The 144,179-nt window shown below is 41.5% G+C and overlaps 5 protein-coding genes across 6 annotated transcripts; 1 reads left to right on the top strand and 4 right to left on the bottom strand.

Moving 5' to 3' along the window:
* Positions 1 to 59,858: 59,858 nt before the first annotated feature.
* On the top strand, positions 59,859 to 64,205 carry LOC306707102 (N-acetyllactosaminide alpha-1,3-galactosyltransferase-like). Of its 2 annotated transcripts, XM_079174412.1 has the most exons (5): positions 59,859 to 60,000; positions 60,539 to 60,613; positions 60,746 to 60,841; positions 62,256 to 62,393; positions 63,293 to 64,205. In XM_079174412.1, the coding sequence occupies exons 1-5, from the start codon at positions 59,972 to 59,974 to the stop codon at positions 63,975 to 63,977; spliced, it is 1,023 nt and encodes a 340-aa protein (XP_079030538.1). In that variant the 5' UTR covers positions 59,859 to 59,971; the 3' UTR covers positions 63,978 to 64,205. The 2 variants fall into 2 exon arrangements, with proteins under 2 accessions (XP_079030538.1, XP_079030539.1); XM_079174413.1 differs by lacking the exon at positions 60,746 to 60,841.
* A 5,041-nt stretch (positions 64,206 to 69,246) lies between these two features.
* Positions 69,247 to 110,119, bottom strand: mapk8ip1b (mitogen-activated protein kinase 8 interacting protein 1b; the record flags this gene model as incomplete). Its single annotated transcript, XM_079166049.1, has 12 exons — positions 69,247 to 69,584; positions 69,818 to 69,916; positions 70,228 to 70,298; positions 71,902 to 72,018; positions 72,835 to 72,938; positions 73,158 to 73,330; positions 73,974 to 74,049; positions 76,176 to 77,330; positions 78,432 to 78,513; positions 85,082 to 85,339; positions 96,189 to 96,300; positions 110,043 to 110,119. The coding sequence occupies 12 exons, from the start codon at positions 110,117 to 110,119 to the stop codon at positions 69,512 to 69,514; spliced, it is 2,397 nt and encodes a 798-aa protein (XP_079022175.1). The 3' UTR covers positions 69,247 to 69,511.
* Positions 110,120 to 110,937: 818 nt separating this feature from the next.
* Positions 110,938 to 116,873, bottom strand: LOC306700637 (malignant fibrous histiocytoma-amplified sequence 1 homolog). The gene is made up of 9 exons (XM_079165708.1): positions 116,120 to 116,873; positions 115,555 to 115,852; positions 115,212 to 115,398; positions 114,910 to 115,103; positions 114,086 to 114,585; positions 113,833 to 113,990; positions 113,573 to 113,747; positions 112,778 to 112,845; positions 110,938 to 111,786 (listed from the first exon to the last, which is right to left on the bottom strand). Exons 1-9 carry the CDS (start codon positions 116,842 to 116,844, stop codon positions 111,758 to 111,760), a joined length of 2,334 nt encoding a protein of 777 aa, XP_079021834.1. The 5' UTR covers positions 116,845 to 116,873; the 3' UTR covers positions 110,938 to 111,757.
* Positions 116,874 to 120,026: 3,153 nt separating this feature from the next.
* Positions 120,027 to 121,630, bottom strand: LOC306708856 (guanylyl cyclase-activating protein 2-like). Its single transcript, XM_079176812.1, has 4 exons — positions 121,341 to 121,630; positions 121,012 to 121,161; positions 120,545 to 120,656; positions 120,027 to 120,439 (listed from the first exon to the last, which is right to left on the bottom strand). Exons 1-4 carry the CDS (start codon positions 121,539 to 121,541, stop codon positions 120,297 to 120,299), a joined length of 606 nt encoding a protein of 201 aa, XP_079032938.1. The 5' UTR covers positions 121,542 to 121,630; the 3' UTR covers positions 120,027 to 120,296.
* A 1,534-nt stretch (positions 121,631 to 123,164) lies between these two features.
* Positions 123,165 to 125,360, bottom strand: LOC306708951 (guanylyl cyclase-activating protein 2-like; the record flags this gene model as incomplete). Its single annotated transcript, XM_079176930.1, has 4 exons — positions 123,165 to 123,292; positions 123,411 to 123,519; positions 124,915 to 125,064; positions 125,163 to 125,360. 4 exons carry the CDS (start codon positions 125,358 to 125,360, stop codon positions 123,165 to 123,167), a joined length of 585 nt encoding a protein of 194 aa, XP_079033056.1.
* Positions 125,361 to 144,179: the final 18,819 nt, after the last annotated feature.

Raw genomic sequence — 144,179 nt, 5'->3', positions numbered from 1 at the left:
CGGTGGGGGGAAAAAACAGACAGGAAGACAAGGAGAGAGAGAGAGAGAGAGAGAGCTGAGGAGATAAAATTTGAGAAAAGGCAGTGGCTGGGATTGACGCAGCCGTTCGCTGTGAAATTACAAAGCCATTATTTGATGGAGGCTTAAACGTCCCGCGCCTCCTCCGCCTGCCTGTCTTGCCTGCCTGTAAGCCCCGTCGTGAAGCCACGCGGCGAGGAAACTATTTGCAGGTGTGAAATGGATCCATCGTGGCGCTGCTTTAGGGATTTCAGAGGGACGGGAAATGGAAACTTCAATTTGATGAAGACTTCAGCTCAGGCAGACTTCCTCTACCTTTGCTGGGCCTCTGTGGCTTAGCCATGAAGCCATTATGACCTGCTCGGCAGAGTGGACGGGGGAACGAAATCCTGCACTATACCACAACCCCCATTATCCAATAACAGTAATATAGAAATACACCTCAGTGTCAACCACCTGCACCTGGTGATAAAGATATACCTGACACAGATGATGAAGCTGTAGGCCGAGGATAAGTAGGGTTCAATGGGTTAATGGTATATTTTTAAATTAAGTCTGACAATAACAGAGGGACACGGAGGATAACGATGCATTTTATTAAAACATTTAATGGTGTTTTCACATTATTAAAGGAAATGCACTTTATAACAAACATTCCTTAGTGAGACTACAATTATCTTCTGATTATGCGCGAACAGTTTTTTGTCATCTCAAAATTGGGAGTAATTAGAAAAGGATGACAAGATTGCAATCAGACATCAGAGGGTTTTCTCATGATCACGAACAAATGTATTTGCATTTAACATCAGAACTCTCATTTATCCTCTCATATGCTCACTTCCTACCGAACACATGCATCTTCGCTAAAACCGTACTATTTAAAACACTTAGGACTCACAGGGACGAGTCCTGCTCTTGTGCAAGTGTGAGCCTGTTAAAAAGTGAGGTTTTAGATGGATGCTGTTATTAAACGCAACCCTTGTTTACTTCAATGCATCAAGACTTTTCTCTGTTTTTTGATTCCTCGTTCACTGTGGAGCGAGAAAAAAAAATGTTTCAGGCACATTTTGTGGGTGAAGTATTTCTTGAAGCACATTTCATGTTGAGTCACATGAAAATCCAGGTGTCTGAACTCTTTTTTCCGGGATTTATCTACTATATCTGGAAGTGTAATATAGTAAGGCTTCAAAAAAATTAGGGCTAAGAGCTTAGTCCAACCTCCAATGAATAATGGCTTTGTAAAGGCGGAGCCGCCTGTGGCCAAGAGATTTATGAGGCTAATTTAGATTTTAGACTCAGTGAACAATACACTTTAGCTAATGACGGGCTACATCAAAGCAAACAGCTTTTAAGAAAATTTGACCTCGGCTGGTTTTTGCCCCGTATTCTCACTAGACTTGAAACAGTCTATCACATAAAGGGAGTGGGCGACAGCTCTAAGTTGTCTCTCAGTTTCAGTCAGTTATTAGTCTGTTTGGTTCAATGCAAAATATTTTACTTCACGGCGCTCCCATTTAGGATGACGTATGTTAATAACTTAATCCACCCTTTAACCATCAGTTTTACCCTTCGGCTTTAGTAACGGGATGTTTTGTAGCAGCAGGACAGCAGCTTCAGCACCCTCAGAGCATCCATATTCATCACTGCTCTGATGTGTCCACTCGCACGACAGTTTGCTCCTCGTCCTCCTCACCCAGGTGGACTCACCTTGGGGGGGGGGGGGGGGGCATCACGCCTCGATGCTCCGCCTCCCCAAACGGCTCATGCATTAGCTTTGAGATGTGGACACAGACTGTGGAACAGCAGGAGACAGCAAGGACACCGAACTGACTTCCAAAGGAAATACACTTGTAGGTTGTGTATGTATTCAAGGTTTCAGTATGGGAACTTGAAAGCTGATACTAACAGCATTATTTTCAGTTTGTTTTAAATTTGTCTTTAATTATGACTAATCTTCGGTCAATAATCACACACACACACACATAGGAATTACATTCAGACATCCTTTGGGCAGTGAAACTCTGACCAACACCCATACCTGGTGAGATTATTTAAGGGTCAGCAGCATGTTGACCCCCCTCCATGACATGCAAACCTTCAATTTACAGAACAAAATTACATTAAACTGTAGGTCAGGCAATAACATCCCTCAGTTAAAGCCCAATATCAGCCTGGTACATAAGCCGAACCTGCGACACAATTCACACCAGAAAATTCACAACGGCAGGATGTGTCTGTCCAAAGGAAACATTTTATGAATCCCTTAAAATGGCTAATGTTGACGCTTTAGTATAAAGAATAACATTTGCTGCGGATTTACTGCGGCTAAGTCCAGTAGCATTGACAAGCACACTTTATTGTGGCTTGGGAATGGAAAAATAAATGTTAAATTTCACGAACAGAGAAAACTTGACTAATCGGAGCAGAGATCCAACAGAAACAGAGCAAAGACTGAAACATTACTATGCTCGACACTGAAATAACAAAACTGCTTTGGCATTTGCATTTTTGGCCAGAGAACAAAATATGTAGGGCCAGTTGGGGAGTTTTTATCCAAATGGATTTCGTGCCAGAAAGTGCCGTTTGAAAGGCAGAAAAGTCAGCACCACCAAAAAAAAAATTGCAGTGGTTATTTTTTAACAAAATTTGTTTTTAAATCTCCTTTAATCTCCCACCAGCTTCTTGCAGATCCGGGTTCGATTCCTGCCGTATCTGTGACATTTCCAAGCATGCACACAACACTCTGTGACATTTCAAATTTCCACTTCGACAAGGACGCCGTAAAGTCATCTGAAAGGACAGGAGGAGGGATTCTGCTTCTTCTGCTGCTGCTCAGACAGGCATCAAAAGCCTGGGGCCGGCTGCCCTCCTGACGGATGAAGGCTGCAGGATGTTTAGTCATATCACCGTTAGCCTCATTAAAGCTCACCCTTGGGTGCTGTAAACAGTGAGAGGACGATTAGTCTGCGTTCAGGGCACAGTTTCGCTTCAATCTCTGCTCTCAGCGGGGTAAGAGCCGCTACAGACTGATATTGACATTCATTGTCCTCTGTAGTTTGGCCTCTCTGACCACGGGTCTGTCTTTACTTCCAAAGATATTAAATCTATACAACAAACAAACAAACACAAGTCTGTTACAGCTGCTTTGGTAACCACAACCTCTTGACAGCCCATTACGTGATGTTGGCATATAATGTGTAAGATAACGTACCACCACCTCGTTAGGTTTAGGCAACAAAACCACATAGACAGGTTTAGGAACAACATCGAGGTTGGGCTTGAAATATGTACGCAAACAAAGTAAATTATGTAAAAATGCCACAAACCTCCCCTGCCGCCAGCCATAAGTAGTCTTTCCTCACTGTTAATACTACGTCACTCCCTTTGAGTGTTGCATATTGACATGGATGCGTTTAATTTGTGTGCCCATCATGGAAAAGGGTCCATTGACCTTCCATTGGCATTGTTTCCACGGTGCCGACATCCACCACCACGTAATACGCCGTTAACAGGTCGTTGTCATTTCACGTGTTTCTGTAAGGACACGAATACAACTCCAAATGAATGCCAACACATTTGCCTTGAAATCACTATAAAGTGACAATATGGCCAAAAATCAATTAATGCAGATTGTAAATTGATTAAAACTGCATCTCCAAACTGCTGAACAGTATTTCTGTTCTACTGCCATCAAATTATATATTCATGGTATCCACTGGATGAATCATAGCCATGTTGGTGAGTCCCCCCCCCCCCGCCCCCCCCATTTCCTCCAGTCTCACCCTCAATATATAAATATCAACATCGAACGGGAAGAGAGAAAGGACATTTCCTGAGCACATTCATGCTCCTGAGAGGATGAATCCTATTGACTGTGAACAGTCCTCTAGCAGCACTCTCAGGACTAAATGTCAACAAGCTATCATACAAAAATGATAGCAAGTCGATCCGAAAACATCCACCGGGCTGGTGTCAGTGCTGCTGTGGTTCACTGACAAATGTGATGGAGCAGATTGTCAGACATTCTGAGATAACGGAAATCTATTTCTCTGTCTGTTTCCACCATCTGCTTGACAAGTGAGAATACTCCGTGGAGCTCCTTTGTTCTTTTCACGGGATGTGCTGGCTTCTTTCCCCTTACCCTTCCTTTCTTCCTTGCAAAGCTAAATATAAGACTTCTTTCCCTTACATCTCCCTTTCTTTTACCTTATGTTTTGATGGTTTTAATGGTTTTATGTGAAGCACTTTGAATTACCTTGTTGTTGAAATGTGCTGTACAAATAAACTGGCCTTGCCCTGAAAAACGTGGCCTCTGATTGCCATATTAACAGCATGCGTTTTTTGTATGAATACAAAACATTGTGTGATATAGTCACATGACACGTTAGCAAACAAAAATGTGTTAAAATGTTAAAATGTGTACTAAATCAAGGTCAGAAGTCCTCTTTACAGGGTTTTCAAACACATCTTGTGGTCTACTTCAGCAAATGGAAGTGGTTCAGGTGAAAATTCAGTCACATGATTTAAAGTAGTTAGGTTCGTTTGACCGGCGCAACTTTGAAGTGCACAGTATGATGGTCAGTTATTTTGGACGAAGATGCGATTTTGAGAGCTGGGTGTTGAGGTGAACTGCTTTTTTGGAAACAACTTGACAGTAGATCAAGTTGAGGGCTCATTGGGAGGTTTTATTCATCGATTGGCTTGGCGACATTTTCACATCCCCACTCACAATTAAATGACAACACTTTTGTGTCATCGTTCGTCATTATTCTACAACGTTCATGTGTGTTCTTATCCATCTTGGCCAGGTTCCCCTTGTACAAGAGATTCAAAATCCTAATCCTGGCTAAATAAAAGCTGAATGAAATAAAAAATAAATAGGATTACATAAAAAGTGAATATGATACCAGGTATATGGTTAACAACGGTATGCGTTTGAGTTCGACAGGCGTTGACTCCTGCATTATATCAGACCTCTGCAAGAGACTGTGACATCATCAGTGCGGCACGGAGAGGCGTCGGGGGACGCGAGCCGACGTCTCTGGTTGTTTTGAACGTCGAGTTGATCAAAGATCCGCCAGGCAGCGGGCGTTGGCAGGAGGAAACTTCTTTAAGAGTCCCGTCACTTCCCCAGTTGCTGCCCTCGTGCCAAAGTCAATGTTGTCTTAACATCCTGGGACCAATTTCAGGAGGTGAAAAAAGCCAATCCACGCTGAAAGGATCCGAGGTTGAAGCCCGCAGCGCAAATTAAAATATCACTTGGGTAAACAGACTGGGTTTCCTCCTGTGGTTACACACCCTCATCACCTTTTTGTGCCCGTCACTTCTCACCCCTTTGCTTCTGATCACCCTTAAAGCACTCGGCAGCCAGCTGTGGCTGTAAAAGTGCCATTCACACAGTGGAGGGCCGTAATTCATTGAATCCTGGTTCATTCATGAGTGCCATAAAGAGTATTATGATCATTAATCAGAACTAGTGCTATAAATACAATTTCACTGCTGTCGGGTGTAACCTTGGTCACAAGGTACATCAGGCAGGGGTGTAAAGGCACTTTTTAAAGCCTTACTTCTGTGGCCTTACGTTTACTATTTCAGCTTCATTTTCTTTTCAAAGTCTGTCTGAACTAGGCCTGATTTTTAGCCCCGAATTTGGCCTCTCGGGCAACATACAAGCTGCCCTACCGTCTTGGTGGATGTTGTTGTGGCCGTATGACGTATGCAGCTTGTGAGGAACACTACACTATAAGGGGCAGGAAAAAGTCCACCGACTCGGTAAAAAGCTGTTTTTATCAACACGTTTCCCAACTAGTCACACACTGACGGTTTGTCAGGACATTTGGTGTCACTTCAGGTGACACCGGGTAGCCCAGCGAGGAAAGCTATGACGCTCCACCACGTTTGCAGTAAACGCGTGGTTAACGTTGTGAATTCAAACAAAGACCCTTGCTTAGGTTTAGGCAACAAAACATCTTAGTTTGCTTTGGGAAAAAAAATCATGCTTGGGCTTATAATAAGTATGTATATAAGTGAAACGTAACATAAGTTCAGGAAAACATGTAACTTTAAAACAACACTTTAGGACACAAACACTTGTCTCCTGGTTGAAACCATCCACCTCCCCTCACTTCCACACTGTGTGGTTATTTTTGGTCGTAACACTATGTTATCACACTCCGTAAGCATTTTCTTTGAGCGTCTAATAATGACATGGATGGGTTTACATTGTAGTTACTTCAAAGCCCAATGCGTCTCAAGCCGAGGGGCGTGACAATGCGTTGCTATTTGACACCCTGGGAATGAGAAGGGGCTGTTTTGTTCACAGATAATCATCCTAAAAAGGATGCTAGAAGTGATAAATCAAAGATAATGCAGCAGAAGTCTGTGCTTAAAGATAGACATGATACATTATGAAGTAAATTTAAAGGTTCATTGTGGACATTGGAAGTAGATGAATCTTATTATGCTGTTTTACTCTTTTCAAATAAAGTGACACAACTACTCAGGATAGTCCACGGAGCTACAGTTTGTTGCCAGATCTACTTTGGTTGGAAGCACTTCATAGGGAAACTGAGAAATTCAGTTTTTTCTAATGTGATTTCTGGCTCAAAAATATTATTAGGATAAGCTAGCCTCTTTATCTTCACAAATGGAGTGAACTGTAGAACATACTATTGAGCAAGCTTATCGTGTAGGGCTGCAGTGTGTTAGCACTAAAGTCAACACGACTGGCTTACTTTTATTTACTGACACTCCATGAAACCAGTGGGTCATCGTCACAGACACCACGGCCATGTTATTCCACAGTTTAAATCCAGTGCTTTATGAATTTTATATGAGTGTATTCATTTCCATACTGTCACCTCTGCACTCTGGTTTTGCTGTCAGCGTCTTTGATGTCCAGCTGGATTTCAACCTCTTGCATTGGAAATTAGTCTTTTGGAATTTTTTTTTTACCTGAGCCATAACTACCACGGCTGGTCTTGACAGCGCTGGGTGTTTCATTTAAGCTGTTTCAACCGGGTGAGTATGTGTATCGTGTGCTGTGTGTGTGTGTGTGTTTGGTCCCAGGCTAAGTGTCTTGATTGACAGGGTGAGCAGCAGAGTCCAGTCCAGCGATCCCAAAGGTAGCCGCTTTCCACCGAGGTTTGACCCGCCTGCTTCCCCTCATCATCATCCTACTCCGTCTGCTCAGGTGCGGATTTCCCAGAGGCATCTTTCATGCTTCAGTCTAAAGAATACTGACTTTTTTTCCTGTTAGTTTCAGAGGCCTGTTTCCACTCTTCATGTCAGTCAGTGCACACAGATTAAGCATTTTTGTTACAACTTAAATGTAAAAGAAATATCTTAAAGCTGTATGAGTTACCTTTTGGCCACTATGTGTCAGAAAAACCTAAAATATAATAACTGACAGCTGGTGCTAGAGGGTTGGAGACATATGCCTCGTTTCTACTGCACGGCACAACTTGACTCACTTGGAATCTGTCTTTTTTAGTTTGGCTTTATTAATAAGAATGCTGGTAACGTAACATCACGTGGCTCTGTGGTGTAGCGTTATGTGACATAAAATTGTCAATAAAACGGCACACAAAGTAAAAGTTGTTTGATGCCATCTTCTCTCTCTTAAATACTAGGTTCGTGGCTTTGAGCGTCTAATAATGACGTGGATGTGTTTACATTAGGAGTTAGTTGTAAGGCCGGTGCGTTACATACACTAGGGGAGTGCGTCGGTGTCAATCCATGCAACGGTTTTTGACGCCTTGGCAGTGAGACCAGGCTGAGAAAACAATGGTCGCGTGGACATTTGGTTTAAATAGACACGTCTCAATCTGACTGCACCATATAAGATTATACTTAAGAAAAAAAAATACAGAGAGAAGCGATGACTGAAGGATTTGGGGATACATGCAATAAAACCAAAAGCTGTCATGGTGCAACAAGATGTTCATGGGACTTTTCAGTTGAAGGCAACAATCTCAAAGACTTTCCAGTCGGTACTCCGTGTTTAGCCCGTGATGTGCTCCCATTTTGTGTTTTCAACCAATTGAATTTATAGCATCTTTCATTTCATGCAACTCAACATGCTGCACAATAAATCAGTCACATACCAGGAAGCTTTAAAAAAATTAATAGAAGGCAGAAATTCTCAAAGGAAATAAAAATAAACATCATTTAAATGCAAAGAAATAGCATCAGTAATCTAAAGCAATGCAATAAAAGTCTGTTTCTAAACAGCAGCAATGTATGAATCAACTGTGTTGGTCTACTCATTTTAATTTACTGATGGCAAACAAAGAGGACTCTGGTTTGTTGATCTCAAACTGTGAACAGGTCTATGGTCCTTCAGGGAAATCTGGTCTGTTTGGTATGTAAGGCCTTTGAAAAAAACAAGTTCCAACATGTTAAAATAAACGCTGAAAGAGAAAGGAAGCCAGTGTGAAGTGGCCAAGACAGGTGCGTTGTGTTCATTGTCTTTTGTCCTGCAGTCAGCACTCTGGCAGAGGCATTCAGCACAAGCTGTACTCTGTCTATTGTCTGCTTTTAGGAAAACCGTTGAAAACTGCATTAGAAAGAAAAGAAAAGCACAAGCCAGTTTTTTTTGTTTGCGTTGGCTAATAGACATAATCAAAGACTCCACCTGCAGTATGAAGATGATAAAAGGAGGTTTTGTTTACATAATCCAAAGGAAAAAATAAAACAGAGACTATCTTGCAATGAGGTCCCATCAGCGGCGAAGCCAAATTGGGCCAGCGGCGTAAAGTGGGGATGCCAATGGCCCCTTCCTCACTTCTTCATTTTAAAGTCAGAAATGAGCAGCTCTAGCTGGCATGTTTTGGATTCATCCGTATGTGCCAAATAAGTTCTCTGCTAGACAGCCAAAAAAACATTTCTTCAGGCCATACATGTTCATTTAGAGTTAATTTTGGATCACCTGTTTCATCTCTTTGTGTCTCTAAAACCCTCCAGTGTCTAACTTCTGTTCCAGGTGGTGTCAAACTTAAAACAGATGTTCAGTTAAGAGAATTTCTCTGCTGCTTTGTGATGAATGGGAAATTGAATGTGGAAAATAAAACCCCAACTCTTCTTTTTCTTTCACCTAATTGTGCGCTGCGACTACACACGATTCCACTTCTCCTTTCAGCCCGGAGGAAAGAACGGTTAAGAACACAATGAGATTTATTGTCTTTCTATAATTTGCGGCTGGAGCTTGGCAAACACGCGACGTGAGCATCTGAAGCCTGACCAGAGTAAAAATAATGGATTATACTGTATGCTGGAGCCCCACAATGCACAAGTGGAGCAACTCTGACCCCAAAACCTTCGCTAGGCTCAAGCACAGCAACCATCAGTCACCATCAACCAATCAACATGTCACGGTTGTTGGAGATGTGAGCAGACACAGATGGAAATCCGGCAGCAGAAGCCTCAGTGAAGGGAAAGAGTTATAGGTGCTTAAATACAGGTACATTGAAGGTCTAGTTCACCAAAATTGCAAAAGAAAACCATATGCTCTGACTTAACCTCGAGTGGTATTTGTTAGTTTGGTTTTATATCCCCTGGTTTTTGAGTTATCTGTGTCTGAGGTTTCTGCCACCACCATAATACCATGATATATTCAAAGCATTGGGTGCTTCTTCCTTTGATTTACACTCTGTTGACGGTTTATTCAGCACAGCTACTGAAGCAGAAGCAGCACTGTTATAAACCCTATCTTCAGGAAGGTTATAATGTTGATTTCTGTTGAAATTGTTTTAGAGAGGTGTTGATTCAGCGTTGTGATGATGTCAGGGCTGATGTAGTTTGTGGTGCTCCTTCCCAGGGCTTCAAATAGTGTTGTTGTAGCACAGCCTTTGACGACTGATACCGGCGCATAAGGCCTCCTTTAGCGTCTGTACGAGATGCAGCCTTTCCAGTAATATTGATCCATCTGCGGCAATTAGGCCGCTCAGAGCGAGTGTTGCGGAAGTCTGGTGACTCAGTACAAAGGCTGACAAAGTCCGCTCACAGCAGTGGGTGGGAGGATGGACTGATGGGTCAAACAAACACAGGAGTTTGACCCGGGAGTCTGCTGATTGTGTCCCGTTTCCACACCAAAACTCGATTTGGAGCCATTTTAAGCTACGTTTTCCTAAACCAAACAGGTCGTTTTGTTGCATACCCATAACCAAGTGTTTTAGTTGGAATTTACAATGTTTACCATGTGTTCCACGTGCGACCGGAGTGGAGGGTCATTGTTTGAGGTTTAGGGCTACCCAGTGCGCCAAAACGATGACCAAAACGTCCGTATTTAATCATTTGAAACTGAGAAAGGGTTAGTTATACTGAGAGGTGTTTAAACATATTAAAACACCTTTCTCATATCAAATCAAATAAAAATAGTTTGAACATTTTAGAGACTCCAAACAAGTCTTTCTGAAGAGCAAGACAGAAATCGTAAACCTCCTATTTCTTCTTCTTAGATACACATATTCAGAATGAGCTCAGCCACTTCTATCCTTTTAGTCTTTTAACAAAACATCGATGCTGTATTCAGCTGAACAGTTAGTTTTTCTCTGTCCCCTCTTTCTGCTGATTCTCAGTGTGTCTTTGTTTGATTTCTGCTCTCTGTCTCTCGCACACACACATTTGAAGTCCAGGAAGTATCATCTTGCTCCAAAACAGCGGAGAGTAAATGAAAGTGGGGGGTTGAATCACTGGTTTACTTCGCTCCCTGTTTGGCTAATGGCAGGTTTTAAAAGGGGAACTAGGGATCAGCCTGAAAACCAACGCCGGGATGACATCATGAACTCCGAAAATGACATGCAGCTAAAAATGGACGATGGCCTTTGAAGAACAACAGGCTCCGGTAAAGATGATTACCTCCCTGTCAGCTGTGATTTAAAGCTGGCTTTCTCCAATCCGATGACTCATGGTCAAATAGTAGCGAGACGAGGCACCCCGTGTGAAACTCTGCCAAGATTCTTTCCATCGCTACAGAACAGAAAAGTGTTTTAGTGACCTCCAGTAACCATTAGCGTTGGGAGGGGGGTGCTGAAGCGGCTGCAGCTTGAAGTGCAGCCATATTTGTCCTCTGAAAGTATCCTGACGCGTCTGTCTGCCTTTACCCTAAGCTAGAAGTTTAGATGCACTGCTAAACATTATTGGCCATAGCAAATTAAGGGCACAGAAAATAAGCTAAAATAGCATATTTCTTCACTTTACCAGGGATGTCAAACTCACGGCCCACGGTCCATCAAAGGGCCCAGTTCGGCCCACTGGATGCCTTTGCGGTGTTGAAATTTTAAAGAAGTCATTAATTACATTTTTTCAATAAAATGCACTGCTTTTCCTGTTTGTCCACGGGGGTTGGAGTAGCATGCACTTTGCTGGATATTATAGATCCCACGTGCTTATACATTGTTCATGCAGGAGCCGCAAGTGGGTCAAAATGGAGAAAAGTGGACACAGAATGTTGGGTTTTCCCAGAAAGAAATGCAGCAGTTTCTGCTTCTTTAGGTTAAAGGGAAGCCAGTGTGCTTGGTGTGTTCACAGCACCTTTCAGTGCTCAAGGAATACAAAAGTCGGCGCCACTATCAAACACTATCAAATCATGGCGAAAAATACAAGAACTTGCAAGAACAAATGAGAACAGATGAGATAAATGAATAGTTGGCAGGTTTGAGGAGACATAGTCTGCTTTTGGCCGGAGCTGAGAGATGAGCGAGACATTTCAGTGTTGTAAATGTTTTGTAAATGTATTGTTTGTTAATTGGGAACGTTTTCACCATATACATGTACTTCTTTACAATTAATGAAAGGGAAACACCTCCACATGGAATGCGTATTATTTATAGGTTATTATGAAATTGTTCGGCCGAGATTAAATTGGGTTGAATGTGGCCCATAACCTAAAATCGAACCCCTGCTTTAAATAGTACGCAACCAACAAAAAATACGCTCGACGGAAAAAAGCAACACCGTGTCTAGTAGTGAGAGTAAGACTGCATGCATCTGTACACCTCAGTAACTCCACTTCAAGCAGCTCAGCCAGACCAGGAAGTGTGATATGGAAGCAAAGAAAGTTAACAACAAAGCCTTGGGCCAAACCAGTGCAGTTGTGGGAAGGAATTTATGACATACATGCGTTAACATGAGTCTCAGCAGCCTCTGTTTTGTCGACACAGTTCCTCTGTTGAATGACCTCATTGGTTACTGCCTTGTTTGTGCCTCGGGGAATGTTACTCTGATTTCTCACTGTCATTACGAGGTGTAACACCCAATGTGTTTATAGCTCTCTCTGTGTGACTTTGTTTTGTCACGTTTCTATGCGTCTAGAGCTCTTGCAGCTCTTCCTCGGGTCCTTCAGCGGCAGATCGGGTTGCTCTCGGGCGTGCCGGTTGGTTCTGGTCAGAGGGTTGTGGGGGGTAACCACTAAATCATCACCATCCGGGAGCTGAGAGGTGAGGCGAGGGCCAATGAGAGACAGCTGTCGTCACTCGGATCACAACAGGCTAACGTGATGACAGAAACTTCTGGAACAGATCAATGAAACACCAACAACCTTAAGCAGGCCCATGACACACAGAAGGAGTGAATCTGTATCATATGGCTGTGATCTCAAAAGATCCTTTTCACGATCACACCCTCTTTCTGCTATTATCAACTGGTTTGGACGTTGTGTGTTCAGTGGTCCTGGGCTCCAGTGTTTTCACCAACAAGTAGTGTTTTTGAAACCCCACTACAAGGGGGGACACATTTAGAAATGCAGGGTGTGTGTAGCAGCGTGGACGGGTGCACAATGAGCTTTCTGAAAATGTTATCATATGATTTTGTCATATATTCTCGTTCCATTTTTCAAAGACTTTTTAAAAGTTCATCCGTTCCTGCAGATGAGACGAAGGTGAATGGAGTTGTTTGCAGACACAAAATAACTTAACTCATGACCTCAGAGAACAGTATTCAGGCAGTGTTCCTTGGTGGGAAGCCATTGTCGCTGCACTGTTGACTTCTTCTGGTTGTTATGGATGCCTGGGTGGATTGGGCTTGGATCTGGGAGGGATACAGCGTGACTGTGGTGCGAAAGAAAATGACTAGTGTCAGTCACGTGTGACACCTTACTCAGGCAACTATTTAAAAACTGCAGTCATATACTTAAGTTTAAGTCATAAGTGCTTTTTCTATCGACACAACATCAGAAGTATCTGCAAAAATACACTGTGAGCATTTATATTTGTTTTGACTACAGCAACTGCTCCTGGAATGTAAAATATGACTCACGCTTGATAATTGTTACATAAAGATAGAGGTCATGGTAACATTTCTAAGAAAGTCAATGTTGACTTCAAATTTGATTTCCAAGTATAGAAACAAAACCACAACCTTCCCCTCATCCTAACCAAGTGTTTTTAGTCATCAAAATCCAACAATCTTTTAGATGCAAGAAGGCTGGTTGGGTTGTCAAAGCCATGCAGTTTTTATTACCATTGATCCACTTGTGACCTCTTCACTATGACTGTTGTGCTGTTAGAGAAACGTCACACTTCCTTGATAGGAAAAACACACAGCCAGAGACGGTGTTGTATTCCGGACAGCAATTAAGTTTCCTCCAAAACACATGTGGCACAGCAAATTAAAAGCATATAAACATTTAACAGCAACAACAACTGTAGTACACATACAGAATTGGCCAATCTACTGTATATATATATGTGTGGGAGGAGAGGGGAACAGAGGCAATTATAACTCATCAAAACTATAAAAATTGACCGAGGTTATAAAAACAATTAACCAAACAAACAAACTAAATCAAATTTCAAGTGCAATTTTCCTGCAACTTGGAAACTGCAGCTCCCATCTCTGAAAGTCGGACTGTAAACTGAGTTAAAGAGACAGGAAGTTGCAGGATAAGAACACAATTAGATCCGTTCAGTCAGACGGGGAAAGTGGCTTTGTTGCTCCCAGACTCATCATCTCAGAGATGGTTGGAAGATTAGATAACTCCAGCAACTGAACAAGTTCCTTCTGTATCTCTCAATGAATTCTATCATTCCAGTTTGACAGAGGGGGGAAGTGGGCATCCAATCGACTCAATACAACTCCGAAGAAGCTCTCGGTTTGGGCCAAAACCAAAGGCTCAACCCAAAAACACAGAGCTCTGGTGAAAACAAACAGTTGGAGCGGTTACAGGAGATAATCATCATTATGCAAAAATGTTTTTTTTCGTGCAATCTTGGCTTGAGATGCAAAGAATAATTACATTAGAACCTCCTTGAGTGTTCTGTTTCTAGACCTTACAAAATGATAAAAAGGGTTTTATAGGTACAAAAAGCCGTAAACACTTTGCAGCCATGACTCAATCATCCTCCTCTCTTCTCGGGCCAGCCTGTTTCAATGAATCACCACACACACACACACACACACACACACCTCGGGTTCTCTGGTATTTACTTAACACTATTACGGCACAACAAGGAACGGACAGTGAATATGGATGAGTTATTTACTGTATTTCTGCTCTGTTGGTCCAAGATCAAAAATCAATTGTTGACTTCTAGTTTTTGTCCATTTTGGGACAACACATTTTTTATGTAAATCCCGGGAAATGACCAAAACCAACAATGAATTAATAACAATCGAAGTTTGGTAATTATGAGGCAAAATGTTGAGCTACATCAATGGCTACAAGTGGGGTTTACTGGTGGCCTTAGTTGCATGTCGGTCCCCACCTCTCTCACCCCTCACCTCACTCTGCAGTCAGCTATCTCATGTAGACATACAATGCCACCAAATAAATTATTAAATATACACATGGCCAAGTATAAATGGCAAGGTTTAAAAAATAAAAAAACATGTCAAGTAGGGCTATCCAAACCAAAAATATATCACTTGCTCCTTAACTCGTGGTCCGACTTTCCACCAAATGATATTCTGCAAACAAATAAACAATCATCCCAATTTACATGTGTTGTAATCATGTTACTGTGATTTCATTCTTCTGGCGTGTCTCCAGGAAAAAAACCAGACCTTGAAACCCAAGAAAAGCCGGCAGCCAAGCTCGGGATCTGCTCAGTGTTTGAGCCACCCGCAGATCAATATTTTCACTGTAATTCCATCAACCGTCATTACAGCTACAGCTCCTCGAGTGGATGGAGTGGAGGGTGTTTGTGAGGACAGAAGGACGGAGACATAGAGAGAGCGACAAAGATGCAGAGCAGTTCAAGAGAAATTACAGAGAAAAAGAAGAAAGTTGGCCTTTCTTTGGTCCAAACTGGAAAAGTTTAGTTTATTAAATTTTGTCCTTGCTCCTTTTAATTTGCAATTACAAGCCAGCCACGAATTGTAAACAGCAGTCACATGGACTAACAGGTTGCTTGTTTATTGGATGGCAGTTTTGATGACCTTTTGTCCTTACTAACTGATTCTGGCAACAGGGAAGGGACTCTAGACTTCATTTTGTTCAGCTCAGTTTTCTGCATTTCTCGATCGATCCGATGAGGAAATAGTTCAATTTATCCAACTACTGAGATCTGTGGATGTTTGGACATCACTAGAAGCCCATTAATGATTTTATGATCTACAGGTCAAAAGACATTCTGATGTCTGGTTGTCAAACGAGGCAAAATGTGGTTAAAAAGTTGAAATTTGTGGAGGTCTAGGTTAGATATTAATATTTTTCAAAAGAAATCGGGTCTTGCAGTGAACTCATCTGCAAATTAATTACGTCATTGCTGTTGTGCTTTTATTTGCGAAAGATAAAAGTAGAAAGAGTAAAGCGGTATGCGCTGCCATTGTGAATGTGGGGGCAATAAGTGTATTTTCCCAAATCAATAAATACAATGTTGAGCGAGTAGTGACATATTTTGGCGACTCCGGTATGTTAAAACAGATGAGCAAGCAATATAAACATGACTCGAGATTGGCAATATGTACAGTGTTACGTCATGCCAATAAAGCCATTCGAGTTGACAGGTTCCAGATACATTTAATCAACAAGAGTGCAATAGAAAGGTACCATGAAAGTGGGAATTTGCCTTTGAAAAACCTGAGTAGGGTCAAGATCTCACGATGATAAAAGTTAAATGAATTCTTATTCCAGTGTGTGCATATCTGCTCTGAACTGTTATCATAACCTGGCCAGCCAAGCTGAAGTTTGAAGATGAAAAGATGAAACAAGCTGAACTTGCCGGGTGTGAGCTCTGTGTGGGCCTGCTGCCCCTCTGCCCCATAAACAGCCTCATGTGTTGTTTGGATTTTATTCGGAAACTCTGCATTCCACTCGGATAGAAATTTCACCTTTGCTGGTTTTGGCAAGAAGCAGCGTCATTGCTGAATCAGAACCCGCAGCCTGTAAAATAAAAAGGAGTAAAGAGGCTGGGCTGGCAATGAAAACACTTTTTTATGATCCACTCCTAACACACACACACACACACACACACACACACACACACACACACACACACACACACACACACACACACACACACACACACACACACACAGTGGGTCTGGTCAATGTTATGTGGGAAGCCGACTGAGAGACAGAAGACACACAGTGGGAAAGAGAAGAGCTCATCAGCAGATAAATATGTAGTGATTCATGATGACTTAAGTGATTTACCTGCTGAAGCATGCTGCTCCCAAAGATGCACATAATGTGCTCATAAAGCACTCCTTTGATTTTACCAATAAAGTCAAAACTTTCATAATTTCTGATTATGTGTTTGCATATTAACAACATTCTGCAGAACTACTTTATTGCCGAACCAACACGTTTTGGCTTGTGGCACAATAAAGTCGTTCTGCATAGAACAAGTGTTGCTGGAGTTTTACCTCTTTGGATTCTTCCCTTCTCCACACACCTTGGAAGTCAACACATTCTCACTCCCAACCAGTCAAACACCGTGTATTCTACGGTCAGTTTTGTTCATGTCAAACGGAGTGTCAATTTACGCTCCTGAAAGACATACAACTCACAACGTAGGTTTGTTTCGTTTTTTGGGGTTTACTTATGCAACAAGCGTTGTTAGGCTTCAGAAGATATCGTGGGTTGGGTTAAACTGAATATGTTTGTTACGTAAAATAAGTAGCTGTTTGTTACGTCACTGCCGTTCGGTACGTAGCCTTCGTGCGTTTTGGTAAAGTAAGTCACATAGGACACGAACAGCGGTCTCCTGGGTGTAAGTCCTGTGTTTGTTTGAACCATCACACCTCCACCCATTGTGGACTTTCTCGGTCTTTAAACCACGTCAGTTGGTCTGACCGTCAAAAAATGAGGATTACATTGGAGTTAGTTGAAAGACTGGTGCATTTCGTACAGACGCCAAAGGGTGCCTCGATCCGCTGGTCTCAGACACCGAGGGGCACAGACCAAAGTATTTGACAGGTTGTGAGTGAGAATGGGTTGTGAGAGCAGGTGAAGTTGTGCTGTGAATCCCTACTCTGTTAAGCTAAGCTTACCAGCTTCATATTAAATTAACTTCCTATCTAACTTTTGGCAGGAAAGCAAGTCAGTGTATCTCCCAAAATATTCCTTGTTTTTAAAAGCTTCAACAAAAATAGAAAGTCATTTTATTGATCGTACACTGGAGACAGTACAATGGATCGGTAAACAGCAGCATCACATGAAAAGACTCACTCACACACGTCTCCTGCAATCACACACATATCTTTTGAAGACGCTCTCAGCTCATCTGTAAGGCCAAGCATCTCTGTGTTTTTCTTAGCTTGTCATGATGGCGGTGATAGGAAGTGTATTTGATTATACGTCGAAGAGTTTGAATGAAACATGTGTGTCTGAGCTCTTCAGTTTGAGTGCAGAGGCACAAATAGCAGACTTAGAATGGCAACCATCACCGCTCTCAGGAGGAGAACGTGAAAGTATGTTCCCACAACAGCGAACGTGGAGCATCGAATTTGCGGTAGCACATCACATAACACTAGGAGAGAGGTACACGGGGCACATAAAGCCCCAGTTTGTGCCTGTCGCGTAATCACCGTCATTATGTGACACTTAAATGTCTACAATTACATTTGAGGCTCAGAAATCAGCCGTGGCTTTTGTCAAAACCAAATCAAAGTCAACAGAAGACACACAGCAGCTTGTTAATATCATGCTGTTTGTAGTTCTACTCCAGAGTGAAAAGTTATTTGAAACTAAACACGCAAGTCTACCCAATGCAACCAATGTCGGTAAACATGTAGTTTCTACAAAGTATATGGGCCGTTGTTTTTCTGCACTAATCAAAATGTCTATGTTAAGAGTGGAACAAATGACATGAGTAGTGTAAAAGATGTTGCATGTGGTGGTGAGCCCACAGATATTTATCAACCAACACTATGCAGCGTTTAGCCCCCTTTAGCCCCCTTTAGCTCATTGTTTTGGATTGAAGGCCATGAAAACAATGCTCTAATCAACTGCATTTCCAGCAGCAACAGGCAACTGTGTTTAGCAAAAGGCTCTGATAAACCCACTGTCACACCTCTTTTATACATCACAGCTACCAATGAAAGACTTCCTCAAAGGATACACCAGTGTATCCTTGCTTATAGCTCCTCCAGCGAGCTTCCTCGCTCCTCGAGATGCATTTTAGAAATTGGGATGCCCTTCAAGATGCAGCCTGAGATTGATTTAGGCGGCACAAAATCAGGAAATGAGAAAGTCCAAATATGTCAGATGTTGCAGCAGCTTTAAGGACGACTTGAGACTGTGTTACTATTTTCATTGTGAAAAAAACAATTTATATAGCGGTTTGAACAGTAAAAGAAAAGGTTACGTTCTTTTTATTATTAATAGACAGCTTATAGTGGGGCGATAGTAAACATGTTGCTGGTTGCCCACAAACCTGTTTGGGATGATTTATGCAGAGGAGGTACACAGCATCTAGCACTGAATATCAAAACAGCCCCATCCTAATCCACAACATGCTCCCCAAGTTCTTTTCATTTGAATCTTTTCATCGCAACGTTGGCCTGTTTACGTGGAGGCAACGTAACAGAGGCTGTCTTTATTTCTGCGTGCGTGACAGTCAGTTCGATTGACAGCAGCTGAGAGGCAAGTGGCCACACTCCATATCGTATTGATTTTAGCTTAGAGAGGCTGCTGTGTGCAGACGGCAGGATGGAGGGAAGAAACAGGGGAGAGATTTCTGATGTTGATGATGGTGATGGTAGTACAGGAACAGTGAGCGGCGTGATTGACGGGGGGAATTAGGGAAGGCAGCAGAGGAACAGTGCACGAGGGAGACGTTTAGTGAAATGTGTTGATGTGTCGGAATCTCGTAAATGCAGCAATTTGTCATTATAACTATACGCCGGGATTAATATGTCCACTGGTTACATACCAATGCTGCTTTTTTCCCCACTAAGGCCACCAACAACCTCAGGGTGTAGAATTCTGTATGTAACTGATCCAAAAAGGAATGGTGATTTTAACTCATTAAATACCCATCACATATGTAACACAGGGTCCAATCATTTTAGAAATAAATATTTATCAAATTAAAGTTTATTTAGATTATCTATTGGAAGTCGTTTCTCCAAGACTTCGGTTTCTGAGTAAATGCCGGCAAACGGAGACGCATCCCTGTTAGTCTCAGGTGCACTTTGTGTTTTCTGCTAATTCAGGGAACATAAGCATGCTAACAAGCGAAACTTTTATTGCCTATATTTGCAATTTATACTCACAAAAGAAAGATTTTTTCTGATATAGGTAGGGTAAGCCAAGTTGAAGCCATATTCTTTTCAGAGCTCAGAGTGAGTATGAAATGGATTTTTGTTTGAGTGGCAGAAGGTTATTGAACCATGAAACTTTTTTACTGAGCTTTATCTCAGTGTAATAACTGACCTGAAATGTACTCCTGAAAACACCTAAAAATATCCACTGAACCAACACACAGCCTCCAGTTTACCGCCGTCCACCCAGCTGCTGGGGAGCAAATGTTCTCATCTGTGGTGTAACCAGAGATTAGCCCGAACCATTAACTGAAAGCAGAATCCAGACTCTAACACAGTAGATACACAGAGTACTCAAACAATCAACCTAAGGGTGAAATAAAAGCAAAGAAGGTTTGCATTCAGCCTGCTCCTCAATGTTTTAATGAGTCGTGTTTGCCACACTATGAACAACAGGTCTGTCTGTCAGTCCAACACTTTCGTTCAGAGCAAGATTTCTGAACATTTCTCTCTCTTTCTCTTACAAATACAATCACCACTGAACTCTTCATATTCTGCGTCACAAGTCCTTTAGATATAGATATCATTTTGGTTTTACAGAACATTTACTGGTTCAGTCTCAGCACACCATCAACCTTGTTTCCAGCAGCTCACTCTAACCCACTACCTGCCTGGCTCACCAATACAAGCCCCATTTCAACCGCAGGAACTTTCCTCAGGGACCTGGAACCCTTTTGGTGCCACAAGGACCAGGATCTAAATAAAGTTGCAGGGACATTTTCCACCCCAAAATGGCCCACGAAGGGGGAAGTACTACTCAGGTTTTTTCAGAGTGGAGTTTGCAGTGATGACGTTTTGTTTCAAAGTGTTTTTAGATGAAACAGGCGTTGGTGCTGACTTGCAGGCTGCAGAATGAGTTTACCCCTGCAACCACCAGCAGCCCTCCTCCCATTCTGTTTTTTTTTTTCAAATGGTAGCGGACTGATTAGATCTTTAGACGGCAATGGAAACACGAACAACAATGGGCTGAAACAGCCTTTTAATTTCCTGAAAAGTAGTCCCGGGTTAAATTTACCCGGAACTTCCTGGTGGAAACGCGGCTAAAGTTAATGCTTAGCTGACTAACCTAGCTGCTAAATAGTCTTCTCAGGAGTTGTTTGAGACCAAAAGAGATCAGAAAGAGTGGATATTGATACGATGATGACATGTAAGCTGTTTTGAGCTTATTTATTTCAGTGTCCAAATAAGTAATGTAGCTTTAAATTAATCATTTAATGTGTTTCAGAAGCGTTAAGCATGTCAAAGACACATTCATTAAATGAGTTAAATTTAAATCTTGCTAGCTGACAATAATAAGCATTTTTATTGAATTTTGCAAGTAATAAGTTGTCAGTGTGCCTTCTGACGGGTGCAATGACTGCGAAGATTCTGAACTTGAGATTCAACTTGGAGTTGTGTCTCCCACTCAATTAAGGTTTGGTGGCTCGTCTGCAGCAACGGGGCACAGAAGAGCCTCCATCACTGTCAAAGTTTCCACCTCCCACGTTTCCTGTTACTTTTTTCTTCCCCCCCCCTCTCCCCATAACTCCCACAGCTTCTCGGCTGTGTCTCCAGCACCGCAGCCCTGCAACACTTCATTAGCCTCCATCATTCCATGCAGCGATGAACCTACAGGTAGAGAAAAAAGTGACAATGTGCGAAATATATTTCCTCCCGCGTGGGGACAATCGCACAGAGTACAACCACCACTGCTCAGTCTGCATTCAACAATTCCTGAACAGGCGGAAAGGATGTAATATCCCTTTTGTTTTGCTTGATTTCCTTCGCTGTGCCGGTTTTACTGCAGTGTGGTTGGATTATTAATCTATAATGCCTTGCAGATGTGTCCTGATTGGATCTACAAGGGTAATATTATATGCAGTTTGGCACGCACATGTCCATATGTACAGTATGTGAACACACGCGCACAGACACACTCGTGCACGCCAACGGATGCAGGCCGCAACATTAAAGGAAATCATATGAAAGTGGCAGCGAGCAGAGCGGAGCAGAGGGAGGAGTGTGACAGATCGAAAGCTCGCTGGAGGAAAAGGGCATTATAGGGAGGGGGTGGGTTATCTCAGGACAGTGTGTCATTATGTTGTGTATGTCGCTACACCACAAACCCACTGATCATGTGCCGGCAATTTCGGCAAAATGTATACAAAAATGTATCTGTGCATAAAGGAATTGCCAGTTGTCCGTCGTTCAACCCAAACACAGAAAATGGTGCTGCTAAACCAACAAAGAGGGCTGTTTCCACTTTCTGCCCGCGCCATGTGCTTCTTGGAAGTTGCTTATTTTGTAGCTCAAATGCTTAAAAGTATCGAGGGCGGGAGAACAGAGTGCAGGTCTTTTTCATCTCTGTTCAGTTTGAATAAGCTCGGCCAGAGATTTGGAGCCGAGATAAACATATGAGCTACATTTCCTCAGGGTTTGCAGGGGCTTGGTTTTCATCTTTGCTCTGGCTCTCCATTAAAAGGAATCAGAGTAATTAGATCAATATTTTTGACCGTGAACAATCGTCTTCCACAACTAGGAGCCAAGCAACCGGGCCTCTACTAAAGGGGAGTTTTCTGGAGCATTGATAATCAATAAGGCACCGACTTCAAGTATGCGTAGGAGGCTTGTTTGAGATGATTTCTTTGTAGCGTGTGTTCATATCGACAGAAACCATAATGGCACGGTATCTGTGAGTCCAGTTTATAATTCCCTGATGATGGAGAAGCGTCAGAAAGCGTCCCCCGATGATGCTGAGGATCAGAGGATTGACTTGCTGCTGTTTTTGTTATTGGAGGATCCTCATTTATATGTGGGAACACTGCGATTGATCAATAGATAATCGTTAGTCTAACAATACTACATGGTTTCCTGAAGTCATAGCTGTTGAACAGAAATGTCCTGTTTATCAGTTTGACACTATTTACTGTCATGTGTGCATGCTTTACACTTTAATCACAGTCACAGAGAGATGGTTAGACATCAGGGCATTCCCTACTCCCAAAACCAGTCGACTAGTTGATTAGTAGAGGGAGATATATATATTTTTTTTTTCGCCAAATAGCAATAATCAATTCTCATCAAAAAGGTTTCAAATACAACCAGGAAAGGGTTAAATAATGTGGGCGGCACCCACCTAGGATCCGAGAGGCTGTTTACAAATGAGCCGCAATCTGATTGGACTAAACCCAGCATGCCTGTCTGTGCTGTTTCACTTGTACACTGTGATCTGTAGGCTTTAGCTTCTGTCTTTAGCTTTTAAACCTGTTTTTGCTGCTGAATCAGTTTGACATTTTGGATATGTCCTTAAAAGGCATATAGGCAGCGTCTCTCTGAAATGACTCTCTGGTTTTCAGAAAAATGTAGATAATATTTATGCAGTGAGTGCAGTTAGTGACAGTGTGGGCTCTGACAGCTTGACAGAGAAGCATCGGGGGGGGGGCGAGGACTAGCAAAGAGTCGATACAGTTGACAACTGACCACATTATGTAGATTGAGTAGCTGAGATGTCCAAAGCCAGTGAGCGAATGTGATGAAATTGCTGTTTTTCTGGAGAGTAAACACGCGTGTGTTGGATTTAACATAGAACAATGTGAGTCTTGAGGAGAGACTTGCTCCCGTCCCATAATAAATGAATAGGGGTGAAGTCGGTGCACAAAACTAAGGAATTACTGTGCTAGTGTGAGGCAAATGCTCGTTGTAAAGCAAAACAAATTGTAAGATGGATAAAGGTTCAGGTCTAATGGCTGGTGGTGGAGTAAATCTAAAACTAGTCCTGGTTGTCTAGCTAAAATGCTCACAATGACAACCCGGACAACGCTAATGTTTGGTCAGTGACGTTTAACATCATGAAAAGTGAATCACCAAGGATTAGATTCTGTGACAATCCATCTCGTAGATCTCGAGACAAGTGAAAACCTTGACCCGTGGGTGATGCGAAAGGTCAGGGGATCACCAATCTCCTTCATCTTCCGGGGACCATGAATGAAAGTTTCTGGCAATTCATTGTTGTGGAGATATTTCACTCTGGACCAAAAAGACCATGACTGTCATCTTTAAAAGAAGTGAGGCTGACAAAAGTTCCTTTTACTGACTAAAAATGTATTCGTTTCAAAGAATCAATATTTATGACTGCAGCAGAATACAAAAGAAGCATTTGTGTCATGTCCTGCCTTAACATGCTGGTTCAGTCAGACATATATTAATCACAAGTGCAAGAAACCATCAAAATCCCTGTGACTTTAAATCTTTAAAGATTTACTTCTTTTTTTAAATCCTTCCTCGTTCTCTCTGTTCACCTCATTTTTCTTTCTCTCTCCCACTTCCTGCGTCTCTCCACCCCCTGTCAGCTTTTGAGGACATGCAGATGACTGGTGATGAATAGTGATGAGCATATGGGACAAATGTGTGTGTGTGTGTATGTATGTGTGTGCTCGTATAGGGTTGTTAATGCAAGACCGGTAACCCTCCTCAGTCTCTGTCACAGCTTGAAAACCCCTGCATCCCTCTGGGAGGAAACATCCCGATTCTGTCAACGTTGCCGACTCCAACCGGCTTTACCGGAGGCTCGGCTCCGCCTCTGAGGAGATGAAGCCCGCTGGAGGAGAGGAGGGCATCCAAAGACAGAGGAGGAGGCGAAAGATAAACTGATACAGAGATTTGGCAAAAGAATAAAAGAAACCAAATTAGATTAAGAGTGCATGGAGAGAAGAAAAGCCAAAGCGGGGCTGGAAGTATTCACAAATATCCTAGATTTCTCCATAAGCTGCTCTGTGCTGCTGTGGTTTTCAGTAAACAGTGTCAGTGCGGCACTCCATTGATAAACAGATTCCTGTGAGGCTCCTTTAGGTCCAAACATTTCGCTTTCAGGATAACACTGCCTTATAAAGTCTTGTCTGTGAGTGGATGAGAGTTACAGCTCAATTGCAGCTGGTGGTTTTGCAGCTCTGAGTAGGGAAAGGATTTATAATATATCATGAAATACATAAATCCTCCTGGTAGAATAAGCATGTACAAGTATCTTAAATGAATGGTATATGCACATACATCAACGAAAGAACAATTTAAAGATAGACCCGTTATATCTTACTTTATTTTGAAAAAAAAGTGAAACATATTATGATGCGAATGATAAAAACAAGAAAGATATTTTTATAAATCAAGAAAGATAATATTACAAGGAAAATGAATTCAAGACAATATATCATTCAACAACAAAACAAAGTTATAAACAACTACGAATTAAGTATCTTTTCAAGCAAACAATTCCTTTCTTTAGTTCCTCATTTTCCAGGATTTGCTGCTTTTCTCTAGTTTATGTCATTTTAATTGAACATCTTTGAATTTTGGACAAAAGAAAAGCCCTTTGAAGATATTAACTTGTGTCTGAGCAAATGTGATTGGGTTTTGGCTTAATTGTCCATCGTTTAATCAAGAAAATAATTGGCAGATTCATTGATAATTCAAATAACTAATTTAAGTTACAGGTTTGATTTTCTGTGATTTATTTTATGCAGTTTGACCACATTTGAGGGACTGATGGATCTGACAAAAATGCAATGTTTTTGCGATACGGAAAATGGATTGGTTGAATTCATTCATTTATTCTTGTGAATATTTTTAAATACATTTGAAGTAAATTAGAAAATGTTATTGTAATATGTAAAATGGATTAATATAGTAAGTCTAAGATCATTGTTCTAAGCCTGAAAGCAGTACTTTACTATTCCAGTGCCAGGCTTGTGTGTGGGCATGCATTACTCATTTTGTGTTTACACAATCACATTGCAGGGACTTGCTTTCCTTTTGGGGACAAAATGCAAGTCTCCAGGATGTAAATCATTACATTTTAGGATGAAGGTGTGGTTTCAGGTTAGGGTAAGGTTAGGATAAGCCAAGAAGCCATTACGATTAGGGTACATCTCCAGGAAATAGCTGGAAGTCAATGTAATGTCCTCTAAAGTAATGGAAACATGACTGTGTTTGTGTGTGTGTGAACAGTCACTTCATCATGCTCCAAACTCTACATGCAGCACTAGTCATACTGGATTAAGCCCAAGGCTCAGATATCATTAGTATCCAGTCACTGAGAAGGTTTCTGTATCAACAGCACTCACATTGCATAAGCACAGCGAAGGCTTTCCAACTGAGAGGCTCTTTGTTTTGAGTGGTAAGCTCGCTTGATTATAAGTGAATCCATTAAGCCACCATATGGACGTGTTGATCAGTCGCCTAAATCAAATGCCTCAATTAAATGGTTTAGCGTTTCTCAGCGGGCTCCTCGTTCCTGTAAGCAGGACAGTCATTCCTTTGTTTACCTGGATTATTTTGTTTGTATAGGTATTTGGATTCTCAGCGTTGTTTGAACTCTCATTCTTTTAGGACATCCGCTGTTGGAGCACAGCGGCCCCACCGCTGGCTGTGTTTACACTGGGATTCACAAGATGTAGCCTTCAAAAAAGCTTGGTGATAAACCAATACATTTATGATGTACTGACATCAGGATTAGCTTTGCCCTGAGCTCCGCAGAGCTCTTCCCCGTTATTACAGGAGTCCCACCTTCACAAACTTATGTTTAGAGAACAGAGCCATCGCTACAGGAATTAGTTGCACCTGCTTTTTCTGCTTTGACAAGAACAGACTCAGACAAACTGTTACCTGCTTCTACCTGCTATGAAGTGAAATCAAATTTAGTATTTTGGTTGAATTAGCTCCCCTGTTGAGTATAAACAAAATCATGATGTAACATTCTAGAAATCAACACTGGATTGTAGTTGAAGGTAACTAGCATTTCTACCATTTCCTCTTTTCAATTTAAGTGTGTCAACTAAAATTGAGGGATTTGCATTTCCTCCCCATTTTCTGAGCTGTGCTTATCTCAGAAGGGTCTTCTTTAGCGTCTACTGATCAGTGTCACTTCTTGTAGCGTAATAGCATGACGTTTGGCTGTGGGGGTGGACATAACATTTGGGTACAAATCTGTTTCAACTGATGTGCTCGTCGAGCTAAAAACCAGCATGTAAAGGTTGTAGTTTTACACATTAAGAGTCTGTTATAATATATAAAATGTCACTGCAGAACTTTTAAGCAAGTCTTGCAAGACATTTCAGAAACACCCAGATGACTGTTTGCATGTGTCTCCACTGCAGAAGATCTCTGTGTAATGTAGTAGTATAGCAGACTAAGATTTAATTCCATATTATACACTAATTACAGAGATTGAAAATTGGCCTCAAAGTGGTCCGAACCTCCTCGCCAAGCTTTAAAATGGAAAACGAGAGGACAATTGGCTCAGCACTAACTGTAGTCTTGGACTGAAGAGTTCTTCTTGCACAACTCGGTTAACTTCTTGGTTTTCTTTGCTGTCCTCACCAGCAGTGACTGTGATGAATGATGACATGGAGATACTATATCAGCAGGAAAGAGATACGTCCGCAAGGGAGAAGGTGGCCTCAAACCACCAAATAGCTATTTAGTGGGTTGCCAGATATTTACAGCAGGACAGAACTTTAACTCATCCTGAGTGCTTGACGTGTGACAGGTTGGTTCCTGCACAAGAGGCGACCTCAGAGTCAGGATGTGGTCAAGAATTTACAATCCAGTTATTGCACTTTTGGGACGGACTGAGCTCTGCACAGACACAGTCAACCCATTGTGTAAAACAAGTGAATGCATCACCAAAGGGGAGTACCAGTGTTGTTTAGAAACATGCATTTTCTTTCTGTCTGTTCATTTCTGTCCACCGGTACAAAAATGCGTGACTCTCAAAACCCTTTTTGAGGGCAAGTAACGCTGTGTTCAGGTTCTCATTAATACAAAACACAGCCCCCTCATTAATTTCAATGAGGCCACTGCATCGATACAGCGGGTTGCTGATGCGTACGAGTCGAGGCGAAAAAGCATGGTTGTCAGGTAAAAGGTTTAAGCAAGCTCATCTTTTGCTGCGAAGTAACCCTGCAAGGGTTATTTATCTCCCCTCTGCAAGCAACAATGATTTTGTGAAAATTGACGATGCCATCATTTGCAATCTCCATGCAAACAGGACTTGCAAAAGACTTTTGTGCAACCTCCCCAAAACAACACACTCCCACACCAATCAAGCTATCCACTGGCATTTTTTGTGTGTGTATACTATGTATACAATATTCATTTGTGATTTACTATTGGTATTATCTTGAGTCAGGCTTTCATTTAGTGAGTTGTAGCCACAGTAACAGTATAGGTGGGACTAAGACTGTCACATCCATAGGAATCAAACTCAGGATTTGTGTCACTGAAGAAACAAAGAGCCAAATTGGGCTCAAAAGACACATTTCTTAATCCAATAAAATAAAGAATACCCTTTAAAGGAAGCATATTAGATTTGTGTGAGTATTTTGGGAGATTGGATTCATACAATATTTAGAAGTTTAGTGTTAGCTGTAAATGTCGGCTATCTTCTAACAAAGACAGCTGACAATGGAAAGCGCAAAGCAACACTTTCTTTGTAGATTACTTCCAGGAATAGCTTCCATTTCTATCATGTGACTGAGTGCACGGACAGGGAGTGGACGAAATAGCATGAATGCCTCGTTATGCAACAATTTCCCCAGAAATAAACACAACCTTTGTCGAGCTTATTTCTATTTTGTACCATCCAAGTCTGTTCTCAGCGTGTAATTTGGTGTATTGTTGTGTTTGGATCACATTACATTGTAATATGTTCCAAATTATTTTCTCTCCACTTTGTAATTGGACTGAAATGAAAACACTGATGAACGAAAGATAAGAAAGAGAGATTCGCCATGTTTACTTTGAGTGCTCGTTGCTCTCTGTGGGTGTTGTTTTTCATCCCGTTCAAGAGTAAAAACAGCTCTGATATCTGTAACCATGCCGACTCTGGAGAGGTGAACCTGAACCCTAACTTAAAAAACAACCCACCAGTATTACCCTTTAAAAAAAAGAGTCAGTGCTTTAAGCTCAGTGATCCATGACGTGATGTGACATGACATTCTCTCTCCCTCCCAAATAAAAGCTCCTCAGTGTTTTCTTACAGGTCAGTCCACACTTAGATAATCCACTTCCAGAGGAGGGCCACCTTCTCCCTCTCTCGCCCTCCCCGGTTTCCTTTCGAGCCGAGAAAAACTACTAACTAAGCCCAAGAGGCTCTTTGACAGCAACCGCAGCCACTTCTTTTCAAATCAGGCGTCCTAATTAGTGCCTTTAAGTGAATGCAGATCCTTATGCGCAGCGCCATATGCAGGACTGAATATTCATGCGGGCACTGAGCTGGCTGTCCCCGCTCCGGCCCGAACGCAGCGTTTCTCCTGCCCTCATTATTCTGACATGCTGACAAAGAGCAACAAGGCAAAGAACAAGGAGGAGAGAGCAAAGTCAGTCTCTGGCAAAAGTTCACTCCGAACTTCACGACACTGGGAAAAAACAACAAGCATTTACCTTGATTCCTGCGTGTGGAATGTGTTCGCTGAAAGACTAAGTGGAGCTTTTCATGTTTCAGCTCATTGTGTAGCAGTTGTGAATATTTGACATTACTGCTGAGGTGGATTTGCTATCCTCTGGGCCTGGGAAATACAGCTTCCTGACTTTCAAATCAAAATAAAGAAGACTTTAAGTTACTTAAGAAACTGTGAGAGTGTAACGCATCCAGTACCTATATCTGCTTTTACTTTCAAGAGTACATTCTATCCAAAAACGTCATCATAGTGTTGTAGTAGTTACAATTAGGGACAGATTTCTTTGGTCACAAGGTGTAAACGAGACAGTCACTATCAGCAAACATGGGCGTTCTAAAAAAAGAAGTGTGCATTTGGTTGTTTCCTGCAGGTTAATTGATGGACAATGGAGTTTTTTACCATTTGGAATGATGCTAAAGAAATGTCCAAAAGGGTAAAAGCCTGTGTCCATACAATGTTGTTTTTTTCTGAGCATCAGCGTCTTTTTTGTGGCCGCATGTGGCTCTCCGCCTTTTCTAAAGCGCTTCTCTTTAAAAATCTCTGAACTTTTCAGAAAAGCTCTGGTGAACTGTAGAACTGTAGAAACTGTAGAACATGGATGAGAAACTTGTTTTGTCTGTTTGTCTGTCCTGAGCTTTATATGTCAGACAGACTTGTCGTAAAAAAGCCTGAAAAAAGCCTCTTTGTTCGGAGCAGATCAACTGGGCGGACACAGAATGTTGCTGTGTCTTCCCAAAACAATAAGAGCCCAAATAGATAACAATAAGCAAAAGGGCGACGCTGGTCGATCACACAATTGTGGTTAGAGTGGTGTCATGGTCAAGAAATTGGATATTGGAGCGCTTTCAAATATTTTGGGACAATCAATGACTCAAAACTGAACTTTGAAGCAAATTGTGAAGCCGTGTGCATGAAGGGTCACGAGTGTTGTTTTTGTTTAAGGAAACAGTCTTTTTTTAAGATTGACAAAACCATGAAGACCTCATTCCATTGTGCTTTCATCGACTCTGCCTTGGTGTAGTGGTATGGAAAGCTGTCGTCAGCGAACAGAAATTCTTCAAATTAAATTGTGAAATAGGCTGATTGTGGAGTCACAGCTTAACCTTAACTCCCTGTACACCATTCAGTTACAGCAGATAAAAAAAAGTCAAATTTAGAGTATTTTTCAATATTACAATACTTTAACAGGTTGTATTGTAACACTACAGCAACATACTGCTAAGTAAATGTAACCTAATGTAACTGTGACGTTGCAGTAGACAGCTGTCATCTTACTTTTAATCACTGCCGAAATGTCCCTGTAACTTGCAGTGAAAGTAAAGTAACTAGTAGCCATATTTTACAGTGTACTGCAAACCAAATCAACCTACGGGTACAAATGAAGTAACCTGAACGACTTCCTGGTTCATCTTTGACCTACACGTAGTTTTCCTATGCAATGAGGGATTGTAACCAGTGTGCTCACTGAGTTTGACTTGCAAATGGATTTAAATAATTTGGTTAAAATGTCGGGCTTTATTACAACCTGCCTGATTGTTCGTCTTTCTTGCCCCAACAGACTTCTGCTGACCCCGCTTTAGTGGGAAAAATCCAGGACTGCATTTCAGTCTGGACGGGCGGAAACGTAGACTTTTAAATACGACTACGCAGACACCCACATAGCGTGAATGTAGACTAAGAGAAAGGTCCCTGATTACCAGGCTTTTAAGATAACATCATCTTTATAAATGAAAATCGCTACGTAACATTTCTCTTTATTATCGGGCAAATAATGAGTCGCTGCTCCTATCCGGACACCATTATCACAAAAGAGGGCACAGCATATGACAGGCATTTTAATTGGTAGCCTGCTCAGGAAGTAAAGTGTGTTATTTAATGAAATAGCTGCGGTTTGCACTTTCTCTCGCAAACTGTGAACGTTGGTTTCAGGAGTCAGAATGGCAGCGTCAACAGAACGGCGGTGTCACGGCGAGTCACGGAGAAGCAGCGGTAGCAAGCGCAGGTGTGTGTGTGTGTGTGTGTGTGTGTGTGTCGGTGAATGTAGAGTCAAAATGATTCGATGAGTGCCTCTACTGGAGGAGGAATGTGAGGAGAAGAATGAAGAGCGGAGCAGCTCCAGCGTTGACAGCGCTGCCTGTCCTTCACCTCGCTGCTCCGCTCAAGCTTCAACACCTCCTGCAGCCTCTTTCACTTGGACGCGCTCCAAGTGCCGCCAAGGTCAGGAGAGCACCATTCAACACCCCTGTGTGTGTGTGTGTGTGTGTGTGTGTGTGTGTGTGTGTGTGTGTGTGTGAGAGAGAGAGATGCTGGGGAGTGGAGGGGTGAGGGCAGGGGGTACGGACATGTGTGCAAGAGCAAACACAAGCCTAGACGTGTGTGTTTGTGTATTAGTTGCTGTGGAAACTGCAACAGACAGTAACAATGGCAACGGTGGTGGAGTTTATTTCTCCAAGCTGTGTTTAACTGTGTGTGAGTGTGTGTGTGTGTGTGTGTGTGTACATGCTTGTGTATGTGTTTGTGTAACAATCCCGTCGGAATGCCCACCGGCTCTGACAATCCCACTACAGATCTGGATCATCCATATGTCAAAACACCATACCAGTGTTCTGAGCAACAGCCTTCCTGACATTCAAATAAAATACCTTTATAGAAAAATTAGACTTGTAAGCATTTGTCTGAAATAAAGTAAATCTTATCGACACACTATTGCCATATTAGATCTGTACACACAATTAATGTCTGTATAAAGCTAACAACAGTATAATACAAAAGTATTGAGAAATCATCCTGGTTCTGCTTCTGACCGAGTTGGGAAAATGATCACAGGGACAGTGTGTAGGATTCGTTGGTGTGGTTTCAGATTACAACCAATTCAAACCGCTCCGCTCACTCCTCCCTTTCCGAGACGGTGGTAACGTGAGCAGCAGAGTGCAAAACCGTTGTTACGGCTTTCGCCTCACTCGGAGGCCATCCTTACCTAACAAGACAACGTGCTCAGCTCAAAAGAAAATATGATGTAGCAGGGCTGTACCAAAGAGTTTGAATGATCATTAATAACTTATTCAGCTCAGTCCGTCGCTAATTTCATCTGTTACAAGTCCAAAAATCTAAATTTATTTTTAAAAGTTTTAATTTAGTTTTAATTTATTTCCATGTTGCTATCTAAGGAAAGCTTTAGCTTGAATCCATATTTGTTATCATTTAGTCTTTCAAAAACAACATTTCCACTGCGGTCAAAATGCTGTTTACTCTCCCATTAGCCCCTTTATATACGTGGGGGTCTAGCAGCAATCTAACAGCACCATCAATTACATTTATACAACCATAATAACACAAAATAACACTGGCCCATTTTTTGATAATGACTTATAATATGTCGCCAGAAATTCAAAGCTTCACATTAAAATCTCAGTCAAAGCTTCAAATGAAAGAATAATGACATTTAGTGTTTCCCTTTGACAAACACCTTCTTGCTCTTGAATAAAAAGGGAATGTGATGGGAGAAGAGGAGAAGAGGAGGAGAGAAGATGTGTATCATGTTTTATGTCTGAAACCTCTGGCACCTGATAGAATGAAACCAAACTGTTTAAGAAGACATTGAACACCCCAATAAAAAAAAATGGTTTGATAAAGTTGATAAGTTGTGTGTTTTATTTGCACGTCATATCAAGACATTCATCGGAAATCTATAAATGAAATGCACGTTGAAACAAAATATAATCAGGACTCTTACTCTAACTTTACGTCTTTCTGTCTGTGAGTCCATCTGTCCCAAATAAGAAGCTTCCTACGGTCGAGGACCTTGCCAGCTGAAAACCGAGTCTCTTTTCTCCGTCTCAGTCTCCATCTCCGTCTCCACCATAAACTGTCTGCCGTCTGCAGTGAGAGTGTGAGGAGACAGTGGTTTGGCAGTGAGGAATAATCCCTCTGATGCCGGTCATCCTGCTCCCCTCCCCTCCTGTCATCACAATGGAGGGTCTCACCTCCCCTGTCCGCTCTCTCTTGATACTCCTCTCTTTACTCCTAACTTCATCCTCTCTATTTAATTGCCACTCATTCATGTCCACTTCACTGCACTGAGTGCCACTCGTCGATCGCTGTGCTCTCTTTAGAGACTGTTATTCTGGTGTTTATTTCATGCTCAGTAAGTGACCTCTTTACATCTCTGGAGAATTTGAATTCACAGTGAGAGATGATATGGATGCTGATCATCCAGGCGCCCATCGCTCATTTACTCCTCTCTCAAATTTCCTCTCCAATGTGCCTGAAAAGTCTGTCTGACCTCCCTCTCTGTCTTTCTCGCTCTCATTATCTGTCTCCCCCCCTTTATTCCTGGCCCTATACGGGAGACGTCTGCCCCTGCGGTGGTTTTTACAATCTGATTCAGTAATGAGAGGAAATAAGAGTTTATCTGCTTCAGAGACAAACGAGCGAGAGAAGAGTCAAACTCCTGCGACCCCGGGTAGGAAAACAAAGCATATTTTAACCATTTCTTGGGGGCTGCAGACAGATAACCACTAATGAACACATGGATCGTTCTGTGGTTAAGCTCTGCTGCTTCCGTGCAGAGAAACATAACACTTAAATTAGTGTTTCTATCAGTTGAGGTGAGGAAACAGTGAAGGCACAGTTTTGTGCTTTACTTCATTTGAATCTACATCGACTGCAGGCTCAGCGTTGCATTTTAAATCACCACCCAGGTAGACAGCCAGTGTCTGCTGACTGTCAGAGTGGATCATGTGTGACCCATGCTCTGGCCCGTATACGTGGCTGCCAGATTTGGCAAGCTTTTAAAAGGCGTCGCCAATTTAGGTGGAGAAAGAACTTCGTTTAGCGGTACTTAGGGCATCTTTGGACTGGTGTCAGACTCTACTCTGCCATTGAGTACTTGTCAAGTACTTGTTGCGCTCTTTGCGGATACATTTTTTGGTGGGATTGGGATTTGATTGGTGGGAATGCTAGTAGGGCTAATGCTTTCTATTCAGATGTGGATTTTTCCACAAAGATGGCAGCCTTCCTATATAGGGTTCTATCATCTATGTATGATAACAATGTTCTGATTATGGGAGAAAATGTGTTTTAAAAATGTTGCTCTGGCTTGAAGGAGTTACAGTGTCTGTAACCGATAGATCTACTGAGCCGTCGGAGGGTTAAGGCTAAGGCTGTCATTCAGTATTATTAGGTAACTATCAAGACCGGTAATGTGGTGGTGATTTGTGCTAATAATAACTATGCACACTGCATAGAGGCTCACAAAAATACTTTTATGCTTTTATGTCTATTTATAATGTTCTCTTTTCAGTGTGCATGCACCTTTTACTCTTATTATATTTATTTTCTGTATATATATACACTAATTAGATTTTTATTTGAATTGCTACTTCATGTCACACTACACCACAGTGGCTTTATGCACTGTGCTTTATTCACTATCATTATCGGTGACTAAAATAATGGAGAACACTCATCAACGATATGCAGGAGAAAATGTTAAATATAATTAGAAACTACCTTTGCTGTCACCATTGCGTTTGTGTCATTTGTAGAAAATGTTCCCAGTCTGTAATTCAATTTCATGGACTAAGAGTCACATATGTGGTAAAAGGATCTGTTACGAACTGAAGGGATTAAAGTGGCTTTCATAATGTCAACAACAAGAGGTTATATTTGCATAAATATTCTCCTCAGATAGCTTGACTGAGTTTGTGTTTCGTGATTGCTTTCATTGACCGTATCCATATTCCTCCCTGGAGTGTATTTCCTTTGTCGCGCGATCTTTCATTGCACAATTTTTAACTTTTCAACACCACAGCGACCTTAAAGACCTGGTGACCATAAACTGATTCCAACAACAATGAGCGTGTAACCCACAAATACTTGTATAGAAATTCAGCTTTTGTCAGTTCACAAAAGGAACCAATAAGGGAGAAAAGAAGAATATGAGCTTTGAGTGGGTGTTGAAATAGTCTCCGTGTGGTGCCCAATGTAATTCATGTTCTCACTTTGATTAATGGAATTACTCAATTCATGTTTTTACTTGCACAAATAAAGAATGCTGTCGTTCCTAATATTCCCAATTTCATGCGCTCTTGCAAAATAGGATTATTAAGTGAATGCATATGTGTCGCCCTTAAGTGGCTGCAATCAAAGCCCCTGCTGTTATACATTACAGCTGTATTAGTCCCATGATATTTCTGTTCCCTGCGTGCAACTCCCACATTACTATTTCTTGATAGCGCAGCCATGAAGGCTGGATGTAAACAAAGGCAATAGCCATAAAAATGTACATCTCAGGGCTCATTAAGCAAATGTAGTAACTCGTGAAATCGCTGCGGAACGGGTTTACTGGCTGTGTGATGCTTGAATGTCCAAACAGGCAGTAAAGTATAAACATACATATGTATTGCTGTTTTGACAACAGTGTCAGCTGGAGTTGAGTACACTGATCTGTGGGTATTTCCATGGATATGACCCGAGGAAGAGGTTAGGAAATCAATATATGAAATACCTCATGAGAGCCAACAGGAACGTGAAGCTCAAATATCATGTTTGTGCTCCAACATGATGACATTTGAGGACTGTATGCGAGTTCAAAGAGCGACTCTATTCTTAACCTGACTCACTCCCTCATTTCTGTTCCACACACAGCTGGAGTGTTCCTGCTTTCAACATGTAGAGAAATGTATTTGTCAATAATATCATATCCTGTTTAGTTTATAAATACTCTTATTCATTTACATGTAGTATTTGTTTTCTGTGTTATTTATCATATTTATCTATATAAAGAATTTGTGATCTGCTAACTGTCTCTACAGTGGGGATGCAGGATTTATTTACTTATTAACCTTATCTACACAAGTCTTTATGTCCATATTTATAAAAATAGTTCTGGTCTGCCACTATTAATGGTGATAATTGGCTGTTGCTGCTGTTTGCTGTTAGCGCTAACTCAACACTTCCTGCATCTGTTTCACATTAAAAGCCCTTCATCGGTGCTACTGTATAGTGTATAGCTGTATGTGGTCTTTTAATACTCAGCACATTTGTTTCTTCCTTTTGTTTTCATCAAATTGTTTGTATGTAACCAAATCTTTTTTTGTTTATGTTGGTGAATGAAGTGGCACAAATATGGATCTTTGGCTTTTCTTTGGCTTTTGCTTGCAGGTGCTAAATTCTATATTCAGAGCATATCTATGATTGAGGGATTCACTCCACACAGCTCTCAACATGGCAACGGGCGAGGCGGTGGCTAGCAGCTAATGGTGCTAACAACACAAACTGTCCAAACAACAGCAACAGTGCTGACAGAGCTGTGTTTCATCCTTGAAGTCACTGTTGACTTTTTTAATAATTAACCAAGACCACGTTATTCACGCTGGCACACGCAGACTCTGCATTGGAAGAACAGATATTGCAGCTATACAGCGAACAATTTATTCACATTGCATAATTCAGTATGAACATTTTGCGACATGCCAGATACGTTCATTAAAACCACATCCTCATTATTTTGATAAAAAAAGATCCGGCGAAATTTGCGTTTCTGTCCAAACGTATATACTTCTTCAAGTTAGTTGTACAAAAATGTGATTTATTTTGTTAATTCTGCGTGCACAGCATCTATTTCATGTCTACCTGCCCTGAAAGATGGTTCCCTCCTCTGTTGCTCTTCTTTACGTTGCTTCCTTTTCTTTTCCCTCTTGTAGGTCTTTTGAGCCACAGATATTCAGAGGACTTAATGTCTTACCCTATCTATTATTGATCATGGTGCAGGAAAGTATCCACAGCCTCAGGACAGATTCCAGATCGCTGCCCCTTGATGACATGACACCTGTCCAATTTGATAGTCATGTCCTGCTTGGTTCAGAGCCACTTCTTCTTCCTCCTCCACCCTCCTTAATGTCATTCATTGCCTGATTTTCAGCATGAGAGGTAAGCCCAGTGGACTGTAGAGCAGTCGGTCACTAAATCAGCTATAAACAACAATATCCATTTCTTTACAGCCAGGTGCCCCCCCCCCCCCCCCCCCCCCCCCTCTCCACAGCTGTCAACACATCATCCAGAGAGAATGAATAAATAAGTAATGGGGGAGGCGGGTTTGCACCGTAGGCCTAGATGTTTGCTGCCTTGACAAAGCCTTGGGGCATCGGAGCAAACCCAACCTGCTCTGGACTTCCCCTAATCAGCCGCTGTCCATCAAGGCTTCCCCCGCTCTGCTGAGTCGGCCCATCCGGAGAATCTGCCTCCTCCACTGCCGCCGCCAAACTGCTATCTCCAAATATACACAAATTAGCTCCGTTAGCGAGGCATGCTCCAGGGCACCATTTAATTGGCAGACACTGAATGACATCCTCCGCTCTGTTTCTTCATCATCCGGCAGAGAGAGAGAGAGAGAGAGAGAGAGAGAGAGAGAGAGAGAGAGAGAGAGAGAGAGAGAGACACAGAGAGACACAGAGAGAGAGAATATTTTGGAAGTCACCTTGGCTAAAACCAGCAGGCTTTAACCTGCTTGTCTCCCATCTGACACCATAGAGTCCTGCATATTATTTTCATATCTTTAGCATTCATGCTCTGTTCAGCTTTTTTTTGCAACTACCCATAAGAAATGTGTACTGCACTCTCACTCACACAATTCATGGTTCAGTGTTCAGGCCTCCTGCTGACTAGCACATTGTTATCCCTGATTTACTAATTTAATGCATTGGCTCTGACATAACATTTAGCATGACCATGTCAAGCAGAATTTCTTAAAACAGTGCCTTAAGCTTATGGCTTTTACAATGGTCCTTTGATGCTGGCGCCAGGAAAACTCAATCAGAGTGCTTTGGATGGTTTTCAGACTGCCTTCTAATATAAAGGACTTCCTTTAAAAGTGAGCTGGACAGGCATTGGTTTTAATTTTGTCAGTTGAAACGTATACAGTATAATCTTTCACACAATAAGTAGGGTCTCAATAATTTCACTTTCACAGTGCTTATCTTTCTTTCAATTTTGTAATGTATTCAGGAGATATAACATCTTAAAAGGAGGAATGTTTTTTGGCATGTTTGCTTGAGTCTATGATAGTCAGTCATGGTGCATACTGTCTTCTCTTTTCACCCCAGGCTTCAAACACCAGGTAAAATGGCAGTAGTGAGTGGAAAACCCAGAAAAAGGTAGATGATGTCCAAGACACACATATCTATATTTTTCATACAATGTATCGGTTCGGTATGTCCTTTTTACCTGCCTAAGAGGGACCAGAGACTGGTGCAAAGTATTTCACATTTTAACTTATTGTTCCCCTCCAGTAGCTGAAGAACTTCTCAAGTAGTTTCACTGTAATGACACATATCCATTTTGAATGTATTCTTCTTGGCCATCAACATAACACACCAAGCGGACAAACAAGCTCCAATAGGATTCATTGTCATCTGTGATCTTGCATAACACAGTTCATGACATCACAGCTCCGCTTCATGCTGCCACTTGTATCATTTGCACATGTTGGTATTTGCTTCTCTGAGCAATGAATGTGGTTGGTGTACAGGTGGGCCTTGCCCCTGGCTTTGTTGTGCAGGTGGGTGTGAAGACTGCTGGGGATGATGTCCTTGTCAATGCACTAGCAACTCTTTCTGGTTGGTCAGGGCAACTGCAAGGATAGGGATGGGACACGGGAACATTAACTTCTGAAGCGCCTTGGTGTGGAATTGTGTGTCAGCGCAGTTCTGTCTTCAGTTTTCACTGGACAAGAGAAGTGTTTGAAGAGAGAAGGATCCCCTTAACAAACTGCATTAAAGTGTGTTTTAGGTGATCCGATTACAGTCAGATGTAATTGACCACATGGAAGTAGAGGTGTTAATAAAAATAAGCGCATTGAGGACAGATTTTGATCTGTTTGGCCAAAACACCTCCAGAGGTGGTGTCCACATTGAACACAAGAGTAGACCCACATACAACAACTATGTGGGTCGAAATACGTAATGTGAGGCTCGGTTGTTTGAGCTAAAAAGATTGGTTGGATCTCACTGCATCTCAATGTGGACACTGATGCAATCACATTCATTCCTCAATCTAGATACAAACAAACAAAAGGTGTAAAGGGGGTCCTTCAGGACCGCAGTCCATGGAGGAACTGCAGAGGTTCATAAAGGTAGTTTGAAACCCTTTTAAATTCCAGTCATCCAAGCTCTTTCTATCCTCTAATGTCAGGTAAAGACGCTTGTTGACTGCGATCTGACTGTTGCCTACTTATAATCAACAAATCACAGCGTAGCCTAGCTTGCCACAGTTTAACAGATAACGCAGCTTGGTCAGCTGTAACGTTAACTTGGCTGACCAACGATTCAGATGCATGCTACACAATGATAGCGTACGAACGTCTTGTGTTTATTTGACCCATCCACCTCTTAACTCGCACTTCATGTTACGTCAGTTGCTTTGCCCATAATGCCGTGTGTGGGTGTGTTTCATACACACTGACCGAGCTGGGTTATTTGACGCAATGGGAGTGAGAACGGCTTGGGACGTGTCTTACACTTTGTAGCTGGAAACTGCTTGCTATAGGTTGTCACTCCCTCGCTAGCTCAGCTTGCTACCTTACATGTATTTTGTGTTCATTATTTACCGTTGCACAAGCTTTATCTCACAACTATCAGCTGTTCTGGCTAATCTGGACTCACTGAAGCTTTGTGTATTGTCAGGAAACACCAGTGTAGGCCCCACCAAACTTTTTAAACAGGCACTGCAATGTAGGAGGACTATAGGAGATTCCACATGATGTCAAGCTGTCTTTATGAACCTCTCCTATTGGAAAAAACATTTTTTAAAGAAGAGGAAAAAAAGAGCACCTGGTCCATTGTGTAATTCACAGACATGCCTGGACATAACTTGTATTTACGTAGAGCTAAAGTGTAACCACCTGTCAAACCTTGATGAGCTAATTAAGAGGCAGTTAGCTGATTGTGGGAGCCGCAGAGTTGATGTGAAGCCAGATCTGTGTGTGTGTGTGTGTGTGTGTGTGTGTGTATGCGCTGCTATTAGCCATTAAGGGTTTACGCTGGACTGACTTCACACAATGTGGCCGGGGCCGGAGCCGTCCTTTACACAGGGAGAGGAAAAGCCACATTAATGGAGGTGGAGGATTCCCATTCTCTCCGTCCTTCTACCCTTCTATCCCGCTCTCATTACCCGTCTGTGGAGTCCCTCGTTTGTTTCACATGCTCTTCATAAGAAACAATAAACTGACCCCCTTCCCCTCACCCCGAGGTGCTTCCTTTGGGGGAGACGGAGGGGCCTCTGAAAGACAGAGAGTGCAAGTGTGTGTGACGCATTGTGTGAGAGTGTATTAGTGTGAGGGTCTGAGTAATTAAGTGCACGATATTGTGTGTGTGTGTGTATGTGTTTGTCTGTGTGTGTGTGTAATGGCCTGCATGTGGGTTCCCTCTCGTCTGTGTGCGTGATTGCACGTGTGAATGTGATCACAAGTGTGAGTGTGTGTGTGTGTGTGATCTGTTTCCAATTAGCCCTCTTGTGTCCCCGGTAGCCCGGAGGCATGACTAATGTCTTGGTGGACTGAAGCCCCAGCTGATGTCGCTGAAAGGGCCTCCATCTGCTGCGAGAACATCACAATGAGGAGCTGGGCAGTCACAGACAGAGGAGAGCGACAGGGACTAAAGGCGACGAGCATCATGGGAATGATGGAGAGGGGGGGGGGGGGATAAGCTTTTAGGGACAAATTGCGCTTAGGGGTGGGCCACCTTTACTTATACATGGTGAAGAATGCCATTAGCACCGTCTTGCACGCAACAGCGAGAGCACAATCACAAGGATGTTACTGAGGGTGTTCTGGATAATCCGGATATCAAGGTCTTCAGGACAAATCATCTGCCTCACAATGTATGACAAAAAGGAAAAGAAACAAATAATGTCTGTTTCATTCTTTTCATGTTGGGTCTTCTCTCTTTTATGTCATACTCTGATTCATGTCAGTCATCTTTCAAAATACGGTACTTCATTTAATAAAAACTTTATTGAACACATCCGGGTCTTATTCAGGATTTTCTTGACTTGCTCATATCAAGAATTGCTGTTTTTCCAGGAGGAAAATGAAAACAGCATTACCTACAGACAAAAGAAGAAAGACTTGTGTTTTGATAATGGATTTACAAAAGCAGAGGCTGTATAGCGTGTAGTGTGTTCACAACACCATGTTTCCAAGCAACTATGCAGCAACTGTCGAATCGGAGATTTGGACTGGCCCCACGACTTCTAGCTGTCTAACTCTCCGTCGATGTCTGGGACTTTGGAGGACTGTGGAACTCCTCGGTTGGCAGAGTCTGTCTGTTCCATGCTGTACATTGAGATGTACTCACTGAGTTATGGTTCACTCACACACGCGCACACACACACACACACACACACACACACACACACACACACACCGAGACAGTGTAATCTAATCATTGTGGCTGTTGATGAATTACTCAGATGCTGGGGAATAGCCGGACACAAACTGTGCACAGTGAGAACCATTCAGATGGGATAAAAACCTTTTGTCGTCCCAGCATGGTGACATGGTGTGTGTGTGGTAGTGGGGGCGAGAGTGTGGGTGACCGGGTGGTCTGTTATCTGGAACCCCCTTTTTGGAAAAGGAAAGGGGTGTCAGCACTGGACGTTTCCAAGACGTTGCCGTGCACGGCAGCTGGATTCTTTGTAACTTCAACAACATTGGCATCTATTTATGTTAATAAAAGAACATGAGAGAAAACGTTTCTAAACGTAAAACGTATATCTCTTTCAGGAACTTCGCCTCGCTCGGTTTTATGAAAGTCTCCGTCTCAGCCAATTGCTAGTGCTGCATTAAAGAACTCTCACTGTTCTCGTTCAGTGTTTTAATTTTTGTTAATTTTAGTAACAGCTAATGTGAAAATAAACGGCATTTTTGCTTTAATGTTACATTTCTATAATTAATTGAAATATTATACTTTTCATTCCAGTGTGGGTGTTATTGGGTGCAAAAACACATTCAGGGAGTGTGTCTTTAATAAAAGTGGAGGCTGAAATAAAAGGGGAAGATGAGCAGAGGAATGATAATAGAACCGGTTGGACCACAGAGACACCTCTGGCCTTGAAACTCAGAGAGGTAGACTTTGTCTTTGTAGAGTCTTTGTGCTTGTCCTGGTGACTCAGGGGGGGCGTCGTGTCTGCCTGCGCGTTTGAAAGTCCGGCAGCTTGAATCTGCCTCCCAGGTGTCGATCCTCAACAACAAAACTACCCATTTTCATCCTGCAGCCGGCTGCTGCTGAAGCGCCCGCTGAGCTGAGAGACCGAGTAGTACACAAGAGAAAACAGTCACAAAACGGAGGAGAAAAGTAAGTCAGAGACGGGAAGAGAGGTGGTGAAAGAGACTGCCAAAACACTCTTAGTGATTGTTATTTTCTTTATTAGTTTTGTCCTTGCGGTTCACATGGCTGTGCTTTCATTTCATGTTGCTATTGTGCGTGTGTGTGTGTGCGCGCGCTTGGTTTTAAGAAAACATGCTGTGCTTTGACATGGTGTCCTTGGGACTAAACCTTTCAGTGTCTAACACTGTAGCTTTATCTAAAGACTTCTTCAAGGTGTTGTACATTGCGCGGCGCTTCCACGGATTGCTGTCAGTCGTCACTTACATACACTCCTGATAACTTTTCACTGTGGAACCGCATGAACACAGAGCATGAAACACTTGAAAAGACCTTGAGCTGTATCATAAACCCCTGAGTTTTGTGTACACACACACACACACTCACACTCACACACCTAGACGCTGATGGATTCTCTACGCTTATGCAATAAACTGTAAATTGTTGAAACCGTGCAGAGAAACCATGTATGAATGGATATCCCAGCTGTAAAAGCAGATTTATGGTTTGAAAAGAGGTCTGTGGACACGTCTCGGACTCTACTAAACACGATTATGGATGGATGGATGGCCGAAGCGAGGGTTATTCATCCTCTGGAGGACAAAAATGAGGCTCGAGTGGACAGCTTTCTCCATCCTGTTACAGTGTGCACATCCTGCTGCTGGTCGCCTGAGAATCTTGAAAAAACAGCCAAGAAACATGCTGTGAGGGATTTGGTGGAGTCTAAGTTGTCAGCAGTGAACTGTGAAACCCATTTACCTCGGTGCAGCATTACAGTTTATGCAGTGCTGCCTCAGAGGCTGAGCATGTTGTCTTCTCTGCTCAGCGCCTCCTATTGTCAAGGTTGTTTGTGTTTAGTGGCTGCGTTTGTGTGTCTGGTTTTGCACTTTAACCAAAAAAGAAAGAAAACAGAACCCTGGCCAGAGAGGCCAACCAGTGTGTTGTTCTTCCAAGATATTTTATACTCTGTCACCTGCTTTCTGTGGCCAATCAGGGTGGATCGCTAGAATCAGTGCCACTTTAACCCAGGTGGCATCAATCTCCCCTCATTTTGAGCCAATTGTTGGTAAAATGCACTTTGACAAAATATATGAATGAAATGTTCCCTCTCAAGAGGCAAAAGCAAAACACAGATATTGTTAGTGAGGTAGAGAAAAAGAACCCTGGCCAGAGAGGCCAACCAGTGTGTTGTTCTTCCAAGATATTTTATACTCTGTCACCTGCTTTCTGTGGCCAATCAGGGTGGATCGCTAGAATCAGTGCCACTTTAACCCAGGTGGCATCAATCTCCCCTCATTTTGAGCCAATTGTTGGTAAAATGCACTTTGACAAAATATATGAATGAAATGTTCCCTCTCAAGAGGCAAAAGCAAAACACAGATATTGTTAGTGAGGTAGAGAAAAAGGTAAACAATCCTTTCTTTGGACCTGACTAACATTACTGCAAGAAAAATAATCAACAAAGATATTTCAAAGGGGAAGTGCGTTTACTTCTTCTTGAAGGGACAGACAACCTGAAGGACCAGAAGGATGAAACATGAGTGAACCAGCATTTCTCAAACATCACAAGTTCAATGTTGAATGTTGTTCCTCTCAGCACACACTCAAGGAAATGATATATTGGGAGTGGAGAAAATAGGCTCTGTGACACACACACACACACACACACACACACAGACACACACACACACATACACACACACACACACACACACACACATACTACTATCACTTGTGTGACTCACAAAATATCACATTTTATCAGAAAAATAAATGAAATAGAGGAGAAAAAAGCTACATTTGAATTGAATCACAGATGCAGAGTTATAACAGTTTAAAGCTCGGCAGAGAGATCCAACTTTGCCAGAGTTAAATGAATTTCAGTTGAACTGCGGTTCTGTAATTCAACATGGATGAACTTGTTTGTAAAATAATAAGCTCTGTCTCACAGCACTATCTGCTATGGTGGAATGTACATGAGGAGGCTGTAATATACTTTAATTATATACCCCATGGAATTGTGTTTAATTTCTTTCATTCACTTTGTGATATTGGGCAATAAATCAGAATCCGGTTTATTGGCAATAGGTTTTCACATTCAAAGAACGTATTTGGTGCAAAACAATAAAGTTGTGCAGAAAGGAAAAATAAAAAGACAAGCACTGCAAAAGTCAGATACGATGAAAAAATTACAATAAAAATATGTAATCTGTTTTTAATATTCAAAAGAGCAGCATATTGTTTGAAATGAAAAGGATGAAATGTGCAAAATATTTACCGAGGAGTTTGCAGAAGTTTACAATGTACATTGCACATAAAGAATATGTGCAATGTGCAGAGATAATAATGCAAAATATGATGAAGAAGAAGGTGTCAGCAAGACATCCAAAAGTGTCTTCAAGGTCAGCATCATTGAATTCTCCTTATACTACAAAAACTGTATTAGAGTTAACATGTTTAGATTTGTAGTCCTTGTACGGGATGGCCTCATCTATTCACTTAATAGGACACTATCGTCGTACAATCATTTGTATATTGCGTCAGCAGTGATTGCATTAAGCGGCAGGTTTGCAGTAAAGAAGGCTTTTTTCTACTAACTTAATGTTGTCTTTACACTCAACAATCTCGACTGGTGTCAGAAACTTGAGAAAAAAAACAAGCATACAGTGTAATGTCTTAACACAGAACAATAAGTCCCCCTTCATCCAGATTTGAATGGTGGAAATAAAAGTGTCCTCTAGTTTTAACTTTAAAATGTGTCTGCAAAGTTTACCAATGTTGAGTTTGAACGGACTCATTATTCTGCCAATCCAGAGATTATGGCATTTTCATTCATGAATTGATTTTGTTTCAGAATTTTACTGTAATAAACAACGATGTGAGCGAGACACATGAAAGAAATAAAGAGACAAGAGATAAAAGTGACACAGACTGTTTCAAACAACAGCTTGTGAGTTGTGAAACACTTTCAGGAGATCTTGTGAAGCGATCTGGTTCAAAGAGCGCACATCTCATCATCCGACTTCTTTGTGATTTCATGGTACTAGCGAACGCAACCAGGCTCAGACGCACTTACACACACACGCTCACACAAATAACTAGCCAAACATACACAAGTACACACGTTCAAAAACACAAATGAGAAGCTTATCACTGACTGTAGCCTCTTTCCCACTGGACAAAAAAAACACACACTTACACCCACCTGGCTTTGGGAAGTGGGAAGTAAAACTGTCTTTGTTAGTCTTTCCATTGTTCCAACGATCATCAACTCTGGTCTGAGAGTTTGAAAGAGAGACTGAAGTAACCACCATAACATTTGTACTGTTTACCATCCAGAAAAAGAAAAAACAGAACGGAAAGTGCAACGAGGGTTTAAATAATTAGCTGTATTTCTGGTAAATTCTGTGCCACAGCAGAATGGACGAGCAAGTTCCCTCTGACACACGCGCACACACACACACACACACACACACACACACACACACACAAACTCATGCACACAACCCATCCGCCATCCGTAGGGTCGGGCCAATTACAGGGAGCCCCTACACTGCGGCAGCATCTTTTATCCCTCTGAGGAAGTGTCAGGACTGACAAAAATGTAATTGTCCTCATCCGGTCGGGACTATGGAGATGTGAAATTGTTGTTTATTTAACTTTCCACATTGGAAACTTTTGAATCTGTTATAACTTCCACCAAAACTGGAGCACCAAATAAATGGGAAAACATATTAAAGAAAATCTGTTCAATCACTGAATATTTCTGACTGACCTTTCAATACAATACACACAAAGGTGAATAGTTTCTAAGGAACAAATAAGCAATGGTCAGGAAATCATGAATCAATGAGGGATTACTTATGTGGCCATCACTTCACTTCGGGGTGCACAATAAGAGTAACTAATAATAATGCAATGCGTGGCATTTGGCGACATCTAGTGGTGAGGTTGCAGATTGCAACCAGCTGAAACTTAAACTTAAAAACATAAAAAACGTAAACGGTTCTATCTAGCGACAGTTTTTGGTTTGTCCTTTCTGGGCTGCTGTAGAAACATGCAGGCTTTGTGAAGACGATCTGCTCCATATGTAGATACAAACGGCTCATGCGAAGCTAACTGAGCTTGAACGCATCTTGTGGAGACACAGATGGAGACCATATACTCTTTTTTTGTGCAAAGAGCAGACTTTTCAAAATCTCCAATAAACCAGTAAAGGTCCACCACCAAACAGAATTATGGGTGGACCACTTTCAGGGATTTCATTCAAACTATTTATTTTACTGTGAGAATGTACGACAATGTATTGCACACTCTGTTTGGGAAATGCCCCGATGCATTAATCCATTGCTCTCCTTGGAAAAGCCGACAGTGTATTTACATTAATCTTGAGGCACACATCCAGCGACCCTGTTAACAATAATTGGCCATGTGAGGACGCTTTAATGAAAGGTCAAACATTTTAAACTTAAATGTCAGCTGTCAAACACCTGTGGTGTAACACAGGTGTTTGACAGCTGACATTTAATTGTTCTGTCATCACTGAGTATTGGACGGAGAATGAAATACTTCAACGGTGAACAGAGAGGGGATGAAGGCATATGCCTCGCACTTCCCCTCCTTCTTTACAGTACACATTTATTTCCATGTTCTCTGAATACAGATACAGATGTGTCAGCGCTAATGGTGTGTATATTTGTGTGTATAGTTGCCCTGGAAGCTTTGTAAACACAGATGCAGCTCTGGTAAATATGACAGAGAAAGCTTGAAGTCATCGTGATCAGGTCAAAGACCTGATTCTGTTGTCCAGCGCCGGTCCACACTGATTCACAGCAACACACACTGTGGCTAAAATTGTATACAAACATGCAATATGTACTATTTGCAGTGTGGACTAGTTTGGAAGTTGGTAAACTTTACAGGTAATAGTTATAAGAAAAAGTACAGAGAATGGTATCGATGGAGAGCTGCTGTCATTTTCAAATGGAAAAACAAATAGCGAGCAAAAATATTAAAGACATCAGTCCAGTTCTGTGCAGTCCCACGTGTGGAAATGTGGCTATCAGCAGAACAATGACAGTACACACATAACAGCACAACAATAAAGAAAAGTAAAAAAGTGCATACGTGCAATACAGCAATTGACCTTTCACTAAGCCCCTCCCCCTGCTGCTACTCTGTCCAGCTGTCAGAGCTGCCAAGGAGCCCACACTGTCAGAGGGAAGCAGACAGCACGTACTATAAAATGCTTTTGAAGGATATATCCAAGGCGTCAAACGGATTCAGCAGCAAAAAGTATAAAGATCGAAGCTAAAACCTTCAAATATTTCTTCAGTATAGCGTAGCATAGAGGTGCAAACCCTAGTCAATGATGTGCTAACGTGCTCTGCTAATGTTAGCTCCACAGGTTTTTATGTAGAAACATACTGTTTTACAAAGAAATATCTCCTTCAAAGCTCACTTGTAACGCGTATCACTGCTACACAATGTTTAACCGTGACGAGCTCCAAATCCACGAAACCAGCCGGAAAATGGAGAAAATCCGGAACGATTGCATGAGAGACCACGAAGGCGGGACTTAGCAAAGGGTCAATTACCTTTTCGGACTGCCGCTTGCCAATTTGACATCATTGCAGCTTCCTTTTTGTTTGGGACATTCAGGTTGCCATACCAGGAACTGCAGATGATGAATTAAAACACGTATGAGTGAGTGAACGTATGTGTGTGTGTTTGTGTTGTAGGGGTTTCATGACTTGTGGTCTGCAGACTTTCCGACTGTGGCCTTCCGAAGCCCAGCTGACTCTATAAATACTGTGTGGAGCTTTACATAAGTGTGGTTATCATTAATGTGGCAGGCTTTTCTCCCTTCCTCCTCTGCAGCACTAACACACACACACACACACACACACACACACACACACACACACACACACACACACACACACACACACACACACACACACACACACACACACACACACACACACACACACACACACACACACAAACTCAGTGTTACTCACAAATAGCTGCTTCTCAAGTTACAGTGCATAGGCCGTCGCTGTTGCTCACCACTAAGATTTTATTTACAGAAACAAATTTATGGGAATTAAAATGTCCCAGAATTTTAAAATGCAGATAAGCGTGACTGTGTTTGAATAACATTTAAAGAAAATCCACTTCCTGACACGTTCTGCAGGTAATGCATCAAAGCTGGAATTAATCTTGATTGCATCTTTGAAGTCAATACATTTGTGGCATTTTATCAGAAAAAACTTCACTCAGCAGGTTTACCTCATTTGAATCACAGGGGCCGGGTTCCCAAACTGACTCCTTGGGGCGTCTCGCCTTAAAGGAACCGTTCACATAAAAGTAACGTGAGACACCTGCGCAGTGTTCTGTACCTCCCACACCTTACTGTCAGCTCTGACTCGGCATGCCCACTTTACTGATTGAAATGATTCTACAGTGTAAAATACCAAAAAATGTAAAGAAGAAGAATTGAATACATCAAGAGAGAAAAGAGGTAGCAGAGGGGAAAGAAAGGGGAAACATCAAAAGAAGAAGAGGACATGATGGAGCAGGCCCCGGGGGAGAAGCAATCAAACACCTCCCTCACACACACACACACACACACACACACACAGAGCCTGCATGTCACTCATATGTCAGAGAGGAGGGCAAACCCCTGTTGGAGATTAATTACTCTGTGCCATTCACAGGGGGGAATTTGGGGATTTTTTTCTCTCTTGTCCTATTTGGCGGACACAAACCTCTGCCCGGGGGACGTTCCACTCTGTGGGTGCAGTGCTCCCAAAGAACCTGCCCGCCCCCCTCACTGTGCCTATTTAAGTATTAATAGGAAGAAGAGAACAGAGAACATGCAGTTCACTTGGAACTTCATCTGACGTGACATCCATGAAGAAAACCAGGACCGACATTTGACTTCTTTTAGTTGGTAGTTTTGTGAAAGGTTTACTAACACGTGAACATATAGGATAAGCGACAGCGTTACATCAATTAGGCCTATTATTACGATTTAATTAAGTAGTATATGAGCTCACTGTCTTTCCTTGAGTAATCCACCAAGTCCTGGAGGTATAATAAACACATACATTATGTTTAACACATCTGGGCTCTGTTCATTCCAGTCATGAGCAGTGCAATGAAACGCAGCATTTACAGTGACAATAAAATGCTTCTTTGGCTTCTTTTTAATTTTTTTATTGCACACTTCGGATAACGAGCCCGTCTCCAATAATGTGGTGAGTTGAGTGTCGGTTTATAATAGTAAAAACAACGATGACAATGACAAATTGGTGATTATGTAACGGTGTGAAACTGTTATTGTCGGTCAAATGCGCAGAACTCTTAAATTCCAGTTGTCGGCCTAGGTGTGAAAAAAATCCTCAACTGTATTTTTGTTTAGTTTTTACGTTTCATCCGTGGTGTGGAAAGGCCTTGACGAGGTTTTATTTCTCTATTCTGCCACCAGAGGTTAGTTTAAGTTGAACATTCTCTCACTATATTGCTATTACTATATCATTTTTTATATAGTATAGTAACCGTAGTGTCTTGACGCTGACGGTCCGCGGGTGGCTAACGTTGTGAAACAGTTGTGGTTAACGTTGTAACCCGTGGTTAACGCCAGTGGCAGTTAGCGGCAGCTGTGGCTCATTAAGTAGAGTCGGTTTTCAATTTAACCACAAGGTTGGCGGTTTTGATCCCTGGCTCTTTTATGTCTTTTATGTGGCAGCGTCCTTGAGCAAGACGCTGAACCCCACGTTTCTCCCCTGGCTTTATCCTTTGGATGGGTTAAATGCAGAGGTAGAACATCATGTATGTAAATGTTAAATGGACTGTACTTGTATAGAGCTTCTCTAGTCTTCTGACCACTCAAACACTAGAACCACTCATTCACACACTGATGACCGGGGCTACCATGCAAGGTGCCACCTGCTCATCGGGACTCTGACAAACATTCATACCCATTCACACATGACTACGGGAGCAATTTGGGGTTAAGTGTCTTCCCCAAGGACACATCGACATGGACTGGCAGAGCCGGGGATCGAACCGCCGATCCCTGCTCTACCACTGAGCCAGAGTCCTCCCCTATGTTTATGTATGTATGTATATGTATGTCACGACAGAAATGGTTGGTAAAAATCAATTCACTTTCGAGTACAGTATTGGCTTGTTTGACTTGTTTGTTTTTACCACTACTACAATCTATGGAAAGGTCAACCTAAAAGTATGAGTCCCTGATCTTCTAGAGGCTTCTGATTGCAGTGGCTGATGTGTAAAGGACTGACAGGTGTGAAGACTACACCATGCACGCACATACACACATGCACTGAGTATGTTGCGTCCTCTCTGGCCACGAGTCACGTGACATTAGAGCTACACTATGTCACGGTTCATCCATCGTCCTCCTCCTTTCTTCTCTCCTCATCTTTTGAAGTTCACACCTCCTCTCTTTACAGTAGAGAATCATTTACAGGTGGTATTAAAACTGTCAGCCCATAACTCTGCACAACGGAGGTGGCTCAAGGCCAAACGTGTGTGTGTGTGTGTGTGTGTGTGTGTGTGTGTGTGTGTCGTAGTGTGTATGAGCTCGCAGCTTATAGGGTAGATAGCAGTGAGGATATGCGTCAGATCCAGTTCATTACAATGGTGCTTTGTGAGCGTGTCAAACAGGAATGTGTATGATGGGAAGGATGAGCTGTGCCAGATGCTGCTCTGTGTTTACTGACTTTACTCTCATAACTCTGGTTTTCGCCGTTCTTTTCCTTTTTCTTTTTGTCTTGCAATTTTTGCCGCTTTTCTTCTTCTTCTTCTCCTCCTGTTTTTTTCTTTTCTTTAACTCTTCTCCTTTTCCTTCTCTCCCTCACATGGGCGAATCCATTCACACGTCCTCCACCATCACGGAGGAATGTGACCCGTGGAGCGTCGAAGTGATACTTTGGAGTATGATGTTTCAGCTTTGACATATATCCTCTCACAAGGGCATGCAAGGGTGTGGGGGAGGGATCTATTGTGTTTAGGGCTTTGTGAAAGCAACTTTCATCAAAGTCAAAGATCGGTGTGAGAGTCAGGAGGGGTAAAACCTCTAAACCTCGAGAATCTGCTCTTCATTTCACCAAACAAAGCTCCGCTCTTATTTTCCTGGTGTCTTATTAGAGTTCAAAAGAGAATAAATGATGAGGATAGTCCACAGGGATTTGTTTTTAGATCCGTTTTTTGGTTTCTGAGGCCTTCTGGGAAGCACTGGAAATGTATTTGTGTTACTGGGTATAAGTATGACACAGGACTTTCATCCAGGAGACAGCTGTTCGAGTTCCCTGCAAAACTCAAAGTAAACTTTGACATTCTTAGACGTCAGTCATTAGTGACGCGAGTCGCTAGTCAAGTTTACGGTTAAACAGGGGAGTCAAGGACGAATACGCTCTTTTCCTTAAACCCAACGAAGTGGTTTTGTTGTCTAAACTTCCCGTGAAGACGGAAGTTTATTTTTAAAGGACACCAGGCGAGTAAGCGTATGTTGACACCCTGTCACTGACATGTCCAAAACTGGGTTACGGGTCATGGATCTGAAATAGAATCGTATTATGTACTTTTATTAATGCCATGTGACTCAATGGCGTAGCGTCACGTGACATTATGACGTCGTCAGTAAAAAACACATTGGAGTTAGCTGAAAGCCTGTTTCTCATACAGACGCTGAAGGGCGCCGTGTGTGAAGACGCCACTGCCGGAGCATCTGTATCTGAGTGAGACCAGGCTGAAACCAGGCGAATTAGATATTCTGTGGCTACGTTTTGAGTATTTTTTGGTTTAGCTGGATAGATTACATGTTGCACCTTAAATAAATGACCGTCTGAATGTTTTGTAAAAAGGCTCCTTACCAACAAAAAACTAAACAAAAACAAATAAATCAGTATGCTGTTTTTTGTTAATTAGTTCTAAACACAAAGTACAGCTGAGGCTGGTGGGAATTGTGTTAGTTTCAGAAGTATTTGATTGTAAATACTGTAAATAAAGTACTAGACAAATTCAATTTTTGACCTGATGGTGGCGCTCAATCAGGGGATCACCGAAGTGAGTCAGCTTCATCCACTGGGGAAGTAGTGGACCAACAGTACCATCCAAAGAGCCAAAAATAAAAGTACATAATACCATTCTATTTCACTGACTTTGATGAATTATTTGACCAAGTTGGACCTGAATCCAAAATGGAACTGTATTGGAAGCCACACCTAAGTCACAGTGTTTGGTAAGCAAAGTGGCACGGCCTGCAGCACCATTAGAGGGTTTGATTCACACCTTCATTCATGTTTGCTCCTTTGTTCCAATGGGCTGCTCAGTAGAGCTTTAAAGAATGGATCTTGTTTTCAGTTGGAAAGGGCACAGGGAGGCCTATAGCAGACCTGCACATAAAGTGTATCTGTGCCTGACGCATGCCAGGTGCACATACACTTACGACTGACTTCATGTTCCCCCTAATGTTTTATGTGTATATTTTCATAGCTGGCTTTCAACATAGATGTCACCTCTCGCAAAAAAGTACGAGTGCAACATGATGTCAGCTTGTCCCCACCTGAAACTGCTGCTTCCAAAAACACGGCCTGTTGAGGAAATGAACAACCTTTCTGGGTAAGAACACTTCCACAGCATTGATTCAGTGGAGGAGTTTGATCACTGCATAGCTTAGAGAAACAGGTGACAGGGTATTTTACCTGTGAATGACCTTTCCATCAGGTGGCTGCTTTGACAGTTATCTATATATATATATTTTTATGATCCTGTAAAAACAAGAGCCGACAAAGAGGGGCACCTACTGGAGTGGAGTGTATTTGTGTGCGACCATGTTTTCTACAAATTCTGTTCATAGGCATATAAGTGGTTCTGCATCACCCAATTACAGGTTTGGTGGAATTGTGACGGCACCGGCAATATTTTCTAGTAATCAGAAAGAAAACTTTCCTGCCCTTATTTACAGCCATTGCTCTTCAGTTGAGCTGCACGCTGCGATAGGCCAGTCTACGTCCGAGGGGCGGGACTTAGCGAGGGTCAATTATTTATGAACAAACAATATTTTAAACTCAGATGTTTCAGAAGTCTGCTACAGAAAATGATGCATTACTTCTTTTTGAGGTCTCGGTGGTCAGCTGTCAAACTCTACATCTGTGATTGGTGTTGACAAGTCCCTAGTAAGTCTGTCTGGATTTCTCTTACTGGAGTTTAACAATTTGTTCATAAAAGGTCCATCTCTGGGGTCTAATTCACCCACAACATACATCACTATGTAAGATACATATTTCTAGTCTGTGAATGACTTTTTGGCAAACAAAATGAATATTAGTACATGATTGGCTGCGTTAAACATATAAGAAAGTGATAATGTACAGTGAGCGGGTCATTATTGCAAAGTGAAACATTCGCAGAGGGGTCTTAAATCATTATGAAGGGGTTCATTTCACAATAATGATCCGCTTGCTGTACATTATCCCGCTTATTACACGGCTATAGAAATCAAACATGTGACACAAAATATTGATTTAAAGAAGAAGAACTATGACATATGCCGGATGTTTTTCCTTTTTTCAGTTTTGTTTACATTTTTTGTAACCTAAAAGTTTCCTTGTGCTTTTATGTTTATCCCTCTAGTCTAAATAAAATGTATAAATGTGAAATAGTTGTATAGGAACATAATTTGGTGGCCTATGCAAAAATACATTGCTTTTAAAAGCCACTTATGGACCAGTTTCAGTGTCTGCAAATGACTCTCTCTGACACACAAATAAAATACTCAAACAAACAAACACACACACACACACACACACACACACACACACACACACACACACACACACACACACACACACACACACACACACACACACACACAGTCCTCACAAAGGAACAGAGCTGAGGACTTGTTGTGTTGGTGCTGTTGGAAGAATTTACAAGAAAAGGCTGTCAGCTCTGGGATGCATGGATGGTGACACACCCTCCCTCCAGCAGCTGAGGTTACTGTATAGCCTGCTGTATATAGCTGTGATCACTATGTCTGCTTGTCATGCACTTTAAGCAACACACACCTCGGGATACGCTTATCTTTTGCTCAGTATTTGAAACATACATGTTTTCATATTACCATGATCGCTGCACTTGATTTGTCTACAGCTTTTCTATCTGCAAACATACTATCGAGTAACCACGTGAAGAGTTATTTTGGCCTCCCATGGTTCTGGAGGTAAAAGTCCTGGTAGAGTTAGGGAATGGACACTAGGAGCACTTCCAAGGCTTAAATGGACACAAAACCTGTTTGAATCCTGAGTAAACAGATGAAAAACTGCTTCACACAATATCTGGTTCTTTTTATAAAAAAAGAAAAAGTCACAGGCACAAACCTGTGTACGTGGAAATGGAAGGACAATACTACGATTGTCAAGGTTGCATTGTGTTGTGGCAATTTATCATGTTGTTCTCTTTGGATGAAACTTGTATCGCTTAACTCAAGTTTTGTCTTATGTCTGACTTGCTGTAGTCTCAACATGATGGTCGTGGGAGCTCACAAACTAACCCTTTCTCACAACAGGCAGGAATAACAAAGGACCCGGCCTTGGCATCTTGGCTCCATACGAAAACGGAGTGCGCCAGTGAAGTGGTGGGGGGGAGACGAAATAATGTGCAGTTTGTGTGAAACATATACTCTGTAAAACCTTCTGTGGGGAAGAGCGCTGACCATTCAGCTGAATTATTCTAAATGTCAATAAAATACTTAAAGACAATTCAGCTGTGTGTGCAACTTACATGAAGCAGAAGCTGAATTCAAATGGAATCATGTGGTAATTATTATCTATTAATCAGTAACTGGTGCAGCATTTTAAATCATGACTTCCAGTCCCTAAATGTTGGACTGCTGGTATAGTTAGCTAACCCCTAGTACATACATTTCACGCATGTGAACCGCTGAGACCGCAACTACTGTAGTACCTGCAGATCCAGAGTCTGTTGAACACATGTTGTCTGTGTGCCCTCACCCAGAACTCTGCTGTGTCTATTTTCAGCCCAAACGAGGACACAAACAATTTGTGCTGTGAGCCTCTTCTCCCCTTTGAGCTCTATTTTTGTGTTTCACAGTCATGTTTCTTTCTGTAATTAAGTCAGTAGATGTTGAGAGCCACCTTGCCCGAACTCCTTTTCTTGTTTTGTCAGGTGCACAGCTTAACCTGAGCGCTACTACTGGAGATGTCTTGTGAAATGTGGCTTGGGCTTTATTTTAAATCATTTTGGATTATAACTCAGCGAGGAAGAGTTTGAGAAGAAGGTACCGTTTGTGATGTAGTACAGCGCTCTTGTACAGATGCAACTACGTGGTGAACTCCCTGGTAAATAAAAAAGATGATCCTCTTAGGATAGACACATATCACCACTCTGCAGTCATGAATGAAGTTGTTTTTCAGGCTGGTGCCTTGTCCACATAACACAAGCTCAGTTAGACATCAAAGCCACAAAAAACCTTTTAGAAAATGTTGTTTTAGAAGCCAGCGAGTACATTGACTTGGCTGAGCAACCGTAACTTGACTGTGTATGTTGGAGCAATTGTGTATCATGGGATAAGAGAATAAAACGTTTATCATACATCACACATCTGATCTGACGAAAGTATAACCAGTTCGGACATGATCTGCTTAAATATCACTGTTATATTCTTGTATTAGCAAATATCTTTCTGTTGAATAAATGTGTTTTTTAGTTTTTAAAATGGTTTTCAGCTGTCGCTTTTTTCCATTATTCCTGTATTTTCATTTCCCTTATTTTCTGGAAAGTGTGTTGTGCTTCTCTCCCCTATTATCATGTGCTTTGTGTGCTCTGAGCACCACCGTGTGGCGTCTTCCCAAGTGCTAAGTGTTTAGAGAGTTTGTGAAGACAGAACGTTCCATCCACTACTTAGCACAGCCTTTAGAGCAGGGGTGCCCAATACGTCGATCGCGGAGGTAGTGCCGGTAGATCGCATGCCATTCAAAATAAATGTGACGTCCTCATGGCATTTGCCACTTGATTGACGTACAGTGCAGCCAGTGTGAGATCACGTCTTTTCTAATACACGAGTCACCACGTATGCGCGATCAACAACGTGAGCTACTGCAAAACTCCGCGAGCTAATTAGTTAGCCTTCCAATTTATTTCTACTAAAGAAGCTAAAGCTGCAGCGCCATGATTTGGGGAACTTCCAAAACCTCGCGTCAGAGCTGGAGACGCAACGGAAGGCGTGTGCGCAACTTGACAGCAGCGCGCGCTACACAGAGCAGATTGACAAGTGTCTGTCAGAGTTTGACAAACGCTTTCAAGACTTTGCTTTACTCGAGCCAGTCGCTACATTTATGTGCTGCAAATTTCAGGAAGATATTGAGGTTGATTCACTCGCATTAAAAATGTCAACGCTGTCATGGACAGTTTTAGTAACCAAACATGAGGAAATGTACCACCTTCTTGACTGCATTATTCGGCTCTACTTATTTATGTGAGTCAGCCTTTTCCCACATGAAGAATATTAATTCCAAATATCGTTCCACTATGACTGATGATCATAGAAGTCTGCTTGATGCTGGCTACCAGCAGCTACTGTCCGGAATATTTAAACCAGGTTGATTCCATTCAGTGCAAGTCATCAGAGTAAGGTAATGACCAAAAATGTACAGAATTGTATTGTGCCATAAGGGTTCATGCAGTCATATATATAGAAATAAATAGATATTTAGCATTTTTAATGTAGGTAGATCATTTTGACTTGGTCATTTTAAAAGTAGCTCGCAAGCCGAAAAAGTGTGGACACCCCTGCTTTAGAGCATCTGATCAAGTCATTCATGACGAGACACTACCAATACATTTTGAGAGTTTGGGCTATTTTGCTCCCATGACATGTCTTCTTTCAGACTAGTGGAAAGAAATAATTCAAAATACACATTTAGGTGTTTATCTTACTGTTTTGTTTCAAGGTTACCATTAGATATGCACATTCAAACATCATTTCAGAAAACAAATACAAAAATACTTGTAATTTAAAGTTTCTTGGCGATATCTAAGATTTACCTGTAGTGTCCTACAAAATGTATGGGATTTTACAATACATGTTACTAAAATAAGACTTTCAACGCGGCTGTGAAGTCTCTGATTTCAGGGGCTGTGGAATATGACCTTTCTTTTTTGCACTGAAAAACACCTGCAATACACACACACACACACACACACACACACACACACACACACACACACACACACACACACACACACACACACACACACACAGTATACAACACGTGCATTGGAGGAAGGTCTTGTGTGAAGGTGGTTGTGCATCAGAGATAGACTTGACACTAGCATCCTCATGTGGAACATGACTAAACTGCACTTTATTTTACAATTTATTTTCTTATTTTTTGACATTCACCTCTTGCTCTTCAAACTGGGCAGCAGTGCTGCACTGTGTACACTGATATGAATGTTATTATGTAGCTCAAGTATGACTAGTCTTCATTTTTAAGTTGTAAAAAACACTAAAACACACACAAACACAACCAAGGTAATGGGCTGGGATTACAGAAAAGAGAAGGACAAAATGCAAACTATTCTAAAATGCAGAACCCTAACTTCAAAGTAAATATGTTCTAGTAAAGGTACAAGCTTAATTGTTTTATTGTTCATATCACAGATTTTATTATGCTACCTTTACATCCGCTCAGATTTATTCTTTTCAGTGTATTCAAACTACAGGTGCCCTCTTACGTTCTTCAGCTTTCCTTTGTGAATACACTGCCTCCTGTTGCATGTAATCCTCTCACAACCTCACATCTTCTCAGAAAACTAGAAATAATGGCAGATACAGAATCTTGGTGTATATTATCTTTTTTCAGCCTAATTAAAGCCCTTTCTAATCAACTGGCTTATTGAATGAACATTGCTCTTATTTTTGAAACATTGCTCTTATTTTGAAGTCACTTCTTACACTCTCTAACCGTAATGCCTAGTATATAAACATACCGCAAAACAACGTGGGCGTCGTCTTGACCATGTTTTTCAAAATTGAGGCTGGCTTGACCGCAGTTAAACTGAAAGGACAAAATCCTTCACACAGACACGTGTGGGCAACAAACACAACTTCAATATTAATGTTTCTGCAAAACCCTGGATTACACTCAGTGGGAGAGGAACCACATGAATCTGCCTGTTACAGACTTTGCCTCCATTACTTTAATCGTTGTATTTTGATGTGCAGCCCTGTCTCCTGAGGGACCGATCACATCGCAAGAAACATTTTCCAGGCAGGTTTTTCAGGTTTTTTTTTAAGACATGCACGTCTTCAGTTTAATTAACAGTGGAGCAATGACTGCTATTGTTAAAAGCACTTATTGTGCCAGCAGATTTCGTACTCGACCCAAATAGATTCTGGTTCAACAGGTTTGGTCGGATATCATATGCAAAAAAGGCGCCAGGGTTGACATGGTCTGACACAACCCACAATACCTAAACACGACACGATCATTGTTTGTCGTTTGGGTGTATCTAGGGAGATCGACTGTGATTACGTATTACGATTATGTAATTTATTATTACACAATCAGTGGTTCACAGATCATTTTACACACAAACTACTAATAAAAGAGCCTTATACATTTATTTAAAAGAGAGGTGCAGGGCTGCGACTTACCAATGGCGAGGCAGACCAGTACAGGTCAGGATCCCAACAGAGGAGGAACCCAATCACACGTGTACACAACACACACACACACACACACACACACACACACAACCACGCGTGAGGGTTCCGAACCAGAGGTACACCAAACCACACAGCACACGAAGGGAGGCACCAACACCCGCAGGCACCAACCCCACCACCTTGGCTGAGCAACTCCTACAGGGACAAGGGACACAATTACAAAAGGCTCCACTTCTCAGAAGGGAAAATAGAAAAAAATAAGAAAAGACAAAACAACCAAAATAACTCAGGTGAACTGATCAGCCAGGGGGATGATCAGCTACCCAATTCATATAAACTAGATGCCAGAGTGGGCCTTAACATCTCCGGTCAGAATACATACAGTAAAACAGGGTAAACAAAACCCATGACTCATGAGTCAGTGAGAAAGTTAGAGTTATGACCTTAAATTACCTTACAGTTCCAACCTGAGCCTTTTCAAAGTAGCCCCTCCCTTTTTATCACCTCCCTGATACAGGATGTAGAACCCAGAGGGAGATGTCTGCCATCACACTTCACCCTATTGGTTTAGAGTGACAGTGGGTAGGGAATGCTTTTCCTGGTTTCAATGCAGCGTAGACTGTATGATTTCTATTTAAGGTATCCTTTTACTCACCAGCCAGCAGACACCTTCACCTCCTTCAACGAGTTTGTTTACAAGAAAAATGAAGCAGAATATTTTCTCAGTTGTAAGGTATGTCTCTCATGTTTCAATTTGCTTTTATTATCTGGTGGTGGAATTATTTCCAATTATTAAACAAATATTAAATATTGGTTCATTTCATTACAACGACTGACAAAAAAACATTAATTATTAATTAAAGTTTCCCTGTAAGGTCTGTGGATTATTCAGAGCGACCGGGGACATCGTTTCTGGACATACAGTGTTTTTCCTAATTTAACTTTTAAATCTGCTGTATCCATCCAAATTATTTTTTCCCGGTTTTTTGTTTTTTTTTTAATTGGGAAAATTGGATAAGGAGATAATAAAAACTGTAGAATAGTCCTCCCACAAAACATAGAAGGTATGTACAATAAAGTACGAGTTTTTAAGGTAAATATTTTTTAGTAACATCAAAGACCAGAGTTTCTCACAAAACGTAACATTACTTTCACCATGTTCTTCAGCAACTTGTGTCTTTCTCCCGCATACAGCTGGGCAATATCTCGGTATGTTCAGTATAACGTCAAACTTGTTTTCTTTTTCTTTTTTTGCTTTTGCATTGTTTTAGTGCCCTCAAGGAAAGGAGTGGCACAATCGTCTGCTGTTTTTTGTTGCTCGTTGTCGGCTTCACTTTATATTTGAGGTGAGTAAAAAAGTCATCATTATTGCTCTTAAAGACCTATATGGGCACATATTCCAGCCTATTTTATTAATTTTCAAGAGTCACTAAAAAGGATTTCCTTCTAGTCACTTGATGATCATTTTTCATTATTAGAAATTTGGTGAACAACGTCCCTGTGGACTACCTGCTGGAGGCCAATGAAAAATTGCTGAGACAGAGCATCAATTTAAATAAGACGCTTAACTTTGGGTAAGAGATCTCTTTAGTTTTGACTGCAAAGACTGAGAAATGAAGGAAATGTATCTGAAGGACTTTGACACACACACAGCCCAACGGCTGTCATAGAGAGATTTATGAAAATGATAACTGCACAACTTTTGGAGTCAGATTATACAGTGGGCTCTTTGCCCGAGGTGGAATCCCCAACAGTACCTATCCCTGGAATGGTATGCTACTGTTGTTCAGTGGTAGGTACCTATCCCTGGAGTGGTATGCTGTTGTTCAGTGATAGGTACCTATCCCTGGAGTGGTATGCTGTTGTTCAGTGATAGGTACCTATCCCTCGAGTGGTATGCTACTGTTGTTCAGTGGTAGGTACCTATCCCTGGAGTGGTATGCTGTTGTTCAGTGATAGGTACCTATCCCTGGAGTGGTATGCTGTTGTTCAGTGATAGGTACCTATCCCTGGAGTGGTATGCTGTTGTTCAGTGATAGGTACCTATCCCTCGAGTGGTATGCTACTGTTGTTCAGTGGTAGGTACCTATCCCTGGAGTGGTATGCTGTTGTTCAGTGATAGGTACCTATCCCTCGAGTGGTATGCTACTGTTCTCTATTCTCACATTTCAGAAGCTGGAAAATACTTGAAAAATATACTTGAAAAATAATACAAAATTATTTGATAGAAAAAAAGTTGTCATCAAAAAAGTTGTCATTTATCATCATTTCATTCAGTTACGTGAGGCTGATCATTCCTGAGTGTTTGAGTTATATAATTTAAGAGAAACAATAATCATATTCTGGGTGATATTAATAATGACGTCACAGTCACAATTTCAAAACGTACCGACGCAAATAAGTCATAAATAAGACGATCGCATTCCGCCGGTAGAAATCGATCCTGCGCTTATGAACAGAACACAGACACAGTTTGTTAACAGACTACAGAGAGAAAACACCTCTACAGTGATGATTACTGTGTGTCTTTATTAGTTATTAGTATTATTAGTTACTATTATTAAGTACAGTGATCATGTGAACAAACAAACTTCTCAAAAGTCTCTCCAGCTGTTAAAGCCGACTGACAGCTGATCCAGCCGTGATCAGCTGATCCTCCGTCATCAGAAACAGACGGCTACTGAGGAAAGGATGTCTCTTAAAACATATTTCCTCGTTTGGTCTCTCCTCGCATGGTTTCCTTGCGTCTCTCCATGCATCCCTGGTGGGAGGGACTAAGACGCAAGGAAAGGAGCCACGTGAGGGAAACGGGGACGCTCTGCTCTGCGAAGTGGGACGCCCAGCAGCTGTAGTGTACTATCGGGATAGGCTTTCTAGCCAGGTTCCAGTGAAGTACTGGGCAGAAGATCGGGAGAAGTCTGTTTGCTTTGTGATCTCCTCCCCATATGGCTGTTTAACATATATCTTTGTTTTCATTTTCTATTTCAGGGCAAGACCACAGGTTCAAACAATCACATCTTGGAAAGCTCCTATCATCTGGGAAGGCATGTTTGACCCCAATCTTTTCGACCAAAAACACATCCAAAGCCAGTCATCTGTGGCCCTCACCGTGTTTGCTGTGGGAAAGTATGTTTCTCCTGTCATCGTGAAAATACCAGCACTTCCACACTAGCATTTCAGTCTGAATCCGGTAGCACTTGGTATTATGAACACTTATTACCAACCTGAGTGGAGATAAAGAAACCCTGAATCCACATGAACAGGATACAGCTAGGTCAGTTGGGGCTGAATAACAAACTGTAAAGAAAGGAAGGAAATGTGAGAAGTGTGAGAAGGCATTGTATTATGTGGCATTCAGCCTTACTAAATATGGATGGTAGTGCGATGCTTGATATTAAAAGAAAAACGTTTTACTTCACTCTCCCTTCAGTTGTGTTCACATTCAATACGTCATACGTGCACTTCTATATAAAAACCATCATGGAAATGTAGCACACATGACAGCCTGCAGAAATAGAGGGATGGAGGACAACTGAGGTTGAGTTCAAGCTCAAAGTAATGACCGTAGTGTTAAAATAAAAGATCAGCAAACGTGAGCACATATAGCAGTTGTCTCAAATAATGCAATATATCCTCATACAACGGTTCGTACGTTATCTTACTTTTTTGTGTGATTTCCTACTAAAGCTAGCAACACATGTCAATACCCGCCAGTTACATGCATACAGACTTTTCAAAATAAACGTCCGTCTTCACGGGAAACTACTGAGTTAGGTTTAGGAAAATATCGTCGTTCGGGTTAAAGTAACTAAGGAAGTGCCATTACTGAAGTACGCAAGCTACGTGACAAATAAATTCGGACACCTGAGAATTACGGCGCATAATTTACGAATTATGTACGAAGTACAAATGGTGGATGAGAACAGCCTGAATATTGACGTAAAAAACATAACTGTTTATTCTGGTAATTTTTTGTAACATTTTTCTAATCATAATAATTGTTTATCTCTCCGTCTCTACCTAAGGTACCTGGATGCCTACCTCGGAACTTTCATTACCTCTGCAGAAAAACATTTTATGTTGGGTTTACAAGTGACATATTACGTGTTCACAGATGAAGCAGATAAGGTGCCGATCATCGAGCTCGCTCCTCAGCGAAGGCTGAAGGTTATCCAGGTGGAAAAGCACTCCAGGTGGCAGGACATCTCTATGATGCGCATGAAAACTATATCAGATGCCATAGAATTAGAGATTCGTCACCACTTCAATTATGTCTTCTGCTTTGACGTGGATCAGGAGTTTAAGGGAAGATTTGGCCCAGAGGTTCTGGGGGATTCTGTGGCTTTAGTACACGCGTGGTTTTACAAACTTCCAAAGGCTAGGTTCACCTATGACAGAAACCCCAAATCCAAGGCATATATGGAAACCGGAGATTACTACTACCATGCTGCTATCTTTGGAGGCTTGTGTGCAAATGTGAGGGATTTGGCAGACTACTGCTTTCTGAGTATCATGGAGGACAAACTAAACAACGTGGAGGCTTTGTGGCATGATGAGAGTCATCTAAACAAGTACTTTTGGCTTCACAAACCAAGCAAGCTGCTCTCACCTGAGTACTGCTGGGACCCGGTTATCAATGACAAAAGTGACATAAAAGTCACCCGCCTAATATGGGCTCCAAAACATTATGACACACTTCGTACTCAGTAGAGTGGCTAGAAGAAACAACTTTCCTGAAAATCCAACTCATGTAAATATTAATGATTGTTTTTGTGTACAAGAATGTGTAACAAGGATTATGCTGACAAAAGACATGTCAAATTGTAGTTATTAAATATTTTAAAGATGTCTTCGGTAAATGTTTTTAAACAAAATAATTGTACCTGTAAATTAAGAATTGTTCTTATGTTATGTTGTTCAAATATATATTAAACCAAGTGATGTATCATGTTTTATATCTCACGTTCTGAGCAATACTACTATCTACTACCACCTGGGCAGTTCCTCTGGTTGAGAAAAAGAAATACGGTTGTATAGAAGTTCATGAGAACATTTTTTCAAGTCTTCTTCAATGCAGCATGATGTTCATTTAGTCAATTATGGTCCTGTTTACAGTAAAAAAGACGACAGAAGAGGGTATGGCTATCTTGTGAGTGACAGATTGCTACCACAGCGTTGTCTGGTCTGGCAGTTGTCCATGTTTCGACTTTAACCCTTTCACAGTACGTGAGTTCATGAAAGGTAATTGTGTAAATTGGTTTTCCTGAAAATATCTTATTCAGCGTTCAGTTGTACTTCACTCCACCCTCTCATGTCACTTCTGGTACCAAAAAATCAAATTGGTGAAAACCAAAAACCAAGATGGCAAACTCGAGGCTTGAAACCGTAGTCCAAAAACCAATGAAAAAAGTCATGTCCCTGCATCAACTTCATATATACAGTACATATACTGCTCATTCTAAGTGGTATATGCCATTGAATCAGAGTGGTATGCCATTCATATCAGTGGTATGTATGTATGTATGTATATATATATATATATATATATATATATATATATATATATATATATATATATACATACACACACACACACACATACATTGGCCATAATATCAGTTTCAGGGCACATCAGCAAATACTAAATCACTTTATTGTCATTTAAAAAGCCTTTCATATATCCAAACAAGAAAATGGATGAGATGAAATAGATACATTCCTTTATTTAAGACGCTGTGTTGCGCTACTTTGTCAATAAAGTAAAACAAATACATTTACGGCATTACTGTTCGTGAATCAAACCAATTGACATTAAATATGCATATGCATCAAGAGACGGCACTAGTGTGCCTGTCTGACAGTGGACTACCACTTTCAAGCGGAACCTGTATTCAGCAAACAGTGTGCCGTTGGAAAAGTACTGACATACAACTAGAGGGATAGGTACCTACTGCTGAACAACAGTAGCATACCACTCGAGGTATATATACCACTAAACAACAGTAGCATACCACTCGAGGTATATATACCACTGAACAACAGTAGCATACCACTCGAGGTATATATACCACTGAACAACAGTAGCATACCACTCGAGGTATATATACCACTAAACAACAGTAGCATACCACTCGGGATAGGTACCTAACCTTTAATAACCATCACAAAAACAGGATGGATTTCTTTGTTTCACAACTGAGAAATGTGCTGCTTGTAGTTTCTGCGTTCAGTTCAGTGTGATTTTGTGTAAATAGCTGAATGTCTCAGAATGTTTTCTTTCTTGTTTTTTTTTGAAGACTTCATCTAATAGTTCATTCTAGAATCTGGCTTTTCTTGTGAGGCAATGCAGTGTTTTGCGAAAGGCGTCCTGTTCACAATGCGGCCAGCCGTGATCAGTAAACTCATTATGGCTCTCCTCGTGATCTCCTTTGTGTTTGATGGAGGTTTTTCTGCACCCCTACAGGGCAGGTAGGTCTGCTTTACTTCTGTTAGAAGCATGAAAATGAACCCAGATAGGGCGAGCAGGATTTTTCAATCATGACTCGCTCACTGTAAATCCTCCCGCTTATTACACAGCTTATTACTAAAGAAATCAATTCATTTTAGTTAAAACATTGATTTGAATGTATTTTTATCAAATTCAAACTTTCCCTTCAAACACATTCTGCTAGAACCCTCCCTGAAAGCATATTTAAGAAATGCATTGGGGAAGTGAGGGAGCAATGGCTGCAGGGGGGAGTGACAAAGTCGTAGACGAATAAAAGGAGGACACAAAGCCTCTTACCTTTTACCTGCCGTTCCTCTCTCAGATTACTGTTCGTAGATTATCATGTGAACACAGACATTACGTTCAGGTTAGCGATGCCGTTACTGTCACTGTTTTCATCTGGTGTTGTGTCTTCTTCTAGCCGAGCTGATGAAGCAGAGTTAGAGCTGCTCTTTGACCCCAACCTCAAACAGCATTACAGCGTTATTGATGGTAAGGCAGCCATATATAAATTCATGGAGGATACTTCATATGAATCAAAACAAACAAGATACCACATGGTTTGTAGACAAACACTGATAAAACATCACACCTGATTGTGTGAATGTGTTGCTGCAGATTATGGTGAGATGCCCCTCCCTCTTCCTCTGCCACCCGACTCTGAATATCCTTATCAGCCAAACCTGGAGGAGGAATATTACTGACAGACAGACAGACAGCAGATCCTGATGCAAACAAATGAAGCTGATCTTCTCGTCCAGGAAACCCAGCTGTATGTCACAAATAAAAACAGGAAGACAAGTCGGATGGATTGCCAAAATTGACGTTTTTTTTTGTTTAAAACAACTTCTAATTCATCAGAATTCACGGTAAATTTGTCCTATAAGTCTGACTATTAATTAGATTTAGTTCAAAGGAAAAGTTCATCTTTGAGAAAGCCTCAATTCGGGATATTCTCTTTTCTGTAGCTATGGACCTGCTTAGATTTTCAAACACAAACAAACAATCCTCTTCTTAGGAGCACACACTGACAAGACAAGGTGGCCTCGTGGTCAAAGACGCTGATCATGTTCCGCAACAAACCCAGTTTGAGTCCACTTCTAAATAAGGGAAGAATGCAGAAAAATAAACTTTATAAAAGTCGTGCGGTAAAAGTTGTCACTACGAACAGCTACGAAAGAGCAAGAATGTGTTTAATTACAACACGTGAAAACACAGCTTCAGTAGAGTTACTTCATTAGTTTCCCACTCACAAGTCAGCTGTGACGTACGTTTTACTCACCAGGGTAATTGCTGAGATGTCGGGATGCCGTGACATCACTGGTGCCGGCTCATTCGTTGAGAATCAACACCGGGACCTCACAAATACAGTGAGTATAAATGTAATAATGACAGGACACCACGATCTGCATTAACATTTTTAAATAAAGAATAATTCACACCTAAAAAAAGGAGAAAGAAATCCAAAATAAAGATCAATTTCACATACTACATGTTGAATCCATACAATGTCATATTTATAATTACAGATATTAAATTATTTATATATATATATATATATATATATATATATATATGGCATGTCTATACACCCTTTGTATAGCCCCCGCTACAGTACAGTTTCTCCTATCTGCCTGATTGGCTCTTGAGAAGGGAACTCATAAACGTCAGCGTTGCTCTCTTGATGCTGCACGATGGCTTTGATCAGCAACAGGAGACCACTTCATTTTTTCCCAGATTTTTCCATTGTTGTTGTTGTTGTTGTTGAAAGGAAGAAACCATGGGGACTGGCGAGATGCCTGAACGGACAATTTTTCACATCCTTCATTAATTAATCTTTCTTTTACAGATATTTAATCTTCCGTTAAATATAGATCACATCAAATAATCTGTTAGAAATGAGTGTTTGTGATAAATGATGTAGGACGCACACTTTGTTTGAATAACATCTGTGCTGTACCCGTGCTGGACCCAGGATGATATTAAAAAAAGGAAATAGTTGAAATCCTTTGCTTTTTTTGTTATGATCATTGAATGGTGGTATCTTAACACACCATGCAAGAAAAATCAACGCAATTCAAAACCTAGAAAGACCCACTTCACAGTGCACTATCGCATTAGACCAAGAAAAGCAGCAAATGTCCTTATTTGAGAAGCTAAACCTGGGGATTGTTTGACATTTTTACTTGAAAGTTAACTGAAATCTATTTCGGTCAATAAACTAATCAATGAATCAACTATTTGTTGCAGCTTGGCTTAAGTCTGTAGTTCAGTCACATATTCATAAGCAAAGAAAAAATAATGTCTGTGTGGCTTTCCTTGGCATTTTACATTGTTTTGTTTCAAAGTTGTGTATGTTATTTAACATAGCTGGTACAAAGTTACAGTGCCTGGGGGGGCACAGTAGCCGAGCAGTGTATTAAATGTAGACTATGGAAAGGTAAAGTACTGAAAAGGGCCATGGACGATTCAAATACAACGCATGCATTTCAGGTCGCGTTCGGGGGTCGCACAAAATGTTTCCGCCTTTGGCCCGCGGACCGCACTTTGAAGGGTTATGTGCTAATACATATTACATAGACATAAAGGCCCCGTGTTGGCACGATTTCAGTGTTCTGAAATATGACCTGTGACATCACAGGTACAGCACAGCAAATGTAGTGCACTGGGGGGGGGGGGGGGGCGGGGCGGTTGCGCGCAAGTCCCATCAAACATACTCCATCGCAAATTGCATTCAAACTCTTCAAACTCAACACACAGTCGATGGCGATCCCTTAAAAATGTGATAATGTTTCACTGAGGAAGGTCACAATGATCTGATGAAAAAGAGGCACTACTAGTGAAGATATGAAGACACTCCCTTGTCAGCACCCGTACCTACTGTGCCGAGGCTCAGCCTCATTATCCCATCGTCGCCACACTGAGAGCGTTTCATACTTCTGGTGTGGAAAACTATGAGGAGCAAGTTTCTAGAAACACCACACAAAGGAGAATTCTGGATGTCGGATCTCGTCTTGAACCACCGAAAGAGCCTAAGCCAGATTTGTCCCCCCCCCCCCCCTGTCATTCAACAGCTTCGTCACTGATTTTATACCTAGTTAGAACACAGTTAAAAAAGCACAGTGTGGCTAGGAATTTAGAACTAACAGCTTTACTGGGAACATTGTGGGAGCTGTTTAGCTTAGCACTAGAGTACCGATAGAAGCTGATGAAAAGTTTGCAAAGGTTTCTGTCACCTAGTGTACATTGTGTACAGTGTGAGGGCATCTCTTAGTAAATATACACCTCCCCTCATGCTCAGACAAACTCATCATGTGTTTCCAAATGTCAACCTTTCTTTTTTTTCTTTGTCAAGTGCAAATGCAAGCTGGTGTAGTCCAGTTACGGCTGCTGGGCTTTCAGAGCTGCACCTGCTGAGATGTCGCTACAGGCTAACTAGTGCTGCCAAGGCTGCAGTGATACAATGTTTGTGCTTTCCAACAGACAGCCTACAGTCACCACCTCCCCCCCCCGACTCCATTTAGCGTATGTTCCTTATCTCAAAGCGGTCCTCCTTTGGTTCGTTTCCATCTTTTTCTTGCCGCACAGAGGTTTCACCACAGTTCCAACACGGGCTCCTTTCTTTTCCTGCTTGTTTGTCACGTGTGTTCTTTTTTTTTGTTTTTTTTCTCTTTATTTTAGATATGACTGTCCTTCATGCAACATTATGTTATGATACAGTGCACTGTACAGAGCTGTGGTTGAAGGCAGGGCAGGGCTATTCCAGGTAGATGTCCTCTGTTGGGCACGAGAACTCCACAAACTCTTTATAGTACAACTGGAAGGCTTTCCTGAAAAAAACAAAGACATGAACTTCAGTCGCTTCTAGAACTCGCCCAGATTTAGATGTTTGTATTTTTAGATATTACAGATATATATATAGTTTTCAAGAACAAATGAGTGATCTGCAACAGATCAGCTCTTTCTAACAACATTAAATCGTTGCCTTTCAGCAGAGTTGAAGTACCCACCCACCTCCTCCATACAAAGAATGAATAACTAAGAGTTAATTCACTGAACTCACCCTACTGACTCGGCAAGAGGTTTAGTGGAGTCTTCAGACACAAACACGTGGCAGGCAAATCTCTGGTCTGCCGGGTGTTTAGTAATGAAACCAAAATACCTGCGGAGAAGACAGGGAATACAGATGAGGGGAGTCATTCACCGTTCGTTCTTTGAATACTGTATTCTTTCATGTTTCAAAAATAATTTGCTGTTTCACATTTGATCAGTAGGCAGTGAAGAGGTGCAGTGTCTGAAGTCTGGTACACTTGTTAGTTTCTAGCGACGCCTTGTGGTAAGTTAATGCAGATGAACACTAGCAGAGGGTAAAAACGTTACAGTTTGCATCCCCTTGTTTCTTTTTGTCCGAGTCAGACAGCACTGTTAATGTGACCTGGCATTGCAGTCCCTGCGTTTTCTGCCTTTACTTACTTGCTGTTTTTAGGGTGGTAGCCGCAGAAGGAGACGTTCTTTAACTGGAAGAAGTGGCTGCACTCGTTACTCTGTGATCGGGACAGAAAAGAGGCAAAATAAATGTCTGATTAACATCAAGAAGGCCGCTCGCTCTAAACTTACTTATTACAAAACACACACGTATTTGCCCCATTATACAGTATGTCTGTATGGAATGAATGTTAAATATTTATAAACCAAGTGAGAGTCCTACATTCAAAAGTCCAAAAGAACAAAATCATAGACAGCACAACGTACAAAAGTAAAAGTACTCATTATGCACAATGACCCCTTTCTGAGTGTTGTATTATTACATCCTGATCTCATTTCCAGGGCGTTGAATACAGACGCTTTGTCGAGCCCCTCTGTGTTTAGTAGCGACGCACAAGACACCCTTCAGCATCTGTATGAAACAGCACTCAAGTAAATACAATATATTATGAAGCAGAAAATGCTCCAGGAGAGTGATGACGAAGTATAAAACACACAGGACAGGAGGGAGGTTAGTGGGTCAAACAAACACGTTCAACTACGAGATAAGTGTTTGTGACCCAAAGTAGCGTTTTAAAGTTACGCGTTATCCGCACTTACGTTACTTTTATGTCATTTTACTTAGTTTACATACGTCTTTGTTTGAATTCCCAACGAGTGTTTACTGCGACCGTAGTGGAACGACAACATTTTGATTATTATTACTTTATAATTAAGATGTAAGCAGCATATTGCAGTTGTAGATTGACTAAAATACTAAAAAGTACTATAGCACCCCTCTGATATTCTTCTGGGAATTGTGATTAGTGAAAAAGGTATTATTATCTGAACAGTGGCTCACTAGAAAGATCTTTATTTGGGACAGTTTGGATTGACTTTCCTGGTCCAATTAGGTAACTTTTATTTTGTATAATGCACTTTTTACTATTTAAAACACGTTACTGTGCAATATGTCTATAAGTTCTAACTTATTAACAAAGAAAAATGGTTTGTTGATGTTTACAAATCCAAGTTGTAGACATGTCTCATAAAATAGCTCATTAAAAAAAATTATGTAGAGCCTTATGTGAACCACAATTTGACCAAAAGTATGTAGAGTTTCATTCAGAGCTATTAACCAAACAAACAACAAACAAGTTGAATCAATGGTAGGTTAGACTGAAGGCAATTTGTGGGTTGTACTTAAAATGTCTTTAATCTCTCTGAGTGATCATAAAAAAGTTTTAAATTATAGTTGAAGAGTTTGGGATTGGAGACAAAATGTAAGATTTTAAAAGTTCTTTTCTGACAAATGTTGCTTCACCGCTACGATATATTTTGTGTTTCATAAGCCCATGTGGAGATGGAACTTGTATGTGTATATCATTTATCTTAATTTATCACATGCTCGGCATCTGAAAAGTAAGAAGTGACTACAACTGTTACACAAATGTATTGGAGCAATGTTACTCTCTGAAATGTTGAGGAATAGAGGTTGAAAAGTACTCAAAATGGAAATACTGAAGTAACAACTTTGCCTGCAGTCTCTATTAGCAGCCACATGGGGGCGACATGCCTCAATAGTTCGATGGGATTCTGGTGTGAGGACGAGCTTTTACTTGACAAAACCTCATGGAGATCTATTTCGCATTAGACAGACAAAAGGACGGTTTGAGCACTCACTCTATCATGGGCGTAATAATCCTCTTGAACTGCAAGCTTGATGCCTTTCACACTGATCTCCAGGATGCAGGAGGAAGGCGGGTTGTACTTGACTGTCATCCGTCTGTTGGTGGCAATCTGAAGAACAAACAGAAGAGGTGACTCTCTTTGCTGATGTAAAAAGCACAAAACTCTAAAAAAGATCATTTTATCCTGTAATCCACTTCTATACTGGAGGATAATACAGACGTAATACTATGTTGACAGTGTCCTGTATTGGAAATAGTCAAACTGTCAATCTAAAAGTTTGAAAACTTAACAGGAAGCTAGTGTAATATGTCAATCCTATGCAATATTACATTAATTCTTCAATTGAAATGTTGCCGAACAAGAGGCTCCTTTATTTTTGTTGCGTGCTGCACTGTGGAACGATGACATCACTTTCTTAAGGTGCAGTCTACATGTTTCCCCGTTCATTTAGTTGTTCCAGTGTGGACACACTTCATGCTCTAAAGATACATTGTGTAGAAGATACAAACAGGATACAATAACATGCCACAGTTTATCTGTGTTTCTACATCACTCATCTGCATTACAAATATGGTAAATTCCGTTTATTGCTTGCAAAAACAACAACATGGTGACGGCCGTAATCCAAGATGGCGACGGCGAAATCGTCGAACTGAAGGCTTCAAAGGGGCAGTTCACAAACCAATTGGTCACGATGAATTTGTCCACTTCTTATATACAGTCAATGGTTAGACCTAATACTCCACCAGCTCGCTGTGACTCCAGACTGTAAATTCAGATTGCATGGACCCAGTGGTGAAATGTTGCCCCCTAGTTCTCTGGAGCAGGTAACCAGGTACTACACATTGCGCCTTTTAGAGTCAAATGCTTTAACACACACAAACACACACACACACACTAATGTGCACAACATGGGTCTCGTACCTTCTGCATAGCTGCACACAGAACATCGTTTCCTTTGTGGGAGGGCACTTGAACTGAGCCCAGGAACTTCAGCTGGTATCCGTCCATCCAGTCACTGCTCTTCACTGCACAGGAAACACAATTTATTGTCGCTTTAAAATCCAGGTTTTGTAGCACATTTAACGAGCCGTTTTTTTCACAGCAGCATTGGGACAATAATATATCTGTTGTAGTTGATGGGGTTGTTGATCAGTACCAATGACTCAGTACATATTGTAGCATCTTTCCGAACACATTCATAGTCAGCCTTCTTTATTAATTAATGAGCGCGGCAAAGTCAGTACCTTTGTAGCTCTCAGCGTCCTTGGTCACCTCTATAGCGTAATACGCTGGGAAGATCCCACGGGCACCAGTTCGCATGTTGTAGCCCTCGTACCAGTAATCCTCCGACTGGACCTCCACTAGCAGCGGATCATCCACCTCCAGCTCCAACTCATCGTCATGACGAGGGACGAACCTGTAGCGACGGATGGGGTTATGCAAGGGATCTGAGGGAGCTCACAGGCTTTTTATGAGCCGGATGACACCCTTACACAGGTTGTCTATCTGACCGTTGGCTCAGTCTAAAGGAAAAAACCCTCTGTTTCTATATAGAGATACGAACATTCAGACAAGCTTTTGTGAGTGCAGAGGGATTATTCCTTATTAAACATTGACAATGAACATATGAATACTGAACATTTCAGGTGCGCTGACCCTCGTAGTCACCTCTGAATAACTACATTTAGACCATGTAGCTGAACCGTGTATTTGTTTACAACCCGTCTCATGGAAGATTTATAGGCCTGTATAGGAATCACAGGGTCTCTTCGTAATGACAACCACCTGGGACATTTCATTTGAATGTATGCATAATGTAATATTTAAACCACCCATCTACATTTAAAATAATCGTGTTATTACAGTTGGTTAAGCCAAAAGCTATATGTGAATTTTTGACCAACGCTCTAACTTTGTGGAAGTATTTATGTTGATGATTGTATTTTTTATCTTCTTTGTACTTCATACTCTGCAACCATTGCTCTGAATCAATTGATGACTGCATCAATCAATGTTGCAACATTTAGAATGGATGTTGGGATGATGCAGTTCTTCCTCACCTGTAGACAGCTCTGTGGCTCTGATCCCGCTCCTCTCCATTAATGAGGCAGGAGTATAAGCCGAAGGACTCTGCACCTTGAAAACCAGAGAAGACAAGAGAGAATTACATAAAGCAGTGAGGAGTGCCAGCCTCTGCAATCCGCTGGCCAAAAGATGATGGACCTTCACTTCAAATTGCAACAAAAGTCCATCACATACACACAGAAAACACAATTAAGGCTCACTGTGTTTCCTTTAAAGCTCCCATGCAGCCTATAGGACCTAATAGGACCTATGAATCACACTTTAATGAAGCGTGAAACAGATGAGCTTTGTGTATTTCTACCTACATTTCCCTGAGACATCCGTTACACCCCCCACACACACTGCTCTGCTCAGATAAACTGCGTTAGTGTGTCTAATGAGTCCGCGAAACACGTGGACGGCATCCCAAGAGCACAGCGAGGGCTATTAGAGGAAATGACCACACATACATTATGAACAAATCTCTGTCCGTCTCTTTCATATGAAGAAGAAGAAGGCTGGCTGCTTCTCTCTCTCTCACACACACACACACACTCACACACACACACACACACACACACAATGTGGGTCAATGACTGGCCCAAGGTGAGAGTCAGCCTAATGAAGGTGAGTCCTACAATCCTTCATGAAAGGACCCTCCTCTCCCTCCTCTCCCTCGTTTCCTATAAACTATTTGGTTTCTCTGCTTGAAGCTTGCTGCTCGAGGCGCTATACTAGCATGCATGCGTGGATTTTGATTGGAGCGCAATGCTAAATTGGGAGCACTCTTTTCATAATACTGCTCGCACGGACTTGTTCGAGAAGACTTGCGTTTAATACAGAACACCAAAGGTGACGGTCAACAATGTCCGCCAACGAAAAGGGATCTGAAAATCTTCCGGATTATAGCGGTCAAAATACACATGGTGGCGCCGAAAATATTCAGCCGATTCAGCTGAATGAAAGTAGAGAACATAAATGTCTCACTGCCTGTGTTATTGCTTCTTTTCCTCAGTCCTTTCCAAATAGCATTTCAAGGACTGACATTGTTTTAATGTCTGCCACAAGACTCAGCTAACTTTTTTTTTTTTCTTTTTTCGAATGTGTGATCAGTCTGGACAACAGAGGGGAAGAGAGGCAAATACATGAAACCGCAAGCTGCTTTTGGCTCAGTGTCCCTCCACCCAGCAGGCCACCTCAACGTCCAGCTGGGTTTCTGCCCTGAATGTGCGCAGCTGTCGGAATGCTGATAACGACATCAACAAAGCAGCAAAAAAAAAACTGCAGCTTTCATTCACAACATTTACAAGCTGTGCTGGGTATTGTAGCCTAAATTAGGACAACTGGCATGTTAATGACAGTTGTCAAGCCACTGGTATAACATTTAAAATGCTGTCCCCCAACCAGTTTCAGTTGGGATTCTACATGATGAAGTTTAAGCTAAGTCGGTAAGACAGACCGCCACAATATCCAGAGTTACACGTCATGCCGATGATGATCTGTGCTGTGCGAGAATATTCCAGCTCCTGAATATCTCTGTGGCTCTGCTTCATCAGCCACATCGCTCTCAGCCTTTCCCACCGCGCTGCCAATTCGTCCAGACAGCGTCCACTGCTGTGTTACTCTGCGTTTGAAAATGGAATTACACGGAAAAATAGCCCGCTGTATCCGTGTGCCTCTTGGTTGTTTCACGCATAATTCCACTGTATTAAGAAATACCCACATTGTCACACGTCTCTGAGACAAAGAGGAGGCAAGATCAATGAAGAAGAAAGTACTGATGTTTAAAGAAGATGCGATGTCACAGGTATTGTGAGGCTACTCCATATGCACAACAAAGTGTCTTAGTTTGCATGTCTTTGCGTGCTGTATGTCTTTCTAGTTAGAACATAAACACAACATGTAAATTCAATTTAGATTTACAGCTATCTCATTTATTTTTTATAATTATGACCAAAAATAATAAAATACCAAATGGAAGAAAACCATCATTTGTTCCTTCACCAACTCTCAGTGAGAAAATAACCGTGACTTTAACATTTTTGTAATATTAACCCTTTTGACACATGTTCTTTTATGACATGCTTGGCTGAGCAATATAGCTGACTGTTATGGCTATCATGGTTTTAATACAAATATATATTTTTTTACCATTATAAACATTTAAAAAAATAAATAAATAAAAAAATGTGACTTACTGGAGGAGCGAGAGCGTCCATTCATGAAGACGTTGAGGAACTTCTTGGAGAAGTGCAGGTCGCCCTCTGGAGTGGAGTCCTCAGACAGACAAGCCGTCGCCTCTCTCCTCACTCCTCCTATCTGAATGCCGTCCTCATCATCATCATCCTCCTCCTCCTCCTCCTCCTCCTCCTCTTCCTCCTCCTCCTCCTCCTCGTACTCCTCCCCGATGGCCGACTCGTAGGGAGAGGAGACGCAGTTGTCGTAGACGGTGGCTGAGTCGCTGTCGTCGCTGTAGCCTTGGTAACACTGCCGGAGGCTGACAAGTTCTAGCTGAGCGTGCTCGTCCACCACCAGAGTGTATTTGACCGAGTCATACGAAAGGCCGCTGGCCTCCGAGTTCATGGAAGTTCTTAGTGGGACTCTGCTGCCACCGCCATCCCCCGCTCCTCCCCCCTTCTTCATCCTTTCGTCCATTATTATCCTGTCCACATCCTCATCCTCGCCGCAGTAGCTTTCGTCCGTGGCGTCCACGTACTCCACCGATGATCCGGGTCTCAGCATGACCCCGGCCCCCGTTCCCGCCCCCTTCAGGCTGAGGTCCAGCGTGAGGGAGGAGCGAGCCATGCTGGGCGGCGTGATGAGGGACTCTACGCAAGAAGAATATGAAGGTGGGGGGACGTAGACCTCGTCCTCCTCGTAGATGGAGGCGTTTGTCCGGTCTGGGAGGGGCTGGTATGGAGGCGGGCCCTCCGTGTCTGAGCTGATGGACATGCGGCCCTGCTCAGTCTGCTGCGAGAGGAAGGGCCGGTCCTGCGCGTTGGGGGTGTCTAGAGGGTCTGCGGAGCGCTGCACGGGAGTTAGGTAGATCTCCTCCGTTGGCTCCAGATGGACGTCCGTGTGGTAGCGGATCCTCTCCCGGTGGGGCTCGTCTTCATCCGCCTTCCCCGCTGGGTACAGAGGAGCCGGCGTGTAGTTCTGCGGCGGGGGCGGCGCCGGCGGCTTCTCCTGAAGCTTGGAGCGAGTCGCGGACGAGCCTTGCGAGTGTCCGGAGGTGTGGCTGTGTCTGCAGGGGGCGTCGGTGGACGTCCCGCGGTCTTTGGTCTGCGCTCCCCCGCCCTGCACCTTGTCCTCGTCGCTCAGACAGCTGTGCTCGCGCGGAGGGGTGAGCTCGCCTGGAGGGAGAGCAGACGCAAGCGACGACGCGCACAGACGCACACGCAGGCACACGAGCACCCACAAGGGCCAGACACACGCACAGAGTAAGTACACGTGATGCAGGAAAGCAGACATGACGGACAAACAAACGCACAGGCAGACATGAGGGCAGACATGGAAACAAATGCAGAAAACAGGAGGAGAGAAAAGTACAAATGGTTAGGTAATCCAGATTACTCGTCAAATTTGCAGTGCAGCCAGGAGAAGACGATGGACGTGTTATGTCATAATCCATCGCCAGCAAATCCAGGCTTGATATTTTCCCTGTTGATGATGTAGCACTGAAGCCAATGAAGATGATGAAGATACGATTACATAAATATTATATATATTATATTTAGATATATTACTATAATATATAACAGCCTAATGGATAAAATAGTTTATGTCGAAGTTGTGATATAGTCTGAAATATCAAATGGCAAGTTGCATCTAAATAAAATCCAAAAGTAATCAAAAATAAGCTGCACACCGTTTGTATCCTGCTTTCTTTCAGCATTAAAACTCATTTCGGTTTAGCATTTGGCTCAATTTCCATTTCTTTGGTGAACACAAGGTTATTGGGTAACCATATCAGCAGAACGGTTTCATTCTGTATTCTGCCACCATGGCTTGAATGACACATAAAAGCCAAGTGGATTGAGGTTCTGGTATTGTTTTTAAACGATTGAGATAACAAGTATCACTTCTTCCATCAGTGGTGAGTTGTTGGCAGTGAGTTTGGTTAGTCTCGCCTCACGTGGTGCTCTGAAAAGAGCTGTAACAATGACCAATGACAGCTCCCAGCTAGCTCGGCCCCGAGCTGGCAAATCACATACAGTATATAGTGCAGCCTCGGCTAGCTACAGTTAGCTTAGCATAGCTAATCCAAGCTTTGACACAGTCCCCCTGAGGATCAGAGAGACACATAAAACTGAAAGACTCAATGCAAGTGGCAGCTGCTGTGTCAGTAGCACAGGGATGAATAATATCAGAGACAGCATTCCGGTCATCACATCCCAGTCCTCACCAACACAGCAAGAAAATTCATTTAGAGCTGGTGGGAAAGAAAAGCTCACCTGTTTTAAGAGGCGAGGACGAGCCCGAAACCTTCTCCTGCCAACTGTATTTCTTCCCAAAGGAGTTGTTGTTGAGTGTGTCCTGTGGAAACGCAGAAAAAGAGGAAGAGAAGAAGAAGGAAATGGTGAGAATAAATCAGATCGGTAGTACAGAGAGAGAGAAAGAGAGGGGAAGATAGAGAGAGGTTTGGTCACTGAGTTCTGGATCCAGACACTCAATGTACACAACTTTTTGTCTCCCTCGCTCTCTCTCTCTCTTATTTCACGCACACACACACACACACACACACACACACACACACACGCAAGCACACACACAGACACAAAAACACACACACACAAAGCTTTTATTCTGTTGAATGAGCAGGGACTCTTTTGTCTGTGCTCCGTGGTGTGCATTTAAAGGGAACCAAACCTTTACCAAAGCTACTGGATAAACACACACGTACACGTACACACACACACAAATATACACACAAATATACACACACTGGGCGTCTCTTTAGGCTGTTTTGGGGGATTTGTTGATTGAAAAGGACTTTTCAAGAAACCTTGGCCATTTTCCGATCACAAAACTAGTTATTTCCTTTTTTTACGTGTTAGAAAACGGTTTCCTCTCCCTTATTCTTATTTCTATAAAACATAGTTTTTTAAGAAATTGATCAATTCATTAAAAACACTGACCTTTACAGACCTTTACTGATTTCATTTCTTACCATGCTGCAGTGATGCAGAAAAGTACTATGGGGTGTGGTCAGTACGCTGTGACATCACTATTTAGTGCGGCGATACATGCGACCGAGCACACTCGTGAAGAGGGCAGTGAGATACTTGTTACCAGCCGAGTGTTACTCTTTAGTCATGCTTTTTATTCAATCAAGACTTCATTTTAATTTACAAGGTGCACCTGAATGCACCATGAAGTTCCTGTCAGTCAGTGCTCACATGCTTTACCGTACAAAACAATGGAGGCCCGCAATCGCTTTTAGTTGTCTTCGAAGTGCTGCACGAGTTATGATTGTCACCTTCATGTCACCATACTGCAGAAGAAAAAGACTGTTAGCGTTCCACAGTCTAACCTGTCTCCAAAGTACACATAAATACTACTAATGAGAATCTGAAAACTGCCAAAAATCCTTGAGGAATTGAAGTCAGTTATACCGTGTTTAACAACAGCAACATATCAAAAATATATAAAAATCTGTTTACAAACTCTCACACAACTTCTACATTATAATCCAAGTCTCGTTTATGCAGTTGTATGCTCAGTACTTCCCAAACACATGCTTTTATAAATGGATGTTTTGATATAGTTTTGCTGTTGTTAAACGCTGCCGCCTTCAACTTCAATTCATCAAGGACTTACTGCATTTTTCTGTTTATGGATCTTCTGTTCGCCGCGAGAAAAAACACGTTTTCATCAATAATTCTAGGCAACACGCGGTGAGTAATCGAAGGACAAATAGTCATTTTAGGGGTGCAGTATTCCTTTTAATTTTGTATTCCTTATTTTCCGATTTATATTTCTATGACAATGCGAAACCAAGGTGACAATGTGAAAGGGGTGATGAACCGACCAAATCTGCAGCTCCCTCGGCTGTACTGAGCTCTAAAGTCAGTTTCAGCTGATTGTTTAACACAACTTTAGTGTTCTTGTAGCCTAGTTTATGGCCGTTTTCAGTGAAAAAGCTCTCAAAAGCCGCTGTACACTACTGTACCTGCCCAGCGCCAAACAGCAGACTGACACAGTTAGAGATTAATTGGGGATAATAGTAAAGCAAGGAGATGTTTTTCTGAGGATTTGGTAGAGACCAAAAAACAGCTAAAAAAAGAGTTCAATATTGGACTTATATGAGGTGGACACGAACTCCAAATGAATGCTGATGTTGCTCTGTCACGGCTGGTTTCGATGTCAATATAAAACTTAGCGACACGTCAATGTTTTGGTTCACAAAGCCGTCAAAGATCACAGCATCTTACAAATGCATAGAGATGGCAAAGGGAGATTTGAACCGATGGAAGTCGAACTGGAAACTCCTGTGACGAGGACGATTTGATGCCCAAAATAAGATCCCATCCTCCTCCTCTGTCCGTCCGCCCGCCCCCGCGCATGACTCACTTCCCCCATCTACGTATATACGGACAGAGCTGTCGCCGTGGTAACGAGTGACTCAGCAGGTGGTGAGACGGAAACATTCATCTCGGAGGTAAAGGTCTTTTTAACCAAAGTGATGAAAAGATCATTGCTCAGGGCAGTGACTCAGATATAGTGTGAATGTGTCCGTGTGAAGGAAGTGACTCTGATAACACATGACTTCGTCAACTGCACATCAGAGTTTTGCTGTGTTGGGGAGTGTTTGCGTTGATTGACAGGAGTCTCAGCCTATCGCAATCAGCTGGTTGCTTCTTGCTCCTCCCACCTCAGCTCCACCCTTTGACCACATTTGGATTAGCCTTCTACAGATAGAGCTTTATAGAGCTATACGTTTTTTAAAGAAATATAAACCAAATGTTACTTATCGATGCCTTGATATTGTCTTCGCCCACCTGCATTTTTGGGTACAACTCAACGAATGTAGAATATAGGTATACCTTCCAAATCACACACAGACACACATACGGTACATCAACATAAGGAGTGTCCTCAAGCCAGGTGAGAGATTAAAGTCGGACTCGGATTAAGACTCCATCCTGTTTTTCTGTCTGAATCATTTTACTTCAGCAGCTTCAGACGAGACAATCTGGGAAATAAAACCTGCCCCCGTTTCTGCTAAGAGCTCATTAGACTGCACATGAGCTTTTACTTTAATGTTGTGGCTAAAATCATTGATGTACTCCTTAGAAAATTGCTTGTATTTCTATCGCCTTAAAACATATCTGCCTTAAAACGTATGTTAGTGCTTTATACGATTCCTCACTCTGTAATTCTCTGGCACAAAACGCTGGTACTCAGCAGATAATTGGGTCTAAAAATATTGCTTTTCAAAAAGCCTCGCTGCTCTAACCCTGGTCGGCGTTCGGAGCTGCTTTTTCTCAACCACAGGACTCTGTCACTCGCTGCCAAATGATGCAGAGCTAATTGTATATTTTTGCATTTTTACCGATCCACTGACCTGGAAACAGTCAGCCGGTGTGCTGTCTCTCTCCCTCTCTGTCTCTTGTTACAGTACGAACTGCCTGGAGATCATCACTACTCATCTATCTCAACTCATTTGAATCGTGTCTGCGCTGCCTGACTGATGCTGTGTTCACACCAAAGAGACCTTTTCACAGCTGACAAAATTCACCGGGCTCCTTTGGATGATGCTATGAACCCAGACACGATGGCGTTTGGTTTTCAGTGTCTGGGACTTCCACTACATGTACAAAGCAGCATAGTGGTTATTTCGGACACGGCTGATGAATTGTTGTTGGTGTCTACATGCATGTAAGCCGCTCGTCCTCTCTCCGGCATGTCAAACGCGAGTGACAGGTATAAACATAAATGATCCCGTGGTCAAACTCGCTTTGTGTTTGGTGTGAACTTTCTCTGTCAGCTGGAGCTGTTATAGTGTCTCACCTAGAGACGTGCTGGTTACGTACAAGGCCTTTTTAAACATTAAGCTATAACACTTTGTGTATGTCATCCACAGCTGAGACAATTTATGCCCCTATCATACCTGATGAACACATGCATCCAGGTGTGTTCATCAGGTATGATAGGGGCATAAATTGGCTAGGCTTTCGTGGTCCAAGCTCTTATGACAAAGTATGGATAAGATAGAGTATGATACATCTTTTCAAGGACACATTGAAGGCGCTCTGTTATCAATTTAAGATTTGCGGGAACATTATTCCATTGTACTGCAGTAGAGCAGAGACATGTGTTTTATCCATCAAACAAGCACAAGAAAACACAGCCTTTCTAATGGAGAGTGTCGTCATTTTATACATAATCAAAGCTTGAATGTTATCCAGTTATGATTCCTGAGTCATATGCAAAATGTCCATAAAGGTTTCACAGCAGTTTGCAGAGCAAACAGCTTTTCTGACAACCAGGTGGTTCAATTCGCTTTAAGCATTCGAGTCTGTGAGTGATAAATTAAAGCTAATGATTTATAGATGAAACTCATAACACGGAGCAAACAGCTATAGATCCTCACATTAAACAGACAAATTCATTACAAACACTAAACCCCCCCCCCCCCCCCCCCCCCCACACACACACACACACACAAACCCTGTTGCCGCTGTTTGCACTGTCAACACTATATGCACCGTTAGTTTGTAGCTGACGGCTGAGCTGTCGCCATGTTGAGAGCTGTGCGGAGACAATATATTATATATATTTTTTACTGAGTCATGATCACCCAACATCTGCTGCTGATGGATGTTACGTCAACCACACGTTGTCTGTTGCTTCATGTCTTCATAGTTCATGCAAAGGCCACTTTCGGGAAACCTTCACCCACTTATCATTGAAATAGTTTTAGTTTCCTAGCTGCTGAATGAAGAGAGTGAACAATGTCCCAGGAGACAGGAAGACTTCCCAAGAAGAAAAATGTTTCAGAGCAATTATTCCCTTTATGCTTTCCAGTTCTGACAGCTCAAACACACACACTCACACACACACACACGCGATCACAGGCACAGCAGCAAGAACAGTCGGCTTGTTTCCACCTCATGGAAACTGAGCAAAGAACAAAGCGCAGACAAATATAGAGCTGCTTGGTTGATCACGCTGACAGCCTTCACTGTGGGAGCGTGTATGTTAGACTCAGTGGCAAACTCACTATAGATTAATGTATACATTGCAAAACAAGAGTATCACCATGCAGACATGTACAGTTCTACAGAGCCTGGCAGGTAGGTTTGCTGTGAAAGGGTTCGCTCATGGCGATAAACTCAAAGAAAAGTATCACCAACTCTGGTTTAGCCTCTTTCAGAGCATTTGGTTTTACAGCACATTTACGGTATGGTTTACTCTCACTTCTCTCACAATCAGGAGCCTATGCTGACGCGTTCTGACTAACCCACTGTACACCTCCTTCCCAGCATAACATGCCATACTCTGAGGAGGGGAAAACAATCGCCGCCACAATATACAACCAAGGGCTGAAACAAAATGCCTGTATTGAACTAAAACTGTAAGATTTTCCCATGTCAAAGGATTACTTTAGCACCCTATGTCTACCAGGGGTACAGTTGTGCAGTTCTGTGTATTTTGTGAGCATGAGGTGTATTTTGTCTGAAATTGCTCTAAATAGAAGAACAGGTTAAAATCAGGTGACCCCTCATACGCGGACATGGACGGACCAACACACATGTCAACACTGACAATGATCTTCACATCATTTTAAATCACACATTCATTACTGTAACGATGGCGACATAAATCCCCTAACCTCAACACACCATGATCCTCTCCTAAATCTCACAAGTCGTCTTTGTGCCTAACCCGAACCCAACCTTAACCACATCGACGTCACATCATGGAATTGATTCATTTCTCAAAAGTGAATTTGTAACGTCTCCGGCGAATGATGTCATTCGTCAGATCATATCAGAAAACGCTTGTGTGTAGTTACAAACGATATATTTAGCAGTTTAAATTGGAGGAACTTGCAGAAGTCTGTGTTTAATACAGACACACACACACACACACACACACACACACACACACACACACACACACACACACACACACACACACACACACACACACACACACACACACACACACACACACACACACACACACTTCGTGAAGAAAAACATGGACCATAGCTCTGCTGTATGAACAGGAGGTGGACGGACACACAAAGCATGTTGACATGAGATCAACATGCATTAATCAACACTTGCGCACTCACACATGCTCATGTTTGTATGTCTAAACTTGTGAGGACCCTTATTAATACCGTACGTTATGTAGCTTCAAACTTTCTTTCCTCCCAATGTCTTTAACACACGAACACAGGTTCTTTCTTGGTAGTTCACAGGAAGGAGGCACTGTTGAATGTAGTTTTATGTATTTGTGTTTATGGTCTTTATGATGCCAATATTTTATGTCTCAAGGTACGTGCAGGATATGTTCAATACTTATTTACATATTTTTCTACTGTGTCTTTGGTGCACCTCTGCACTGTCTTGCTGGCTATGTACTGTTGATTGCAGCTGTGGTAAGCACTATTGCCCACTATCTTATCTTATCTAAACCTAGTTCTAACCTTAAGCCTAAAAGTAACCCCCAAAGACAAAATGTCTTCCCCCTCTGGGGCATAAAGCGGAAATTGGTCCTCACAAAGATTGACGTACACGAACACGAACACACACACAGTCACGAGGTCCAGCAGCATTCAAACACAAACAGAGACGGGCACCAACGGAGAAAAAAAAATCTCTGTCTTGACAATTGATGCCATTGTTCAGTCCAGTGAACACATCCTGTCAGAGAAACAATTGTAGTGAATCCAATGATGATGTCAGGCAGGTTGTTGATACATATTTACATTTGTGTGTGAAGAGGAACCCAGACAGGCAAGACGCACAGACAGACAGACAAAAATCGTCTTCACTGCAAGTCCACTCCTCCTTCTTATTGATCAATATTCAATCATCTGCTGGAAACTGTGTGTGTGTGTGAGTGGATAAGGTTTATCAGGCTCTACCTGTGTGCGCGGCACAATCGAGATGAGGTTAAGGGTCGTGGGTCTCTTGGGCCGGTAGGTATCCATAGTAACAGGTGCCGCAGGGTCCTTGGTGACTGGCGGGGATGCGATGGCTGACGCCTTCGAGGACTCTTTGTCACAGCGGTAACCGTCAGCACCGTCGATGAGTTCCAAATGCAGCATCTCTGCCTGGAGCTGGCCGACAGCACCCAGCTCTGCCCTCCCCGACATGCTATTGGTTCCTCGCCTCACACGGCCCTGCAGGGGTTGGAGCAGACGCGCCGTCAGTCGAGGCAGAGAATGAGAGAGAGAGAGGCAGACGTAGAGAGAGAGAGAGAGAGAGAGAGAGAGAGAGAGAGAGAGAGAGAGAGAGAGAGAGAGAGAGAGTGTGTGTGTGTGTGTGTGTGTGGGGGGGGATGAGATGAGGAGACTGAGTCGGCCAATTAGAGGCTTCTGCCTTTAACTCTCTCGCTGCCAAACACTGAGCTGCTTAAAGCAGAGAGCAGAGATAGACAATTCAGCTTCTCCACATGGCAGCTTTTACCTACAGTGATGAAGTGAGAATGCAGGAGCAGTTAACCAAATGATTGTCATGTTGATGAAGGAACTCTTAAGAGTTATGTCTTTAATAAGTTGACCCACAACCAGTTGTGTTGATCTTATCCATGCTTGTTGCCATGTTTCTGGTAACCTATAACCTTGCTATCCGCATGGCTTTAAGGACGGCAATGTCGGTCCACAACTTTGATCTAGACTGAAATATCTCAGCAACAACTGTTGATGGATTGCGTTGAAATGTTGCTGGTGGCGGTGGCAGGAGTAAACTCTCTCTGCAGCCTGCAGCGCAGTGTGTCCAACCGTTTCTCCTCAAAGACACGCGGACAATAAAAAACCTTACTTGCGCTGTATTTACTGATGCACGTTGGATGAAATGAATGAAATGCAGAGGAGGAAAATGAAACGGAGCATCTGTCTCCACAGTAAATCATCCGTTGAGTGTTTGATGGTTATTTATTTGTGCTTTTAAAACGTAACCGCTGTCAAACAATCATAAATTATATATATTTCCTCAGCATCTCTGTGCTGTGTCTTCTCCCGCTCGCCCTCTTTCTCTGTCTTTTTTTAATTGAGTCGGGAAGCCTTTTTATGTTATCAAACAAAGACAAATGCTGTCCCCTCGTACCTAAAATGGTCCGAAATCAATACTAGAGTACTTGTGTTATGAATAAAGCGGTACACGAGGTGAAGCAGTGGCACTCTGTGTGTTTGACCAATCAGCGAAAGTCATCCCTGCAAACCCCACCCTACAAGTTCACGACCAGGGCTTTTTACGGGGGGAACTTAATTTGGAACCTGGTCCCTGCGGTGAGTTCCCCAAGAGGTTCCTCTTGCTTTACGCTCCGCTTGGCTTGATTGTTTCCACACATTCCACAAGGCAACTTATAGACTAACAAACTCAACCAAATCACAGCAGTTGTTTCATGCTGTGATGAGTTTCACTTTGACTGTCTTTTAACATTGCTGCTGAAATCAAACGCATGTGACAAACACCGGGGTCATCTGGGAGACAGAGTAAGTCAGAGGGCACTGGGACAGCACAGTCTGCTTCACTTACCATCAGTATCTCTGCAGCTACAGCACACACACACACACACACACACACACACACACACACACACACACACACACACACACACACACACACACACACACACACACACACACACACACACACACACACACACACACACACACACACACACACACACAGTAATTCCTCCTGTTGGTAGATGTGATGTAGATGCATTGAAATGGACATCAAGCCACTGTTAAGCCTATTACAGTCCTTAGCTCCCTCTTTACTCCACATGGCAAACACACAAACATGCAGATACACACATATGCAAGCTCACAACACCAAAGCTGTCAGTCTAATAAGAACTACAACACAAGAAGAATGTGAAATTAAATAAAATCGGACAGAATTAACCGACTGGTTTGTGGCACTTTGACTTAAAAAGCTTCTAAACCTGCAGTATTTTCATCAGTCGGATCACCTGGCAGCTTATTGCTGTTGGAAGAGTCTCTTCTTCCTCATATGACTGCATGAAAACATCCATCATTTTACCATTACCCAGTATCCATAGCCCAGTACAGATGGGTAGCATGCACCTAATGAATTACCCGACATTCAGAAGCATCTAAATTAGCATTCCAAATATGGAAATTGTGAGTCAGTTGTTGATAAACTCATTTTTTACTAAATAATTCTAAAAGGCTAAATGATAATATCATCTAATATCATCGTGATATAATCAGATACACATCAGGGTGTCGTGATCAGGGATCAAAGCACTGTGGGAATGAAAACTGAAAAAGAAAACCAACATGCTTCTTAAAGAGCTGCACCACAGCTGATCCAGGATCAGGACGACAACAATGTGAGAGTTGTGTTAACGCTCAGCCGCCATGACAACAACATTCACCACAGTCTGGACTGTTTCAGGAGAGATAATCAGTGACAGCAGAGCTGTGAGGCTAGCTAACGCTTCCACGTAGCGCTCACTTTACAATCATTCACTTAACAGCATTCATATCGTCTGTAATCATCATTTTCAGTCATGTGCACAGTATTTAATCCTTGGTTATAACTGTGTCTTTATTTAAACCTCCATTTTGGCTCTTTCTCAGTCAATGAGAAAGAGCATGTGCTTTCCTTTGTAAATGTAGCAGAGCGGTGTGTTAAGTGTTGCCTTCAAGCACATTTGTATGCAGCGAAACTCCGACCACAGATATCCAGAGGGGGGTCGGTCTCTCTCTCTCTCTCTCTCTCTCTCTCTCTCTCTCTCAGCTTTTTGAATTGGGACTAAAACGGGAAGCGTTTGTCATTTTTGGACTTACCAATATATACCATACCAATACAAAACCTCCCTGAGATTGTAACTAGGAAGAAATATCACATGTTGTATTTAACAGTTGTTTTGTGGTCATCAGTCACAGGTAAATACACCATGTGATGTTCACTATTAAAAACCCCACTGCAGGTGTACACAATGGAAGCTGGATATGAACCAAAATGTTAGTTTGGAATGAAATATAGCAGATAATAGCTCCCTCAAAAATACAAACTCAAAAAAATGTCAGGGCAGAAAACGTCTATAGAGAGACACAGACAGCAGTTGATTAGTCTTCTCTGATTAGGAAGGTACCAACTGAGTGAAATGACCCGGACTAATCTCAGCGGCAGCCATGATAAGAGCTGGACGAAACATCAAGATGCATAGGGTGCACTGGACCATCGTTTATGAAAAGAACGGAGATAATGCCGTCCCATAATTCTTTGCGGCAGCAACCTTTTAAGCGACTCATCATTTGGCCATCAATAACATATCCATCATCCCTGATTAATTGTAGATGATCCTTTATTAAAATTGTACAGCATCAGATATTTGATAGTCATTTTCAATTTGTTATAAATAAAGTTGCTTAAAAAAACACATCCGCCATTGCATTGTACAAGTGTAGTAATTCCCTCCAACATTAATCCATCCATCCATTCATCCCTCTATGGTCTGTCCTCTCATCCTGACCTTATCATGACATTGTGCACCCGTCAGTGCATCCATCCATCAATATCCATCATACATGTCTATACATCAATCATCGTACGATCCATCCATCAAGCATCTGTCCAGACATCAATCAAGCATCCATCGATCGTCCATCCTGCATGTGTATACATTAATCATCCAACCATCGTGCATCAATCCACCCCTCCTTTAAATATCCATCAGTCTATCAATCCACCTGTTCATCTATCTGTCAATCTATCCATCCATCAATCAGTCCACTTGTCAATCAATCCATCCCTCCATATATCCATCCATCCCTTGTTCCAGAACTACAACAAAAGACAAAAAAAAGGAAAAGGAGGAAGAAGAGGTTATTTTGAGTTTTCATCTTGGGGTTGGGAAAATATGGTATATATGCGATGATTGTCCTGTATTTTCAGCACAGTCACACCACACTGATGTCTGTCTGTCTGTCTCTGTGCCCGTAATCACACCACAGCCATCGTTTGTTTTTCCTTTTGTCTCTCATCTCTCTCGGCCGGTTCACCTTTTCACCTACTGACGATCAATGCGTGCTAATGCAGCGGGCCTCTACTCGTCCTCTCATGTTTTATGACCTCAAATCATGCCTGGCCCCTTTAAGAGAGCCCAGGCCCCTGTTGCTAAGAGACAAGGGGCTCGGTGACGATGAGGAGGCTGAGAAGATACTGCTGCCTCCAAGTTACTGATGCTCGGCTCTCGTCCAATCAGAACAGCCCGAGTTGGGCAGTAACACACCAATAAGTCAAATACAATGACACAAGACAGCTGAAAAATCACAAAGCGTGCTGCTGAGCTCCATCCAGGCATTACAAAAATAAAGTAAAAGCCAATAGAATCAATACACTTTGCAATAATAAATAAAGAAAAAGGTCCAAAAAGACAATATATAAAACCAAGATCTTGTGTAGATTCGTTGCAAATGGGACATCAGATTCCATGACAGAGTATCAACTATATGAATTGTAAATACTAGTGAAGGAGAGAAGAAGGATCTGAAGGCATATATGTTAATTAAATATAATAAATCACTATTATTTCAAATTCTGAGTTTACAAAGCACTTATTTCTGATCTGATGAGCGAGGATCGAGGAGGGATCTCCGAGGAGCCATGAGCGAGGACGCACGAGAACAGCCTTCCAGGAAGTGTTTTAGCGGCTGACTCGCCCCCTCATTGTTCATCAGTTATGTGATTGGACGCTGCAGCCGATCGGACCTATACAAATTTAATTAGTTTTCTGATTCACCATCTGGTTTAAATATGTTCTTTGTAAACTGAACAAAAGGACCACAAACAACTTTCTTCATTTATTAGAAAGATTTGTCTTTTCATGATCTGATATTTGCCTCAATAACTTTTATTATGGATATAATTAAAGTCAGAGAGAACTGGAGAGACAAAACATTTTTTACATCATGTATCATCATTTCATTCGGTCACGTGAGGCTGATCATTCCTGAGTGTTGGGTTTGATGAGTTATATAATTTAAGAGAAACCATAATCATATTCTGGGTTATTTAATAATGACGTCACAGTCCCAATTTCAAAACATACAGACTCAAATTAGTCATAAATAAGTCAAACGCATCCTGCCAGTAGAAATCAATCCTGCGCTTATAAACAGGACACGGAACAGTTTGTTAAAGAGGTAACAGGCTACAGAGAGCAAACACCTCTACTCTGGCAGTGATGATAACTGGGTATTTATTAGTTACTATTATTAAGTACAGTGATCATGTGAACAGACACACACTTCTCAAAAGTCTCTCCAGCTGTATAAGCCGACTAAAAGCTGATCCAGCTGTGATCAGCTGTGATCAGCTGTGATCAGCTGCTGATCAGCGGCCACCTTCATCAGAAACAGATGTTGCTTCACATGATGCAACTGAGGAAATGACATCTCATATCTCTTAAAAAATATTTCCTCGTTTCCTTTCTCCTTGAATGGTTTCCTTCCGAGCATCCCTGGTGGGAGGGACTAAGACGCAAGGAAAGGACGCAAGTGAGGGAAACGGAGATGCAATTAAGAGACTTTGGATGTACCCTCCGTCTCTGGCTGCAAATAACGTCCGAAGAGCAAAATGGCCGCTTCTGCTTCCGGGTTATTTTGTCCTCATTCTTGTGGAGACGCGTCATCCAGCACAGTTTATGATCACTCCCAGTAAATGGGGTGCTAGTGTCCATGGAAATGCATGAATATCAACAAACAGCTGACTCTCAGCAAACAACAACAACAACATATGACAGGGGATGATGCTCTTAAAAAGGACCAGAGATACAAAGGGCTTCTCTTGTTTGTGTTGATGAGGCAGCTTCTTCTCTGCTTACCATGTGTGGATGACATGACGTGAGCAGTATCCATGGGGGCAGTGTGTGTGTGTGTGTGTGTGTGTGTGTGTGTGTGTGTGTGTGTGTGAACACTGTATTGCATGTATTTTCAGCTCTGACACATGGGGTAGGTGAGAGAAACACTGTTGCCATGGAAATAGGTCTCCTTCTCCTCTTGTAAGTGTTTTGCTGGCCTCCCTCTCTGCCTCATCGCTCTCACTCAGCTCTCTCTTGTTGTACTGCTTCCTCTCTCCCTCTCTAACTCGCCCACTCTCTCTGTATATCTCCCTCCCTCTTCCTATCTGGGTTAATGAGATCTGTTTTGCCGATGCGCATTGATGGAGTTCAACACTGTTAATAAAGTGTTTTTAAGAGGTAGATAACATCAATCATCTCTATTGGAACAAAGGTTTATTCACATTCCCAACTACATGGCTAATATACTGTACAGAAATATCTATATAGGTATTCATAATAGATTCATAAACACAAACAAACCGCTCCTCCTCATATTTGAATATGATGTTGAATTGACATGAAGCTCATACGTACAAATTAAGTTTCTACACCCTTTTTTACATGCCTTCATATTCTGGGCAATACATTAAAGGTGATTTATTGGGAGCATTTCTATCGGTTCTCAACATGGCGACGGCTGAGCAGGTGCTAACAGTGCAAACCACAGGGCTAACGGTGTTTACCTGAGGGGGAACCGGTAGGTGAGCGCGTCGCTTACGAGAAGACGGGGTTATCAGCCGTAACCGCCCTATGAGCGCAGTGCAGAGCGGGCGGCCGTTAGCTAGCCAGTTGAGCATGCGCACATGCACCAACATGTCCTAAAAGCATGCGGGGCCGGCCCGGCTATGTCAATAAAACAAGGAGAAGCTTGGATTACAACACACACACACACACACAGAAGCGGAGCAACTTCATTCTCTGCTCAGGTAGACATCACTCCACTATACAGACAATGCAAATAGTTGTTAGCTGCTATATAAATGTTCTGTATTCCGTATTGCACCTTAATCTTAGAAGTTCAGACCGCACAAGGCCGTCGTGATGTTGTTTTGAATAACTTGATTAAACAATGGGCTAAAATCAAGCCAGAAACAACCTCAGATACCACTCTGATGAAGGCAAGAAAACTGCACACATTTGGGGAATAAAGAAGAAGAATTATGTGATGTATCTGATATCTCAGACAGCCAACAAAATGTCACATTGGATTTGATCATTTTGGTTAATGCGAAGACAACAAACTTAATTTTTATGTTTTGTTTGAAGTGGTGTCAACATTTCATTTGACAAATGTCTTTGTCTATTTCTAATACAATGTTACAAAAGAGGGCACAATAACAATTATAGTATATCTGTGTGTATAGATACATGTGTGAGTGTTTCTACAGTCACTTAATGCTATTGCCCACTAACTGACCCCTGCCCGACATGTGACTTTTTCAACCATTTGCACATGACAAATGACCCCCCCAGCACCCACTCTCTCACACACACACACACACACACACACACACACACACACACACACACACACACACACACACACACACACACACACACACACACACACACACACACACACACCACAGAGGTAGAGTGGTTGAGATAATGCATGTTGTCATTACAAGTCTCTAAGGAACAACAAATCTCTTCATGCTTCTTTCTGGACGTGAGCTGCTCCACATTTTATTTTTCTCTCTCTGTGTGGAGCTTCTGTTCACAACCAATCTGCCTGTTCAACCAAAGGAGCTAAACTCTGGAACTAAGAGTCCATTTGGCACATTCATGTTTGTGTTTTCACCACATCTGAGGAGCAGCAAGGAGCATTAACATTAGACCGATCAAAAAGCAAGAGAAGCGAGGTTTGCGACAGTGACACAGTGCTTTTCTCCCTCTTTAATGTCTGTAACAGAAAATAAATAATTAGCAAATAAAGCTATGTTTAATCTCAGGCAATCTTTCCTGCTACCTGGATTTCAATAGATACAATTTTGACACTACTAGAAATCCCTCCTGTACACAAGCTGTTGCATCATTGAGGTTTGTGTTCGGCCAGCCAGTGTCGTTCTGCACTGTTGACTCTGCCCCAGTAGTTCCTTAGCTACAGGAAAGTACTGCTCCCACAGCAGACACTCTTTTTGGGCTACAAACAAAATGAAGAACTTGGTTACTCCTTTTGAGATGCAGGGTAAGTTTCTTGTGTTCAAAAAGGTCGTAAAGTTAAAATCCTGTTGTGAAAAAGTGGTTCTAGTCAACAATGTTGAGTTCCTTAGACTCTTGACTTGATAGTTACTGGGTAGGGACTTTCTTTTTCTGTGTCCAAGAGATTCAAAATAAATCCTTCTGCACTCATGTGGAAAGAAGTGTGTCGCAAGAGCCACCGTAGGGAACATTTTGAAGAAAATAAAATGACACTGAGGAACACCCTTGTTGGATCTATATGTTGTCTGTTCATAAATGTGTTTTGGTTTGTGATCCTTGTGATTTCTCCTCATTTTCTTCTCTGAAATATTTTAGCGGTCAAAAGAAGCCACGAGTTGGTGTCACGGAATGAAGTGTGGCAGTGAGACACAGGAGATGAAAAATACATTTGAATGCCCTTTTGTATTGTTGTAAGTGTACTATAACACCACAACAATCTTAAAATGCTAATGAGATTAGAACCCAGTTTGAACTCTAGCAGCTTTTATATAATGTCTGCATTAGCTCGGACACGCCCTCTGATCCCTTCCTATAAACCCCTTGACACACACACACACACACACACACACACACACACACACACACACACACACACACACACACACACACACACACACACACACACACATACACACACAGACACATGTCCCTGCTGAGGCAGACACCACGCCTGTCTGGGGTGAGTGAAGCTCCTTCCATGTGACCGTCCATTATTGATGAGACAAGATGTTTCCTGAAACTCCCCAGGGGTGATGAGCTCACTGATGAGGTCACCAGTCCGGGCCCCCCTCCATCCCAGTCACCCGACGTCCTGAAGTACCGCCTCATCATACATTTATAAGAAGGCCGGGCCTCCATCAAACACTTAAAAAATAAAGCTGCCTCTAAGGTCTTTGATGAAGGCTTAAATATGGCAGAAGCAGAAAGAACTTCAGTCCATCCCACCCAGCTGAGAGTAAATATGTTTTCATGTGTCCAGCTGACGAATCTACGTCCAATGTTCACTTCCCGAATTTAGATCTTATCTTATCTTTAAAGAAGTATGTAAGTTAAGTAACAAAAGCACAGTGAAATAAGTCAACGTTGACTTTTGGTTTGACACGGGACAAGAACACTGGTATCCTGGGTGAAAGTCCTGTGTTTGTTTGTCTCATCCGTCGCCATCGATCTCCGCCCCAAACTGTCTTTGTCGCTGTTCATACTACACTGCCTGACTTCCTCCTTTGCTCCCGTCGAAACTACTACAGCCACTAGAGATCGGTGTCGTCTTCTTCTATTCGTATCGGCGATCAACCATGTGAATAGATGATAACGGCCTTCTGAACCCACTAGTGAGTGTAGCCGGCTACTTCTGACCCATATGAGGCCGACGCCGATTCAATAGGCTGATAACGTTCGAAGCGGGTGATCGAACACTGTTCTTACAGTTTCTCAATCGCCTCCGGTAAAATACCAACTGCTGCCTTCAAACTTGAGCGTGTTTAGCTCGTTGCACAGCAGTGCACCTTTAGGCATAGTGAGGGCATAAGGCTGAGATACTGTCTGATGTTTGAGAGGTGACAAAACTAACATAGGGAGACAATCCACCATGAACAAATGACACTCCGAGACTGACAGAAGGGGGGGAAACATATTGTTGAGACCGACCAGCAGAGCCTGCTCTTTCCCTACAAGACAATGTTACAAAAAACCCTTCGCTGAACAGTTTGTTTCATGACCTGAGAGTGACGTCAATGACACGTGTGGTTTGTTGTTGTTGCCGCTGTCAAGCAGCCGTTTTGGATTCTGAACTCTGTGAGGCCCCTGCAAGGTGATGCGTCATCAGTCCGAACACACACACACACACACACACACACACACACACACACCTCCAGCCCTCACCTTCAACAATCTGGGCTATAATTAGCTCCTTGGATAGGAGGACCAGAAAAAGCAGAGGGAAAGATGGATAAATGGCTTTTCAACCTAAAAATGTCCCCAGCACTCTGTGACGGCTATTTCCTCATCTGTCAGGTCACCGCCTCCCTAAAACAATCAAATACGAGTAACAGAAGAGAAAATCTCGTATTATTGACACTGAGAAAATATCCTGGACCCTCCTGTTGCCTTGGTTACTGTAGCAGAGCTCAATGGAGGAGGAGGGGTTGATGAGGGTTTCACTGGGAACAGAGCCGGAGAGATCTGACAGAATAATACATTTACCTCTGCTTATTTTCTCCCTCTGTACCTCTCCACATCTCTTTCTCTCTCTCCTAGTAGCGCTCCAGTTACGACCCACTCATTTCAAAACAACTTGAGAACACCAGGGTGCTAGCGGGACCCCAAAACTTTCTTCACCGGAAAATAAAACAAAATAAAAAAATCTCCAATTCAATTTTCAGAGGACTTGAACAAATGGTAAACAGCTCAGTGTGAATTATTCAGATAACCAGGATGCAACGGGGCACTCGTATGTGATCAGACTCAAGGTTTTTAGGGAGCAGCTCTGTCGCCGTCTATCAGGCCTCTCTGCCTCTGGGCTCTTTTGCTCTGCTGGCAGGAAGCTGAATGTAGCAGCTGTTCAGGACAACATGCCTCATAGAATTTCATGAAATGAGCATGAGCATAAACATTGTGTAAGCCTCGTTATTTTGTATTTTTCTAAAAATCCGGGAAATTACTGTTGTGTACTTTAACTAGTAACAAATAGATAAAATGGGATTTAAAAAAAAAAAAATACGTAATCTGTGAAAATTGTATTTCACAGCCCAATGGCACATTGTAAACCTTACAAAGGAGTTGCCAAAGCGAATATTTGAAATAAAAGTGCGAAAAATGTATAGACGTCCACAGACACAAACCAGCTCATGAGTTACATACAAATGCTTGGAAAGAGGAAGACTTCCTTCTGAGGATATATATATTATTTAATGAATCTTGTGAGACTCTTTATGGTGGTCATTTACCTTTATATCCGGGCCATTGCAGTTGAGGCTCATCCCGCACTCGTCTGTGATCTCTGTAATCTCCGACAGGTCGTCATCTTCAAACTCATCCAGGCTGATGTCATGGGTCAACCTGGTTGAAGGGGAAGATTAGGGTGAGAAGGGGTAGAAGGGAAAGGGAGAGAGATGAGGAAAGAAAATCAATGTTAATCCCCTCTGCAGTTATCCGAAGCCACAGCAGTACGTCTCAAAATCTCCTTTTGACCGGATTATCTGTCTGACGGGGTGGCAACTCTAACGTCTACTCTTATTCTGGAAATACAATCACCAAACTTCTGGCCATTTAAAATTCTCCCTTCAAGTACAGAAAGGCAAAAAAAAAATGACAAAAACATAAAAGCCACTGGCAACACTTTCACACCACGAGCAGGAGACAGTTGTATATTCCTGGTCGGAGACAACATCAGATATCTGACTGGTGGGGGAAAGTGATGGGAAGCCGACTGGTTATTTAACTGCTGGTTGAGGATTAGCAGCCTGGACATAGCTACACACCTACAGTGACGAGAAGACTGAATCATAGTGGGAGTGGGAAATGCATAATCACAGATGGCAGCTCAAATTATGAGTTTACTGGAACAAAAATGATGACAGGCTTGAGAGAAGAACTAACCCCTCACTTAATGACAGAAACTAAACATTTCTGAGTTGTTTTTCAGGAGATACAGAGTTTAAAAATGATTTCTGTTATAAATAACCGTAGAACTAAAGTTATTTTATCCAAAAATCAACAAGACTAAAAAAGTTGTAAGAAGCCTAGGTGGCCTTCGGAGGCCACAATGTTCATTATCAAATGTTAGCCATCCTCTGAGGAGCATGACTATGTTCAGCAGTCTTCATAGCAACGTGTCTAGATTGTGGTGGAGTGTTGTTCGCCCCATAGTGCTGCCCCAGGGAGGGGCATAACAAGCTCTAAAAGTAAGCCCATAGCATCCAAAATCAGGGAGGTTCATCCACTGGGGAGCATGAATGTGCTCAGGAGATCTTAGTGGATAAGATGGCATGACAATAGTGCTGGGCCATGGTGACCAAAACCCCCAAAACATTAGGATTCATCCCCTGGGGACCAGGAATATTCACTGTAATTGTAATGCAAATCAGGCCTGTTGATGACGTATCTGACAAACTGATCGACCCCACAAGTAGAACAACTTTTAAGTCACTAACACAACTAATCATATAACTACAAGGTACCCAGTCAATCAGTTTTCCACAAGCATATTGATACAGTGTGGCTGTTCTGGCTGTCATGCGCACATCCCATGGGGGCACAGTACTTCTTAATGTACTGATCTTACATCCAAATGTCTATACTACAGGTCCAAGAAGACAATGTTTATGTTTTGCAGGGAAGACTATGATTCACTGCTCTTGCAGCAACCCTGGAAAATCACTCCAGTGTCAGGCAGGGAAATGTTCCGTCCTACTGTCTGTGGCATGATTCAATTAGCTTCCAGTAAACAATGCTTCACTTTTCCCCCATCTGTAATTATGTCCGCCTGTTATCTCTTTACCCTGCAGCCTCCTGGGCGTGACAGGCCGAGTCAAAGAGCAGGAAAATGTTATTAGAGGGAGGAAAGAGATGATGGCAGTTATCACAAGGAGCACAAAAGCAAGCTGTCAGAGAAACCTGGTGAACGTGGAGAGCTATGATCCCCATGTTGTTGCATGATGCTAATGCCATTTCTGGATACATCGACACTGCAGCTGTCTCCTCTTACAAAATTACGCACAGCTGCGGCCATCTTTAGCCGTCGCGTGGTGGAATATGGGTATGGGAATTAAATAGCCTGGGTTGAAGCATCTGTTTACCGCTATAATGAGGCCCTGGAGGAGGCAGGAGAGGAAGGGCTGAGGAATGGGAAGGGAGAAAGAGAAAGAAAGTGGATCTATTGGTAAGGGATCAAGGATCTCAGATGGAAACACATGTACACCTGATGGAGAGAGAGGAAGAGAGGGAGAAAGAGACTTTAAAAAATCACCAGTGGAATAATCCACCGTCACTGAACTGTCCTCCAACTGACAAAGTAAAGCTGCAGCATCAGTAACTTTTTATCTGTGTGCTTGAGTGTGTGATTGTGTGTGTGTGTCCATCTTGCATACTGCTGCACCAAACTGCATAATAATTTGGGTGCTTATTTATGGCTGCATTCCCAAGGACCTCTCGCGGTTGCAGTGACTCACACTTTCTCAAAAGAACTTTTAATTGTGCATTTGTTACTGCTATTGATTGACTGCTGACACCTCACTCACTATTCTTAAGCGGCCCCCAGGGGCCGCAATCGAAAACAGTTTGCACAGTTTTATTGTTTTCGACTGTGTGTTTCGCTATCAGCGAACAGCAATAAGAACTACAAACACAGCCTCGCCCTTCAAAGCCGCTGCTTGGGGGATGACAGTTTGCTCACTTTTATTGTTCAGGACGGTGCATGAGTTCACACCAATTTTCAGAAATCGTAAACAATCTCTATTTCAAGGCTGTACCGAATGGTAACGGCGACATTTGAATCAGAATCAACATTTGGATGCTGAGTTTTTTTCTTCTTTTTCTTTTGTCTATTCATTCTGTTTAAACTCGATATTCTGCACAGTTTAAGAGAAAGATCAGGATACACTAATAGTATTAGTATACCCTGTATGCCCGTAGGTTTGAATGGTTGTCTGTCTCTACGTGCCCTGCGATAGTCTGGCGTCCTGTCCAGGATGTACAGTACCTTCGCCCAATGTCAGCTGGGTTCGGCTCCAGCCCCCCCGTGACCCTCAACAGGATTAGCGGTTTGCATAATGGATGGATGCATCATTCACAGACAATATAAGTTGGGTTGTTTATTCAAATCTCAAATTTTAGAGATTGGAAATAAAAAATGTTGTTAATTCTAGTGAATTATTATTGTACTATTATTAGCACAAATGCCTCACGGTTGTCATTCAAGTAAACCAGTTTAGCTAATATGTCAGCAGCTGTTTTTGTCTTTACCCCCCAGACATAATCAGAGTAACATGTGGCTTTATTGCGTCCCAAATGAATTGCATTGACAAGACTTTGGTCTGGGGACACTGCTCTGCTTCGGAATAACAAAAACTGTAACCTTATCAGTTCACTACAAATGTAATTTATTACAACACAGATAGATTTCTGGGGGAGGAACAAAATCAATATGCGCCTGTGCGTCCTCGTTAACAGCATCACTTACAGGGAGGAGGAGAAAGGTGGAGGAGAGAAAGAAGAGTAAAGGGATGAAGGATAGGAAACACTGCATGCCAATCGGAGTCCATCGGCCATAAATATGTCATTTATATTGACCCTGAATTGCAGGCATTGACCTATAATTAGGACTTTGCAAGGACAAAAGAGGGAGGGGAGTCTCAAGAGCGGTGAACAAGAAGCGAGAGGATGATGTTGTGACTGGATCAAACCCCGAGCAAAGTGCAAATGGCAGCAGCCAGCGGACAGTGAAAGGATGGAGAGAGTCATGGGGACAAAAGTGAATGACGGGAGGGAGGGATTGGAAAATGAAGTGCTGGGAGATGAACCACCTGGACAGGACAGGGTGACCCCTTTGCTGCAGTGAACTGTGCACACACACCAAAGAAAACCAACAGCGTGTATAATACAGTGCAAATTCCGTTGTCACACATCAAGGCTCAGGCATGTCAGGATAGCATCGACATATTATGGCGTCTAAATCTTCGATCACACATTTTGGGGGTGATTTGGCTTTTGCATGATTCTTTGTGGAGAAACTTAGTTTCACAGATCTGTCAATTAAATCAACTGATTGATGCGTTGCAAAATCGTATGAGTGTTAGTGACTTTGGTCGAGGACAGCCCTAATCGTTCGTGTTATTAGTAACACCTGGGCTTTTCCTACTACTAGATTTTTTTTCCCAAACTGTAAAGAATCTAAATTTCCTAGTAGACAGTGGAAATATGGAACTGTGAGAAAGGAAAGGGGGGGGGGGGCATCGAACAAAGGGCCTTTACATGATACACCTGACCCCTAGGCTGAGAGATGTTTCAAATCCTTCACACTTTTGCATATACGTATGCAAGCAATCAGCACAAACACACACAGACCTAATTATTCAAGATGGAAAAAAAACATCCCATCTTATTTTCCTGAATGAACACAAAATGGATCTCCAAATAGCCTAGAAAATCCAATACCCTCATGTCCTTGTTGGTCTCCCCTGGGATTGTGTTCCTGCACAATGTCCACCCAGCATCACTTCACTCACAGCACCCTCAGTGGTCAATGCAGGCTGACTCAGCAGTCTGGCTGGGCTGTCCAGGTCAGAGAATCCTGTGACACATTTACTATGTCATCACCACTGGAAGTGACATGCTGCAAAATGATTTGTAGTAACAACAGTCTGCCACTGATATCATCACGGTGACACCGTTACCTCACACGACCCTAAAGAGCAACCAGGCACCTCAAGGGAACAGCTGACTAGCTATCAAGTCTGCATCCTCACATAGTTTTGGCCACTGTCAGAAGAGTTGAGCGCAGGTTTTAAATTGTTATGCCCCTTCAGGTAAACACCATTAGCTCTGTCAGCACTGTTGCCTTTGTTAGCTCTGTCAGCACTGTTGACACTGCTAGCAGAGAGCCGCTGGCTTAGCCGTTGCCATGCTGGGAGCCATGTGGAGGCAACAGACAGCGTTGCCAAATGGGAAATGTTAAACTATTGTAAGAGAGGCTTAAAATAATCGTATTTTGAGGAAAATTATTGGATACCAGTCATAACCATGAGAACAAATCGACCCACATCTGCCTTTTTTTAAGCAAGCGTAGCGATAATGCAATGTGTCCATAAGCCTGTCTCAGTCTGACCATTTCTGTATCAGCCTGACGTCTGCAAGGCTGTTCACATTCTGCAGGAAACAGTTAAGGCCATAAGTTAAGCTAATTAAATAGTTACCTGGAATAAACCCAACTACTAATGACTGAGTGTCACAAAATGGTCAAATTATCGTACACTATGGCACTTTAGGCATTATTGATCGTATAGCGGGCAGAATTATCGCACAAGTATGAATCTGGCAACGCTTATGCTACATGCTACAGTGCTCAGCTGTTCCAATGAGGAAGATCATAGCTCCAATGTTGAAACTGAAAAGCTGTGCCACAGCTTATAGCTTTAGAGTGGTTTTTTGGAACGGTTTGCACTCAAACTGACTTTTGATGAAGCATGCATGTGTGTAAAAGTCCTCTTGTAACGTGTAACAATCACAGCTAAATGCTGAAACTTCAGATACAGTTCTCTAAGAGACACTCAATAGCAGCTCCAGGAAATCAAAGCCCCCGGAGAAGACTCAGAACATCTCTTAAGATATTCTTTTCCACGAGAGTTCGGAGTCATTTACTTCTGATGTATCTTAAGCCTCGAGTTCACCTCTCCGGGGAGGATTTTAATATTTCATGTGCCATTCAGTGATTTTTAATCGCTCAGCATGTATTATATTTCTCCCACAACCCAGTGCAGGATTCAAAATGCCCCTTCAGAAACATCCCAGACACTTTGTCCACAGTTTATGTTGTGAAATGACATGAGAGGGCACCGACACTGCAGGGCGGATGTTTCAGTTTGTTTCACGAAGGGTTTGGGATGAAGTCCTGCGTTATTCTGACTGTGGGGGGTTGACAGGGCAGCCTACCGGCTTGTTTGTGCCTCCTCGGCCTGCCTCTCTGCTTGTGTTGATGAAGGACAGCATGACCTCGTGCTCAGGCCATGATGGGGCAGCTCATTAGTCTTTATTTGAATCCAGCTATGACCCAACAGCACTGCATTTACCTGATCCTCGCTGACTAACGTCGACTGCAGTTTTTGTTCACAAGTAGCACGCAAGGTCAAATAAATATGGGCCGTCACCTTTTGTTTTATTTTCATTGAACATTACTGAGATTTGCTGTTAAAAAGGAAAGGAATCAGCTAATAGCGAATTTCACCAGGGCCCAAAAAAAAACGCAGTTCACGATGGGAAAAGGTCATGCTGTGGTGAAGACGGATCAGAAAAAAGCTTTCAGTGTTAGAAAGTAAAGAGAAAAATGCAAATAAGCTAATTATAGACCAAAATCCCCCTTGGTAAATAAATAACTAAAGCAAAAATGCAAATGTAAAAACTGAATACGATTTCCACCTACATATTTATTGCAATAGTTGCTTTAGTGGAAGCAGGACAGTCATGCTACCGACACAACTATGGATGTTTTCCACTTGCAAATGTTCTGCCTTTTTAGCACCAACATCTGTGTTGTGCCGTTATAATTGAATCACCTCACACAACGTACACATTAAGCCTCGCGTTTAGTCGTCACAGCAGACGCATGTAAATCCTCGCATGTCCATTTCCCCCCCCCCATCTCTCCCCAATAACTCACACATTTATGCCCCCGCTGTGAGATTACGAGGCTGCACACAGTCGCTCACTCATCAGTTTCTTCCTCCTGCAAGGACAGGACCAGAACAAGGATCAGGACCGTCCCATCAAACCCCCCCCCCCCCCCACCTTCATCATCCGCTGTATGAAAACAAACTCCGAAGACACAAATTCATCCAAACAGTGCATCTCCTGCGTGGGCATCGCTGTGACAACACACACGCCCCCACAACATAAAGTGTGATCTGTCCTCTCTGGTCCTATTTTTGGTGAACATAAACCGGCAACCTCTGCTGCACGCTCTACCTCCCGCCTTCAGACGCAAACATACACACGGCCATATGCATCCGCTCTCCTTCAAGGGCATGCCTGTTCTGAGCTTTAAGAGGCGAGGAGACCACATAAAGCAAGGAAACAAGGGCTCGTTAGCAGCTCCACGCCCACAAGGTCACACACAGCCATGTTGCTGCGTGTGCCAGTAGAAATAAAAACCACACGGGGGAAGAGAATGAGAGAGGTGCCCTACCATTTCTCCCACTGGTCCTCCATCCAACCCTCTTCTCCTTCCCCTCCCGAGTCCATACTGGAAGTGAGGAGGGCATCCACAGCTGAGAGGAGGAGGAGGAGGATTGGGGTTAGAAAGTGAAGGATGGAGGGAGGGCGGGAGAGAGGGAGGAGCGAGCAGGAAGAGAGCCGGAGGAGAGGGAGGAGGGGTGCAGCTCCCCCGGGTCGATGGGAGAGGCGTCCGACTCAGAGCCCCGCTGCTGCTGCTGCTGCTGCTGCTCATCCGGAGGAAAGAGGGAGATGGAAGAGGGTAATTATTTAAAGCGGAGGAGCGGAATCTGCCACCGAAGAGTAGTGTTATATAACCTACTCCTCTCTCTCTCGCTCTCTCTCCCTCTGATGTTTACTCTGTCTTGTGTATCAGATTTACTACGCCACTGCAGGAAAGTGCTGGTGTTAGCAGGACATCCAATGCCACGGCAAACAGGGGAAGCATCAGCTCAACAGGACACTCCCCTCTCTCTCTCTCTCTCTCTCTCTCTCTCTCTCTCTCTCTCTCTCTCTCTCTCTCTCTCAAAACACAGTCGTGCTCAATTATTCATAAGGGCCCATTGATCATAAGACTCCTAAATTTCTCTTCTCTCTCTCTCTCTCTCTCTCTTTCTTCATCCTGTTAAAAGGAAAACTCCAGTTTATCCCAACGTGGGTCTTGTTTTTTTTTTGGTCCTTGTCTCCATCAGTTAAGATGGTATTGCACTCTCCCAAATTATTTGCTGGAGGTCTGGCGACTTGGCAACATTGATAAAAAGATGCCTGGCAGGGCATGAAACACAGGCTGTAAACAAGACAGTTCACTTCATCCACACGATGTAAACCCCTCATTTTGAGGTAAAACTGAAAACAAGTCCATCGAAAATCTGTCGTTATGCAGGGAAATGGAAAGCTCGCCACGACTGTAACCCTAGTGGGTCGAAGTCTGTCTGTAAACTGTGATGGATGGTTTACAACGAACATCGAGTACAATGTTATTATTGCAGGCAGAAATGGTGGACAGATCTACAAAAATAAGGTAAAAAAATGAACCTGTTATTTAACATATGCTCATCTTTGTAAAACCTTCTACCAGGATCTTATGCACTGTATCTGGGCGATAGCATATCATACAGGAGCACCGTGCTAATTTTAGCCACCAAAGGCTTCAAAAAAATACACAAAGCAAGAGGATATATCTCAGTTGTTGTTGTTGCAACAGAATGTGAGGTACGTCCGGAAATCCCACCTCCCGTCTCTGATGTCCAATCAAACCTCTGCGGCCTGGTGCGGAGTCAGATTTTTCAGGAGGTGAAAAATCCGCAAAACCGTGGCTCTGTGGTATGAATTAGGCGTTAAGGTTAGAAAAGGGATCGTGGTGCAGGCTAACTTGACTCACGACTCACATGACCAACGAATGACTAACGAGTCAACGTTGACTTTTTGTTTCACATGGGACACGAACAGCGGTCTCCGGGGTGAAAGTCCAGCACCAAAAGGAAGACCGAGTTAGCGACTAGCTAACAAAGTGGCTAAAAGAGCATCATATTTACATCCAGGAGTTGTAGAAAAGCAAACCAGAGCAAAAAAGGAGAGGATATTGGATTTGCATTCATCAGGTGTTCTTTTTTTGTAATCACTAATGTGTTCATTATATTGTTCTGTGTCTGCTGGACATGTAAACAGGCAACAGTTTGCTACAATGTAAGCTTTAACAGCTTCATGACACCTAATGTATCAGCTGTGAGCTTGTTATGATGTTTCTCTGCCCCCTAGTGGACAGAAATCCATAAATGCATGATAATAAATAACAGCAAAAGCTTTTCGTTCCGCCACATGTTTATATTTGCAACACCCACTACAAGTTAAGGCAGGTGCTATAGGCAAAAGTAAAAGTTGTGCTTTGGAAAACCAAGCCCCGGGATTCAAACATTCCCTCGGAAAGGTCAAACACACTAAGTCCTTGTTTTTCTGCACTCTGAGCTGCCAACACGCAGCCATATGGCCGTACAGCGCGGCCTCGGCAACTGGCCAGAACCTATGGAGCTCACAAACCAGAAGATCTTCAACACGAAAAAAAACATGCTGAAGGAACATGTAAAGCTATTAAAAACACACAAAACGCTGAGAAAAAGGAGTAAGATATATTCATGTTAGTCAGAGACTGACGGAAAAGGGAGAGAGAGAGAGAGAGAGAGAGAGAGGGAGAATTATCCCAAGACGGTGTGTGAGTGATGTTTAATCCCTGTTCAGCTCATCAGCTGAAGAAAAATTAACCCCGTAATGGCCACGAGGGTCGAGGTAACAAGCTGAATTCATCTCATACCAGACAGAAGGTTCAAGAAAAGCACTGAAACAATTAGCTCATTTCTTAATTGTGATTGTGACACTCAAATCAATAGATTCACTCAAAATAAAAAGTATATTATAAAGAGCCTGCATGTGCCAAAGGAAGGGGGGGAAATCTGAATGGCTTGTTGAATGATATGTTTTTTTGATCGAGGCAGCCCAAAAATAAAACTGACTGGGTTATTACTACTCTTACTAAAATATGAAAAAATGTTTTATTAAAATACTTTAAAAAACCGGGAAAATAGGAACAAAGCCCTGTCTTTATTAGAGAAAGAGAGAGATAGAGAGTGTGTACTGTATAGGAGGGGAGGTGCCGTCAGGTGGAACATGCCGTGTCAGCAGAATTGAGCGACAGCAGTAAATAATGAGTGGGGGGGGAGGACTGCAACCAGAGCAATAACTGTCCACTCTGTCAGTTTCTGCTGTGGGTGAAATTCAAATCAGCTCCATTTAAATGCTCTCCCTCTCAGAGGATAAAATAAAACTACAAGCTAATTCTGTAATTTATGCCCACCCCCCCAAAAAAACCCCATCAAAGTTCATGAAAGACAGATGAAGTGAATGTGGGAAACTGACACTTGAAAATCTGCTGAACCCCCCCCCCCCTCCCCTTTATCCCTCACATCCCATACCCTGTGAATCCATCTCATCAGCAGAGTCACGTCGGTTTGGAAGCTGCAGTGAAAAGATGAAAGAAAAGCGAGAGGGTAGCCAATGAATGGTGAGAGAGAGGAAGAGAGATGGATTTTTGGACGACTCAGTGATCAGTACATTTTAGAACATATGCTTTATACGTGTGATTTATATTCTTTATGCATTTTCTGGAGTATGAATATGGCCTAATATATCTCCAGAGGAGAATACTTGTAAAAGGTCTGATGTGTGTCAAAATGATGTTTATTTCTTTTCAAAATTAGAATATCATCATCAGATAATTTCCAGTAATATCTCAAATTATATCGCAAATGCAATATCAGTCAAAATAAAAGCAATTACATGTTTGTTTTTTCAAAATCGTGCATCCCTAAATATAAGGACAACAAAACTATATACAGAGTATGTTCAAAAATGACACGCTTCTCCCACTACAGGAAAATGGATTAATACCCCAGAAATGGCATTTAAAATAATAAGATAAATATTGAACTGCATATGAGAAGAATACGCTTTGTCTCAAGAGGGTTCTCTAGTTTCATTCGCTCTGTCTTTTCTCCCATAATGCACTACAGAATTGACTGAAATCCTACACCATCTTGTTGCTCCATACATGCTGTATTTTACACACACACACACACACACACACAAATTACTGTGCCAATGTGAAAGAATTGCCCTATCGTGCCACAGATGATCAATGCAGTGCTGGAGAATTTTAAAAGGCACAGTAAACCTAAATATATGATATGAAATATCTGTGAAGCTCAGCAGTTCAGAAAATGTTGAGAGAATACAAGCCTGGATCGCAGCTTTCCTTTCATGAATTTGTATTCTACATTGTGTGACTTCCTTTGGTGTTTTGATGTGTGAGGTCTGCTGCTGTCTGAAGAACAGCCTCTCTCTTCATCAGTACTAAAGTTCAAATGCAGGTTTCAGCCAACAGCAGCTTTACAGGTGTGAACCCGAGAAATGTCACCAAAACACTATTTTTAACTTTGCCGTCGGCGTGAATATGATTAACTGCTGAAGCGTTAGTGCCGCTGTGTCTTCCTGTTCCATCAATGCTGCGTAACAGGAAGCGTTTTTAGTTATGTAACAGAGAGCAACGGGTTCAATGACCAAATGTGGATGTTTGAGCAACATACCCAAATGTTTTAATCACTGATCAAAAATGTGTCATATGTCAGCTGCTGTATGTCACTGTGGAAAGTATCCTCATACAATGGTTCCTTTGACCTCTCACTTAAAGTTGTTTTATTATTTTTACTGCGCTTTCCTACAAATGTCCAGAAACATGAGCGACCGGTGCTCCTGTGCGAACCCCTGATGTGTTTATAGCAACGATACTACTTGGTTTGAAAAGATTGTTGGTTGGGCTAAAAGATACTTTTGCATTAATTAAGTAAGGAGGTTACATGAGAAATAAGTCAACGTTTAGGTTTATTGCTGTTACCCGAGTGCAGAAGCAACATGAAAAGTCAGTCAACATTATCTTCTGGTTTCACTCGGGACAAGAACAACGGTCTCCTGGGTGAGAGTCCAGTGTATTTTAGCCCATCCAGCTACTCTGACCTCCTCGTCTTGCTTATACCACATCACCTGTCCTGGCTCATCATTATGTGGATTATATGCAAATTGATAACATGGGTTATATAGCACATAGCATTATTTTTCAAAAGTATAGCTATGAACAGTGTATGAGAACAGCCTGTTTTGTTTAAAGTGTTGGGCCACCAGTTCCTGTCAAATCTATTTGTTGTTAAATCCAAACTGTTGAAAACAAAACAGAAATATGTTTTATTCAAACTCATATGACTTATTTAACTCTCTGTTGAGGAGTCATGAAAATTTTAGGAGCCTCAAAAATTGGGGTCGCTCGCATAAAGAGCTAAAGAAACCGTTGACTGATTCCAGATTTGAAGGCGAGCTGGTCCTGTTCCTCACCGAATATCTCCACACAAAGAGCTGCACAGACAGCCGGCAGATCGGCTGACCGTCCTCGGACAGCGGCAGGTTGTGGAGAGACGGAGGATTCGACCCCAGTGAGCGGAGGCAGGGAGGGTGACGGAGGAACAAACATGCCGGCATATGGCCGCTCTGGGACCAGGCCAAACCCGGAGGTCGTGGATTATCATGGCTCCCTTTCTCCATCGCCGACTACAACTCTCAAATATCAATCAACACAGTTCAGCCTCCTAATTCTATGTAAAGAGAGGAATCGTCCTTTAAAACAGATGACATAATTCCTTCATTTAATTTATTACTTTTGTATCTATTTTATTGCCTTGTTTTTCTATGTAGAAAAATGTACTTATTATTATAGAAGTATAAGTTAAGAGTTTCACTTGAAGCAAATCCTTTACAATAATAATTAATGACAATTATAGTTGCTTTAATTTACATTTGGATCACAGATGTCTTAAATTAGTTGCACTACTGAAACTCTATTGCTTCTATTGCTCGTTTTCCCCTGATGGTTTGTTCTGTGCTACTTCGAGATGCTTTAAAAAAAAAAAAAAGTTGTATTTATATATTTTTTCTGTCAGAGATATCAAACACTGCTGGAGCGGCTCTGATGCCACTGCGATGAAGATCCGAAGAAAGACGGTTGTGGACCCGGCTGTTTGCAGCTCAGCTAATGAGACAGTGGTGGCTGTGTGTGTGCGTGTGTGTGTGTGTTTCTCTCTCTCACTGGGGTCTAATGATCACAGGCCTCCATCCACTCCAGTCATGCCTCTGAAGAATCACAGCTTCTCCTCAGGCAACATTGTGTGTGTGTATGTGTGTGTGACAGTATAAAACACATCAACAGCATGCAGCTAATCCCTGGCCCTGCTCAGCTCTCCAACACGTTAGTTACTTCGACCTGTTCTGATCACCTTCCTGATGCAGTCTGGGTTATCTATACTGTAGCTGCGCAGAGCTATTTTCATTATCGACTAGCCATTCAATTATGTCTGAATGCAACTCATTGCTAATTCATTCAGTACGATAAAATGCCCATCACTAATTCTTCAGGCTACTGAAGTCAGTCTGGACAACAGTCCAAGAACTTAAGACCAAAAATAAATTAGACTAATATGAAATAAAAAAAATTTAGACCATATTTTCAGTTTTGACAACCAAAAGCTGATGCCTGGTTGTCAGCTTGCTAACCACTTTAAACAGTGTATGTTGAGCCCTGACAGCCACTCAATTATACATTCAAAACCACTCATTCATCAGAAATATATTAAGTTAAGTAGCTATCACATTTTGTGTTTTTTCCCCACAAACCTCCAGGTTTAAGTTGCCATTAAAAATATATAATATTAAAATATGCATTAAAAACAAATGTGTAAACTTCAAAGTTCTCTGCAAATAGGCCGAATCCAGACAAAACACAAAATATCACAAAAAGGAGTGATGACACCAAGATTGCTACTAACTCACTTATTAAAAGATAACATGTTATCTTGATAGGAGATTAAAAAGAAACAAATACCATGAAACAGGCAAACCGTAAACATAAACACAAACAAATATGTGGTGCTGGAACTCGTACAAACCGCTACAGTTATTACAGAGACTTCAGTTTGGAGCAAATCACCAAGAAGTCTGCGACACTATGTGTATGCAGAGGCTCTGGTTCTATGCAGGGAGCACACCGCTGCTCGTGTTGGTCCTCCAGCAGCAGACACGCCCAAAACACAAAAACAAGCGGCTCAACGACACACTGCGACTTCTCAATCCGCCAAACGCAGCCAGCATCATCAGCACTTTCCGTTTTTTTTGCAGAGCCGCGCTTATCGCTCGTTCACTCAAAAGCCTCTCGAGCCCTGCGGGAATGAGCGACTCCCCCCTCCACACTTTCCCCAGGCTCCCTTTTTCCGTTTCGGGGCGCTTACCTGAAGCTGGCCGGGGAGTTCACCTGGATGTTGCGGCCGGACGGCGGGCTGGCTCGTCTCTTCTCTCTGTCCGCCATGCCGCCCCGTTTAATGTTCCTCCATCGGCTCCTGCGCTGTGCGGCCGCCCAGCAGAGACACCTGAGGTCCGGCGATGCAGCGATAGGGTGCTGCCTTCGCGGACTGTGGGGATAATAGCGACTCGGCTGAACTGTGCAAGAATGTCTACATCGCCTACTGTGTTATTGTTTGAGTCCCCATGGATGTAATATATTGGTCCATTGTATAAACCAGCTCAGCTGTTTTGATTAGCTTACAATAAAAAAAATAAACAGCCTAAATATTGAATATGTAAGTAATAATGGCTAAACATTGCCAACAGAGCCAATAGTATTCAGCAACAGATCAAGTGCAAACATGCTTAAATTGACAGGCGCTAGATTATTTGCAGTGTTTGAATGTAAAGACCAGCATGTAGGCTGTAATAGGCCCACCATACAGGCACAGTCACAATTCAGTCGAAATTCCATCCAAACCACAACAAGGTAACATTTTGGAGAATCTTCCCCCACCATGGGAACTGTTTTCTTACGGCGTCTGATTCATAATGTATCATTTCATCTGACTAAAAGCACTTGAAAACACATCACATTCTGTGCATGGAGTTTACGAGGAGACCTTGAAGGCAGCAGGAGCTGGGTCTGCGAACTGGATGAAAAACAGAGGTGCATTCCCGCTAGGTGGATGTCATTTGGCTAGTCGGTTTCAGATTAGACTAATATCTAAATAGCTGACCCAATACATGTATCAGTGTGTGACTGGAATGCATGTAACACGTGTAAATGATCCTGCAGATACATACTGACAGTATAGTAATTTATTACAGAAAGAAAACTTGACAGTGTTGAGAATAAAAACTGTTAGACTTGTCCTCACGGTGTGAAACATATCAACAAAACTTCACCTTGGAGACAGTATGTTGTATTTAACAAGAGCTGAGACCATTAAAGAGTCATGTCGGAGAGAAAACAGCAGAGGGAGACACTATACACAGGGATACTGTGAGAAAGGACAGTAAGAACAGAAATACATTTGTAAGAAATCAAGTGTTCTTCATTCTGTCATCCTGCTTTTACAAAAATCTGTGTTGTGGTGCAGCTAGACTGAAACGCAGGACACAGACTAGACATTGGTGAAGGTAAGAATTATCTAAGGAACCAAGGGGAACGAGGGTGGAGTACAGACCAGGCTGAATGAGGGTTGAGGACGCACAGGGCAAGCAGACAGGCAGGAAGGGGATTGATCCTGAAGCTCAGGCGGAAAGAATGTTTAATGTCAGGCTTTCAAAATAACATAAGAATTAGTTCTTGCAAAACTACAGAGGCCTGAGGCAAGTAACCACCACAGTAGCTGAGACAATGATCTGGCCCTGGACGTGTGAAGATCTGAGGTTGAAATACTGCATGGCTGATGAGTTGACGTCGTAGGCTAAAGGTGTGTGGCTTGGAGCAGGTGAAACAGCTTAGCCGCAATCAGGGAGCCGGGAGAGTGAATGGAGAAGCCACGCCTAAGCCGAAACGCAGAGACGGACAACGGGCCTTTCCCATTTCTCGATTTTGTCCCTCCTCGTCTCGTAGCTCGTCGATTCTCCGGCTTAAACCCCGGAAATCCATCTCAGCACTCCATCTCGAGTGGTGTCCCAATTCCTAAAATGCTTCTCATGGAGCAAGGAGGCTTGCCGGAGGAGCTATATGAGAGGAAACACCAGCAACTCATGTGACTAACGGGACAAAATTCACAGTCGTAAAAGGGTGCATCGGTGTCAGACGCAGCATATAGCACTGACCAAGCTGCAGTATCATTGTATTGGACAGACAACGTCAAAGCATTGCATGCCCGCAAAACATTTTAATGTCAACCTTGATTGTTCAGGAATCTAAACATACATCATTCACTTACAGTCACACAGTAAACTCAAAAACTTGAAACCTACTATAACTGCTACAAATACAGAACTGCTAATCACACTTTCAGTGTCTCCATCTGAATATTAATCCGGTTCCCTCGCATGCAAACTCCCTCACTGTCTCACTTCTGTCTTAGTCCCCCCCCCCATTCAAGGTACAAGGAAGAGAAGCAAAGAAGATGAGTCGACATTAAGTCACCTTGTTATTGGGTGATTTTTGACAGCATTTGAAAGCACCAAATTCGTAGTATTTAGACATTGGAATTGAAATGTAAAAAAAAAGAAAAGATAAAGAAATAAAATGAATTCTCTGACTGTTTTCAAAAATCTTTTCATTATTTCTATATACCGTATGATAAGTCAATGACGTGATTGAGGTCATGTCCATATATTGTGCGTTAAGTCAATAAAGTTATTATTGTGACAGACCGAGCACAGCACATTTTCTATTATAATCATATCAGTGGTGCAATGAAATACAAGCAGCATTTCCTGCCACATAGACTTTTATCATGTGTTATCACACAACAAATCAAAACCGTGATTGAAGTGCAATTTTCACTTAGAGAATTATTTTAGACTGTTGCAATTGCAGAACTGTGGGGTTTTGTGATGTGAGTCATCTTCATTGTTCTGTGTTTCTCACTTTTTTATCAAACCTCTCACTGCAAAATGGGAAGTGGAAGGGAAAACAAGCTGTCGTTTCATAACGCCCCCCCCCCCCCCACACACACACACACACACAAACATGTAAACACAGACATGTATTCACCTTTTGGAAAAATCAGCTCTGTCCGTCGTGTATGGCCTCCTCGGCAAACTATTTTCTCCTCCTTTACACTATTAAAAACAGACAAAGTATGAAAGGTGGGACCATGTTTTCCATGCTTTAGTCATAAATGCTCCAAATTCTCGGTATTGATACCTTCACATTTGTTTTGATGACAATGGAAACAATCTGATGGATATGATAGTGAAAACATGGGTGTCTGTATTAAAGCACATCGCATTAAATAAGCAATCATACTGGGAGACCATGACAAGTTGGATTTTTAACATTGCTGGCAAGTAATAATATATTAGACAATTTTCATAAAAAGTTGATCACAAAATATTCAAACATTTGGAGATATCCTTTCAGCATTTTAAATTATCCTTACTACATTCAAGTCACAGAGCTAAACCTTCAATTTTGTGAGAGATTAATTCAGTACATCTTTGAATTTTCTTTTTTTTAAAGTATAATCCAAAACTCCTCTCTACGTTTGGTTAAAAAACATTGCATTCAGGCAGTCAAACCTCGCTGTTGCAGATCCAATGTGTTTTTAAAATTAAAAGGGGGGCGGCCAGAGTGGATTACAGAAGCAGCCGAGAAGCGACTCTCTGCTCCAAGAAAAGTGCAAGTTTGGAGGTTTAGATGGAGGTTGAGCAGTCTTACATCATGATATTCTGTATTGCTTGCCAGACAGCAGCGAGGTGAATAGGCTGTTGATGGGGTGGGTTTTGTATCTACGTACATATCATTTGGGACGGACGGAGGGTAACCTCCATCGGAGGTATCACTTACATGTTGTAGAAGTCAGTGTTGCTGAGCTCTTGCCAATCCCTCCAGGTGAAGTAGTGTGGACAGCCTCTCTCTGGACAGGGTGTGTGCACCTGCTGAGTCAGTCCAGGCCACTGGCTGGACAGCACAAACAACTTGGACATCACCGCCAAGATCAGATCCCACAACCGTCGAAACTCTGAGGAGAGGAAGAAGCTGTCTGTACAGTAGCTGTGCAGAGGATTTGAACTCAATATGAAAGAGTGAACCCTATTTTTTTTTACCCTCATGCTTCTCAGGTCTGCGGCAGCGTATCTCTACGAACACATCTTCATCTTTATTCTTCTGTCTCACCAGGGCCAGTCTGTTTCCACAGCAGAGAAGACACTGCTCTCTCCCTACCCAGTGAGTGGGGAACAGGGAGCACGTCTTGATGATGACTCTGATGGTTACGGACAGTAGATACAGGCAATTTATGGAAGTTAAATGATGCTGAAAGTATTATCACATGTTGAAAGATATTTCAAGCTTTGATACCTGTGGAAGAAGCCGTGAGGAATCTCAGGCAGGAAGTACACGTGAACACTGACGTCATCTTGCTTGTCCTCACCCCACTTGTGGCAGACTGTAAGGTCATCCTTTAGGTAGATGGGGAAGAGACAGGCTCCGTCTGGTTCTCTCTTGGCCTCCCTGGCGGACCCCCACAGCCTCTCACCAGGGACGAACTCTGATGCCTCGGGGTTCAGGTAGCCTCCGACAAAAGTGGGGAGGCAGACCTCAAAATGCTGCAGCAGGGTGAGCAGTATGCCTTCCTCCCTTTTGGTTCCCACCACCTCTCTGACCAAGTCGTCATCGTCCTCGACCAGTTTCTCTAACTCTCTGCGGACCAAGATGCGCATTGCTGCATTGTGCAGGGTGCCTCTGCACCTCAAGTCATGCACCCAGGTGATCTTCTGCTTCACCAGAACCCCCTCTTGCATGAGAAGGTCTCTGGAGACCCCTTCCAGCTGCTGCACCAGGTCATGTCTCACAATAGTCTGCATTTACAAAAAGAGGTGGGGAGAGTGAAAATATGGTTTGTGAACCATGTAAACATACTTACTGTAGGTAATGGGACAAAAAGACTTCCGCTGTTTTTATGATGCTGGCACTATGCACACACTTTGCAAAATCGTGGTAATGAATCAAGGAAAGCACTCACAACCATAACATGCCCAAAGGAGCTTCATGTGTTTTCAAGGTAGCTGATTCGATTATTTTTCTTTTGTATTCTCGGAGTAATTGAGTACTTACAAATAATGCAAAAAATGTAGCATCTGTTATTATATGTGTACATTTGGAAACAGAAAGCCAACACTGACCTTGAACAATGAGATGAGAAACGAAGGCTTTATAAACACTCTGTCACTGAGCACACTGATGTCTTCGTACCAAACGATCAACCCAATCCGATGCAGATATCGCAAAAGGAATCGTAAGATGGAGTGGAGACTCTCTCTGCTCAGTTTAACATGGTTTAGAATTAAATCTCCCAGTTCGTCAAGTAGAATGATACCTGATATAGAAAACATAGAACATTTTATTTAAAGAGTCAAATGAATAGAATAATATTCTGTAATACTTGAAATAAAGTATACCGTCATTGGAGTTCAAATTGACTTACCATGTTGGGGAATTTGCTTTAATGCAACAAGTGTATGAATGGCTAGCTCTACCTCTTCATAACTTTTGGGTAAGATGCTCTCAGAACAAAGAATAACACTCTCTGATTGAATGCATGTCAAAATATGACTTTGGAGTTTTGAAATATCCTCAGACCGTGTGCAGTCAAGGGTTACGAGGTCCAGAACCTAAGAGGAAGTTCAAGGACATCTGTTAGGGCAGGAAACATATACAGTATCACGATGCATATGCTAAGGGAGTTTCATAGTGCTTTTGCATCTGTAAGGATAAAAAAACATATTAAACACAAATAAGTTAACATAATAGACCACATCAGTCAGTACCTTCAAATTGTAGTCTAAAAGGCAATCCAGCTCATCTAGCTGGTCCGTAAAGAGAGAGACGTCCAGGTTTTCTTCCAGATTTTTCTTCTGGTGTTTTAAAACCGTCTTCCTGTTTGTCAACATGACTCTCATCTTCTCCTCGATGTCTTTCTTCTTCTCCATCACCTCCTCCTGGTCTCTGCACTGGTCGCAGTGTGTTCCCACCAGAAGGACCACTGAGTCTGGCACACGCAACTGTATGTTGTTTATCCAGAACCACAGCTGGTCTTTAAAAGAACGTGGATCTTCAGTGCTGTAGCTGATTGAGAATCAAAATCAAATAATTTAATTATGAGCTAATTTCCCAAACCTGAAAAGATAGAGCAGTGTGCACAATAGTGTGTGTTGTTTTTTACTTGTGAGAAATATATGCATATTCAATTTCATGGTAATCCATCTCATACATGCTGAGATATTCGGGTTTGATAAAAGTGGTGGACCAACTGACAGACATGTCGCTAACATAGCTTAGACTGGGAACCACTGTCTTAAAAGATGATTAATCAGAAAAGTTAAGATTTCTCACCTGGCTAAATCAAAAGTGAGGATGACAAGGGCTCGTGGTGTGATGAAGACATGGTGTGTCAGGTAGTACTCCTCCTGCCCTGCAAAGTCCCACAAAAGGAAACGGACTTCCTGGACATACAGTTGACTGATCTCGATTCCCTCAGTCCGATCTTCCACTGCCACCGCCACAGGCTTCCCTTCCCTCAGGCTCCGACAGAGTGTGGACTTCCCTGCCATGGAGGAGCCCAGGAACATGGTCTTGACTGTCCAGGCACTGTGTGTGTTTGGGTTCTCCTCCATTTGACTGAAGTAGCTCTTGATGTCCATGACCCCTCCAGCACAGACCTCCTCTGGTGGACACCTAAGCGGATTCCCCACGGCCTTGCACACGGTCAGCTCACAGCTACCGTTCTCGAAGAGCTTGGACGGGAGCTCAGTTAGTTGGTTGTTCTCAACCAAAAGCTCCTTCAATTTTGGGAGACCAACTAGTGGTTCAATGTTTTGCAGGCAGTTCTTGGAAAGGTCCAGGTAAGTGATACTGGTGCATTGGTTTATATCTGAAGGGAGCTTGGCCAAGCGATTGGTGCTGACTTTTAGGAACTTTAACCTCTTAAAATGTGGGAAGATTCCTTCTGGAATGGCTCTGAGGTTGTTCTGGTTCATGTAGAGTACCTCTAGTCTGTGCAGTTTGTGCATTTCCTGAGAAACCTCCATTATCTTGTTCCGGGAGAGATTAAGCTCCATCACATGGGTGAATCTTGAGATCCCGGTGACTCGTTTCAGTTTGTTCCTCTGCAAATCCACACTTCTAGCGTGCGGTAGAAGATCTTGAGGAATGGACTTCAGTTTCTGGCCTGACAGGTCCCATTCCTCCCAACTGACCGCTGTGTTATGAATGAGTATAGGTTTACAGCATGTAAGATCTGGACCCTTTTTCAAAATGCAGGTTAACCAATTGTCTAGGAAAGTCAGTCTCACAAAAGAAAACCAGAAACAGCTTTTTCTACATCAGTCCATGACCAAAAGTTGAGCTCTACACAAAAGCCCCGCACAGATTTATTGGGCCTCTTCTAGTGAATCCAATGATGACAATGATTCACATTACGTGAATTAATTTGTGTCAGAAACAATGTTGTGAAAAATGCCAGCATGACAGGGCTCTTAGTCTGACAAAACAGCACATATGTTCATCGTAAATCTACCTTAATATTGTTTGCATAGTACGAAATATTGTTTTTTAAGGAAATATACCTCACTGGAAATACTTAAGCTTGAGCATAATGAGGTTATGCAAGCATAAAAGAACAATGAAAATATCTCTCATTATAATTTCCTTATACCACAGACAGATGTGTCAACATTGTCAACAATAATCAAAGACCCCTAACAATATTTAAAGTACATGTTAGGTTACTTACCATTTAGAGAGGCCATTTTATTCACATTCTCTTCAGATACCTGTGGATCAGTTTGCTTGAGAGATTTCCGCATAAAGTGACTGAGGATAGAACAGAGAGGGATGCCTGCTCAACTGCTTAGCCCATGAATGACGCAAATCATTTCCCACCAGAGAGATAGGGAAGTGAGACTACCTTTGACTACTTCCCATTTTATTAAAGACCTTCTTTTGTACATAAAGAGACAACTGTCATATGTATAAATCATAATTTCTGTTTTATTGTTTCAACATTTGTGGTGTATACAGTACATAACGCTTTAATAGTTTTATGAGTAATACTTTACCAAGTTACCAATAATAAAGCATCAGTTCAAAGAAAAGGAAGTAAAGGAATTAACTGTTGCAATTCAACCTGGTGGCACAAAGGTCATCACTGTTGCTCTACAGCAAAAGGGTCCAGGATTTGATGCGGTCAGTTGGTTCGAAAGTTGTTGTTGAAGGTTGTCAGAAATAAATAGACGTGATATAAATAATGATCATGATAACTGCTACAAGTCCAGTAAATGTTGTTAGTCGTTTTTGCCCACACAGCCTAATTATTTGCTTATACTTGCCTTAATCAGCAATGTTGAAAGGCATACAAAAATGATTCAGACCATCTCTGGTGTGACATTTTATTGATTCTGGGGGAGCTTTGTGAAGTTGGAGAAAATTACCCTAATGATATCATCCAGGCTTAAAACCTGGGGTTTTAGGGGGGGGGGGGGGGGAGTGTACACATGTAGTACAAATCACTTTTGAGAACGAATGAAATGATATTTTAAAATATTTCAAAAACGTACATGACGAAGAGATTCTGATCAAATGGACCATGTAACCTATTTTAATCACTCAAAAACTTATATATACACAAAGTACTTCAAGGTACTACAAGTACTACCACAATTTCACCTATTTCTCGCCAGGAGAAGGCAAGCAATGTTCTTCGTTATCGGTCCCAGCCGCGATCTACGGCACTTTCACACACACACTTCATATCCAGCAGCACGAGCACAACAAACTGCATCGAACTATCGCCTCCAAATTATTCTACTTTAAACCGTTAGAAAGTTACTATTGATCTGCCACAGATATCAACTCAGCCCATCATCGTAAACATTGAAACGCTCCCTACCTTTTAGATGTTTCCTGGATGAAAATCGAAAAGAAAAAAAAATAATAATCTGTGCCGCCATTTCGCCATGTCTCTCTCCTCTGCTGTGGAAAAAAACTGAGTCTCTGACGAGCTTCTATGACGAATGAGTAATAATTTCAGTTTTGGCCAATGGGTTTGACCCATGGGGGCGGATCACAGTTTTCGATTATTTTATTGGCTTAAAATTCTGTAAACAACTCAAAGAACGAATGACTACACTGCCCAGACTCTGCCGGGTTCAAATCTGTGGGAATTGCACAAATCGGCCGATCACAAGCTGTGTTAGGTTCAAACACATCACGTAAAACTGAAATTCTGACGAAAATTAGCCATATTTTACAAGTTTTCATATGGCCCAGGCTCTCAAAATGATGCCAAACTTCTGTATTAGATAGATTGAACACTATTAGTGATAAAAGAAGTGAAATATAAAGTTAGATAGTATTTAAAAGTACAATAAAACCGCTATATCGGCTGCTTCCAAAATCAGAATTGACGTTGGCTGACCACAGCTGACCTGTACACCGGCATTGATTTCTCAGGCATACTTCAATCTATCAAAGCCAATTTCTTTTTTAAAAGGACTGCTGACATGTTGTGATATGATTTGGGAGTTTAGGCCTGCCTGTGCATCATTTAAAATCAATAAAAGTGCTTTTTAGGCACAAAAAAAAAAACGAACCTGAACATTTTCAATTTGAGCTGTGTGTAACATTCGTTTCAGCATTTACCAGTAACATATACAATGATATGTACACATATTAACAAAGCTCACATTTATTTGTGTTATTTTGCCATTTTAATTATTCAAATAGACCTTGTAGTTAGCGAGATAAGCCCCTTTGCGTAAGGGTAGGTCAGTTTCGAGCACGGGGCTAAAAATAGGCCTAGGGTTCAAGAGGTAAAGACTTAAAGTTACAAACAGGGATGTGGAATTTAAATGACATGGCTGTTTAGCAGTGAAGGAGCTAGAGTACATAACAATGTTTGCTATGACGATGCATCATGGGAAGTGTAGGATTGAGTAGTTTTCAAGCTTGACCCATTCCAGGCACTAAAATGTAGGATGATTCTGCCTTATCAATTTTGACTGTCACTTGAGAGTGCAATTCTAAACTGCTGGAGGGCCCTTTTCAAGCAGCTACTTCTGTTTCCATTGGACATATAAACCAAACATGAGAGTCCTTTATTTCCATTGTAGTCATAGCTGTAGGGAAATACCACACCACATTGTATGCTACCAATAACCACCAAGTTTCATAAAGTTTTTATAAAAAATATGAAGATATATTTTACAATTCATGAACAAAAACTTCAAAGCAATATGAGGCCACAAAGTAATTGATATTTTACATAATGTCATATTTCTGGTAAAATCCCAAAAAGCTTATTTTTTCTCACAGAGTCAAATTGCTCGAGTCCAGTTAGAGTATTTGAAGAGTTCTAGAACAAAGAATTAGAGACTCAACACAATGCTGGTTTTGTAGTGCATAATAAAGGCATGAGGAGTCTTTTCACACATTGTTGGTAAAAGCATTTCTCTTTTTCCTGTAGGTTCACAATGCAGTTCCTTTCTGTCTGGTCTGAAGATATTGAAGGCCTTCAGGAACTTTTGGAACTCATGAGTTTCCTGTCACACAAGTACCTCTGGACCCATCCGCAGGGATTGACATCAAGCCGCAGGAAGTTCTGCAGCCATGGACTCCTCTGAGCCCCCTCGACGAACTCGTCCAGTGTAATCTGACCTGCACCACAAACAAAATATCTTTGAAGGAGTTATTTACGACTAAATATTGAGGAAACCTATTTTTGGAGGAATTTTGTTGGTTTTGAATTGGCAGTCAACGTACCATCATTGTTCACATCGACCTCTTGAAAGATGCGCTCACACACCTGCTCAGTAGTGAGGTTCTGTGTTCCCGTTTCATCGGACACAATGCCTTTCTTCATCTTGTAGATTATCTGAAAGAAAAATCCAGCAATTAGACAGTTTCTCATCTTGAACAGATAAAGCTGTTGACAAATTGTATATCGGATATGAAGTCTATCTACATGTGGCCATTGATCATCATAAACAACTAGTCAAGCGAACAGTTGGCTTGTATTTAATCAAGCCAACAATAAAAACAACTACATCTCAGATCAAATTTAACATAAGACATGCCATTACTGCTGAATTTGCTTCTTAAAATAGTTAATACAAAGGATAACTAAAAGCATAAAGATGGTCTTCTGACAAACAAATGAGAACTGAGGGTAAACATCAAGGCAAACTTATATGAAATGAAATGTGGTTTACGAAATCAACACTTTTTACCTTAACAATCTTCCGGAGCTCATTTCTGTCTAGGTGGCCGTTGTCATCGCTGTCAAACACCTTGAAAGACCACCGCAGCTTATCTTCAAGCTTTCCACGCAGAACAAGATGAAGCGCCGCCACATACTCTATAAAATCCATTGTGTTGTCCTGAAAACAGGGAGAAATTACTTGGAAAGTATGCATGGACATATAATGAGAAGGGAAGTTCATAGCAGGAACTTCTTTTTTTTTTTAAATAACTCAATTCAGGGAACAAATCATTGTTGCTCGTATTGCTTAGACTTTCATTTGAAGACATTTTACTTCAAAGCGGCTTCGTAACTCACTTGATTCATGTCAAATGCTCGGAAGATGCTGTCCATGTACTGCGATTCAGGTGTACCATGCTGTACTCCAAACATCCTCTTGAACTCGTGCAGGTACAAAGATCCACTGGGGCACTCCATGGCGTATGACCTGTAGAGGTCCTGGATGCAGTTTAACTCCAGTTCTTCTTCCTCTGTCTGAACTTGCTGATTTTGACCCATACTAAATTGTAATCATGCCACTGCAGTAAAAACTAAAAATGTCTTATTTCATTTGAGAAATAAATACGAAGACAAAACATAGTCCAGTGTCCTCCTCATGGCTGCTGTTGACGGTCCCGGTCTTGAACTGAGGAGAGTGTAATAACTGATTCATGTGATGCTTGACACCAACCAAGAGGCTTATTTTTAGCCAAAGTCTTTTGCAAGCTGTGTTTAAAGCAGTAATCCACATGCTTGATCCCATGTTGACCCTTTTTTTACTCAGGTTCACTGGTACTCTTCACGCTATTGCTTACTAAAATGATGACTTATATCCACAATAAAAGCCCATTTAGTCCATATTATAAGTACAGAAATCCCTACAGGTACATTTCTCTGAAGCTGTTGATGGCTCTAGTGGCTAGTGATAAAATGAACTTGCACTTATTTACTTTCGTACATAAAAAAACATTCATATCCTCTTATTTTTTTCAAATGCTCAATACTTTTTTGTGGATCAGGTCCTGGTATAGTAATGGTATGCTTTATTAAGGGCTTAGGGGATTCAGCCATCATCAGTTTCATCATTTAAACCTCTACTTTTCCTTCTGTGATGTCAACTTTTCTTGTCAAAGGCTTATATAAGCACTCGTTACACCCCTGTCCCCTAGCAATTACAATGTAATTAGTTTTCACTGTGTAATTAAAGAGAAAAAGAGAGTTAACACTTTATACATATTTATTGGTACCTAATTCAAACACCAAAATTACACTGCAAATCACAGGCTGTATTATGCTATGTAAATGTTAACCAACTCTTTTTAATCTTCAATTTTCAGTCAGTAATCTACAGTATGATTCACACGGGTCAAGTCAGGTAAAGCTGTTAGGCTGGAATAACTAAGTGAGTAAATCCCAAGGGTTTATGGGTGAAGTGACTGGGGGGGGGGGGGGGGGGGGGGGGCATGCACTGCAGGTTTACAGTGGTAAACAGAGGCGATCTCTGTACCTCATGTGGTCTGGATGGGAAAAGGATGTTTAACACTGAAAGAAGAAAGATATTAGCACACATTTGTACAGCTGGGAAGCAGGACGTGACAATGACTTGTGATTTTTGTTACTGAACTTTAATTCATAGGATTAAGAAGAAAAAAAAAATGCCTTTTAATCAGGTAAAACAACATTACTTTACAGTATGGACTTTAATTCAATACGCACAATGCAAATGTAATCGTGTTCTAGTAATGTTATTCTTCGCTGAAAAACAAAATGAAAAACAGTGAAAAAACAACAATAGAAAAGAAGACATTATTATCATACACTATTTACATATTGACACTTTATAACAAGAAGGCTGTGACTTGAGCACTATGTATTGAGTAAATGTATATATATATATATATATACACATAGCTTGAATAGTATTTTAAGAAAATGTAATTAATCTTAACCGTATAAGCTTAATTATTATAGTTGTGCAACTAAAAGCCAACTGATGGCCAATCATGAAAAATGTCTTAATTTCTTCAGTTTGTGAATTAGGAAATTGTAAAATGTGTGTTTAATAATTAATACATAAATCCATGCCTAGATTCTAGACATGATTGTTCTCCCTTTGGCCACATGAAAAAGGCCTGTGTCATTTCAGAAGTGTGTAGTCCTTCTCCGCTGCTCCAGCAACCATTCAGCAGGGTTCATGTCCAACGTCAACATGTTGAGCACCCAGGGGTCCTCCTGTGCGCCTCTAATGAACTCCTCCAGGGTAATTTGACCTGTGGAACAAAAAAAGTCAAAAGTGTGGATTAATGTTCTCTGTTGAAACAACAAAATATTCCCTCTACAAAAGTGTTTTCTTTGCATAACATGACACGTGCCGTAATGAATGCTTACCATCACCATCACTATCAACAGCCTGCAATATTCGATTCGCAACTTCATCTACTGTAAGTTGTGTATCATCCGTTTCAGTCTTTGAGCCTATCTTTATCCGATAGAGGCTCTACAAAAAAATAAATGTTATATTTAATGTTAATAACAAAGACAATGTCATATCAACAGCATTTTTAGCAAGTGATAATGCATGGTAGACTGAATAAATGAAGATTGACCATCTTGAGCACTCATATTAATTTATCATCACATATTTTGAAAACAAGTTTTTCTGTTTGATTTAACAAATACTACTGATTGATTTTAAAGATTGTAAACAACCCATTGACAGTCTTCAAGCCCGTTTGCACATTTCTGACATTGCATTTTGTTTTGCTTTAGATTAAGAGTAATTAATCAGAGAAAAGATACAGATTCCTATGTCACCAGTTACCACAATAATACATCGCTATTGGGAAAACCGGTTTTATCTGGAAGAAAAAGATTGAAATCCAGCGGAGAAACAAATTGAATATTAGGATTCAGACTTGAACCTGAGTGATCATGGTTTAGATAATCCTCTGATAATCCACATTTTTACATTCACTCTCACACCTGTCGCCAGAACAGATGTTGGCATTGTAGGTTTCTGCAAACCACAGATTCCTTAAATGTCTAGATTTCTGAAACAAAAATAAATTTAACAAATACCTTTAATATCAGCCTTGTAGGAAGCTTGCAGAAACACACAGTGTCTCTTGGTTGACGTTTTAAAACGATTGGTTTGGTTAAGGTTTGAAAAAAGATTATGATTTGTGTTAAAATAATGTAACGACGTAACTGAACAACGTAACTGAACAACGTAACTGAACAATGTAATGCAACAAAGCAGTGCAACGTGGTTTGCCGAAACTTAAATGTTAATAACCTTGCATATACATAGCACCTTTCTAGTCGAACAACTAACAGCGCTGTACACTGCATGTCAACATCCACACATTGCTACACACTAATGGCTGAGGCTGCCATCTCATCTAATGTATGTACAATGCCAACATTGTATTTTGGCGACTGGGCTGTAACTAGCTACCAGATTGTGTGATGATGATAACATGATGTACGCAAGCACCTACTCAACAAGATAATTTGACACTTATGGCCAGTAAAAAGATTGTAAAATAAACTTTGTCCATTAAAATTGAAGTTGTCCTTTATACTTTGTGTCTTCATTGTATGCTTCACAAGGAATAGACTTGTATATAGCTTATATCTTCTCTCATCTTTTGTTTGAGAACTCCAGATATATTTCATACGTTAAGGGGAACACATTGTATCCTAGAAGAAGATCCAAGATGAAAATATACGATGGGGCTGCTATCATTTGCTGCTTAAGTTTAGACTTGAAACTAAATGACATTTTGGAAAAGGACAACTTACTTTGAGGGATTCTCCTTTTTCAAGCTCAGTATTTTAGTTGCATCCAACACCCACAAGACAGTTGTAGTTGACATAAAGGTAGACTCACATCAATTATTGACCGTAGTTCTTCCCTGTCCACATAGCCACTGCCGTCTTTGTCATACACCTTGAATGACCAGCGCAGTTTGTGCTCCAGGTCTCCCCGGAAAACAAGGTTCAGTGCTGCTACGAACTCCAGGAAATCAATTGTATTGTCCTGAAAGGTAGGTTGAATCAGAACAAATTGAATCACATTTTCCACATGTTGGTAAAGATGAACAGTATGCCAGGCTGCAACAGCTTTTACTCTCTCACCCCATTTCTGTCAAAAGCTCGAAACATGTTCTCCGCATAATCAGACGCTTCCCCTGTCGGGTCCACACCAAAGAAACGCCTGAACTCATGCAGAAAAAGTAGTCCACTTGGGCACTCCCTGACAAACTTTTTATACATATCCTGAATTGCTTTGACATCAATCTTGTCAGTGTTCTCTGTTTGCTGTGTCTGCCCCATGACTGGCCTGTAATTCAACAGCCCATAGTCCGGAAACCTTTGAGTATGAAGTATCATTGGAGTGACCAGACTCGAAATGGGCATCTCATAGTCTCAGGTGTTTTTTTTAAACCTGTGGAATCCCAAAGCTCCAGTTTGCCTATGAGACAGGCGATTAGTGTGGCCTCAGGATTACTGCGGTATTATGTTGGTGGGGTTTTCTCACTGGGTTAATTAGGTTTGCAGCTGAATGTGTGTCTAGGCCAAATTCGTAGGAAAGACACACACTACTGTGCATTTTAATAGTATGGCATACAATATTTTGCCACTGCTGATTAAAAAAAACAACCTAGATCGTCAGCACAAATGTTACTTGCTTTCAGTAAAATTGCTTTGCTTTTAGCACACATTAGGTAATATGTTGAAGATTATGGTTAGTCCCGTTTAATTGTTGATTACAGCAGCTGCATTTGCAGATTTCTTTGGAAACCTGAACAGAAGAAACAAAAAATCATCAGGAGGCACGTTTCTGCACACCTGATGAATGCAAACTACACTTTCCCATTAGCTGTTGTGCCACTCGTTTGACCCAATGCAGCGTCAACATTCAATGTATGTATGCTGTGCAAAACTGCAAAGCTGGGTGCAAGTTTTCTGGGGGGGTTTCATTTAGAGTGACCTCTTTCACGTTACACATGGTAATCCATTGTTAAAAAACAAAACAAAACGTGAACTACAGCAGTTGTATCAGCAAGTAATGCCTTTTCTAAAACATATGTCATTAATGGTCCTCTGACGTAATCTTGTCTATTGGACATCCAACTGAGCTTTGACAAGCCTGCAACAAAGCGTCAGTACAATTCGTTATTCATAACAGATGAAATAAATGATGAAGTACACCAGATTGTCCTGTTAACTTGAAAAAAAAGTTGGCAACATCAACTGAGTAAGTGTGCTCTTTACACAGGGCCTTCATCAGAGTTATTACCCTTAAAACTGTTCTACCTTCCTTACCATAATAGAGTTTTTCCTTGAAAGAGTTGTCTTCTTTTGTCAGATGAGTGAGTTATGTTTATTTTAAAAGCTCTTTTATAAACCAGAGACACGGCTTCCTGTTCATGACTTTATCTGCCAGATAGTTGTCTTTAATCAGTTATAGTGTTGTTTTTTTCTGTTTGGAAGAAGAGACGCTAAGAGGCTAAGGCACTCTAGGTCATGCTAATTTGGAATCGGTATATCAATCACTTTAATTAGATTACATACGCTCTGCGGATACATTGAAATCCCTGAGAGGCAATTAGAGGTTACTAAGATGATCACACAGCAGGGGTTCCAACAGAAAGATGTCTGTAACATGTATTTGAACAACCTGTAAAATGTTGCGTATGATGATATACTGTATTTGTGGCTCTTCACGCTCATATAATTGATATTCACAACATATTCTTGACTATGCAATGAGGGTTCAACATTTTGTTGCTTATTATCGATGCAGAATAAGATTGGTGGTCATAGGTAGTCAGCTACCTGCACTGTTTTTTTTTCCAAATAAATATTGGATCATAGCGGGGCAGCTTCCTGCTGCTCCTCGTTTTACACATTTTGAGTTCATAGTTCACTACTATAGAATCTTTATTTCGTTGATCTGGTAATGTGGCTCTGTCAGGCTCGAGACTACTTCCCAAAGTGCAGCACAAAATTGGTGCCAAAGGGTTGGGGGGTGCATAGCTGGCTACCTTTCCCCAGTGGCTGTCTGTCCCGGTCCAGCCTTGCACACCTGTAAAGTTTTGTGACTGCATCTTGTTTGGGCAACACTCACACAGTATAACAACATGTAAACAATGCCAGCACTGCTGTCCATGCTGGTGAAAAGAGAGCCTAAAGCATCCATTAAAATACATGCAAATACCCAAACATGCAGTATAGTTTAAGGGATCAAAAGTACCTATAAATGGTCAAATCGTTGAGCCATATTGAAAATTCATCTTCATTTTTTGTCATTCTAAATTTGGAATGGCCAATTGCCCCACTTATTGTGACAGTGTTATAAAAAAGGTAGCCCTTCTCTTACTCCAGCCATTGCCAAAGTGAAGTCTACTTTTGATACATTTCAGATCTTCCTTATCCAACATAAACTTGTTTTAAATGTTGATTAAACAAAATGAAGGAGACAGAAGATAATCCTGCCCACTCAAACCCGTCAGGGTTCTCAACTTGAAATTGTTGAACGTCACAAATATTTAGGTGTAAGTAAACAGCTCCTCAATCCCAGATCCCAGAAAAGACTATTTGCTATTTTTCATCCCCTTTACCGAGTTGACTAATGTTATACTTACTAGCAGTGACGTCATACGACACTATATATTCAGTCAAATTAAGTGGCAAGCACTTTGAATATCCTGTGTGGTTTTTTCCAAACATGCAAACATTTCTCACCTGTGCTGCGCTCATTATAGTATGATGTATTAATGAATTATTGTCAGTGGTTTTAAAATTGATTAGAAATGCTTTTTCTATTCAGTATGCATTACTTGAACGTCCTATTATTTCTTTTTTTTATATTTGATTTACTTAAAGAAACTTGACATGTCCTGTACATATGACTGTTGTTTTTTGTCCATTGGGGTGGAGGGAGAGAGTTTTGCAGTGTCACAAAAAAAGGTGGCAAAAAGCAGGACTACCAGAGGTCTTAAATAGACACATGGCCATTTATCAGGTCAGTCGTGGCCAAGAGAAGGTTTTAGTCAGGCCGTCACTAAGAGGATTTAAGAAAAGCCATGGTGGGTTATTCCAATCATGTCTTGAAGTTGCCAGGAAAAAAACTAAAAGAAAAGAAAACAAGAACAGTAAAAAACAAGATTCAAAACGTATACGGTATTATAACACATGAATATTATTATAGATCACTAATTTATAATGATGCCCCGGGCACCCCTCTTGGTCTGGGCTGAGCCCTGGATGTTTACAACATACGTCTGGTCACACCAGTAAAAGGTTAAGTATTTGTATGGGTTCATGATTTGTTGACTCTTCGTCAATTATGTTTCACTTAACAGATTCGAGCAAGCCTAACAGGATTAGGCTCTTGAAGGAGGGATTCTCCACTAAGGGGTCCGACCTTTAATTCCTCTTTACTCATGTGAACTCTTCTCATCACCTATCCGCCGTCAACTTTTCACCTTTACAACACATGTGAAGCCTAACATGTATTTCCTGCATGAGTCCAACCAAATAAACTAATATAAACTACAACTAACTGAATTCAGTGCCAAAGCATATATTTGAAAATATAACACATTGAGGATATTGTCAACTGAGTTGAACATTACAGGTATAATAAATAAAAGTCGATTTAATGGAATTTCGGTTGTATTGGATTGCAATAGACATGTATATGTGTACCTAATAAAGGAGCCAGTGAGTGTATGTGTTACAGTCATTTCACTAGTCTTTTTTTGTTTTTGCTATTATTATTATTGCTTGTCAATGCCTTTCATCATAGGTTACAACATGCATTACACCCAATTGAGAGCCTGTTTATGAAGATGATTTGTTTAGGGGCATAAAGATCAACTGATGAATAGAAAATCATTTTTCAGAACTACTGCATATGTACCATGTCTGATCATGTCCACTAGATGGTAATGTTGGTTCACTGCCAGAGCTGTTGGCCTGTGGGTTCCAGTATGATTTACACAATACAGGTTATTATAGAGGAAGTATGATAACTATCCAAATAAAAACATCCCAAGAAATCTAATGTTGACATTTGTAAGACAGAATGTAGGGGATGAGATGATCAGTGCAATCAATTGTCACAATTTGTTTCTATAAAAATACTCAACAGCATCATCGGTATCTCCGATTAAATACGTGTTTCACAGCTTTCACATGACAATCATATTAAATTGAGTCATTTGATTGTATTATTCTCAAATTAATTTATCAACATGCTCATTGCTAAATATTGGAACATGTTGTCATACCCTCTTCTCTGTTGCTTAGCATTATTGCACACAATATATACATCATATTCAGTTTGGTACTATTACCATAATGCCAAATGAATTCAATCATCTTGCAGAGGAATTGTTGTCTCCCCGCATTGTTTTAGTAATTGATTATGAAAACAAAAAACATTGAAGATGCCTTTTTGTAAATTGTACCACAGAGTGTAGAAATGTGTTTTAAATTTGAATGTCCTCCTTCCACTTGATTCAAAATTATTTGTGCAAGATACGTCTTCATACAGATGATGCAGATCAAACACAATGCTGCTTGGTGTGTATCATACTCCATGATTAATGAATACAGTATATCCATTTTGCATTTCAAATCTACTGCCAATATTCTTCCAACTCTGTTTCAAATATATGTAAAACTGCTAAAGATAATACTAATTAAAAAACAAAAAGAGAACGGTACTTCAAGGTCCACTGAGTAGCTTTTTCCACAGCCTTCAATCACATCTTACGTCCTCTCTCAGTGAATGGGGATTGCTCAGTTGCCATCACTCATCTGGAACTTTGGTCACATTGTGACAGGCATGTTTGCATCCGATCTTTTTTTGTGCGCGCTGGAACGACATCTTAAAAACAGATATAAAGACAAAATCGAAATGTTGAAAGCTTGCAATGACACAAAAGACTCAGCTGAAGACTTGAATGGCTATTTGCAACATTTTCATGATATTTCATGTTGTCTGCACTTGAATGTCCACTGGGTGATCACAGAAGATTACATCAACGGCAGCACCAGAGCTCCATTAATCATACCTTTTTCATCTATTACTCATTTCTTATACAAGCTCTCTGTATTTGCTAGCAATGCTCCCCCCATCTGTTACCTTCTGTCAATAAACTGTAGGGGGAAGCTTCTTTTCTCTCTTTCTTCAAAAGGTTCAGACGACAAATAGCAGGCTGCAATTTTTGATACAAGGCAGTATTGAAAAAAGCCTTCATAAAATGATGCTTGATTTAATTAAAAGGACTTAGATAGGATAACAGCACACGCACGATAGACCCTTTTACAGCTGAAGTCATCAAAAATACACGTGACACTTACCTAAATGGTTGCCGTAGATAGTAAACAAATATGAGCCTGTATTTCAAAATTGATTGAAGGCTTTTTGGAGGACACCTACGAGTTCTGTTCGTGCACATGTTTTCAACAGCCGCCATTTGGCAGAGAGTCACCAGTTGACACGGTCACTCGGTAAACCGAAACACCGGCGGCACATAAGACTGCACGCTATGAAACGTGTTGACTACCACTGGACTGATCAAAAATGCTGTCGTTTGCAGGGCCCATTTTAAACCCGATAAACTCAAAACTCGGAGTCTGTGTCATGGTATTTGAAGTTCTGTATGTGACAGCAATCTAGTTTTAACTAACTAGTGACTACATGCTAGTAATTTCTTGCCGGTGTGACATTACAAGATAGTTTTCGCCACCAAACATATGTGACCACTAAATACTGTGAGTCTTGCTAATGTATTCTACCCTCTCACTAATAACACACAGATCTGGAAAGTCAATTTGTTTTAGTTGCATTCCTAATCTTTGGTGGTTCATCCCACCATACGTCTGTTGCCAAATTGAGTGCGCTCACATTTCACGTCATCATTGTTAAACTGTACAAAGGTCTATAATTACATACTTACAAAACTCCATGCAGCAACAAAGACAAAGGGAAATGGGGTCTAATTTATAACCGTTGCATGCGCACAAAACAGGGCCTGAAAGAGGAGTACGCCACTTCCCACGCAAAAGTTGTGATCTATAAAAACAAACTTGAAAGGAGAATGTGCGCACTTGCGCGAAAACTCTGACCCATGCATACCAACATTTTTGGAGACACGGGGAAACTGGTGATTCAGATGGTGAGGTAGTGAATTGAAGCCAGACAGTAGGAATTACATTTTACCTGTAATTAATCCCTACAGATTCCTAAACACATTTAATTTCCCTTCATAGAACACGTTACTTTGCACTTATCTATTCTCTTTATCATAGTCAAACCAGCAGTGTTTTTTTGAGCTTGAACTAGTGAGTAACAACTATAAGCACATTTCAATTGTTAAAGAAATAAACCAACTCAAACCTTAAATTAAATTTCACTTAATATTTTATCAGTGCTGTCTGCACCCCGGAGCGCAGAAGAAACGGCCGGCCTACCGACACTGGTGGTTGAAATTATCATCAGCTGTACGTCAACTCGTGTTTAAGAAACTGCAGAATAGAACATCAGTAGTTTTCAATAATCGTTTAATACTGTGCATTTATCACCAAGTACGATCTGAGTTTTCATTAAGTGTTTGTGAGTAAAATCGCTGCAGTGAACACAACTTTATTTATTAATTCATGGTTTATTCTCTATATAAAGCATGCTGTACACAGACAAACTGTAAACTGATCTGATGTGAGTATCACAGCTCACGGGAGCAGAGGAGTAACCATGGTGACAGTCACACGCCTTCATCTTCACCACCTCAACAAAACGAACCTGTAAATTAGTCTGGAAATAAAACCAGTGACAGCTTTTGCACAATCACTCCATATCCTCATTATCAGTCCTACTCACAATGTCACAAGAATACAGAAGTAAATAAATAAATTGTGTTCACCTATCAAACTTCCTTTATTAAAATCATTTTAATAAAATGATATTCAGGGTGGTGGATATACCACCGATTGTCATTTTGGAAGTAATCCGTCTGACTGCTGTAAACATCAGTGACACTCGTGATGAGTTGTGTTGCACGATAGATACTGTTCGGACTGCGTAAATGGAAGAATTAGGGGGAACGAGCGTTCTTCCTCTCGGTAGTTGCCGTGTTTCACCGCAAAGAGACACTGATCAGCAGCTCATTTCTATGCATCAACGTTCATAAAGTGCTTTGCCTTGACCGTTTATAGTTGAATGTGGGCGTGTAGAGGGCGGGACGTGAGGCTGAACCAGCTGTGCACATTTACAGGTTGATTTAGGATTTATAAAAGGAAATTGTGTGCTGGCAGGCGTCCGCAAGGGTTTATAAATCTGAGTTCATTCATTTCCTCCTTTGAACGTACGCAAACATTTAGTGTGGCTCCTACCCCAGAGCTGGTGCAATCAGTGGGTGACTTAGGGGCGACAGGTGAGCAGGAGGTCTGGTGACTGCAGGGCTAACGAGGGCCAGGTGAAACTAATCAGGGCCGGGCAGACAATCAAAACTGGCGGGAAAACACAAAGGCAAGAGGCGAAGTGATCTGACACAAGAGGAGCAGTGAGTCACAAAATTAAACGGGAAACACAAAACATCGATGAATGACATGAAGCAAATTAAGGAAAAATATATAGGAGCAGAGCAGATTACATGACTCATCATGGGATTGTTGGGTATTTTTGTTATTAGGTTTGGGTAAAAAAGAGATGGATAAAGTAATCTCTTTGGATCTCTGGGGTATCTGATAAGACTACCAACTATCGGAAACACATCCTATACAGTTGTAAAGTATGTCTTTAAGCCACCTGTTATTCACCCCTGAACTGGAACAACTGATATCTTAAGGAAAGTTGGAAAATGGTCAGCGTCCCCGCTGTTTTAGGAAGTTTATTTGTAGATTTGGAGGGGCTTTTCATGAAAGCTCCTTCACAGTTTGAGAGACTTTCACTGAATGGACGCAGCCTTTTCAGATGTAATCCAACCACAGAGATCCTGAACATTTCTGAAAGCCTTCTACTACTTAGATCTATTAAAAACCAGCAGAGTACTGTAGCATGTAAACACTCCTCCATGTGAACATATTTAGCAACCTAACTCCCACTGTCATTCAATCACTATTTATGTTCTTTTGTGTGTGTTGGTTAGTATTTTTCAGTGTAATAGAGAAGAGAGAGGGCCTTAACGTGAACATAGATATGAGTGATGTGTGTGTGTGTGTGTGCATCTATATACATATATACACACATATACAAGCTTCTTTAAATACAATGTTTTACACAGGTGTCTGATATTAGCCAAAGGCCATTTCTTAACCTGCAGAGTATTGTCGAGTCCATTAACATTTTGTGCCAACTAAGCAAAAAACATCCATTTATTTTATACTGTGTAATTGCATCTTTGCTTGTGTTGTCTCCAGAGTAGCTTTCTCCTCCACCATTTACTTTTCTAAATTTAACCAGCCACTCACTTTTTGCCAACAACCATTTTGTAATTGTTCTCATGTAACTAACTTTTGTGCTGCGTTTACTTGGTCCTACTTTGAAAAACAAACAATTAAAGGTATTATTATTAATTTATGTATTCACATCAGGTTTACACATCAGGTGAAGCTTTAATAATTCTCTCTTCCTCAAACCACACACTAGAATAGACAATTTGACACAATAAGTGGAGGTATGCATCTTTAAAGTTGGCTTGCAAATGAGATAAGATAATAAACAAATCTGTACAAATGCGACATCCTCTGTCCCGGGACCCTCACATCGGTACAGGAAAAACTCCCCCCAAAAACCCTTTAATGGGGGGTTAAAAAGGAAGAAACCTTAGGGAGAGCAACCAAGGAGGGATCCCTCTCCCAGGATGGACAGAAGTGCAAAAGATGTCATGTGTACAGAATGAACAACATAGTTACGACACAATGAGAGTAGTAATAATAGAAAAATTACGACTACTAATAATAACAGCAGAAGTGGATATAGTAAAATAACAATGATAACAAAAGCAGTAATGGTATCGGCAATAGCAAGCAATGTGACTACTAATAATGATAGTAGCAGTGGGTGTCAGGCAGGATCACGGCAGGACCAGGATCCAGATATAACCACGATCCACGGAAACCTGCGAAGCAAACTCTAGACAGTGCTTCTGATTCCACTCGACGTGCCGATCTGTCCTGCTAGGGCGACTGACGAGAGTTAATATTAGACACACTACTTGGAGTTCTAATGAATAGCCGTTGAGTAAATAGTTTTTTTTCAGCCATAACAACTTTGTGAAGCCATAATATATCAGATATTTGAGTTTTTTGTTGAGCTCTTGTACTCCGTAGTGCCTGCATCATGGTACAGAGTTGTCAGAAAATATCCATTGTAACACTGAGAGAAGCAACATCGGTATTACATAACAGATTTCTAATCCCTTTACACTAATTGTCCTTAAAAACGAACATCGGGTAATTACAAAGAACAGGTGTTTAAACCTCCCTGGTTCTTAAAAGGATGAGACCTAGGAGATTATTGTTTTGGTTTGATTTCTTTAGATTAATGATTTTTCAATAATTGGCCAGTTTTATCCATTTTATTTATGAGAAGAAAAAAAAATCAAGGTCGATGCAGCTTTTCTTGTAACTCTCTTTTCCCCGACATCTCATGATGAACAGTCTGCAGAGGTCAATGGTCACCACTGCTTCTGATGAAAGAAGAATAGCAGGGATGATAGGGGGGCAAATTGATTTTTTTCCAACTTTGTCTCTGCACAACGCTTTGTCAACATATGCTCCTAATGCTTACTTTTTCTTTTCTTAGTGAGACACACGGACACAAAAGTTAGTTGTTAAAATCCCTACTGCAGCCAACAGGACAAATGCTGAGCATGGACTTAATCTCTCACACTCCCCATTTGGCTTAAATTAATAGAAAATCACTAGAAAGTTTAGATAGGATTCATACATGATTTAAATAACAAACAGGGGACCTCCGAAATGTCCCTTGCTAGCTAAGTCCCCTGTTGGTACATGTGTAACAATGTATAAGTCCAATGTTAGATAGGAAGGTAAGTGCACACACAAACACAAACCTTAAGTTTTACAACGGATGTCCGTTGGTCCTTTGACCCCATGTGCAATGACCAGCAGTCAGAATGGGTGACATTGAACAATATACAGCTTTATGGAGACTTGTGGTCTCTCAAGATAGCAATTTACCACCTAAATATGAGATTTCTTACCAGTTCTAGCTTAAACAAAAAATTCAACCAAAACGTATAGGCTCATCAAACAAAGACATTTCAATAGTGTTAACCCTGCAATAACCTTCAATTTCTATTGTGATGCTTTAAGAATAGCTTTGCAAAACACCTGATAATATTCCAGCTTGTTAAAGACATTATTGTTTACTGAGACAGGAAGTTGTTCCTATTTAAATCTACATTTTGATGCTCAGCTTCCAGTTTGTTTTACCAATGACTGGTGATTCCTTCTATTCTTAGTCAACTGTTGCTCAGAAGGATCTTTGGCTCTTCCTGCCCTTTCACTTGTCAGTCAGGTTAATCCATTGTCCACCATTTGGTTCTCCATCAACAAAACATGACTTTTTTTTCCCAAACCATTCTCACAAAATAACATCCATTTGTAAAGAAAACTTTAACAACTTAAAAGCATGAAAGACAATTCCAAAATACAGAGTGACTGTAAACAGTTTACTGCATACACGCTTTGAAGCCACTTTCATTTCACAGACAGTTTTTCATTTTCCACAAAGGCCTGCAAGCACCTTCGATACCTTCTAAACAGTGAATGTAGTTATTTTGGGCGGATGTAGTGTGCTCATGAGAGTGTGTTAGTGTGTGTTTATAAAGTTGTTTTTTGTGAAAGGGGTGTTGTGGGGATAGGAGGCAGGGGTTGGGTTGAGCGCTTTAGGAAATTCTGAATCATTTATACAGTTTTATCCCAGCAGCACTGCTGAGGCAAAGCAGGAAAAACACCTATTGGTACGTGCAGGAGGCTACAAAGAGACAAATCAAACTAAAAAGCACCAGAGCACAAACATCAGCCCGATGCTGAACGATATCCAAATGTGCTATTACTTTCAAAAACATTTAAATCTCTTACATTTGAGCTAAATTAATTTCTTCTCCTGAAACGCCCCCTCAGGATTTAGAATCAAGCCTTTATCTGTTAGTCACTCATAGTCGTATATAGTGTTTGTCTAATAACAGAAATCCCAGATTAACACCAACCTTTAACGAGTTGCTTCCTACCCCAAGGCCTATATGTCTGCCAAATTTCACTGAAATAAAGTCTAATGTGTTGGAGTTATTACATTGACAGATGGAGACTAATTTAAGATCTGAAAGTGAGACTCTTGTCGAATTCAAGATCATTTTGTGGGAGTATAAAAGTTTACTTTAAAACACATTAAAACAATTGTAAATATTAATCAGCATTGCATTGACAGTTTCATAACAAGTACAAAATGTGTCGTAGCTTTCACATTCCAGTTTTGATCTTGCTTCTTCTACCAGGTCTACTAAGTCTAGTACCTGCTTTCGTGTTTTTTTACCTCAACATGGGCTTCGGCCAATAATCTCATTTGATACCAGTTCAGTTTTTGTGAACCCTTGAAAGTTTGAAATAAACAGACCCAAGGCAATCGCCAATTTTTGAGGATGCAAGAAGAAGCTTTCCTAGTTCCAACTACGTATCTAATAACTAGCTCAATCCTACTGATAATACTGATTCACACCATACACTGAGTTTATTCTGTAAACGTAAACTTGCAATAAGGTGGAGGTCCCTAATATAGAGTGAACTCACTATATCCGTATATCTGAAGGGGAATTGTTTGTTTGATAGACATTAGGGCTGAACGCCAGGAATAAAGATCCCCCCAAAAAAAATAAATCAGGCAGATATTGTGTTTGCATAGTCTACTAAAGACTATACTTAAAACCAAGATGTCCTGTCCAAACCTCTAACACTTCAACGTAACTTTTTTAACAATATTCTGAACTTAAAGGATTGGTATTATGCTAACATAAGTGGATGTGGCAATCCAGGGTTGCCAAAACTCACATTTGGCACGAGACACCTGCTTTTGGGCGCAGTCTGATAAACTCTGCCGAGACATGTTTCAAATAGGTTATAATTCTCCTCTCTTTTTTTTTACACATTCATTATCAAGTTCTGTTAATTAACATTACACAGAATGCAAAAAAAAAATCTTCTCCAAAATTGCAAAAGCTTTCATTTATGCAGAGTTTTGCCTCGTTCATTCTTTTCTACAATGTTGCATGTTTTACTTGCTGTGTGTGTGTAGGATTGTGCCTTTTGATACAGTGTTTACCTATAGACACAGCAGCTTTAGCTTCATTAATTATTTAAATCTCCTGATACAGCAACAGAATCCATCTCGGTACGAAACACTAATTCATGTTCAGTGCTTTTCTAAACACTTGACCAGTAAAGTGAGATCCTCTAAAGGGCTTCTCATACTGTGCTTATCCCCAGGCCAGGAAAGCGTTCACACTGGCACAATCCTGGCAAATTTCAAAGCTGGCTAACCCCGACTTTAGCCCAAGTCTTGCTGTTCTAGCTCCGGAGCGGGGTTAGCACTGAGTTTATGGGGTTATCCCCCGAAAATCTGCTAAACTATGGGGCTAAATGTTTCCAGTGTGAAAGTGTAACTGTTTGAAATTCTAGAATGTGAAAATAGTCACGTGTTACAACAGAAATATAATTCAGGGCTAGTACTGTAGAAGTGCAGTGTGATTTGTAAAAGGTCAACCCTGGGTTAGTGTGTGTGAAAAGGGCCTAATGCGTATAGTGTAATCGGTAGCGGTGATAACATTTGTGATATAATGTCTTTCCTCTGGACGAGGCCTGAGATCATCAAATTGTCAGGACATTAGAAGATTGACATTGTGTTTTTCCACCGCAAAGATAGATTGTAAAGTCAAGACAAACCACATAAACTAACAACTACAGAAGGAAAACACCGGAAAAATATAATAAATTAAAAAAAACAGTTGATTTTCTTCAGGGCAGTAAACATTTTAAAATCACGGGAAATCCTTCAACCCTGATAGCTAACTTCCCACAGCAGGCTGACGAACTCTTCAACTCCCTTAAGCCGTGTAGACTGATATTAGCACTGTGTGAATGAAAGCAGCCCACACATTCGTTTTAATGAGGCCACTGTGTTGATGCAGTGGGGTACCACGACACAATTAAAACATTATCTGGCGACCCACTAGGGAACGTACAAACTTTAAAACAAATCATTACAGATTAAGTATCTTTTACTAATTTTACTGTTTAGCTTACAATTGTCATACTATGAACGAATCCATACAGGGTTCGAATTTCACCCGTGGCCCTTTGCTACATGTCATTCCCGTCTCCCTCACTTTATCCAGACTATATGTTGTCTCTACCTGAACATTATTTTTTTATAAAAGTTACTAGCAGATGTGTATCACACATGTATAACACAGCCAAGACAGGGGACAAAGATGAAGATATTGTTTTCCTAATGAGATATGTTGTGGTCAAAGCTACTGTTTATCACAGGCATTTTTAGGGAAATCCACGAGCACTCTCTTTACATCAATTATTGCCACTGTTTAGCTCTACTATTTTGTGTGTCCTGTTGGCTTCTACAGTCCCAAGTGTGCACAAACTGCACACAGGGGAGGGATCTCTTGCCCTTTACCCCATCATTAACCTTTGTCTCCCTTCCCCAGACACAATGACATGCACCAGTGCATATCGACCACATGGCTAAGCAGATAGGGAGGGCAGTAGTGCATGTGTGTGTACAGCTATCTGTGTGTGGACCGATTTGAGTTTAGACTGTCCTCACTTTGGGATGGACCTTCAAAAGGCCTCTTTGAGGGTTCAGATTGGGTTCAAGGTTCAGGTAAGCATAAGGTTTAGGTTAGGGTAAAGGGAATACATTATGTCAAGCAGTGTCCTCGCAAAGCTAGAAGTACAATGTTGTGTCTGTGTGTGTGTTCTTGCGCCCCTGGTGGCTATCTGTAAATCATGTCCTTTGTCTTTAGAAACAGTCTCTGGGTCAATGATCGAGGTCACAGACACAGTCCTGCTTCAGTTTCCTGGAAACATTGACCACTCCACAGCGAAATTCACTTAAAAACAAACGCCTGGGGGGGGGGGGTAGTTAGTGTCCTGGCAGTATTATTATCAGCAGCGACGTGTGTGTGTGTAGGTGTGTGTGTGTGTGTGAATGAACATTGATTTTATTGATTTTACTCTCATCCGTACTTCCCCAATGGTTTCCACTGAGTCAGATGTTGTTACCATCTCCCACACTACACTTGTTGTATAGGATGTACAAAGTAGAAATGTTTGGTATATGGCAAGAGACTGTGGTGTCTTGCAAGAACTGATCAAGAACTAATTGCAAAATATTTTAACTGTAAGCAGCTGTTTCTCAATAACCCCTCGTTTGTGACCCACAACCAGCCTCTCTCTTTCCCTCTGTATGCTAGTTTGTGTTCCAATGCTTTTGAGATTGCTACTTGTCCGTTTGTGCAGCCTGTCCTCTAACCAGGTAACTTGGTGAATTGTATGTCCAACCCGTTTGTCACATACTGACACTTGATCGGTGACCCTTGGCTGAGCCAAGCGCCTCAAACTCTGACGCTCCACTGCGGTCGCAGTAAACACACAGTAAACGTTGTGAAATCAAACAAAAAGACTTAGTTAGGTTTAGGAAAAACATCATGGTTAAACTTAAAATAAGGAGCCTTGTAAAGTAAAACATAAGTGAGGAAAACGCGTAACTTCAAATAACCTAATACTTTGGGATACGGACACTGGTATTTGGGTAGAAGTCCTCTGTTTGTTCATGACGTTTATTGCACTTCTGTCAGTACTGTGAGAGGGGGATCCCTCATCAGTCACTCTACCTTGGGATTCTTCCACTTTTTCCTTATTCAAATTGAGGGTACCCCTCAAGCCCTCAAGCACATTTGTGAATTGTGATATAGGGCGAGGTAATTAAATTGACTATTGTCTCCAACTAACTCTTAAGTTAGTGATATTTGTAATTATTATTTTTAGGACATGTTACTGGTATTTTCTAGGATAAATCAATGCATTTTTGTTCTTTAGGATATTTAATATTTTTTTCTGGTATTTTTCTTTCTGATATTTAAATATAATGTCTTATCATATTACTCAAACAGTTGTGCCCACCATCTCAAATAAAGACATGTTGGTTGTCTGATGTCGTGTGACTCAATAATCATCTCCATTGACTTTTTGTCAACTGGTTTTGACTTTTCATAAACTGCATTTCATATGTTAAGCAGAGTAAATACCTCCACAATATGACTTGCTGTCACTTAGGTTTGAAGAAAGACTATTTGTGTGACTTTATATCCATACTGAGGGATTTTTTGACAAACTGTTTAATGGTCTTTCAGGTCCTTGGTTTTGGGAAAAGTCTGGGTGTAATGGAGGTTAATCCTGACCATTATGCAATCCACAATCCTTCTCTTATCTGCTGCTGTCCAGAAGCCTAGAGGCTCCAAAAAACATTCTGTTTTTGTAATTACTGCTATGTGAAATGTGTCCAGAAGGAGTAAAGGATAAAAAGGTAGCAAGGCGCACATAAGCTAGAGGGCTTGTTTTTATCACAAACTGAGATGAAAATGCCTCTTTTATTGCTCCAGTATTTTCCTTTAAAATACATAAACTGAAATAATTAGCTGCAGATCACGTCTGTGTTACTGTGTGATTGTACTGTATGATCATCTGTGTCTCTTTTGCTCTGTTTAACATGGTGTGATGGAGAAAAGTGAAACACAAAATCGTAGTGCAACTGACTTCAAATGGTTTGTCGAAAACAATATCTTCGAATAAAATAAATATGCTAAAAGTTATTGATCATACTAAACACATTAAAGATCCCTGACCATTGTACTACTACAAAGCACAGAAGAGAGCGTATCAAACGTGTACAGAGTAATCTGAAGTGTGCTAGTCCCCCCATTTATAACTGAAAATGGGGTCAACAACTGCATCCTTTATTGTACATGCCACAGTAGTACTTCTTTATTCATTGTACGAGCGAAAAACAGTCTAAATTCATGGTTTAAAAAAGAAAATATGCATGGAATCCAATTGAAGTGCCAAGTGTCTTTAAAATCCAAACCGTATCTGAAAACAAATATTTTTAAGAAACCAACGAAATAAACCAAAAGACAAACTCAAGACATCCAGCCATAATGTACGATTGCATTGAATAACTCATCTGTTCATTTAACGAAGTAGCCTAAGACCTGAGAAAATGAAGAGAAACCTTACCCCTGTATGACATCACGTCTAAATGAAAGGAGCATGAAAGTAAACCACGCTATTAATACATTAATCTGAACATTTCAGCTAAAACTCAAGTTCTAAAATAAGGCAAAAAACCAAGTCAAGAAATAAATCAATCTATAAAAATCAAAAGCTTTATAAGGCCTTACGCTTACATAAACACAATGACAATGCTAACATGACGATATTTATCACGTTTACTTTTTCACCATTTTAGTGTTAAATATATTTGCTAATCAGCACTAACCAGTAGGATCGGGGCTGACTGTCATTATTTTTTAATGTATTTCTAAAGAAAACACTAAAGTGATATTCCTTTTGAAAAGTCTGTGTAAAGATAATGATATAAACTGTTAATTAGTCAGAAATCCAAAGTCACAATGTGCAGCTGCCTACAACCCCCCTCGCATTTTCACTCGCCCAACACATCACCTGATGTCTGCGCGGCCCTCGGCAATGTGACACATACAGACAGACTCAGTGACTAAGCATTACACACATGGAAATACGCACACTCAGTGTGAGCACTGGCTCGGATGTACACGTGCACTCGCAGCATCACACTTGGGGCAGTGCACAGGCAGACACTCCCATTCCTGCAGTATTCAGGATATTTAATCATTGTGATTAATAATGACACATTGTGTTTGCATAAACCTGGGTAAGCTCCTACTCCAACTGTGTGAAACACAAATGTACTGTATCTCCGCCCATTTTGTGGAGAATTTAAGAATTAAAAGCATTATTTAGTAGAATTTATAACACCCTTAGTGGTGAATAGAGGTGTCACAATAATAAAAGGTAAAATACAGTATGTTAGTCACAAAATATTTACTGAAGAATGAATTATGTTTGTAATATGTTTACATGAAGGATATTATATGTTACAGTATATTGAATGTATTGAAATCATGAATGCATAAACACTGGAGGATTTAAACACTGAAGAATAGCTATCAGGGAAAGTTAAGGAATTCAAGGCAAGGCTTTTCGGAGACATCAAAGGGGACATCAAAGGGGACACAGAGGTGCTGGACAGATGACCAACAGAGGGGGAGGAGAACCGGAGACAACTGATGAGGAAGCAGACTGCCATAAAACAACAGAGAGGACTCCTGGGTAACACCATGCGGCCGCAGGACAGAGGGCAGGTCAGAGGTGATGTCAGAGGTGATGTCACAAGGAGTCCAGCCATTGAGATGAGCAGCGGATCGATGAAGGAGGCGTCAGAGCGATTGGAAGCCAATCACTGACCCCAGAAGACGGCCTTTGTGTTTTACGACAGATTTCGGACACTTTCCGACCATCGAAGGACATAAAAGGACTGTTTGCGAGGACGTGCGCCAGGCCATGGTAGTTCGCCTTGCAGGACCCGACTAGGTCGGGCCCGTGAGTGGAGTTGCACGTGGTCTCTGCTCTCGAGATGAATACTATCGATAGTGTATTATAGATTGTAATTGTCATCATCAGTTTACAGTCGTCATTGTTTAATTAAATACTGTTTTGAATTTGGACCGGATCGAGTTACTTTATGATGCGCCTGAAAGAAGTAAACACAGCAGCGGCCTTGCGATTCCTCCAGAAGCTTCAGCCTCAACAATTTACTGCAGGCTTTGTCATCAGCAAATGCTTGGATTTTATTGTACTTTTTCAACTCCATTTGTTCCATTCATGCATGAATACATGCTGCTCTTCAAAGTCTTACAGCCCTTTTTGAAGATGCCATATTACTTCCATGCATAATCACTTCTATCCTGAGGACACTATAATGAAAGTCAGACTGGATTGTCACTGGCAGTTGTGCTTTTCCTACATTAAGCTCATAGATGATCAGAGACGTTGAAGCTGTCTGGTTTAGGACATGGGTGGGTCATGATGTTAGATTTAAAATTTAAAAGGCCAAATTCGCTTTAATTCCTGTTTTCGAGATGAGGTGTATTGAGCGTGATTGCGGAGAGGTGTAATGTCAGTTGCGTGGCTGTGTATTAATTATCATCAATCTCTGACAGTTGGCCAATGTTTGCACAAAAAGGTGTTACAACTACGATGCAATTTTAATATGCAACAGGAGATTAGCCCTTTAATGAGCAATGAAGTTAAAAAGCCCCATTAGTCCTCCTAATTGGTGCCCAGCTGCTGCTGTCTGTGGGGGACTTCTTTAAATAGTCTGACTATCTTTGTTCACATTATGAAATATACATAAACCCAGTAGCGGGCCGTCAGGGCCTGCAAAGCCTTCTCTGCTGGCCTAAACAGAATCACAAAATTATAGCTATTTTATAATTTAATATTTTTTCTTAAAAACACTACATGTATCATAATTTATAAACATATTTTTCCCATTATCTTATTTTCTCATTGCACAGCTACTGTGTTCCTCAGTTGCTCTGCTTCCAGTGCAGCTTGTTTTAAGTAGAGCTTTTATCCAATCAGATTTCACCTCTGTGTCTCTAGGTAAGAACAGAGGCCCCAGGCCTGCAGACTCACCAGTGAATCCATGTGCAGTTTAAGTGAATGGGGACGATATTGTTGATTGGCAGTCTTCAACCAATCAGATCTTTAGTTTGAGATTCTTGGACGCGCCAGAGCGGCCTGCAGGCCTACAGCTACGTCAGCATTAGCAGCAGCGCTGCAGTGAGATTCTGTGCTGTGATTGGTCAGTGGGCGAGCGCGTGACTGCAGAGGCTTAGTCGAGTAGTGAGAGTTCATATTGAAATATATTAATGAAATTATGATATTTTTTGCATTTTGCTTGGTGTAGATTTTTTTTTTATTTTACCTAGCTTTGTT

The sequence above is a fragment of the Pholis gunnellus genome, assembly GCF_910591455.1.
Source record: "Pholis gunnellus genome assembly, chromosome: 1".
In the NCBI taxonomy this organism is placed as follows: Eukaryota; Metazoa; Chordata; class Actinopteri; order Perciformes; family Pholidae; genus Pholis; species Pholis gunnellus.
The sequence above is the reverse complement of the archived record's forward strand: the minus strand, read 5'-3'. Positions and strand labels throughout refer to the sequence as shown.

Bases quoted from the DNA above. Each gene is read 5' to 3' on its own strand.
- LOC306708856 (XM_079176812.1), bottom strand. From the start codon at position 121,541: ATGGGTCAAAATCAGCAAGTTCAGACAGAGGAAGAAGAACTGGAGTTA. The intron at 121,162-121,340 runs GTGAGTTACGAA...CCCTGTTTTCAG, and splicing joins GAGCATTTGACATGAATCAA to GACAACACAATGGATTTTAT. The intron at 120,657-121,011 runs GTAAAAAGTGTT...TTTTTCTTTCAG, and splicing joins AGCTCCGGAAGATTGTTAAG to ATAATCTACAAGATGAAGAA.
- LOC306700637 (XM_079165708.1), bottom strand. From the start codon at position 116,844: ATGGAGCTTAATCTCTCCCGGAACAAGATAATGGAGGTTTCTCAGGAA. The intron at 115,399-115,554 runs GTACTGACTGAT...ACTTCCTCTTAG, and splicing joins TTTTAGACTACAATTTGAAG to GTTCTGGACCTCGTAACCCT. The intron at 114,586-114,909 runs GTCAGTGTTGGC...TTGTAAATGCAG, and splicing joins TTCTCATCTCATTGTTCAAG to ACTATTGTGAGACATGACCT.
- LOC306707102 (XM_079174412.1), top strand. From the start codon at position 59,972: ATGAAGCAGAATATTTTCTCAGTTGTAAG. The intron at 60,614-60,745 runs GTGAGTAAAAAA...TTTCATTATTAG, and splicing joins GGCTTCACTTTATATTTGAG to AAATTTGGTGAACAACGTCC. The intron at 60,842-62,255 runs GTAAGAGATCTC...TTTCTATTTCAG, and splicing joins AATAAGACGCTTAACTTTGG to GGCAAGACCACAGGTTCAAA.